This window comes from Babylonia areolata, chromosome 15 (assembly GCF_041734735.1).
Source record: "Babylonia areolata isolate BAREFJ2019XMU chromosome 15, ASM4173473v1, whole genome shotgun sequence".
NCBI classification, from domain to species: Eukaryota; Metazoa; Mollusca; class Gastropoda; order Neogastropoda; family Buccinidae; genus Babylonia; species Babylonia areolata.
The window spans coordinates 1,836,763-1,970,147 of NC_134890.1; the positions used below are offsets into that span (position 1 = coordinate 1,836,763).

Genomic DNA, 133,385 nt, shown 5'->3' on the forward strand with positions numbered 1-133,385 from the left:
ACAGCGCTTTTCTGTTCATTCTAGTGAATTCAGTATCCACTTTAAAACATTCTGATGCAGTAAACACGTCAATGATTATTTAATAATTCGGCGGTAAAAGAGACACTGCCATCCCATCAAGCTTTGCAACATATCTTGTCAAGATCTGCACAGACAAGTCTAGACAAGGCTGACCGAAACTCAGTGAAAGGGTTGATTCTTCTTCTTCTTCTTCTGCGTTCGTGGGCTGCAACTCCCACGTTCACTCACATATACGCGAGTGGGCTTTTACGTGCATGACCGTTTTTACCCCGCCATGTAGGCAGCCATACTCCGCTTTCGGGGGTGTGCATGCTGGGTATGTTCTTGTTTCCATAACCCACCGAACACCAACATGGATTATGGGATCTTTAACGTGCGTATTTGATCTTCTGCTCGCGTATACCCACGAAGGGGGTTCAGGCACTAGCAGGTCTGCACATATGTTGACCTGGGAGATCGTAAAAATCTCCAACCTTTACCCACCAGGCGCCGTCACCGCGATTCGAACCCGGGACCCTCAGATTGAAAGTCCCATGCTTTAACCACTTGGCTATTGCGCCCGTCAAAGGGTTGATTCAAATTTTCTTTTATGTCCATTCTAGTTAATTCAGCATCCACGTAAGAAAATTCATATGCAGCAAACATGTCAATAATGTGGTTAGTGTCACTGTATGTGTTCTGTCCAGAATGTGTATTTCTTTTCTTTTAATTGTGAACAAGAAAAACAAGGTCATGGTGTTTCCTTACCAGACAACTGGGCAGCTGCAAAGGGGTAACAGTGTTTTCAGATTCCGGAATCAGCATCAACAAAATAAACCATTAATTATTCAGAAATACAGCTAAATTCGGGAGACCTACAATCTATTATTGGTATGACTGTGAAGATTTTTTTCCCCTACTATGTTTAAGCCAAATCTGGTATTGGCAGACAAAGTATTTCCAAAGAAAATGGCAATGTTACAGTTAAAATGGCACACACACAGACAACCGAACACCCGGTTATAACATATTTGTTTACACAAGTGAATCAACTAGTCACAGCAGCTGATGACAGACCAAAACAAACCACACACACACACGCACATGCGCACACACACACACATGTAAAATGTGTTGGGGTGTGTAGTGTGTTGTGGTGTGTGGTGTGTTGTGGTGTGTACTGACCAGAGAAGGGCACATCACGAAGGAGGGTGGGGCCCAGCCCCTTCCACATGGACAGAACGCCCTGAGTTCTGATGGTGTTGCTGACTGTGTGGTGTGTACTGTGTGGTGTGTGGTGTGTAGTGTGTTGTGACGTGTGGTGTGTTGTGGTGTGTACTGACCGGAGAAGGGCACATCACGAAGGAGGGTGGGGCCCAGCCCCTTCCACATGGACAGAACGCCCTGAGTTCTGATGGTGTTGCTGACTGTGTGGTGTGTACTGTGTGGTGTGCAGTGTGTAGTGTGTTGTGACGTGTGGTGTGTTGTGGTGTGTACTGACCAGAGAAGGGCACATCACGAAGGAGGGTGGGGCCCAGCCCCTTCCACATGGACAGAACGCCCTGAGTTCTGATGGTGTTGCTGACTGTGTGGCGTGTACTGTGTGGTGTGCAGTGTGTTGTGACGTGTGGTGTGTTGTGGTGTGTACTGACCAGAGAAGGGCACATCACGAAGGAGGGTTGGGCCCAGCCCCTTCCACATGGACAGTAAGCCCTGGGTTCTGATGGTGTTGCTGACTGACTGAGCCACCGCTCGGTACGTCAGCTGTTCCGACTGCATCTTGGTACGCACCAACTCTATGGGGCTGATCACTGTGGCCGCCCACACTGTCCACATCCACCATTATCATCGTCATCATCATCATTGTCATTGTCATCGTCATCATCATCAACTTCATCATCGTTACTGTCATTGTCATCATCATCATCATCGTTATCATCATCATCATCATCTTGGTGTGCACCAACTCTATGGGGCTGATCACTGTGGCCGCCCACACTGTCCACATCCACCATCATCATCATCATCATTGTCATTGTCGTCGTCATCATCATCAACTTCATCATCGTTATTGTCATTGTCATCATCATCGTTATCATCATCATCATCATCATCTTGGTGTGCACCAACTCTATGGGGCTGATCACTGTGGCCGCCCACACTGTCCACATCCACCATCATCATCATCATCATTGTCATTGTCGTCGTCATCATCATCAACTTCATCATCGTTATTGTCACTGTCGTCATCATCATCATCATTATCATCATCATCATCATCATCATCTTGGTACGCACCAACTCTATGGGGCTGATCACTGTGGCCGCCCACACTGTCAACATCCATCATCATTATTGTTGTCATCATTGTTAACATCATCATCATCGTTATCATCATCATCATCATCATCGTTATCATCATCATTGTCATCGTTGTCACCATCAACATCATCATCGTTATCATCATCGTTATCATCATCATCATCATTATTGTCAATGTCGTCGTCATTATCATCATCATCGTCATCATCATCATCATCTTGGTGTGCACCAACTCTATGGGGCTGATCACTGTGGCCGCCCACACTGTCCACATCCACCATCATCATCGTCATCATCGTCATCATCATCGCCATCATCATCGTCATCTTGGTGTGCACCAACTCTATGGGGCTGATCACTGTGGCCGCCCACACTGTCCACATCCACCATCATCATCGTCATCATCATCATTGTCATCATCATCAACTTCATCATCGTTACTGTCATTGTCATCATCATCATCATCGTTATCATCATCATCATCATCGTCATCATCATCGCCATCATCATCGTCATCTTGGTACGCACCAACTCTATGGGGCTGATCACTGTGGCCGCCCACACTATCCACATCCATCATCATTATCGTCATCATCATCATTGTCATTGTCATCATCATCACCTTCATCATCGTTATTGTCACTGTCGTCACCATCATCATCATCATTGTTATCATCATCATCATCATCGTCATCATCTTGGTACGCACCAACTCTATGGGGCTGATCACTGTGGCCGCCCACACTGTCCACATCCATCATCATCATCGTCATCATTGTCATTGTCGTCATCATCATCATCATCAACTTCATCATCGTTATTGTCACTGTCGTCGTCATCATCATTGTTATCATCATCACCATCATCATCGTCATCATCTTGGTGTGCACCAACTCTATGGGGCTGATCACTGTGGCCGCCCACACTGTCCACATCCACCATCATCATCATCATCATTGTCATTGTCATCGTCACCATCATCAACTTCATCATCGTTATTGTCACTGTCGTCATCATCATCATCGTTATCATCATCATCATCATCTTGGTACGCACCAACTCTATGGGGCTGATCACTGTGGCCGCCCACACTGTCCACATCCACCATCATCATCGTCATCATCATCATTGTCATTGTCGTCGTCATCATCATCAACTTCATCATCGTTATTGTCACTGTCATCGTCATCATCATTGTTATCATCATCATCATCATCGTCATCATCATCATCATCTTGGTGTGCACCATCTCTATGGGGCTGATCACTGTGGCCGCCCACTGTCCACATCCATCATTATTATTGTTGTCATCATTGTTACCATCATCATCGTCATCATCGTTATCATCATCATCATCATTGTTATCATCATCATTGTCATAGTTGTCACCATCAACATCATCATCGTTATCATCATCGTTATCATCATCATCATCATCATTATTGTCAATGTCGTCATCATCATCATCATCATCATCTTGGTGTGCACCAACTCTATGGGGCTGATCACTGTGGCCGCCCACACTATCCACATCCATCATCATCATCGTCATCATCATCATTGTCACTGTCATCATCATCAACTTCATCATCGTTATTGTCACTGTCGTCACCATCATCATCATCATTGTTATCATCATCATCGTCATCATCATCGTCATCTTGGTACGCACCAACTCTATGGGGCTGATCACTGTGGCCGCCCACACTGTCCACATCCATCATCATCATCGTCATCATTGTCATTGTCGTCGTCATCATGATCATCAACTTCATCATCGTTATTGTCACTGTCGTCGTCATCATCATCATCATTGTTATCATCATCATCATCATCATCGTCATCATCTTGGTGTGCACCAACTCTATGGGGCTGATCACTGTGGCCGCCCACACTGTCCACATCCATCATCATCGTCATCATCATCATCGTTAACATCATCATCAACATCATCATCGTTATTGTCATCGCTGTCGTCATCATCATCATCATCATCTTGGTGTGCACCAACTCTGGGGCTGATCACTGTCACCGCCCACACTAGTCGTCATCGTCGTCTCTCTCTCTACAAACAAATCATCCAAACAGATGAGGTCGCTCTCTCTCTACAAACAACCCTGACAGAAGAGGTCGCTCTCTCTCTCTACAAACAAATCATCATGACAGATGAGGTCGCTCTCTCTCTCTCTACAAACAAATCATCCTGACAGATGAGGTCGCTCGCTCTCTCTCTCTACAAAAAAATCATCCTGACAGATGAGGTCGCTCTCTCTCTCTACAAACAAATCATCCAAACAGATGAGGTCGCTCTCTCTCTACAAACAACCCTGACAGAAGAGGTCGCTCTCTCTCTCTACAAACAAATCATCATGACAGAAGAGGTCGCTCTCTCTCTCTACAAACAAATCATCCTGACGGATGAGGTTGCTCTCTCTCTCTACAAACAAATCATCCTGACGGATGAGGTTGCTCTCTCTCTCTACAAACAAATCATCCTGACGGATGAGGTTGCTCGCTCTCTCTCTACAAACAAATCATCCTGACGGATGAGGTCGCTCTCTCTCTCTACAAACAAATCATCCTGACTGATGAGGTCACTCTCTCTCTCTACAAACAAATCATCCTGACTGATGAGGTCGCTCTCTCTCTCTACAAACAAATCATCCTGACTGATGAGGTCGCTCTCTCTCTCTACAAACAAATCATCCTGACTGATGAGGTCGCTCTCTCTCTCTACAAACAAATCATCCTGACGGATGAGGTCGCTCTCTCTCTACAAACAAATCATCCTGACAGATGAGGTCGCTCTCTCTCTCTACAAACAAATCATCCTGACAGATGAGGTCGCTCTCTCTCTCTACAAACAAATCATCCTGACAGAAGAGGTCGCTCTCTCTCTCTACAAATAAATCATCCTGACAGATGAGGTCGCTCTCTCTCTCTACAAACAAATCATCCTGACAGATGAGGTCGCTCTCTCTCTCTACAAACAAATCATCCTGACAGATGAGGTCGCTCTCTCTCTCTACAAACAAATCATCCTGACTGATGAGGTCGCTCTCTCTCTCTACAAACAAATCATCCTGACAGAAGAGGTCGCTCTCTCTCTCTACAAACAAATCATCCTGACGGATGAGGTCGCTCTCTCTCTCTACAAACAAATCATCCTGACAGATGAGGTCGCTCTCTCTCTCTACAAACAAATCATCCTGACGGATGAGGTCGCTCTCTCTCTCTCTCTACAAACAAATCATCCTGACAGATGAGGTCGCTCTCTCTCTACAAACAAATCATCCTGACAGAAGAGGTCGCTCTCTCTCTCTACAAACAAATCATCCTGACGGATGAGGTCGCTCTCTCTCTCTCTCTACAAACAAATCATCCTGACGGATGAGGTCGCTCTCTCTCTCTCTCTACAAACAAATCATCCTGACAGATGAGGTCGCTCTCTCTCTCTACAAACAAATCATCCTGACAGAAGAGGTCGCTCTCTCTCTCTACAAACAAATCATCCTGACAGATGAGGTCGCTCTCTCTCTCTCTCTACAAACAAATCATCCTGACAGATGAGGTCGCTCTCTCTCTCTACAAACAAATCATCCTGACTGATGAGGTCACTCTCTCTCTCTACAAACAAATCATCCTGACAGATGAGGTCACTCTCTCTCTCTACAAACAAATCATCCTGACAGAAGAGGTCGCTCTCTCTCTCTACAAACAAATCATCCTGACAGATAAGGTCGCTCTCTCTCTCTACAAACAAATCATCCTGACTGATGAGGTCGCTCTCTCTCTCTACAAACAAATCATCCTGACTGATGAGGTCGCTCTCTCTCTCTACAAACAAATCATCCTGACAGATAAGGTCGCTCTCTCTCTCTACAAACAAATCATCCTGACTGATGAGGTCGCTCTCTCTCTCTACAAACAAATCATCCTGACAGATAAGGTCGCTCTCTCTCTCTACAAACAAATCATCCTGACTGATGAGGTCGCTCTCTCTCTCTACAAACAAATCATCCTGACAGAAGAGGTCGCTCTCTCTCTCTACAAACAAATCATCCTGACAGAAGAGGTCGCTCTCTCTCTCTACAAACAAATCATCCTGACTGATGAGGTCGCTCTCTCTCTCTACAAACAAATCATCCTGACAGAAGAGGTCGCTCTCTCTCTCTACAAACAAATCATCCTGACGGATGAGGTCGCTCTCTCTCTCTACAAACAAATCATCCTGACAGATGAGGTCGCTCTCTCTCTCTACAAACAAATCATCCTGACAGAAGAGGTCGCTCTCTCTCTCTACAAACAAATCATCCTGACTGATGAGGTCGCTCTCTCTCTCTACAAATCATCCTGACTGATGAGGTCGCTCTCTCTCTCTACAAACAAATCATCCTGACTGATGAGGTCGCTCTCTCTCTCTACATACAAATCATCCTGACGGATGAGGTCGCTCTCTCTCTCTCTCTACAAACAAATCATCCTGACAGAAGAGGTCGCTCTCTCTCTCTCTCTACAAACAAATCATCCTGACGGATGAGGTCGCTCTCTCTCTCTACAAACAAATCATCCTGACTGATGAGGTCACTCTCTCTCTCTACAAACAAATCATCCTGACAGAAGAGGTCGCTCTCTCTCTCTACAAACAAATCATCCTGACAGATGAGGTCGCTCTCTCTCTCTACAAACAAATCATCCTGACAGATGAGGTCACTCTCTCTCTCTACAAACAAATCATCCTGACAGAAGAGGTCGCTCTCTCTCTCTACAAACAAATCATCCTGACAGATGAGGTCGCTCTCTCTCTCTACAAACAAATCATCCTGACTGATGAGGTCGCTCTCTCTCTCTACAAACAAATCATCCTGACAGAAGAGGTCGCTCTCTCTCTCTACAAACAAATCATCCTGACTGATGAGGTCGCTCTCTCTCTCTACAAACAAATCATCCTGACTGATGAGGTCGCTCTCTCTCTCTACAAACAAATCATCCTGACTGATGAGGTCGCTCTCTCTCTCTACAAACAAATCATCCTGACAGATGAGGTCGCTCTCTCTCTCTACAAACAAATCATCCTGACAGAAGAGGTCGCTCTCTCTCTCTACAAACAAATCATCCTAACAGATGAGGTCGCTCTCTCTCTCTACAAACAAATCATCCTGACGGATGAGGTCGCTCTCAGTCTCTCTCTCTACAAACAAATCATCCTGACAGAAGAGGTCGCTCTCTCTCTCAACAAACAAATCATCCTGACAGATGAGGTCGCTCTCTCTCTCTACAAACAAATCATCCTGACGGATGAGGTCGCTCTCTCTCTCTACAAATCATCCTGACTGATGAGGTCGCTCTCTCTCTCTACAGATCATCCTGACAGAAGAGGTCGCTCTCTCTCTCTACAAATCATCCTAACAGATGAGGTCGCTCTCTCTCTCTACAAATCATCCTGACAGATGAGGTCGCTCTCTCTCTCTCTACAAACAAATCATCCTGACAGATGAGGTCACTCTCTCTCTCTACAAACAAATCATCCTGACGGATGAGGTCGCTCTCTCTCTCTCCACAAACAAATCATCCTGACGGATGAGGTCACGCTCTCTCTCTACAAACAAATCATCCTGACGGATGAGGTTGCTCTCTCTCTCTCTACAAACAAATCATCCTGACAGAAGAGGTCGCTCTCTCTCTCTACAAACAAATCATCCTGACGGATGAGGTCGCTCTCTCTCTCTACAAATCATCTTAACAGATGAGGTCGCTCTCAGTCTCTCTCTCTACAAACAAATCATCCTGACGGATGAGGTCGCTCTCTCTCTCTACAAACAAATCATCCTGACGGATGAGGTCGCTCTCTCTCTCTACAAACAAATCATCCTGACGGATGAGGTCGCTCTCTCTCTCTCTCTACAAACAAATCATCCTGACAGATGAGGTCGCTCTCTCTCTCTACAAACAAATCATCCTGACAGATGAGGTCGCTCTCTCTCTCTCTCTACATACAAATCATCCTGACGGATGAGGTCGCTCTCTCTCTACAAACAAATCATCCTGACGGATGAGGTCGCTCTCTCTCTCTACAAACAAATCATCCTGACGGATGAGGTCGCTCACTCTCTCTCTCTACAAACAAATCATCCTGACAGATGAGGTCGCTCTCTCTCTCTACAAACAAATCATCCTGACAGATGAGGTCGCTCTCTCTCTCTCTCTACATACAAATCATCCGGACGGATGAGGTCGCTCTCTCTCTACAAACAAATCATCCTGACGGATGAGGTCGCTCTCTCTCTCTACAAACAAATCATCCTGACGGATGAGGTCACTCTCTCTCTCTCTCTCTACATACGAATCATCCTGACGGATGAGGTCGCTCTCTCTCTACAAACAAATCATCCTGACAGATGAGGTCGCTCTCTCTCTCTCTCTCTCTACAAACAAATCATCCTGACAGATGAGGTCGCTCTCTCTATACAAACAAATCATCCTGACGGATGAGGTCGCTCTCTCTCTCTCTACAAACAAATCATCCTGACGGATGAGGTCGCTCTCTCTCTCTACAAACAAATCATCCTGGCAGATGAGGTCGCTCTCTCTTTCTCTACAAACAAATCATCCTGACGGATGAGGTCGCTCTCTCTCTCTCTCTCTACAAACAAATCATCCTGACGGATGAGGTCGCTCTCTCTCTCTCTCTCTACAAACAAATCATCCTGACGGATGAGGTCGCTCTCTCTCTCTCTCTCTACAAACAAATCATCCTGACAGATGAGGTCGCTCTCTCTTTCTCTACAAACAAATCATCCTGACGGATGAGGTCGCTCTCTCTCTCTCTCTCTACAAACAAATCATCCTGACGGATGAGGTCGCTCTCTCTCTCTCTCTCTACAAACAAATCCTGACGGATGAGGTCGCTCTCTCTCTCTCTCTCTACAAACAAATCATCCTGACGGATGAGGTCGCTCTCTCTCTCTACACACAAATCATCCTGACAGATGAGGTCGCTCTCTCTCTCTACACACAAATCATCCTGATGGATGAGGTCGCTCTCTCTCTCTACAAACAAATCATCCTGATGGATGTGGTCGCTCTCTCTCTCTACAAACAAATCATCCTGACGGATGAGGTCGCTCTCTCTCTCTCTCTCTCTACAAACAAATCATCCTGACGGATGAGGTCGAACCTCTGGCCGTGCCTCCCGAAGCCATGGGTTTCCACCAGTCCTGTGGACAGCTGTCACTGTACTGCATGGCGGCCTTCAGCTGTTCATAGCACGTGAAGTACACCACTGTGGCTGGTAGTGCCATCACTCTGTGGGACAACATCACAACCATCACTGTGTGGGACAACATCACAACCATCACTGTGTGAGACAACATCACAACCATCACTGTGTGGGACACAACATCACAACCATCACTGTGTGGGACAACATCACAACCATCACTGTGTGGGACAACATCACAACCATCACTGTGTGGGACAACATCACAACCATCACTGTGTGGGACAACATCACAACCATCACTGTGTGGGACAACATCACAACCATCACTGAGTGGAACACAACATTACAACCATCACTGTGTGAGACAACATTACAACCATCACTGTGTGAGACAACATTACAACCATCACTGTGTGGGACAACATCACAACCATCACTGTGTGGGACAACAACACAACATCACAACCATCACTATGTGGGACAACATCACAACCATCACTGTGTGGGACAACACAACATCACAACCATCACTGTGTGGGACAACATCACAACCATCACTGTGTGGGACAACACAACATCACAACCATCACTGTGTGAGACAACACAACATCACAACCATCACTGTGTGGGACAACATCACAACCATCACTGTGTGGGACAACATCACAACCAACACTGTGTGGGACAACACAACATCACAACCATCACTGTGTGGGACAACATCACAACCATCACTGTGTGAGACAACATCACAACCATCACTGTGTGGGACAACATCACAACCATCACTGTGTGAGACAACACAACATCACAACCATCACTGTGTGAGACAACACAACATCACAACCATCACTGTGTGGGACAACATCACAACCATCACTGTCAAAACCATCACTGTGTGGGACAACATCACAACCATCACTGTGTGGGACAACATCACAACCATCACTGAGTGGGACAACACAACATGACAACCATCACTGTGTGAGACAACATCACAACCATCACTGTGTGCGACAACATTACAACCATCACTGTGTGAGACAACATTACAACCATCACTGTGTGAGACAACACAACATCACAACATTCACTGTGTGGGACAACATAACAACATTCACTGTGTGGGACAACATCACAACATTCAGTGTTCACTGTGTGGGACAACATAACATCACAACCATCACTGTGTTGGACAACATCACAACATTCATTGTGTGGGACAACACAACATCACAACCATCACTGTGTGAGACAACATCACAACCATCACTGTGTGGGACAACACAACATCACAACCATCACTGTGTGGGACAACACAACATCACAACCATCACTGTGTGGGACAACATCACAACCATCACTGTGTGGGACAACACAACATCACAACCATCACTGTGTGAGACAACACAACATCACAACCATCACTGTGTGGGACAACACAACATCACAACCATCACTGTGTGGGACAACATCACAACCAACACTGTGTGGGACAACATCACAACCATCACTGTGTGGGACAACATCACAACCAATACTGTATGGGACAACATCACAACCATCACTGTGTGGGACAACATCACAACCATCACTGTGTGGGACAACACAACATCACAACCATCACTGTGTGGGACAACATCACAACCATCACTGTGTGAGACAACACAACATCACAACCATCACTGTGTGGGACAACATCACAACCATCACTGTGTGAGTCAACACAACATCACGACCATCACTGTGTGGGACAACATGACAACCATCACTGTGTGGGACAACATCACAACCATCACTGTGTGAGACAACATCACAACCATCACTGTGTGGGACAACATCACAACCATCACTGTGTGAGACAACATCACAACATCACAACCATCACTGTGTGAGACAACACAACATCACAACCATCACTGTGTGGGACAACATCACAAAAATCACTGTGTGGGACAACACAACATCACAAAGCACATCTATCAACATCACTTTACACAACACAGCTTGCACTTCTATCAACCATCACTTTACACAACACAGCTTACAGTTACACTTCTATCAACATCACTGCACAACACACAACTGTGTTACTGAGCTGCCAACAAAACTTCAGATCTATCACAATCTGGCAATCATATCACTGCTGGCACTTGCTGGTATAACAGCTCTCAAAAATCACCTCTGTTTTCAAAAACATATCCGGGACCACATTTTATTTCTTTCCTCATTTCATTTACATATCAATGACAGCTCATAAAATCTCTACACACACTTCCATTGGCAGTTTTTATTTCTATCTTTCATTCTTTTTTTATGTATTTTTTGCACGCAATGTACTCACAAAGTGGGTGGAAGACCGCTCCATAATGACGCCACGCCTTCATACTTCACAATTTTGACGAAAGCATCCTGAAACAAATGATTGTCTACGTTATTCCACCAGTATATATATATCAAGTGCTGACAACACTAAAAAAATAAAAGGTTTTCATTAAACAAAGAAAGAAAAAACAAAACACTCCCTGCCCTGCCCCCCCCTTTCCAACACCCACCAAACACACTCACACACAAACACCAATCCCCCCACCCCCACCCCAGTACCCCCCCCCCCAAAAAAAAACAACAACAAAAAACAACAACAAAACACACACACACACCAAACACATGCCACACACACACACACCACACATACACACCAACCCCCCGCAACCCCCCCCCCCCACACACACACACACCAAACACACACCACACACACACACACACACACACCAAACACACACACCACACACAGACACACACGTACCTAACACACACACACACACACACCACACACACAAACACCACACACACATTGTGAGAAAAACAAAAAAGCCAGTTGCAGCAAAAGCAGTCACACATTCACATCTAAGACAATATTCAACACACTACAACACATATGTTATTGTGTTGTGTGGGGAACTACACACACTACAACACTGGTGTTATTGTGTTGTGTGGAGAATAACATACATCAATACTGATGTTATTGTGTTGTGTGGGGAATTACACACACTACAACACTAATGTTATTGTGTTGTGTGGGGAATTACACACACTACAACACTGATGTTATTGTGTTGTGTGGAGAATAACATACATCAATACTGATGTTATTGTGTTGTGTGGGGAATTACACACACTACAACACTGATGTTATTGTGTTGTGTGGAGAATTACATACATCAATACTGATGTTATTGTGTTGTGTGGGGAATTACACACACTACAACACTGATGTTATCATATTGTGTGGGGAATTACACACACTACAACACTGATGTTATTGTGCTGTGTGGGGAATCACACACACAATCACACTGAAGTTTTTGTGTTGCATGGAGAATTACACACACTGCAACACTGAAGTTATTGTGCTGTGTTGTCTGACAAGCCTTACCGCGGTTCCAGTGAAGTGAACAGGCAAGGGTTTTTTGTACCACTGGTAGGCAGGAGAGAAGTTGCCACCCCCGTTGAGACAGGTACACATGTGATCCATCAGGCCATTGCAGTACAGGAAGCACTTGCCCCGCATGAAGGCGCTGGGCTTTTTCTGGGCCTGGAGCCGGATCTTCACAACATCCAGGGGTGTCACTGTCAACAACAGTGACTGTTTTCAACACATCGCTAGTTCTTGTTCTTGTTGTTTTTAGTCCAGCCGACCGCACAGGGCCATATCAGGACTGTCAAACCATACAAATGCTCAACCGTGTCAACACAAAACTGTCACATCTACAAAAAAACAAAACAACAAACAAAAAAACAGAGACAAACTCACAAAACACAAAATAATCACAAAAATTATGGATGGAATAAAAATAATAGATATAAAAAATGGGCGGAAGAAGGGTATACTCACACACATGAATATTCATGTACACATACACAGCATGTGCAATAATAATAAATATATGAAAAACTTATGTATACATACAATGATGCATAAGCAAACATACATACTGTACATAAATGAATCTCAAGACTTTTGCCATCATAGGCAACTTCAGGTGACCAGATAGTTCACCTCCCTAGACGACTTTAGTTGATATCAAAAGGGTCATGTCGGATGGACCATTTTTCGCACTGTATTTGTAACAAATATTGACAGCTCCAACACAACAGGAAACTGACTAACTTTCCCCTCTTGACCAAGTTAAGTAAACAAGTCCAATGTCTTGTTTTGACACAAACCGAATCCTGTGACTGAGAGCGTTAAGTCTAAGCTACTTGGCACTAGGAGTGTTTTTCACACTGACTTGGCGGTGAAGGAAATAAAGTGGCATTGTTCACAATTCATTCTTTAAGATATGCATGGTATTCATTTTTGAAAACATTCAGGAGTGTGTTGTGTGCACATAAAACAAACAGAATATGGCATTCCACAAACCACCACCAGCGAGAGACACTCAGACCAGCGAGGTTTGGGTGAGGGGCAGAAAGACAGTTACTGAGAATACAGTGAGATACAGACAGAGCGACAGAGAGACTGGAGAAAACATTCCAAAAGTGAGTGGATGGAGTTCATGACATCAGAAAATTTGTCAGTAAAAAAAAGATTAAATCTGAGGGGGGAAAAAGACATCTATGGACACCAGGCAGTGTTTCATAACAAACCACTCTTTGTAAGACTGGTTAAAATGGGAAATTCTTGGAAGGGTAACAATAACAGTTATGAGCATGGTTATGTTTCTTAGTTTGATACTAGTAACTTGTAATTGACTGCCGAACTGGATAAAATGCCGTCAGAGCGTTAACCACAGATCAAACAGAAAGCCAGCAGTACAAAGATGGCAAAAACCATTGAGAAAGAGAAAGTGACTGAATGTGAATGTGACTGTGCATGTGTTTGTGCATATGTGCATGTGTGTGTGTGCATGTGTGTGTGTGTGTGTGTGTGTGTGTGTGTGTGTGAGCATTGCAGTATTTCCTACACATGTCTTAGCAGCATCATCAATGATTTTTACTCAATTTTCATTTAGTTACTTTTGCAACCGCATCATTCCATCTGAGCAAATGTGACAATCTTTTTATGATGCTGTGTCATGCAGTCACTGATCTGCTGTATTGCATCAGATGGACACATGGACATGTCTTCTGTGGTTTTACTTCACGGGCTGTTTTATTTAGCAAACTCAATGCATTTTTTTTATTCATATCTTCCCTCGTACGAACACAAGTATTCACTGCGCATTCAGTGATTCCAAGACTGGCATCTGTGAAGATACGAGATCGACTAACAGCCAGTGACGCCAGAGGACGTTTTATTTCAAAACACAACCTACCCAAAACAGAAGTGAAGAGAGCTCCGGAGCATGAAGAAACCATTTGCTGCAATGGAGTGATCATGACCCCTTTGTGCCTGTTGCATTGTGCACTGGGTTGTACCAACGGGGGACTGACAACTGCATTCACTTGTATTTCCAGTTCACTTGTTTCTGGTTCATCTATCAACACTAATTCACTCATTTTCAGCTTCGGGTCGCGTTCGTCTTGTGCAACTTCTACGAAAACATTGCTGAGAAATTCGTGTTTCGAAACACCCTGAAATAAAACGCATTTTGAAATGTTTTTTGGGCTGTGAATTTCAACTTTAGTGTATCGTGTTTGACTCTTCATCAAAACCACATCAGTTGTTCAAACTTCCTCAGCTTTGGAATACGAAACCATTGCCACATGATCTGCAGAAGCTGTCTGCTAGCACGAGTGTTGCTTCGTCTGTGTTGTCTGAGCGTACTTATAAATTGAGGATTTCAAAACCTCCAGGATGGTGTGTGGTGGTTTCAGTTGTTCCAAAAATGCACTTATAGTGCTGAACTTCATATATATTGTAAGTAATTTTGTTGTGCTCTGCTGTTTATCGCCTTTTCGCTCCAGATTTATACATGTTTGAAAGTATTGGATGGTCTCTGGGTTAGTTTGGGCTATGATTCAGTGCATGCACGAGCATCACAAACGTCTGTGACGTGGCTGCGTCGAGCCCAGATCAATTTTAGAATTTACACGGACAGCACACGTTTTAACAAGTATATGCGTGTGCATTTTAAAAAATAGAATAAGGTAGCTAGTTTCATAGGCTTATTAGCCGTCCATGCATTTTGTACTGATCGACTGAGGATCGTGTATATATCGACTGGGTCCACGGGCCACAACATAACGTCACCATAATTCACTATTAATTGTGTGACACGGGGGCGGGAGGGGGTGGGTGGGTGAAAAACGCAGATTTTATCTGCGTTACTTAATACAGTGATTCTGTTGACAGACTGTATACTTATGGTTAATAATTTATCTCTTAAACTGTCATTACCACTGCTCAATAAACTCATTCAGAAGCCTACAGGACTCAACAGGATGTCAAAATTGATAAGACCCATACTTTAGTGCAAGTGTCAGACAGCTGCCATTCCTCCCAGTGCTCCTTCATGCTCACATCTTGGATGATGTCTGCAGGTTAACAGTGACACATGATATCAAACAGGTTAACATTGACACTTGATGTCAGTCAGATTAACAGTGACACATGATATTAAACAAGTTAACAGTGACAGATAACATCGAACAGCTTAGCAGTGAAATGCCATCAAACAGGTTAGCAGTGACACATTATATCAAACAGGTTAAGTGACACATGATATCAAACAGGTTAACAGTGACACATGATATCAAACAGGTTAACAGTTACACATGATACCAAACTGGTTAACAGGGATACATGATATCAAACTGGTTAACAGTGACATATCAAACAGTTTAATGGTGACACATGATATTGGTCTGGTTTACAGTGAGTCGAGTGATACATGATATCAAACAGGTTAACAGTGACACATGATATCAAACAGGTTAATAGTGACATATGATATCAGACAGGTTAAGTGACACATGATATCAAACAGGTTGAATGACACATGATATCAAACAGGTTCACAGTGACACATGATATCAAACATGTTAGCAGTGACACATGATATTAAACAGGTTAACAGTGACACATGATATCAAACATGTTAGCAGTGACACATGATATCAAACAGGTTAACAGTGACACATGATATCAAACAGGTTAAGTGACACATGATATCAGACATGTTAACAGTGACACATGATATCAAAAAGGTTAATAGTGACACATGATATCAAACAGGTTAACAGTGACACATGATATCAGACAGGTCAACAGTGACACATGATATCAGACAGGTTAACAGTGACACATGATATCAACAGGTTAACAGTGACACATGATATCAGACAGGTTAACAGTGACACATGATATCAGACAGGTCAACAGTGACACATGATATCAGACAGGTTAAGTGACACATGATATCAAACAGGTTAAATGACACATGATATTAAACAGGTTAACAGTGACACATGATATCAAACATGTTCGCAGCGACAGATGATATTAAACAGGTTAACAGTGACACATGATATCAAACAGGTCAACAGTGACACATGATATCAGACAGGTCAACAGTGACACATGATATCAGACAGGTTAACAGTGACACATGATATCAACAGGTTAACAGTGACACATGATATCAGACAGGTCAACAGTGACACATGATATCAGACAGGTTAAGTGACACATGATATCAGACAGGTTAAGTGACACATGATATTAAACAGGTTAACAGTGACACATGATATCAAACATGTTCGCAGCGACAGATGATATTAAACAGGTTAACAGTGACACATGATATCAAACAGGTCAACAGTGACACATGATATCAGACAGGTCAACAGTGACACATGATATCAGACAGGTTAACAGTGACACATGATATCAAACAGGTTAACAGTAACACATGATATCAGACATGTCAACAGTGACACATAATATCAAACAGGTCAACAGTGACACATGACAAGGTTAACAGTGACACATGATATCAGACAGGTCAACGGTGACACATGATATCAGACAGGTCAACAGTGACACATATCAGACACGTCAACGGTGACACATGATATCAGACAGGTTAAGTGACACATGATATCAGACAGGTCAACAGTGACACATGATATCAGACAGGTCAACAGTGACACATGATATCAACAGGTTAACACTGACACATGATATCAGACAGGTAAACAGTGACACATGATATCAACAGGTTAACTGTGACACATAATAACAGACAGGTTAACAGTGACACATGATATCAAGAGGTTAACAATGACCTGATATCAGACAGGTCAACAGTGACACATGATATCAAGAGGTTAACAATGACCTGATATCAGACAGGTCAACAGTGACACATGATATCAAGAGGTTAACAATGACCTGATATCAGACAGGTCAACAGTGACACATGATATCAAGAGGTTAACAGTGACCTGATATCAGACAGGTCAACAGTGACACATGATATCAAGAGGTTAACAATGACCTGATGTCAGACAGGTCAACAGTGACACATGATATCAAGAGGTTAACAGTGACATGATATCAGACAGGTCAACAGTGACACATGATATCAGACAGGTCAACAGTGACACATGATATCAGACAGGTCAACAGTGACACATGACATCAAGTTTCAGTTTCAGTAGCTCAAGGAGGCGTCACCTGCGTTCGGACAAATCCATATATGCTACACCACATCTGCCAAGCAGATGCCTGACCAGCAGCGTAACCCAACGCGCTTAGTCAGGCCTTGAGACATGACATCAAACAGGTTAACAGTGACAATTGATATAAGACAGGTTAACAGTGATACATGATATCAATAGGTTCACGGTGACACATGATATCAGACAGGTCAACAGTGACACATGATATCAGACAGGTCAACAGTGACACATGATATCAGACAGGTCAACAGTGACATGATATCAGACAGGTTAACAGTGACACATGATATCAGACAGGTCAACAGTGACATGATATCAGAGAGGTTAACAGTGACACATGATATCAGGTTAAGTGACACATGATATCAGACAGGTCAACAGTGACACATGATATCAGACAGGTCAACAGTGACATGATATCAGACAGGTTAACAGTGACACATGATATCAGACAGGTTAACAGTGACACATGATATCAATAGGTTAATGGTGACACATGATATCAGACAGGTCAAGAGTTACATGATATCAGACAGGTTAAGTGACACATGATATCAGACAGGTTAACAGTGACACATGATATCAAACAGGTCAACAGTGACACATGATATCAGACAGGTCAACAGTGACACATGATATCAGACAGGTTAACAGTGACACATGATATCAGACAGGCTAACAATGATATCAGACAGGTTAACAGTGACACATGATATCAGACAGGTTAACATAATAACAGTGACATGATATCAGACAGGTCAAAAGTGACACATGATTTCAGACATGTCAACGGTGACACATGATATCAGACAGGTTAACAGTGACACATGACATCAGACAGGTTAAGAGACACATGATATCAAACAGGTTAACAGTGACACATGATAACTATTTGTAGTTAGCTTAGAACTGTAATGTCTCTGGTGTCAAAATGTCAACAATTTTTGCTACACAGTCTTTTCATGCCACTTGGCAGTCTACATTTTTTGCTACACTGTCTTTTCATTCCATTTGGTAGTCAACATTGTTTGCTACACTGTCATTTCATGCCCTTGGGCAGTCAACATTCTTTCATAAACTGTCATTTCATCCACTTGGCAGTCAACATTCTTTCATACACTGTCGTTTCATGCCACTTGGCAGTCAACATTGTTTGCAACAGTGTCATTTCATGCCATTTGGCAGTCAGCATGTTTTGCTACATTGTCATTTCATGATGCATGGCAGTCAGCATTGTTTGCTACACTGTCATTTCATGACGCATGGCAGTCAACATTGTTTGCTACACTGTCATTTCATGACACATGGCAGTCAACATTGTTTGCTACACTGTCATTTCATGATGCATGGCAGTCAACATTGTTTGCAACACTGTCATTTCATGCTGCTTGGTAGTCAACATCTTCTGATACAGTCATTTCATGCCACTTGGCAGTCAACATTGTTTGCAACAGTGATATTTCATGCCACTTGGCAGCCAACATCTTTTGATACACTGTCATTTCATGCCATTTGGCAGTCAACATCTTTTGATACACTGTCATTTCATGACGCATGGCAGTCAACATGTTTTGATACACTGTCATTTCATGACGCATGGCAGTCAACATGTTTTGATACACTGTCATTTCATGACACTTGACAGTCAACATGTTTTGATACACTGTCATTTCATGACGCATGGCAGTCAACATGTTTTGATACACTGTCATTTCATGACGCATGGCAGTCAACATGTTTTGATACACTGTCATTTCATGCCACTTGGCAGTCAACATTGTTTGCAACAGTGATATTTCATGCCACTTGGCAGCCAACATCTTTTGATACACTGTCATTTCATGCCATTTGGCAGTCAACATGTTTTGATACACTGTCATTTCATGACGCATGGCAGTCAACATGTTTTGATACACTGTCATTTCATGACGCATGGCAGTCAACATGTTTTGATACACTGTCATTTCATCCCACCTGGCCCAGATTGTAGTTCATCCTCAACATTGTCTGATTCAACCAACACATGCATGTGTTTACAGTAATTAAATCATTCAAATGTTTTCAGTTTTGCTTATTAGGACTCAACTGAATAAAAGAAATATATCATTATATATGTACAATTTTCTGTGAATCAATTTTGTTTTTGTGGCTTAAATGTGATAAAAGTTATGGAAAACATTAAACATTATTGCGCCGTTTTGTGACATGGCAGTGTGTCTGAAATTTAGTGAAAACAAAGTGGCCAGAAACTAAAAAGTACAAATCTGATCAAAATCCAGTCCATGTAGATCTGATCTAGGTTTGTTTCTTGTTCTGATAAAACATCTATCATCAATAAAGACAATATATTAAGTTTGAAATATCACACAGAAGACCCGCATTACTGACGTATGATGTAAACAACACATTCCGCTTGACATGTCGTATGTTTTCATCCAAAGGCAAGCGCATTAATTAATTGATTGATGTGGATACTTATATAGTGCCTATCCTCAGTCAGAGACCAAGCTCTAAGTGCTTTACATACACGGGGACATTTGCACCACAGGCTGCCTACCTGGGTAGAGCTGACTGACGGCTGCCACTGGGTGCTCATCATTCGTTTCCTGTGTCATTCAATCAGATTTCAGACGCACACACATACACACTCAGACAGACCTGTAACATTTAACGTGTATGACCGTTTTTATTTATTTACCCCGCCATGTAGGCAGCCATACTCCGTTTTTGGGGGTGTGCATGCTGGGTATATTCTTGTTTCCATAACCCACCGAACGCTGACATGGATTACAGGATCTTTAACGTGCGTATTTGATCTCAGTTCTGTGTGCGCATACACACGAAGGGGGTTCAGGCACTAGCAGGTCTGCACATATGTTGACCTGGGAGATCGGAAAAATCTCCACCCTTTACCCACCAGGTGCACCGAGATTCGAACCCAGGACCCTCAGATTGAAAGTCCAGCGCTTTAACCATTCGGCTATTGCACCCGTCATTAATACACCACACGTGGTATTTTTTCATCCAAGGGCAAGCACATCAATATACTACACATGTAGTATTTTTCCATCCAAAGGCAAGCGCATCAGTACACCACACATGCAGCAAGCGGACATCACATCTATCTCTGACAGCATACGCACTCATTTTCTGGTAAAAATTTCTGTTCAACCACAACAACAAAAATTACATACACAATTTATTTCCAAACAATGTGTCAACTGTTGCGTTGGAGTCAACACTTGGAGAGTTCCATGTAACAGATACGTTACATTTTACACACTGTTGGAAACACCACTGCGCTGACGCTATGTTCAAACACCCATGGCTGAAGGGTGTTTGTGAAACCAATTTACGCTTTGACTGATCTGCACAAGTTATTATTATTATTATTACTACTACTACTACTACTACTACTACTACTACCTTTTTTATATTATAATTATTATTTATTTATTTGTGTAAGCTTATCTATTATTTATTCACCTTTTTGTTGTTGTTTTTTTTTCTCTCAAGGCCTGACTAAGCGCGTTGGGTTACGCTGCTGGTCAGGCATCTGCTTGGCAGATGTGGTGTAGCGTATATGGATTTGTCCGAACGCAGTGACGCCTCCTTGAGCTACTGAAACTGAAACTGAAACTGCACAAGTTACATGAAAAGTGTTCAGTTTTGTTTACTTGAATATTTTTCATTAGGAAGTTTACATCATGTTCAGAGCTAACACAGGAAAGAGGAACTCCAAATTGATATGCAGATTGGATTTTCTGTGTTACGTCTGTACAGTGTAAACTTTGAAAATAAAAATGTACATGAGTAAACAAAATCAGAACTACTTTCACATAAATTGTGCAGAGACATAACATTGTGGAGGAATGCTTGCGGCTTATGCAGCATTGCAAGTTTTGATGAATTTGTTGAGTCTTAACAGTACTACCTGTTTGCATGGGATGTTAAAAAACAAAAATATGGGCTTTGGACAAAAATATTTATCGGGTAAGAATTTTTTTTCAAACATCAGAAAAATTGATACACTCCATGATAAAACGAAATTGATCACAAACAGCATTCAAGTCACATTTTCTACAGAAACAGTTTTCTTGTGGAATTCCATTTGCCCCTGCCTGTTTCACTTTCAGTCGGTAAACTGATTTTTAAATTCAAATTTGAATAATGAGATTATGTGTCTGCTGGGTAATGCCCTGATAATTTTTTTTAATTTTTTTCTCTCTTAATTCCTTGATACAGTTGTTAGGAAACATACAGGTATTACTTTGATGTAATGGCACCATTATGTGGAGTGATGGCCTAGAGGTAACGCATCCGCCTAGGAAGCGAGAGAATCTGAGCGCGCTGGTTCGAATCACGGCTCAGCTGCCGATATTTTCTCCCCCTCCACTAGACCTTGAGTGGTGGTCTGGATGCTAGTCATTCAGATGAGACGATAAACCGAGGTCCTGTGTGCAGCATGCACTTAGTGCATGTAAAAGAACCCACGGCAACAAAAGGGTTGTTCCTGGCAAAATTCTGTAGAAAAATCCACTTCAATAGGAAAAACAAGTAAAACTGCACGCAGGAAAAAATACAAAAAAATGGGTGGCGCTGTTGTGTAGCGACGCGCTCTCCCTGGGGAGAGAAGCCTGAATTTCACACAGAGAAATCTGTTGTGATAAAATGAAAATGAACCATGACACAATCCTGCTGTGGTTTCAGTTGGTGGCCTTCATTCTGATCGGCGTGGCAGCGTACGGTCGAGCGGCTGCCGTGGTGACCAGTCTGACGCTGGTGGGGAGTCTGATCGCCTGTGGCGTCCTCCTCTTCCTCATCTCCCTCATCGGCCTCATCGGCGCCGCCAAGCATCACCAAGTGATGCTCTTCTTTGTATCCTGGACACTATATGGGAAATGATGACACAAACTCAGCTTTGACTTTGTTCCAGTATCGTTGATGTAGTGTTTTATTGTAAAATTCCACTTTAAATTGATGATAATAAAACTTAAAAGATCTCTCTCTCTCTCTCCCTTTCTATAATAATAAATATTATATATATATAAATATATATATATGTGTGTGTGTTGGTACAAAAAAAGATTTCGTTTTCTTCGCATAGGCGGATAGTAGTTTGCACAGGACAGGAATGTCAGACCCCTGCCGGAGTCTGCACTAGTTTGGTCATGGTAAGTATGTTATTTAAACGTAATTTTAGATAGAAAATTTCCTTTTGCTGCTATTTATTGTGATTTTTTGTTTGCTTATATTTCTTCCAACAGGCAGCAAAATCGTGTCCTCGTCTGAAGAAGCAGACTTTTGAAGACGGTTGCAGAGGAGATCACTCCAGCCTTCACCCTGCTCTACCGCATTTCATACTCCTCCGGCACCCTGCCACACGACTGGAAACAGGCCAACATCACACCTGTCTTTAAAAAGGGAGAAAAATACAAAGCTGCAAACTACCGCCCCATCTCCCTCACCTGCATAGCCTGCAAGCTGATGGAACATATTATCACCAGCCACATCGTGTCCCATCTTGAGAACAATGAGATTCTCTGTCCAGAGCAGCACGGCTTCCGACGCGGACGGTCACGTGAAACGCAACTCTTAGGGTATGTGGAAGAAGCGACTAGAGAGATAGAGAAGGGAAACCAGGAGGACACTATCATCCTCGACTTCTCAAAGGCGTTCGACCAAGTTAGCCATACCCTACTTGTTCACAAACTACGTCGTTACGGCATCAGAGGACGCACCAATGCCTGGATCAAGGACTTTCTCAAGGACAGACAGCAGGCTGTGGTCGTGGAAGGAACAAGATCCGACCTTCTACCCGTGGAATCTGGCGTCCCTCAAGGCTCGGTTCTAGGGCCGAGTCTTTTTCTTCTATACATAAATGACCTTCCTGATGGCATCAAGTCGAAGATCCGCCTATTTGCCGATGACACCCTGTGCAGCAAGACCATCATAAAGAAAAATGACGAGCAAGTGCTGCAAGAAGATCTACACTCCCTTACCACCTGGGAGGAGAAGTGGTCCATGGAGTTCCATCCACAGAAGTGCTCAACGCTGAGAGTTTCCCGTAAAAGGGACAAGACCGCCCCTGCGTAAGAGCTACATGGCCAAAAGATTGAAAACGTCAGCACCACAAAGTACCTGGGCGTCAACATTCAGAAAAATATGCAGTGGGAATCCCACATTGACTCCATCACCAAGAAAGCCAGCAAGACCCTAGGCTTCGTCCGGCGCAACCTCAAGATCAGCAACCAGAAGACAAAGGAAACTGCGTACAAAGCCCTTGTTCGCCCACTTCTTGAGTATGCAGCCACCGTCTGGGATCCCTACACTGCAAACGAGGTTGAGGCCCTCGAGAAGATCCAACGAAGAGCAGCAAGATGGGTCTCGAATCGCCACCGCCAAACATCATGCGTGGACTCCATCCTCAATTCACTCAATTGGCCTCCCCTACAACAGCGCCGCAAGAAAGCCCGCTTGGAGATGTTCTACAAATTCCACCATGGTATCATCTCCATCAACTCCAAGTACCTGCCCAAGCCATCTAAGTGCAGGCTGAGCTGTAGAACGAACAACAGCCTGAGCTATGACATTCCCTCCTGCACAACACTGTACAGGCAGATGGCATTCTTCCCAAGGACCATACCAGAATGGAACAAGCTGCCTCAGGAAGTTGTGACAGCCGAGTCACTGGACTGCTTCAAGTCCAGACTGGCCTCTCATCTCTAAAAGTGAATCCCCCCCACGCCCCCCCCCCCCATTCCCCCCCTCCTCCTAACCACCCATACACCCCAAATCACCCCCCGCCCCCCCCCCCCCCTCCCCACTCCCCCCGCTCACAGCTGATGCAGAGGCTTGGCATCATGTCAGAGCACGCTGAACGTACACTGGCTGGCCAGGTCGCAAAAAGAAAGGAAAGAAGAAAAGAGAAAAAAGAAAGAGAGATTTAAAAAAAAATTTTTTTCCAATCCTCACAACAGCGCAATCCTCAGCAACCTCCCCAAACTACAACAGAACCATCAATAGAATGATGTTGGTTGTACAAAGGAAGAAGAAGAAGCTGTGCCGCAGTGAAATTTTTGCTAAATTTTAATTACAGGTTTTAAAGACATGCAAAGACTAGTTACTGCTGTCTCTCTCTCTCTCTCTCTCTCTCTCTCTCTCTCTCTCTCTGTCTCTCTCTATCAATTCTACATATATATATATATATATTTTTTTTTTAATATTTATATATATATATGTAAATATCTATGTGTGTGTGTGTCTGTGCGTGCGTGTTAAAAATGAACAGTGCACTGGGGCACGTTCCTTGACTCTCTGCAGTACATGATCATTCTCTTCCTGCTCTTCCTGCTGCAATTTGCCCTGGCCTGTGCCTGCCTGGCGGTGAACGCCGACCAGAAGGACGCACTGGCCGAGCAGGGCTGGAAGCTGGCCAGTGACGAAACGCGCAACGACGTCCAGCGACAGTTTGACTGCTGCGGCTTCCAGAACCGGAACCTGCCCAGCAACCAGTCTCTGGGCCACCCCAAGTGCCAAGGCGTGAGTGTGGTCATCTTGTTTTGTCCTGTAGTTAGCTGGCGTTTGGACAGCCCAAGTACAGGACTAAGTGTGGTCATCTTGTTTTGTCTTAGAACCAATCAGTGGGGAGTTCGTGCCATATAAGTAGAATGTTATTATTATTATTGTACCTGTCCACAGGTGGCCAAGTGCTGTGACAATGACGATGATACCTGTCCACAGGTGGCCAGGTGCTGTGACAATGACAATGATACCTGTCCACAGGTGGCCAGGTGCTGTGACAATGACAGTGATACCTGTCCACAGGTGGCCAAGTGCTGTGACAGTGATACCTGTCCACAGGTGGCCAGGTGCTGTGACAATGATACCTGTCCACAGGTGGCCAAGTGCTGTGACATTGACAATGATACCTGTCCACAGGTGGCCAAGTGCTGTGACAATGACAGTGATACCTGTCCACAGGTGGCCAGGTGCTGTGACGATGACAGTGATACCTGTCCACAGGTGGCCAAGTGCTGTGACAATGACAATGATACCTGTCCACAGGTGGCCAAGTGCTGTGACAATGACAATGATACCTGTCCACAGGTGGCCAAGTGCTGTGACAATGACAATGATACCTGTCCACAGGTGGCCAGGTGCTGTGACAATGACAATGATACCTGTCCACAGGTGGCCAAGTGCTGTGACAATGACAATGATACCTGTCCACAGGTGGCCAAGTGCTGTGACAATGACAATGATACCTGTCCACAGGTGGCCAGGTGCTGTGACAATGACAATGATACCTGTCCACAGGTGGCCAGGTGCTGTGACAATGACAATGATACCTGTCCACAGGTGGCCAAGTGCTATGACAGTGATACCTGTCCACAGGTGGCCAAGTGCTGTGACAGTGATACCTGTCCACAGGTGGCCAGGTGCTGTGACAATGACAATGATACCTGTCCACAGGTGGCCAAGTGCTGTGACAATGACAGTGATACCTGTCCACAGGTGGCCAAGTGCTGTGACAATGACAATGATACCTGTCCACAGGTGGCCAAGTGCTGTGACAATGACAATACCTGTCCACAGGTGGCCAAGTGCTGTGACAATGACAATACCTGTCCACAGGTGGCCAAGTGCTGTGACAATGACAATGATACCTGTCCACAGGTGGCCAAGTGCTGTGAGAATGACAGTTCACCGTGTTGCACGGGGCAACCCTCCCAGGACGCCAATTGTCCTTGTGACCCCTGCCTGGAGAAGATGAGACCTGTCATCTACAATGCTTTCTCAGCCACAGGGGGCGTGGGGCTCTTCTTCAGCTTGACAGAGGTCAGTGCACTTTAACCCTTTCCTGTCTGTCTTCCTCACAAGTTGGAACGAAAGCAATGTCCGCAGTGTGGACACAAGGGGTGCCTTTCAGCTGTTAGTGGTGTCTTCCCTGCCATCAGGACAGTCTCTGGAAATTGTTAGCTTTTGTTTCTGTTTACGACGGGCGCAGTAGCCGAGTGGTTAAAGCGTTGGACTGTCAGTCTGTGGGTCCCGGGTTCGAATCACGGTGACGGCACCTGGTGGGTAAAGGGTGGAGATTTTTACGATCTCCCAGGTCAACATATGTGCAGACCTGCTAGTGCCTGAACCCCCTTCGTGTGTATACGCAAGCAGAAGATCAAATACGCACGTTAAAGATCCTGTAATCCATGTCAGCGTTCGGTGGGTTATAGAAACAAGAACATACCCAGCATGCACACCCCCCGAAAACGGAGTATGGCTACCTGCATGGCAGGGTAAAAATGGTCATACACGTAAAAGCCCGCTCGTGTGCATACGAGTGAACGTGGGAGTTGCAGCCCACGAACGCAGAAGAAGAAGAAGTTTCTGTTGACTCCATGTTCAGCCTGCTGCTCTCAGTAAGCACCGTTTGTTGTGGAGTGGTTTTGAGCGTTGTGTGCTGCTCACAAAGCTGTGGACTGCATGGTGACTGCTTCCTGTGGAAGGCTGTGTTGTGGAGTGGTTTTGAGCGTCGTGTGCTGCTCACAAAGCTGTGGACTGCACGGTGACTGCTTCCTGTGGACGGCTGTGTTGTGGAGTGGTTTTGAGCGTCGTGTGCTGCTCACAAAGCTGTGGACTGCATGGTGACTGCCTCCTGTGGAAGGCTGTGTTGTGGAGTGGTTTTGAGCGTTGTGTGCTGCTCACAAAGCTGTGGACTGCATGGTGACTGCTTCCTGTGGACGGCTGTGTTGTGGAGTGGTTTTGAGCGTCGTGTGCTGCTCACAAAGCTGTGGACTGCATGGTGACTGCTTCCTGTGGAAGGCTGTGTTGTGGAGTGGTTTTGAGCGTTGTGTGCTGCTCGCAAAGCTGTGGACTGCATGGTGACTGCTTCCTGTGGAAGGCTGTGTTGTGGAGTGGTTTTGAGCGTTGTGTGCTGCTCGCAAAGCTGTGGACTGCATGGTGACTGCTTCCTGTGGAAGGCTGTGTTGTGGGGTGGTTTTGAGCGTTGTGTGCTGCTCACAAAGCTGTGGACTGCATGATGACTGCTTCCTGTGGAAGGCTGTGTTGTGGAGTGCTTTTGAGCGTTGTGTGCTGCTCACAAAGCTGTGGACTGCATGGTGACTGCTTCCTGTGGAAGGCTGTGTTGTGGAGTGGTTTTGAGCGTTGTGTGCTGCTCACAAAGCTGTGGACTGCATGGTGACTGCTTCCTGTGGAAGGCTGTGTTGTGAGCGTCGTGTGATGTTCACAAAGCTGTGGACTGCATGGTGACTGCTTCCTGTGGAAGGCTGTGTTGTGGAGTGGTTTTGAGCCTCGTGTGCTGCTCACAAAGCTGTGGACTGCATGGTGACTGCTTCCTGTGGACGGCTGTGTTGTGGAGTGGTTTTGAGCGTTGTGTGCTGCTCACAAAGCTGTGGACTGCATGGTGACTGCTTCCTGTGGAAGGCTGTGTTGTAGAGTGCTTTTGAGCATTGTGTGCTGCTCACAAAGCTGTGGACTGCATGGTGACTGCTTCCTGTGGAAGGCTGTGTTGTGAGCGTCGTGTGCTGTTCACAAAGCTGTGGACTGCATGGTGACTGCTTCCTGTGGAAGGCTGTGTTGTGGAGTGGTGTGAGCGTCGTGTGCTGCTCACAAAGCTGTGGACTGCATGGTGACTGCTCCCTGTGGAAGGCTGTGTTTTGGAGTGGCTTTGAGCGTTGTGTGCTGCTCACAAAGCTGTGGACTGCACGGTGACTGCTTCCTGTGGAAGGCTGTGTTGTGGAGTGGTTTTGAGCGTTGTGTGCTGCTCACAAAGCTGTGGACTGCATGTTGACTGCTCCCTGTGGAAGGCTGTGTTGTGGAGTGGCTTTGAGCGTTGTGTGCTGCTCACAAAGCTGTGGACTGCATGGTGACTGCTTCCTGTGGAAGGCTGTGTTGTGGAGTGCTTTTGAGCATTGTGTGCTGCTCACAAAGCTGTGGACTGCATGGTGACTGCTTCCTGTGGAAGGCTGTGTTGTGAGCGTCGTGTGCTGTTCACAAAGCTGTGGACTGCATGGTGACTGCTTCCTGTGGAAGGCTGTGTTGTGGAGTGGTGTGAGCGTCGTGTGCTGCTCACAAAGCTGTGGACTGCATGGTGACTGCTCCCTGTGGAAGGCTGTGTTTTGGAGTGGCTTTGAGCGTTGTGTGCTGCTCACAAAGCTGTGGACTGCACGGTGACTGCTTCCTGTGGAAGGCTGTGTTGTGGAGTGGTTTTGAGCGTTGTGTGCTGCTCACAAAGCTGTGGACTGCATGGTGACTGCTTCCTGTGGAAGGCTGTGTTGTGGAGTGGTGTGAGCGTTGTGTGCTGCTCACAAAGCTGTGGACTGCATGGTGACTGCTTCCTGTGGAAGGCTGTGTTGTGGAGTGGTTTTGAGCGTCATGTGCTGCTCACAAAGCTGTGGACTGCATGGTGACTGCTTCCTGTGGAAGGCTGTGTTGTGGAGTGGTTTTGAGCGTTGTGTGCTGCTCACAAAGCTGTGGACTGCATGGTGACTGCTTCCTGTGGAAGGCTGTGTTGTGGAGTGGTTTTGAGCGTTGTGTGCTGCTCGCAAAGCTGTGGACTGCATGGTGACTGCTCCCTGTGGAAGGCTGTGTTGTGGAGTGGTTTTGAGCGTCGTGTGCTGCTCACAAAGCTGTGGACTGCACGGTGACTGCTTCCTGTGGAAGGCTGTGTTGTGGAGTGGTTTTGAGCGTTGTGTGCTGCTCACAAAGCTGTGGACTGCTGTGTAGCACCTGATTGATTGATTGAGTGAATGAGTGGTGATCTTAAAGCACAGACCAATGGGTAAAACTGGACTGATCTTCCTGCTGGTGTGTTTTGTCAGCGAGCCACACCTCAGTACTTATTGAACATCCCTTGTACATTACACACGGTTGAGACTTTGACCAGGAAAAAAACACTCTCTTGGGTTTCAGATCATTGGCGTGTGGATCACCATCCGATTCCGTAACCAGAAAGACCCCAGCGCAAATCCCAGCGCTTTTCTTTAAAGTGTGCATTTTTCATGACTCCCTTTCCTCTTGCTTGATGACCAGTGATAACAACAGTTTCTGTGATCCAGTCATGCCTGTCCAGCTTGCAGACACTGATACCTGTTCTGTGTTAATAGCATGCGTGTGTGTGCACTCTGCAGATGCGATTGTTTTTGCTTGTCTTTCATGGGACAAAGGTTTCTGTGGGTTTTTTTTACCCATCCTTTCTGACCTTGAAGTTTAGCAAAGTTCAGCAAACACACCCACCTGACAGCCCACAATACAGGACAATACCAAACACACCTGACAGCCCACAACACACAGGACAATACCAAACACACCTGACAGCCCACAATACAGGACAATACCAAACACACCTGACAGCCCACAACACACAGGACAATACCAAACACACCTGACAGCCCACAATACAGGACAATACCAAACACACCTGACAGCCCACAACACACAGGACAATACCAAACACACCTGACAGCCCACAATACAGGACAATACCAAACACACCTGACAGCCCACAACACACAGGACAATACCAAACACACCTGACAGCCCACAACACACAGGACAATACCAAACACACCTGACAGCCCACAACACAGGACAATACCAAACACACCTGACAGCCCACAACACACAGGACAATACCAAACACACCTGACAGCCCACAACACACAGGACAATACCAAACACACCTGACAGCCCACAACACACAGGACAATACCAAACACACCTGACAGCCCACAATACAGGACAATACCAAACACACCTGACAGCCCACAACACACAGGGCAACACCAAACGGGAAATGCACAACGAAATCAATTGACCAGCAAACACAACAGCAAAAGCCAGCCATGAACCTAAAGAAAACAAACCAGACCTGAGGGAACAGCTGTCAGCATCATGGGGTGACCAGCAACACCTGCTGCTTGAAAAACACCCCCCAGAACGGGACTGCTTCAGTTGGCATGTTGTTGATAGCCAACAGCAACCTGTTAGCTGCGTGACTGTGTGAATCTGTACGGCTTGTTCCAATGGCTTCAGCCTCAGTCTGCTAAGTAATACTGCTTGGAGTGTGTGAATCTGTACGGCTTGTTCCAATAACTTCAGCCTCAGTCTGCTAAGTAATACTGCTTGGAGTGTGTGAATCTGTACGGCTTGTTCCAATAACTTCAGCCTCAGTCTGCTAAGTAATACTGCTTGGAGTGTGTGAATCTGTACGGCTTGTTCCAATAACTTCAGCCTCAGTCTGCTAAGTAATACTGCTTGGAGTGTGTGAATCTGTACGGCTTGTTCCAATAACTTCAGCCTCAGTCTGCTAAATTCTGCTGCTTGGCATTTTGTGATTGCACAATGTTTTAACTGGTTGGCTGTGTTTTGTGCATGAAAATCCGATGACTGAGTATAACACAATGGAAATGTTGGTTCCTGAGTCATCTCCTTTTATTCATCATTAAAACCCCTCTCTCTCTCTCTCTCTCTCTCTCTCTCTCTCTCTCTCTCTGTGACTGTGTGTGTGTGTGTGTGTGTGTGACTTCCCGTGGTGTGAAGCCCCCATTGGAACATCCTTGTAGCTGTTATTTTACACACACACACACACACACACACATATATATATATATATATATAGAGAGAGAGAGGTGTAAGAAAAAGATTCCAACATCCTATCAGTTGACTTTTCAAGCCAGTTTGTTATCGTAACACATTCATAGTGTGACAGTGACACACATGTCTAAGATCTGTCCAGACACCATTGTGTGAAAAGACACTAAAGGAAAGAAAAAAGTGTGACAGATGGGGCATGATGGTGTGTATGTTTCAGGGGAGTTAATTGGTCAGTGTGTCTGGACTGCAAGTCTTCCTGAGAGTTGTGCCCCTTGATTTCCTCTCTCTCGCTTTCTGCCCCAGTTGTTTTTATCTTTGTTGAAAAACCTGTTTATTTATTTATTTCTTCTTCCGTCTTTTGGCCTCCGTTACTTAGCTGTTCTATGTTCATAATTTTCATATTTACTTTTTCCTCTCTTTTCCACTTATTTAATTTCTTTATCCATCTGTTTGCATCTTTTACTTTGCTAATCTACTTAACACACTTTTGATTTTTCCCCCCACTTTCTATTTATTCATTTCTTTAAATGTTTGCATACTTTACTTAGCTAATCTACTTAGTTTTGATTTTGACTTTTTCTTCCTTTTCTTTTTTCTAACTTTGTTCATTTCTCCATCCATCTGTTTGCATATTTTACTTAACTATCTACATACTGTTCATTTCTTCATCCATCTGTTTGCATATTTTACTTAGCTATCTACATACACAGTTCTTGTAGTTACTATTTTTTTTCTCATTTGATTGCCTGACACTGCTTCAGCACTTTGTTGATGTGTTCTTAAAGCTTGCCTTTTTGGCTTTCTTGAGATGGTAAAGTGGGCCAGTTTAATTACTGTACTCGTTAAAGTCTGCCATTATCAACAGTGTAGTCATTAAAGTCTGTCTAAGTCATCACTGTAGTCATTAAAGTCTGCCTTTATCAACAGTGCAGTCATTAAAGTCTGCCTATATCAACACTGTAGTCATTAAAGTCTGCCTTTATCAACAGTGTAGTCATTAAAGTTTTGCCTTTATCAACAGTGTAGTCATTAAAGTCTGCCTTTATCAACAGTGCAGTCATTAAAGTCTGCCTTTATCAACAGTGTAGTCATTAAAGTTTTGCCTTTATCAACATTGTAGTCATTAAAGTCTGCCTTTATCAACAGTGTAGTCATTAAAGTTTTGCCTTTATCAACATTGTAGTCATTAAAGTCTGCCTTTATCAACAGTATAGTCATTAAAGTTTTGCCTTTATCAACAGTGTAGTCATTAAAGTCTGACTTTATCAACAGTGCAGTCATTAAAGTCTGCCTTTATCAGCAGTGTAGTAATTAAAGTTTTGCCTTTATCAACATTGTAGTCATTAAAGTCTGCCTTTATCAACAGTGTAGTCATTAAAGTTTTGCCTTTATCAACAGTGCAGTCATTAAAGTCTGCCTTTATCAACAGTGTAGTCATTAAAGTCTGCCTTTATCAACAGTGTAGTCATTAAAGTCTGCCTTTATCAACAGTGTAGTCATTAAAGTTTTGCCTTTATCAACATTGTAGTCATTAAAGTCTGCCTTTATCAACAGTATAGTCATTAAAGTTTTGCCTTTATCAACAGTGTAGTCATTAAAGTCTGCCTTTATCAACAGTGTAGTCATTAAAGTCTGCCTTTATCAACAGTGCAGTCATTAAAGTCTGCCTTTATCAACAGTGTAGTCATTAAAGTCTGCCTTTATCAACAGTGCAGTCATTAAAGTCTGCCTTTATCAACAGTGTAGTCATTAAAGTCTGCTTTTATCAACAGTATAGTCATTGAAGTTTTGCCTTTATCAACAGTGTAGTCATTAAAGTCTGCCTTTCTCAACAGTGCAGTCATTAAAGTCTGCCTTTATCAACAGTGCAGTCATTAAAGTTTTGCCTTTATCAACATTGTCATTAAAGTTTTGCCTCTATCAACATTGTAGTCATTAAAGTCTGCCTTTATCAACAGTATAGTCATTAAAGTTTTGCCTTTATCAACAGTGCAGTCATTAAAGTCTGCCTTTATCAACAGTGTAGTCATTAAAGTTTTGCCTTTATCAACATTGTAGTCATTAAAGTCTGCCTTTATCAACAGTGTAGTCATTAAAGTTTTGCCTTTATCAACAGTGTAGTCATTTAAGTCATCACTGTTGTGATTAAAGTCATCACTGTAGTCATTAGAGTAATCACTGTAGTCATTTAAGTCATCACTGTAGTCATTAAAGTCACCATTGTAGTCATTGCCTGTTTAATTACTGTAATTAGTGTAAGACAAGTGAGGGGCACTGCACACTCCTGTTTCTGAGGAAACAGAGGACACAGTGCAGGCTGGATATCAAACCAAATACACATTGACATGTATACAGTTTCAGATGTTACTATGTTGTCACTTAGTTTTTGGGTTAGTCTGCTCAGAACTGTGTTGTGACTTAGTTTTAGTGTGTTCAGAACGTTTGTGATTTAGTTGTGTGTTTTTTGTTAGTGTGCTCAAAAACTGTGCTGTGATTTAGTTTTCAACTTTTTGGGGTTAGTGTGCTCAGAACATTTGTGATTTAGTTTTTGGGTCAGTGTGCTCAAAACTAAAAATACGACTAGAAGATAGATGCCTTTGTGGATGTTTGGACTGACAGCATATTTAGAATTGTACATTATTTCCCAAAGCAAAATACTCAAAACATGTGTTTACTTTTGCATTCTTTAAAGTATCTTTGAAGTCATTAAAAAGAAGAAAAAAAGAAAAAGAAGAAGAAAGAAAGAAAAAAGATGATGCAAAAGTTGTTTAGCTGCACAAGTTTTTATCCACTATTGTTTTGCCAGTATCAACATGTGGAAATGTGGTGTCATTTTTTTTTTTATTTTTTTTTTTTAAACTTTGGTTCCACTGCATGTGGAGTTATGAAATTTAGCACACGCATAAAGAACACTTTAAAAAGTCCAGATACCTGTGAAGTTTAAAAATCCTATCTGCTGTGGTTGTGGCATAATAGATGTTTTGTGTGTGTGTGTGTGTGTGTGTGTTCAGATCATCGGGGTGTGGTTGGCAATGCGGTACAGAAACCAGAAAGACCCCTCCGCCAACCCCAGTGCCTTTCTGTAAGGTGTGAGTGGGCTGTGCTGCTGCCGGAGGAGCTTGGAGACAGACTGTGTGTGGCTCAGAAAATGTGTATTAACTATTATCAGGTGATTTAGGCCAGGAAGCATGTATTTGATCACGTGGTTTGGGTCAGTGTATTGATCAGGTGATTTGGGTCAGTGTATTGATCAGCTGATTTGGAACAGGCTGTGTGTATTGATCATGTGATTTGGGTCAGAAAGTGTCTATTGATAATGTGGTTTGGGTCAGTGTATTGATCATGTGATTTGGGTCAGTGTATTGATCAGGTGATTTAGGTTAGAAAGTATGTATTGATCATGTGATTTGGGTCAGAAAGTGTGGATTGATCAGCTGATTTGGGTCAGTGTATTGATCAGCTGATTTAGGTCAGAAAGTATGTGTTGATCATGTGATTTGGGTCAGAAAGTGTGTATTGATCATGTGATTTGGCTCAGAAAATGTGTATTATAAGGTGATTTAGGTCAGAAAGTGTCTGTTGATCATGTTATTTGGGTCAAAAAGTGTGTATTGATCAGGTGATTTGGGACAGAACATGTGTACTGATCAGGTGGTTGGGGCAGAAAGTGGTTATTGATCATGTGATTTAGGTCAGTGTATTGATCAGGTGAATTGGGACAGTGTATTGATCGGGTGATTTGGGACGGAACATGTGTATTGATCAGGTGATTTAGGTCAGTGTATTGATCAGGTGATTTGGGACAGAACTTGTGTATTGATCAGGTGATTTGGGGCAGAAGATGTGTATTGATCAGGTGATTTGGGACAGAACATGTGTATTGATCAGGTGATTTGGGACAGAAGATGTGAATTGATCAGGTGATTTGGGACAGAATGTGTGTATTGATCAGGTGATTTGGGACAGAATGTGTATTGATCGGGTGATTTGGGACAGAAGATGTGTATTGATCAGGTGATTTGGGAGAGAAGATGTGTATTGATCAGGTGATTTGGGACAGAAGATGTGTATTGATCAGGTGATTTGGGACAGAAGATGTGTATGGATCAGGTGATTTGGGACAGAATGTGTATTGATCGGGTGATTTGGGACAGAAGATGTGTATTGATCAGGTGATTTGGGAGAGAAGATGTGTATTGATCAGGTGATTTGGGAGAGAAGATGTGTATTGATCAGGTGATTTGGGACAGAAGATGTGTATTGATCAGGTGATTTGGGACAGCAGATGTGTATTGATCAGGTGATTTGGGAGAGAACATGTGTATTGATCAGGTGATTTGGGAGAGAACATGTGTATTGATCAGGTGATTTGGGAGAGAAGATGTGTATTGATCAGGTGATTTGGGAGAGAAGATGTGTATTGATCAGGTGATTTGGGAGAGGACATGTATTGATCAGGTGATTTGGGAGAGAAGATGTGTATTGATCAGGTGATTTGGGAGAGAAGATGTGTATTGATCAGGTGATTTGGGACAGAACATGTGTACTAATTAGGGTGACTGGCTGGATGGGAAGAGTGAATGAACATCAGGGGAGGCAACCAAGGTGAGGGGAGGTGAGCAGGGGATTGAGGACAAAGCGGAGGGGGAGGTGAGCAGGGGATTGAGGACAAAGTGGAGGGGGAGGTGAGCACAGGGGGAGGTGAGCAGGGGATTGAGGACAAAGCACAGGGGGAGGTGAGCACAGGGGGAGGTGAGCAGGGGATTGAGGACAAAGCACAGGGGGAGGTGAGCACAGGGGGAGGTGAGCAGGGGATTGAGGACAAAGCACAGGGGGAGGTGAGTAGGGGATTGAGGACAAAGCGCAGGGGGAGGTGAGCACAGGGGGAGGTGAGCAGGGGATTGAGGACAAAGTGCAGGGGGAGGTGAGCAGGGGATTGAGGACAAAGCGGAGGGGGAGGTGAGCACAGGGGGAGGTGAGCAGGGGATTGAGGACAAAGTGCAGGGGGAGGTGAGCACAGGGGGAGGTGAGCAGGGGATTGAGGACAAAGTGCAGGGGGAGGTGAGCAGGGGATTGAGGACAAAGCGGAGGGGGAGGTGAGCACAGGGGGAGGTGAGCAGGGGATTGAGGACAAAGCGGAGGGGGAGGTGAGCAGGGGATTGAGGACAAAGCGCAGGGGGAGGTGAGCACAGGGGGAGGTGAGCAGGGGATTGAGGACAAAGCGCAGGGGGAGGTGAGCAGGGGATTGAGGACAAAGCACAGGGGGAGGTGAGCGCAGGGGGAGGTGAGCAGGGGATTGAGGACAAAGCGCAGGGGGAGGTGAGCAGGGGATTGAGGACAAAGCGCAGGGGGAGGTGAGCAGGGGATTGAGGACAAAGGGGATTGAGGACAAAGCGCAGGGGGAGGTGAGCAGGGGATTGAGGACAAAGCGCAGGGGGAGGTGAGCAGGGAATTGAGGACAAAGCGCAGGGGGAGGTGAGCAGGGGATTGAGGACAAAGCGCAGGGGGAGGTGACAGTTGGGGGTATGGGGTGTTGGGCTTGTGAGTGGTGGTTTGTGCAACCTGACTGTTGTGAATGAGACAGGCTGGATGTCTAACCTTTTTGACTGAATGTGTGACCTTTTTGACTGGATGTGTGACCTCTGTAACTGGATGTGTGACCTTTTTGACTGGATGTGCGACCTTTTGTAACTGGATGTTGTGACCTTTTTGACTGGATGTGTGACCTTTGTAACTGGATGTGTGACCTTTTTTGACTGGATGTGTGACCTTTGTAACTGGATGTGTGACTTTTTTGACTGAATGTGTGACCTTTGTAACTGGATGTGTGACCTTTGTAACTGGATGTTGTGACCTTTTTGACTGGATGTGTGACCTTTGTAACTGGATGTTGTGACCTTTTTGACTGGATGTGTGACCTTTGTAACTGGAAGTGTGACCTTTGTAACTGGATGTGTGACCTTTGTAACTGGATGTGTGACCTTGACCTTTTTGACTGGATGTCTGACCCTTTTTTTTTCTTTCTTTTTTTTTTTTTACTGGATGCGTGACCCTTTGTGACTGGATGTGTGAACTTTCTTAGTCTGTATAGGCCTTTGTTGACTGACACCATTCCAACCACTGTCATACCCTTCAGTTTGGATAGGGTGTGGATAACTTGTTTCTTTTGTTATGATGATGATTATTCTTTATAATTTTTTTTACCATGAGATGTTGTAGCTTGGTTGTCATGGAGACAGGACTGTCTTGCTACTTCCTTGTCTGTCATCAGCAGAAGCTGCCTTTAACCCTTACTGCTGTAACATCTCTGTAATCCCTGATCTGTCATAAGCACAAACATGATTTAACCCTTACTGCTCCAACATCTCTCTAATACCTTATCTGTCATCAGCAGAAACTGCCTTTAACCCTTAATGCTCTAACATCTCTGTAATACCTTATCTGTCATCAGCAGAAACTGCCTTTAACCCTTACTGCTCCAACATCTCTGTAATACCTTATCTGTCATCAGCAGAAACTGCCTTTAACCCTTAATGCTCTAACATCTCTGTAATACCTTATCTGTCATCAGCAGAAACTGCCTTTAACCCTTACTGCTCCAACATCTCTGTAATACCTTATCTGTCATCAGCAGAAGCTGCCTTTAACCCTTACTGCTGTAACATCTCTGTAATACCTTATCTGTCATCAGCAGAAGCTGCCTTTAACCCTTACTGCTCCAACATCTCTGTAATACCTTATCTGTCATCAGCAGAAGCTGCCTTTAACCCTTACTGCTGTAACATCTCTGTAATCCCTGATCTGTCATAACCACAAACTGGATTTAACCCTTACTGCTTCATGATTCGTTTTGGCAATGGTATGATTGGCCTTTTTTTTTTACACATCACAGGGGAATCCCCAGCTATTCTTAGACACCATCTTTTCTGTGGTTCACGCACAAGGTTAATTTGCACTCTAAACTGACTGGCGGTGAAAGGGTTAAAGGTATGCAGTTTGCTAGGCGTGAGGAAGAATGGCACTCAGCTCTGTCTCTGCTCCAGCAGTTACTGGTCCGTCAGCTGTTCAATCCACAGCTGATCAGTTCTTGTGAACCCATTGTCTGTAACTCTGCATGTTGATAGATATGTACATTTTGTCTGTGTATACATGAGATAGTCAAAGCTGGAAGCAGTGGCCACTGGTTGGAGGGGAACAGTCGATGTCCATTGTGGAGGACAAACAGGAAGACTTGGCACCCTTGGAGATGGTTTGCTAAATCTTGTACATATATCCAGTAAGAGGTATGGTTCATGAAATCTTGTGTATATATCCAATAGGAGGTATAATTTATTAAATATTGTGTATATCCAAACAAGCAGTATAGTTTGTTAAATCGTGTATGTATCCAACAAATGGTTATCGATTAAGATTGTTTGTAATATCTTGTGTGTATATATAACAAGCGATACAGTTTATTAAATTTTGTGTGTGTCCAAGAAGCGATATGGTTTCTTGAATCAAGACGGGGTAATGAATTAACCCTTACGAAAAGCTGGTTTGAAGTTAGGTCTTGTGGTCTGGGATTGATTATGACTTTTTGGGTTGCTTGGGTTTGTTTTTTTTTGGTTTTTTTTTTTGAAAAAATGTGGGTGTGAGGTCATGGTTTTGCCTGGTGTTCAGTGCTATTGTCTCTCTGGCCCCAGTTTGACACAGACAGGCTCAGAGGCACCTGGGCCATGGTGAAATGCTTGGTACTTACTTGTGGAGCACGTAGTCAGCTGCTTGGTACTTACTTGTGGAGCACATGGTTTTTACTTGCGGAGCACGTGGCTTCTACAGAGTTAACGGTGTGCACTGTGCACTGTAGACTGGATGCTCACAGTGTTAGTCTGGGCTGTTTTCTCTCCATCTTCCTGTGGGTCAGTCATGTGAATGTGTAGGTTATTGTGATATCAATAGTTGAAGGGGGGGGGGGGGGTGTCTCTAAATGTGGTGGTTATTGTGATATCAATAGTTGAAGGGGGAGGGGGGGGTTCTGTAAATGTGTAGGTTATTGTGATATCAGTGACTGAAAGGGGGGGGGGGGGTGTCTGTAAATGTGTAGGTTATTGTGATATCAGTGACTGAAGGGGGGGGTGTTCTGTAAATGTGTAGGTTATTGTGATATCAGTGACTGAAGGGGGGTGTTCTGTAAATGTGTAGGTTATTGCGATATCAATAGTTGAAGGGGGGGGGGGGGGTTCTCTATATGTGGTGGTTATTGTGATATCAATAGTTGAAGGGGGAGGGGAGGGGTGTTCTGTAAATGTGTAGGTTATTGTGATATCAGTGGTTGAGGGGGGGGTTCTGTAAATGTGTAGGTTATTGTGATATCAGTGGTTGAGGGGGGGTTCTGTAAATGTGTAGGTTATTGTGATATCAGTGGTTGAGGGGGGGTTCTGTAAATGTGTAGGTTATTGTGATATCAGTGGTTGAAGGGGGAGGGGGGTGTTCTGTAAATGTGCAAGTTATTGTGATATCAATAGTTGAAGGGGGAGGGGGGGGTTCTGTCAATGTGTAGGTTATTGTGATATCAGTGGTTAAAGGGGGGCGGGGGGTCTGTACATGTGTAGGTTATTGTGATATCAATAGCTGAAGGGGGGGGGGTCTGTAAATGTGTAGGTTATTGTGATATCAATAGTTAAAGGGGGGGAGGGGGGTGTTCTGTAAATGTGTAGGTTATTGTGATATCAATAGTTGAAGGGGGGGGGGGTTCTGTAAATGTGTAGGTTATTGTGATATCAATAGTTGAAGGGGGGGTGTTCTGTAAATGTGTAAATTACTGTGATATCAGTAGTTGAAGGGGGGTGTTCTGTAAATGTGTAGGTTATTGTGATATCAATAGTTGAAGGGGGAGGGGGGGTTCTGTAAATGTGTAGGTTATTGTGATACCAGTAGTTGAAGGGGGGGTGTTCTGTAAATGTGTAGGTTATTGTGATATCAGTGACTGAAGGGGGAGGGGGGTGTTCTGTACATGTGTAGGTTATTGTGATATCAATAGTTGAAAGGGGGGCGAGGGTGTTCTGTAAATGTGTAGGTTATTGTGATATCAATAGTTGAAGGGGGGGGGGGGGTGTTCTGTAAATGTGTAGGTTATTGTGATATCAGTAACTGAAGGGGGGGGGGGTGTTCTGTAAATGTGTAGGTTATTGTGATATCAATAGTTGAAGGGGGGGGGGGTGTTCTGTAAATGTGTAGGTTATTGTGATATCAATAGTTGAAGGGGGGGGGGGGGGTGTTCTGTAAATGTGTAGGTTATTGTGATATCAATAGTTGAAGGGGGTGGGGGGGTTCTGTAAATGTGTAGGTTATTGTGATATCAATAGTTGAAGGGGGGTGGGGGGGGGTGTTCTGTAAATGTGTAGGTTATTGTGATATCAATAGTTGAAGGGGGGGGGTTCTGTAAATGTGTAGGTTATTGTGATATCAATAGTTGAAGGGGGGGGGGGGGGGGGGTGTTCTGTAAATGTGTAGGTTATTGTGATATCAGTAGTTGAAGGGGGAGGGGGGTGTTCTGTAAATGTGTAGGTTATTGTGATATCAGTAGTTGAAGGGGGAGGGGGGTGTTCTGTAAATGTGTAGGTTATTGTGATATCAATAGTTGAAGGGGGGGGTGTTCTGTAAATGTGGAGGTTATTGTGATATCAATAGTTGAAGGGGGGGGGGTTCTGTAAATGTGGAGGTTATTGTGATATCAGTGACTGAAGGGGGGTGGGGGTGGGGGTTTTTTGAAGGGAAAAAAAGCATGAAGGGATGAAAGAGTTGGTTGTTGGCATGTTTTGATGTTTTGATTGTGTATGATTATTAAATAAATGTATTTTTGGTGTAAACTACAAATCTTTTGTTTGTACATGAAATTTGAGAAGTCCGGATATTTTTTTATGTTGATTAAGGACCAAAATTGTTTGCACAATGTAATTTCACCATACATTGATAAAGGCTGGTAGAATTATTCGCAAAATGTAATTACATTATTATGATTACATTCAGATGGTGCTTTACAAAGGTTCACGGCTTGTAAGTGTATATTTTGCGCTTAAAGAATAGATGTATGTTCATTTCAGTTCGGAAGTTACTAGTGACCATGTATACAGACATGTACCTAAGACAGATGACTACAAATGTCCATAAATACAGATAATAACTAGCTGTAAATGGTTGACCTAACAACCGGCTGTAATTGACTGTAGTACGTTGACAGCAGACTGGTAACGGGTTGTGGCTGATACTCAGAACGCTGTAGAATGGAATCCCAGTGTGCCAAACTGAACTCAGACTTTGGCGCTGCCCACCTGAATGCACTGCCCTTGTTACCATGGCGACGTAGAGTTAGGTGAGGTCCTCTCCCTCCATCTCTCCCAGAATGCATTGTTGTTGCCATGGCGACTTAGGTTCCCCTCCATCTCTCCCAGAATGCACTGTCATTACCATGACGACTTAGGTTCCCCTCCATCTCTCCCAGAATGCATTGTTGTTACCATGGCGACTCAGGTTTCCCTCCATCTCTCCCAGAATGCATTGTTATTACCATGGCGACTTAGGTTTCCCTCCATCTCTCCCAGAATGCATTGTTATTACCATGGCGACTTAGGTTTCCCTCCATCTCTCCCAGAATGCATTGTTGTTACCATAGCAACTTAGGTCTCCTAACTCCATCTCTCCCAGAATGCATTGTTATTACCATGGTGATGTAGGTTTCCCTCCATCTCTCCCAGAATGCATTGTTATTACCATGGCGACTTAGGTCCCCTAACTCCATCTCTCCCAGAATGCATTGTTGTTACCATGGCGACTTAGGTCCCCTAACTCCATCTCTCCCAGAATGCATTGTTATTACCATGGCGACATAGGTTTCCCTCCATCTCTCCCAGAATGCATTGATATTACCGCTAGCTGTAAATGGTTGACATAACAACTGGCTGCAAATGAATGAAACCAGAACTGAATGATACTGAAGCCAGTTGGCAGTCTGTGTAAATCTGGAACCTTAACCGAATGCTGTTGACATCAGCTGGCAGTCTGTGTAATTCTGAAACCATAACTGAATACTACTGAAGTGAGTTGGCAGCAGGGCAGCGATTATAAGACTGAAAATATCCGACATTCCATGTTTTTTTAAAGAAAGTTCATGTTGCAATGACTATTTGATTTTCAAGTCTAGAATATGTTCATGTTCATTTTTAAAACTTGTTCATGGAAGTTCACAGTTGTCTTTCTCAATTCTGAAATATATCCAAATCCTTTTTTTCCTTTTTTTGTTGTTGTTTGTTTTGCTTTTTTGTCAGTTCCTTCATCAGCCAAACAAGTCAGTAGAATGAAGAACAATGCTGACTGTCCTGTGCTATAACCCCTGATGGTCAGACTGGAAATGGTTTATTCAGCGACGGGCGCAATAGCCGAATGGTTAAAGCGTTGGACTTTCAATCTGAGGGTCCCGGGTTCGAATCTTGGTGACGGCGCCTGGTGGGTAAAGGGTGGAGATTTTTACGATCTCCCAGGTCAACATATGTGCAGACCTGCCAGTGCCTGAACCCCCTTCGTGTGTATACGCAAGCAGAAGATCAAATACGCACGTTAAAGATCCTGTAATCCATGTCAGCGTTCGGTGGGTTATGGAAACAAGAACATACCCAGCATGCACATCCCCGAAAACGGAGTATGGCTGCCTACATGGCGGGATAAAAACTGTCATACATGAAAAGCCCACTCGCGTATATACGAGTGAACGTGGGAGTTGCAGCCCACGAACGCAGAAGAAGAAGTTTATTCAGCAAAAGCCTTCGTCCCTCCGCCTTGTGAAGGGGTGTGTGCAGACATCTTCAGTCCTATCATCATCAGTTTTGTCCCCCCCCCCACCCCCCAAATCTGATGTCAGTGTGATTTTTTATTTTGAATACTTTTGTACAGATAACGAAACACGTTTCGGACAGGACTATCAGCATTTGTAGAGGACGCCAATGACCAAGAGATATTTGAGTTTTTTTTAGTCAGCTTCCTGCTGTGAGACTTGGTGGAGAGGTGTCCAGCAGCCTGAGGGTGCTTCTGGCAGAGCAGAAAGTGCCATCAGGGGTGTACATCAGTGGCATCTGTCCCTCAGCTAGGTCTGACTCTTTTTTTTTTTTACCCTTTTACTGTACGGGGCTATGCTAAAAAAAAAAAAAGACAATATAATTTAGATGTTGTGTTTTCTCTTACAGTTGTGTTTGATCATATTATTGTGCCATCCTGCTGTCATTGTTTTCATTTTGTTTTGGTTTTTTTTATATTGTGGTGGTGTTGGTTGTGTGTGTGTGTGTGTGTGTGTGTGTGTAATAATTATTATTACAATGGCAGAGCCCAAAGACTGTTTCACACACATAACTGTTGTAGTCAGCTGGGGAATATCAGCTTTACAATACACATGTAGCTGCTGTAATCAGCTGGGAAATATCAACTTTACAATATACTTATAGCTGTTACAATCAGCTGGGGAATATCAACTTTACATTGCACATTTAACTGCTGTAATCAGGTAGGGAATATCAACTTTACAATTCACTTGTAGCTGCTGTAATCAGGTCGGGAATATCAACTTTACAATTCATTTGTAGCTGCTGTAATCAGGTCGGGAATATCAACTTTACAATTCATTTGTAGCTGCTGTAATCAGGTCGGGAATATCAACTTTACAATTCATTTGTAGCTGCTGTAATCAGGTCGGGAATATCAACTTTACATTGCACATTTAACTGCTGTAATCAGGTAGGGAATATCAACTTTACAATTCATTTGTAGCTGCTGTAATCAGGTAGGGAATATCAACTTTACAATTCACTTGTAGCTGCTGTAATCAGGTAGGGAATATCAGCTTTACAATTCACCTGTAACTGCTGTAATCAGGTAGGGAATATCAACTTTACAATTCACCTGTAACTGCTGTAATCAGGTAGGGAATATCAACTTTACAATTCATTTGTAGCTGCTGTAATTAGGTAGGGAATACCAACTTTACAATTCACTTGTGGCTGCTGTAATCAGGTCGGGAATACCAACTTTACATTGCACATTTAACTGTTGTAATCAGGTAGGGAATATCAACTTTACAATTCATTTGTAGCTGCTGTAATCAGGTAGGGAATATCAACTTTACAATTCATTTGTAGCTGCTGTAATCAGGTAGGGAATATCAGCTTTACAATTCACCTGTAACTGCTGTAATCAGGTAGGGAATATCAACTTTACAATTCACTTGTAGCTGCTATAATCAGGTAGGGAATATCAACTTTACAATTCATTTGTAGCTGCTGTAATTAGGTAGGGAATATCAACTTTACAATTCACTTGTAGCTGCTGTAATCAGGTAGGGAATATCAACTTTACAATTCACTTGTAGCTGCTGTAATCAGGTAGGGAATATCAACTTTACATTGCACATTTAACTGCTGTAATCAGGTAGGGAATATCAACTTTTACAACTTCACCTGTAGCCTGCTGTAATCAGGTCAGGGAATATCAACTTACCAATTCATTTGTAGATGCTGTAATCAGGTCGGGAATATCAACTTTACAATTCATTTGTAGTTGCTGAAATCAGGTCGGGAATATTAACTTTACAATTCACTTGTAGCTGCTGTAATCAGGTAGGGAATATATCAACTTTACAATTTCATTTGTAGCTGCTGTAATCAGGTAGGGAATATCTACCTTTACCATTTCATTTGTTAGCTTGCTGTAACAGGTAGGGGAAATATCAACATTACTATTCATCTGTATCTGCTGTAATCAGGTAGGGAATATCAACTTTACAATTCACTTGTAGCTGCTGCAGTCACATGAGGACTATCACCTCTGCTTCATGCAGTCACTTGTGGTGGTGGTGGTTTTTCATTGTTGTTGTTGCTGGTGTTTTCCCCATTGAGATTTTGTTTTTGGTTGGAATCATCATGTTTTTGTGGCTGAGGAAAGTCTGCATGATACAACTCACATACTCCGTATGCTCAAATGATAGACCCTCATATGCTCAAATGATAGACTGCACAATCTTTTTGTCTGAGTCATGAAATCCTGTCATCTTGTGAATATGGTGCGATGAATGTGTATGTTGTGTATTTTGATGAATATGACGCCATAGAACTGGTAGATGTGTGTGTTCTGTATTTTGATGAATATGCCGCCACAGAAATGATTAATTTTGAGTTGCTGCCCCTGAATGGTTGCCAGCATTTGTTGAGATGAATGTGATGGATATAAATAATGTGTCAGCAGGAGAGTGCTGACAAACATGGCATCATGATAACTCTGTCACAGGGTTTCACAGCTGTTAATGTTATAGCATAATTATTCTCTCTCTCTCTCTCTCTCTCTCTCTCTCTCTCTCTCTCTCTCTCTTATTATTATTATTATTATTAACATTTTTTGCTTGTTTGTTTGTTTGTTTGCTTGTTGATTTTCTTTGCCCTGAGGACTTGATGAAAAGAAGCATGTCCTTGCTTATTCCACTTCCATCATTAAAGAAAATTCATTCATTTTATTCATTCTCTCTCTCATTCGGTTGCTGAAATGATACGCAGGCTTAGCATAATCTACGATACTGGGTTTCTAGACTTGTGGTCCACAATATATGTCCCAGCTGTTTTGAAGTCATCATGAAATTGTTGAGGAAGGTTTGAAACACCTGTGAATTGTTGAGGAAGGTTTGAAACAGCAGTGAATTGTTGAGGAAGGTTTGAAACCAGCAGTGAATTGTTGAGGAAGGTTTAAGGCCATCATGGAATTGTTGAGGAAGGTTTGAAACACCTATGAATTGTTGAGGAAGGTTTGAAATCAGCAGTGAATTGTTGAGGAAGGTTTAAGGCCATCATGGAATTGTTGAGGAAGGTTTGAAACACCTGTGAATTGTTGAGGAAGGTTTGAAACCAGCAGTGAATTGTTGAGGAAGGTTTAAGGCCATCATGGAATTGTTGAGGAAGGTTTGAAACACCTGTGAATTGTTGAGGAAGGTTTGAAATCAGCAGTGAATTGTTGAGGAAGGTTTAAGGCCATCATGGAATTGTTGAGGAAGGTTTAAGGCCATCATGGAATTGTTGAGGAAGGTTTGAAACACCTGTGAATTGTTGACAAGGTTTGAAGTCATCATAGAATTGTTGAGGAAAGTTTGAAGCCACCAGCGAATTGTTGAGGAAGGTTTAAAGCCACCAGTTAATTGTTGAGGAAGGTTTGAAACACCTGTGAATTGTTGAGGAAGGTTTGAAATCAGCAGTGAATTGTTGAGGAAGGTTTGAAATCAGCAGTGAATTGTTGAGGAAGGTTTGAAGCACCTGTGAATTGTTGAGGAAGGTTTGGAATCAGCAGTGAATTGTTGAGGAAGGTTTGAAACACCAGTGAATTGCCGAGGAAAGTTTGAAGCCACCAGTGAATTGTTGAAGGTTTGAAACACCTGTGAATTGCGACTTTGCTTGTCTGGGAATTGTGTGACGAAACCGGAAAGTTGTGTGGGAAGTAAATGTGCCAGAAAGTAACACTGTGATAATCTAGTTGTCAAGCTGTCTTGGCCGTTGTTCACCTCCCAGTGGGATGCTGGATTCCTGGCTCTTTGTTCATCTCCCAGTGTGATGCTGGATTCCTGGCTCTTTGTTCATCTCCCATTGTGATGCTGGATTCCTGGCTCTTTGTTCATCTAGTGTGATGCTGGATTCCTGGCTCTTTGTTCATCTCCCAGTGGGATGCTGGATTCCTGGCTCTTTGTTCATCTCCCAGTGTGTTGCTGGATTCCTGGCTCTTTGTTCATCTCCCAGTGGGATGCTGGATTCCTGGCTCTTTGTTCATCTCCCAGTGTGATGCTGGATTCCTGGCTCTTTGTTCATCTCCCAGTGGGATGCTGGATTCCTGGCTCTTTGTTCATCTCCCAGTGGGATGCTGGATTCCTGGCTCTTTGTTCATCTCTCAGTGTGATGCTGGATTCCTGGCTCTTTGTTCATCTCTCAGTGTGATGCTGGATTCCTGGCTCTTTGTTCATCTCCCAGTGTGATGCTGGATTCCTGGCTCTTTGTTCATCTCCCAGTGTGTTGCTGGATTCCTGGCTCTTTGTTCATCTCCCAGTGTGATGCTGGATTCCTGGCTCTTTGTTCATCTCTCAGTGTGATGCTGGATTCCTGGCTCTTTGTTCATCTCCCAGTGTGTTGGACCTGAACAGAAAGCCCAAGTGAAGTCAATGTGCAAGCATGTGAAGATGGTTCATGGCAGCCAGCAGGTTCAATGTCAAGAAGGCATCAGTTATTCAATATGTACACACCTGTGTACACCAACATATGTGCAGTCAGCAAAAGATTTCAACATGAAACAGGTGAATTTTTAAAAAAAGGTGTTATTTATTTACTTGCACACAATTTATAGTTCTGTCATGAGCTCCGGGCCTGGGAGAGTCTCTTGCCGAGTCTCAGTCCCAGTATCATGATCCCTGCCTTCGTGGTATGGCACACGAGGCATGGAACCCGCGCTTAGACACCCAGCGAAAATCCGACCCCCAACAGAGAAAGGAAAGTACAGGATCGACTGAGAGGTAGAGAAAAACGAACGAATCGAGGGTGCTGAGTCGAATCGAGTATACAGAATGTAAGAATACAATACAGACAAGCCGCATGCAGAAAAATAAGGCCAAATGAATACGCTTAATAGCCAAAAAAACGAGACAGAGCGTAAACCTGACAAGATGGCGTGGAGAGCCTTGGCCAAAGGAATGATTCAGCGCTTATAGCTTTTAGAGGCGTTTGATTGGCTGTGAGCGGACCGGGCCAAGACTGCTCGTCTTTTCACTGTTAGTCGCGCAAAATTTGGCCAAGCAGAGCTAACCGATAGGCCTAGTTTGCATCAGTTTGACATGGTAAGTTTTTGTAACACCAAACATGGAGTACAATACAAACTCCTCCTTTCTGTAGCAAATCATCCAGTGATGAGCTTGTTCCAGACGCTGGAACAGTTATGATCAGATCTGAGGCCAGGAATTTCTTGCTCCTGGTAGAGCTGTTGATTGTGCTACTGCTTAGGCCAGGGTGTCGTGAGGCTGATGGTTTGGATCTGGTTACAGGTGTTTGGAAAGGTACCAAGGTTTTATAGGGGTCATCCTTCATGCCCGTGTGCGTCTTTTACAGTGTCTGCGCGTGTGAAAGTGGATGTGAATGCGTCAGAAGAAACGCCACGTTTTCTTTATACATTTTATTTCCTTTCTTCCTTCCTTTGTCTGCCTTTCTTTGTCCTCTTCCTGGTTGGGGCCTTTTTTTTTTTTTTTTTGCCTCATTTGCATGCAAGTCATGGAGCACCAGAATGTGTTGGTCCTTTTTTTTCCTTTTTATTTTTTTTTTTTTTTTATTTTTTTTTTGGGGGGGGGGGGGGGTGCTTTCACACGCCTTCTTCATCGGCCAAAAAAACCCAAAAACTTTTTTTTTCATCTTTAAAAAAAAAATTTTTTTTTAATATAACATGTCAGTTTTCGATTAACACATTGTCTCTAAATGTATTCAAAGTAGTATTCTTCCAGATATATCAAGTTCTTTGTCTGAATAATCGGTTTCCATTGACAATTTCAGTCAATATTTTAACATTATACATGAGTTTGGAGTTTTCTGACATTTAGGTTGCTCTGATGTGAGTGTGTGGATTCTGTGTGGGGGATAGGTTGGGGCCTCTTGACCGTTATGTCTCTCTGCTTCAGAGAGCATGTCTGTGGTTTTGTCTAAACCACAGCGTTTCCAGGAAATGCATGAAATGTACTGACGCTGACTCAACATGATTATGATTAACCTTGTGGTCAGTCACAGTTACCACAGTGAATCACTGGAGCAGCATGGCAAAGTTTTTTTTTATGTTGTGTGTACAGTGTTGATATGTATTGGGGATGTTAGCTTATACTTTGGTTTCCGTGCCATTATTTCTGTTGATGTCATCTATGGTACATTTTTTCCATTTCCTTGTGCAATAGAATAAAGTTCCTTCCATCACTCTTTGAAATGTTTTTTACCTTTTTTTCTTCTTCCTTTTTTGTTTGTTGTTGTCTCTGCAGAAAGAGAGCGAGGAGGATTGTAATCCTCACTCCACACCACACCTCTTCCCCATCAAACACCTGTAATCCTCACTCCACACCACACCTCTTCCCCACCCAACACCTGTAATCCTCATTCCACACCACACCTCTTCCCACCCAACACCTGTAATCCTCATTTCCACACCACACCTCTTCCCCACCCAACACCTGTAATCCTCATTCCACACCACACCTCTTCCCCACCCAACACCTGTAATCCCACTCCACACCACACCTTTCCCCATCCAACACCTGTAATCCTCACTCACACACACTGATCAACCCTGTAATCCTCACTCACACCACACCTCTTCCCCATCATACACCTGTAATCCTCACTCCACACCACAACCTCTTCCCCATCAAACACCTGTATTCCTCATTCCACACCACACTCTCCACAACACCTGAAATCCTCACTCACACCACACATCTTCCCACCCAACACCTGTAATCCTCACTCCACACCACACCTCTTCCCCACCCAACACCTGTAATCCTCATTCCACACCACACCTCTTCCCATCAAACACCTGTAATCCTCACTCCACACCACACCTTCTTCCCCATCAAACACCTGTAATCCTCACTCACACCACACCTCTTCCCCATCAAACACCTGTAATCCTCACTCCACACCCACACCTCTTCCCCATCAAACACCTGTAATCCTCACTCCACACCACACCTCTTCCCCACCAAACACTGTAATCTCACTCCACACCACACCTCTTCCCCATCAAACACCTGTAATCCTCACTCCACACCACACCTCTTCCCCATCCAACACCTGTAATCCTCACTCCACACCACACCTCTTCCCCATCAAACACCTGTAATCCTCACTCCACACCACACCTCTTCCCCACCCAACACCTGTAATCCTCACTCCACACCACACCTCTTCCCCACCCAACACCTGTAATCCTCACTCCACACCACACCTCTTCCCCACCCAACACCTGTAATCCTCACTCCACACCACACCTCTTCCCCACCCAACACCTATAATCCTCATTCCACACCACACCTCTTCCCCACCCAACACCTGTAATCCTCACTCCACACCACACCTCTTCCCCATCAAACACCTGTAATCCTCATTCCACACCACACCTCTTCCCCACCCAACACCTGTAATCCTCATTCCACACCACACCTCTTCCCCACCCAACACCTGTAATCCTCACTCCACACCACACCTCTTCCCCACCCAACACCTGTAATCCTCATTCCACACCACACCTCTTCCCCACCCAACACCTGTAATCCTCACTCCACACCACACCTCTTCCCCACCCAACACCTGTAATCCTCACTCCACACCACACCTCTTCCCCATCAAACACCTGTAATCCTCACTCCACACCACACCTCTTCCCCATCAAACACCTGTAATCCTCATTCCACACCACACCTCTTCCCCATCAAACACCTGTAATCCTCACTCCACACCACACCTCTTCCCCACCCAACACCTGTAATCCTCACTCCACACCACACCTCTTCCCCATCAAACACCTGTAATCCTCATTCCACACCACACCTCTTCCCCACGCAACACCTGTAATCCTCATTCGACACCACACCTCTTCCCCATCAAACACCTGTAATCCTCATTCCACACGACACCTCTTCCCCATCAAACACCTGTAATCCTCATTCCACGCCACACCTCTTCCCCATCAAACACCTGTAATCCTCATTCCACACCACACCTCTTCCCCACCCAACACCTGTAATCCTCACTCCACACCACACCTCTTCCCCACCCAACACCTGTAATCCTCACTCCACACCACACCTCTTCCCCATCAAACACCTGTAATCCTCATTCCACACCACACCTCTTCCCCACCCAACACCTGTAATCCTCACTCCACACCACACCTCTTCCCCACCCAACACCTGTAATCCTCACTCCACACCACACCTCTCCCCACCCAACACCTGTAATCCTCACTCCACACCACACCTCTTCCCCATCAAACACCTGTAATCCTCATTCCACACCACACCTCTTCCCCATCCAACACCTGTAATCCTCATTCCACACCACACCTCTTCCACCACCCAACACCTGTAATCCTCATTCCACACCACACCTCTTCCCCACCCAACACCTGTAATCCTCACTCCACACCACACCTCTTCCCCATCAAACACCTGTAATCCTCACTCCACACCACACCTCTTCCCCATCAAACACCTGTAATCCTCACTCCACACCACACCTCTTCCCCATCAAACACCTGTAATCCTCATTCCACACCACACCTCTTCCCCACCCAACACCTGTAATCCTCATTCCACACCACACCTCTTCCCCACCCAACACCTGTAATCCTCACTCCACACCACACCTCTTCCCCACCCAACACCTGTAATCCTCACTCCACACCACACCTCTTCCCCACCCAACACCTGTAATCCTCATTCCACACCACACCTCTTCCCCACCCAACACCTGTAATCCTCATTCCACACCACACCTCTTCCCCACCCAACACCTGTAATCCTCACTCCACACCACACCTCTTCCCCATCAAACACCTGTAATCCTCACTCCACACCACACCTCTTCCCCATCAAACACCTGTAATCCTCATTCCACACCACACCTCTTCCCCACCCAACACCTGTAATCCTCACTCCACACCACACCTCTTCCCCATCAAACGCCTGTAATCCTCACTCCACACCACACCTCTTCCCCACCCAACACCTGTAATCCTCATTCCACACCACACGTCTTCCCCATCAAACACCTGTAATCCTCACTCCACACCACACCTCTTCCCCATCAAACACCTGTAATCCTCACTCCACACCACACCTCTTCCCCATCAAACACCTGTAATCCTCACTCCACACCACACCTCTTCCCCACCCAACACCTGTAATCCTCATTCCACACCACACCTCTTCCCCACCCAACACCTGTAATCCTCACTCCACACCACACCTCTCCCCACCCAACACCTGTAATCCTCACTCCACACCACACCTCTTCCCCATCAAACACCTGTAATCCTCATTCCACACCACACCTCTTCCCCACCCAACACCTGTAATCCTCATTCCACACCACACCTCTCCCCACCCAACACCTGTAATCCTCACTCCACACCACACCTCTTCCCCACCAAACACCTGTAATCCTCACTCCACACCACACCTCTTCCCCATCAAACACCTGTAATCCTCATTCCACACCACACCTCTTCCCCATCAAACACCTGTAATCCTCACTCCACACCACACCTCTTCCCCACCCAACACCTGTAATCCTCACTCCACACCACACCTCTTCCCCACCCAACACCTGTAATCCTCACTCCATACCACACCTCTTCCCCACCCAACACCTGTAATCCTCACTCCACACCACACCTCTTCCCCACCCAACACCTGTAATCCTCACTCCACACCACACCTCTTCCCCATCAAACACCTGTAATCCTCACTCCACACCACACCTCTTCCCCACCCAACACCTGTAATCCTCACTCCACACCACACCTCTTCCCCATCAAACACCTGTAATCCTCACTCCACACCACACCTCTTCCCCACCCAACACCTGTAATCCTCATTCCACACCACACCTCTTCCCAATCAAACACCTGCATTCCTCATTCTTGTGAAAGAATCACAGCATTGTGTTTGGGGAATAGTTTTCTGGAGATGGGCAATTTTGAAGTTAAAAGAAGATGATCCCAGAAGCACCATGCTGATTCTTTCTCAAAGCAATAAAGTCTTCACAACAGCATTAGTCATTTTCACTCACTCACTCATTCCCTTGACCGCTGGGGTCGTTGGGGGGACATGAGGAAGATGTCATAGCTCGCCACTCCGTTCTGTTGGCAGCTGTCGTGAGGAGATCTGGCATCGTCGTTTTGGTCCATTCCTTGACGTTGTCGGACCAGCTCTTTCTCTGCCGCCCCCGTCTGCGCCCTCCCTCTACAGTCCCTTGCAGGATGGTTTTGGAGAGGGTGTTATGTCGTATGACGTGACCAAACCATGCCATCTTCCGTCGTTTGACAGTCGCCAGTAGTGGTTCTTGGGGCCCAACAAGGTTGCTGACCAGGTTCCGCACATAGTCATTGGTCTTGTGCTCCTTGTAGGAGATGTGTAGCAGTCATTTTCATACTCTTTTAATTGAAGCACTTGACAAAGGAGGCCAGTATAGGGAAATAAAATAAAATGAAACCTGACAGCCATAAATAACACGTGAGGCGCTTCCACGAAGGGCACATTAAGGATCATTTTGATGATTTTGAGACACTTGCATAATCAAAAACTTGAGAAATAAAGCTTCACAAACATATACTTCGTTTTCATGTAGGATTAATCAAACCAAAGTTATATTAGTATAAATACAGTATGTAGCATGGCAGCCATTTTCGAACCGCTTTTTCCGAAAACGTTTTAAAAACATTAACCAAAATGAGCAAAAGTACGTTTAAAAAACTTCCTCTGTAAACGTTCATAAAACATCTATGGAAGACGTTTTTAAAACATTTTAAGGTTTTTAAAACATTCATTGTACGTTTATAAAACGTTCTAAAAACGTTTAAGACGTCTGAAAATCACATACAGAAAACGTTTTCGAAACATTTTAGAAATGTTTTATTTTTCGTTCATAAAACGTTTTTAAAACGTTTAAGACGTCTTAAAGTCATCAACGGAAACGTTTTAGAAACGTTTTTTTCGATTGTTAAAAAAGGTTTACCGAAATAAGCAAAAGTACATTTAAAAAATGTCTGCCGTAAACGTTTTTTAAGCGTCTTCGTTGGCATTTTATCAAACGTTTTTAAAATGTTTGCATGCTATCTGGGTACACACACACACACACACACATGGAATCGGAAAAAAGACTAAAAAATAAAAATATAAAAAAAAAAATTAAAAAATTCTCACATGTGGTGTTAATTCTACCTTGTAAAATTCCAAGGCCCGGGTTTGAAACGCTCCTTTCCTGGGGTAGAAATAAACCACCCTGGATAAATGCTGTCACTGACACTGACGTGACGGCGGCGGACATGTGTGTGCACACACAACATACTTAATTTAGTGTGTGTGTGTGTGTGTGTGTGTGTGTCGTGTCACGTACTATGTGTTGGTTCACAATGCGGTACGACTGACAGGCAAAATTTGACGGCAGAATGTCGCTGAGCAGTTCAGAGTGACACAGGGTGCGTTATCTATTTTTCTTTTTAATTTTTCTGACCTTCTAACCCATCGGGTTTTTTTTGTTGTTTTGTGTGTGTGTGTGTGTGTGTGTGTGTGTGTGCAACATTCCTTGGTTCACCCAGCAGTTATCATGGACTGAGAAAACGGATCCAACCAACGCCATGCACAACCAGGTGCATGATTAATGTGTACTATGTTCTTCAGTCGCCGCTCTGTCCGCGACCTACACTGAGGCCCCCGCTCGGCCAGCGTAAACGGAGTCCGGTAAACTTAATTCAACGTCAAGGTAAGTCTCGTTTAATCGTTCAGCTGTGCAGTGGCAACAGATACCCATCACTGAGTCAGTCACAGTTCGGGAGTTTAATCTTTCAGCAGTGTAGCCTCGGCAACATCTACACATCAGTCACAGTTCGGAGTTTAATCTTTTAGCAGTGTAGCCTCGGCAACATATACACATCAGTCACAGTTCGGAGTTTAATCTTTCAGCTGTGTAGCCTCGGCAACATATGCACATCAGTCACAGTTCGGAGTTTAATCTTTCAGCTGTGTAGCCTCGGCAACATATACACATCAGTCACAGTTATGACTTAATCTTTCAGCTGTGTAGCTTCGGCAACATATACACATCAGTCACAGTTCGGAGTTTAATCTTTCAGCTGTGTAGCCTCGGCAACATATACACATCAGTCACAGTTCGGAGTTTAATCTTTCAGCTGTGTAGCCTCGGCAACATATACACATCAGTCACAGTTCGGAGTTTAATCTTTCAGCTGTGTAGCCTCGGCAACATATACACATCAGTCACAATTAGGGAGTTTAATATTTCAGCTGTGTAGCCTCGGCAACATATGCACACCAGTCACAGTTCGAGAGTCAGTTTAACCTTTCAGCTGTACACTGACACCAGTCACAGTTCGAGAGCCAGAGCGGCCAGAAATCGGCAGCAATGACAACGATGATTGCAGTGACTGATGTTATTCCCATTAACTTTTTTCAGTTAGAGAAACTTGACAACTGATGCCCGCAACATGACAATACTTCAGCCTCAGTGGCTCTATGGTTACTGAGGAAGCCTCGCCGGCGAAGGCTGTTTTTCCTACTGTGATAACGGCGAAACAAAAGGAGATCTGAAGTGAGATCAAAGGTAATTATCAGTCCAACTGATGTGCAAATCAATGATATGAATCACGAAAGCGATTCTCAGTGAAATCACGCATTTATCGAGAGAGAGAGAGAGAGAAAGAGTATTCAGTACTACACTGAGAGACGGAGACTGGAGAGAGAGAGAGGGAGAGAGAGAGAGACGGCGTAATTTCTGTCAGGGAAGATCTCCATAGCCAGGGTCAGTCAAGTGAACCTTTTAACTCGCACAACTGATTGACATCAGTTGAGGGGCCGGGGGAAAAAGTCGGCTCTTCCGGGTTTGTGATCGACTGAAGTTGGGCCTGAAAATTACTGGGAATTGTAGGGTTGGGTAGGGCGTAGCAACAGCTGTGACAAAATACAATACATACAATCATATATACAGTTGTGATACTGAATTATTAGCAAGTGTGCCACCGAGTTAGTAATACTGCAGTTTTGTTGTTTTTTGTCTCGAAAGGGGGGAGAACTCGGGAGTATTTTCGTCAGTGTCGCTGGATGAGGGGAGGGGGTAGGAGGGGCGTGTTGATTACAGGGCCACAAAAATAGTGGTCGATGCTTGCGCCGAGGGCTGCACTTTTATGAGGTCCACAGCCGGTTCCATATGAGGGGAAAATCTATATTGACTCGAGATAAAGTTTCACTGAGTTTAAAGGTGTCGAAACTGGCAGTTTTGGACTCAGTCAGTCATTCGAGGAAAATCTATTGACTCGAGACTGATAAAGTTTCACTGAGTTTAAAGGCCGTCTCAAAAAGGTGAGGATTCAGTCACTGCCAGTCATTCACATTCATATGTTTACACACAATGTGTGGTTCGTCCGTCGGGATCGACGAGGACCATCTAGTCATCCTGGGGGTGGGTGGGTTGGGCTCTGTGGGTGCGCAGATGACTGGTCAGGCCAATCCGCGCCTGGAAGGTTCTGACGCAGTGTGGACAGGGCATGGTGGCGGCTGTCGGGGACTTGCTGGCACTGCTTTTCCTGGTCTGTCTGCGTTGCTCTGCTGAAGCGATTCTGTTGGCCTCACAGGATTTGGCGCCTTTGTGGACAGCTGAACGCCACTTTGGTCTGTCCATTGCATTCAACTCCCATGTGTCGTGGCTGATGTTGAAGGCCTTCAGAGAAGCTTTCAGAGTGCCTTTGAGGCACTTCTTCTGGCCACCATGGGAGCGCTTGCCATGTTGGAGTTCGCCGTACAGCAGTTTCTTGGGGAGCCGGTGGTCTGGCGTGTAGATGCTGGGCACGTTTGCACGAGTGAACACCTCTGTGTCAGGGATCTTCTCTTGCCACTTTATGCCGAGAAGTTTTCTGAGGCTGGTGGTGTGGAAGTGGTTCAGCTTTTTGGCGTGGCGTTTGTAGACCGTCCATGGTTCACATCCACAGAGCAGTGTGGTGAGAACTATGGCCTTGTATACTTTGAGCTTCGTCTCCAGGGTGATGCCTCTCCTGTTCCAAACGTTCTTATGGAGTCTGCCGAAGGCAGCGCTGGCTGGTTTACACACAATACCACATCTAACAACTATGATAATAATAATAATAATAATGGTATTTATATAGCGCTTAATCTTGTGCACTGAGAGACAAATAAAAGCGCTTTCGCAACAGTCATTCACACGCATGTACAACTCTAAAACTGAAGAAACTGAAGACACTGAAGACGGGCAGGGAAGGGAGGCTATTTTGGGAAGAGGCGGGTTTTAAGGCCAGACTTGAAAGAGCTGAGTGTGGAGACTTGACGACTGGAAGCAAAAGAGGAAGTTCATTCCAATTCAGCAAGGCAGTCCAGAGACAGAGAAAGAACAGTGGCCAACAGTCAAGTGTTTGAATCTGGGTATGTGAAAACAGAGTGGATCTGAAGCCAATCGTGGAGATCGAGATCATGGGGAGTGTAGAGGTGAAGGCAGCCATAGACGGATAGGAAGGGGCATATTTGTGAATACATTTATAACATATAGTGCTCTTCTTGTACTTAATTCTGTGTGAGACGGGGAGCCAGTGGAGTTGTTGCAAAAGAGGAGTGATGTGCTCAGATCTTTTCTTTGTGAGGACGAGTTGGGCGGTAGAGTTTTGTATGCGCTGAAGGAACTGAATGGATGAACTTGGGCAGGCAAACCAGACAATAGAGAGTTACAGTAGTCAAGGCGAGAGAGAATGAGAGAAACGACAAGTCTAGATGTTGCGTTGGTGGACAGATATTTCCGAATGGAACTGATACGCCGCAACTGACTGACAGTAGCAGGATTGACGTGTCTGACTGATATATTTTTGCATGGACAGTGTGTTGTCAAGGACAACCACGCTGAGGTTCCTGACTGAACTGGAAAGAGGGATGGATGTACTGCCAAGTTTGATTGTGCCAGTTGTGATGGAATAGAGTTTTTGTTTAGTTCCTATGATCATTGCTTCAGTTTTGTCCACGTTCAATTGTAACTTATTTAGAGTCATCCAGTTTTGAATGACCAGGAAGCATTTGGACTGATGTTTCTTGCAAGAGCGACGACAATTTTTCGGGGGTAAGTTGAATGTCATTAGCATAAGAATGATGACTGACATTATGGCAGTTGATAATTTCAGCGAGACTGAGGAACAGTGTACAGTGTGAAGAGCACTGGGCCTCCGTCCGTAAAACAGACCCCTGTGGGACCCCATGTTCAATTTTAACGGGTTCAGACTGGAAATTATCAACAATGGCAGAGTACAATCGATCAGTGAGATAAGATTTGAACCTATCTGTATCTGTTAAGTACATCGCTGTCGCCAAGATTATGGCATTATCGCGACAGGTGGGGGTGTGTGCATCTTAGCAGGTTCACTGTTAAGATGTTGATAGTTTTTTTTTTTTTTTTTTTTTTTTTTTTTTTTAAAGATCTCAGGAGTTGGTGCTCTTACTATGTTTTCTTCCAGGTGGTTCCAGTCTCTTACTGTGCTAACAAAAAATGACTGTTTGTATTGCTCTGTCTGACATCTGCTGACTTGAAATGTTCTTGTGTTGTTTCTTATGTGATCAGAGATCGCCGGCGGCACTGGTGGTATCGTACTGAACCCGGCAGTTTAGAACAGTGCCGTTGATACCAAATGTAAAATGAAGATGGGAAAGAAGGATTGAATGGTCTATAGTATATAGTCGTGTCAAAGGCGGCTCAGTAACAAGTCGACTGAAAAGAGTGAGAAGGGAACTTGAATATGTCCTGAGTCGGACGCAAGCAGTAGATTATTCAGGATGTGGAGGAGAGTGGTTTCGGTGCTGTGGTCAGCACGATAGGCAGACTGAAACTAGTGGGTGGGAGAGATTGTTGAAACAAAGGTGGTTGCTTCAGGATAGCTTTTTCAACTGAGGAGTTTGGACAGGAATGGACGGAACTGAGATGAGAAACTGGTCGATAGTTTTTCTTAAATGTTTGCTACTTCAGAAGAGTCCAGACGACTGCAGTTTTGAAAGTGGATGGAAACGTTCCAGTGAGAAGGGATGAGTTTCTGCTGTAAAGAAATAAATAAAAGAAGACTGGATGCCCAACTTTTCACAAGTTAACTGAAGGCATGCACTCGGCTGACCAAGCCTGGTACGTGTATTGTCGGAGAGCCGCCAAAGAAGTTAAGGTGCTGACCCCGGCAAGCCTTGTGGGTTGAGAGCCTTAATTGAGACAAAGAATTCAGGTCAGTGCTGACCAAGCCTGGTTGGTTGAGAGCCTTAACTGAGACAAAGAATTCAGGTGCTGACCAAGCCTTGTGGGTTGAGAGCCTTAACTGAGACAAAGAATTCAGGTGCTGACCAAGCCTGGTGGGTTGAGAGCCTTAATTGAGACAAAGAATTCAGGTGCTGACCGTGAAGCCTTGTGGGTTGAGAGCCTTAACTGAGACAAAGAATTCAGGTGCTGACTGGGGTAAGTGATTGTGTCACAAGTTGTGTCGGCCAGCGCAATATGACTTTTAAACAGCTGTTAATTGACAATCACATTTACTCTGTTCTGGTACACACACACACACACACACACACACACACACACACACACACACACACACACACACACGTTGCTGATAATTTTTATTTAAAAAAAAAGAATTTATTATCACTAAATTAATTTGGACCAACTAGAGACGTGAAAAACAGGTCTTTCTTCTTCTCCCTGTCTCTGTTATAATTATTCAATCTGATTTATTTTCAGTTTCCAGAAGAGCGCGATTGGAACACTGTACAATAATTAGAGGTGGTGGCACAATGTTGTTGATTCAGATTCAGACATAAATTTTATTATTTGTTCACATCGCGATAGGCCTAGAATTTTCTGGGCCACTGTGATATTCAGAGTAATCGTTCGTGGCAATGCATATTCAGTGGGTCATCCCACTGATCTGCAACACAAATCGCTGTTTCACATAGAAGTGTTGATCACGATGGAGATTCAGAGTTGCTGAAGGTAAGTTTGTTCAAATTGCTTCATGTGGTTTCATTCCAAAAGCGTTGCTGGTGAAAACAGAGGAGTTGTGGTGCGCTGTATGAAACAAACAAATGACCAACAAAACTGCCGCATCTTTTCTTGCCCTATGCCCATCCCTCTCGATCGTAGGATGCCGATTTGGAACGAGTCGCTTTTGTTGTCATGCAAAAGGGCATCCATTCTGTTTACTGGAAAAGAACAGGCTTTCTGGTTCGATTTTGTTCAACGCCAATAGATTCAGTGACTGAGAATTATGTGTTTTGGGGGGAATCTGCGCTGTATCCATCGTCGCTCACTTGCGATAACTTTATGATAGCAGACGACAAAACGGAATCACTCCCTTCGATGACGCCCGAACAGTCAGTTTCAGTCTTAGGAAGGTGCACTTGCAGGAGTGTTGAAAAACAGAAAGAAATTGTTCTTTTAAAAAGCGTGTGTGTGTGTGTGTGTGTGTGTGTGTGTGTCAGAATCAGAATCTGAATTTGCCATGAAAACCGTGAATGAAAGGTTAAAATAGACACAACAATAAAGAGTAAAACAAACAACGAAAGTAAATTAAGGTGTTCAAATTAAAACGTGACATGTTCTTTGAAACATTCATATATATATATATATATATAATTTTTGAATTCAGACCTTATGTCTGTTAAGAAAACATCTCGTAAGTGTTCATGTCAAATACATTTGTCCAGAAAATGATATTCATCATCTAATACACCTCAGGTTTAGCATTTTCTTGTATGATTTTCTGTACAGGTGTATTTGCCTCTTTCAATTTGCAGATCACATGCGCTTATGTGGAGTCTGCACATGGCGGTTCAGTGCTCAGTTTTTCTTAAGTAGATCCCATCTGGTTCAAGTCTGTATTCTTTAGAAACATTGTAATAATAATAATATAATAATAATAATAATAATAATGGATACTTATATAGCACACTATCCAGAAATCTGCTGTAGGTGCTTTACAAAAACGCTCTTGTTACACACACCAAAATGTGACCACACACACACACACACACACACTGCATACATACATTTTAACATACATGTGTATCTAACAGCTACCCTAACACATACACACACATAGGCAGGCACAAACTTACATAAACACACGCACACACAATACACATTCATATACATGCATGTAGTTATGTACACATACATATGTATACACACATAGTCAAGCACACCTAACGAAAAGGAAGTAGACCTGCCACAACTGAACTTATTGCTGAGGGAAAAGGTGAGTTTTGAGATGAGATTTAAAAGATGCGAGGGAATCAGAATGACAGAGGTTATCAGGGAATGTTAGACATTGCAGAATGTTAACATATTTATTTTCGTGTGTGTGTGTGTGTGTGTGTGTGTGTGTATGTGTGCTCATACAGAGAGAGAGAGAGAGAGAGAAGACATGACATAGTTCTTTATTTTCAAGGATAATAGATAAGCACTGGCGCGCTTTTTTTGCATTCGGTCCATGCTCTGAAACAGGGTCTACACTACACAATGCTACATATATGTCATAGTATGCACTACACAACACTACATAAATGCATAAACATGCATACACAATACTACATAAAGGCATAAGACACACATACACACACACACACACACTTACTCACACTCATGCACACTTACGCACACTTGCATACATATGAGCATACATTGCGTGTGTTATCAAATACTAATGTGAATATAAAACTGTAAGTCTATATAAAGATACACTTAGCAATAATGGGGGAAATGCTCATTGCGAACGGGAGCATAATATAAGATAGAATATGAAAAAAATGTAACAGATGAGCACAAGACCGAGAGATAGAGACAGAGAGACAGACAGACAGAAAGACAGAGAGAGGGAGAGGGAGACTCAGAAAGAGAGGAGAGGTGGGGGGTGGGGGGGGGGAGAAAGAGTGTGTGTGTGTGTGTGTGTGTGTTTGTGTTACATTTAGATTGTGAAATCAGTAATTCCCAGAAAGTTTTAGATATTTCATGTAACCAGTGTGATTTGATGTAACTTAGGTGTTTGATGAAGTCTCTGACATCTTGTCACTCCTACACCAACTGAGTAACTCACTAGAAACCTGTAGTTAATGTCACAATGTGTAACACTTGTGTTACTCGTTTCATCACTGTGTGTGTGTGTGTGTGTGTGTGTGTGTGTGTGCGTGTGTGTGTGATTACATGCAGCAGAAATTAGACGGATTCATTCTCTTCTTTAGATAATTACACAAGACAGTACAGGTTAAAATGAATGTCCAGTTCATAACACTAGGGGGAGGGGAGCCTCCATCACCAGTTGTAAGGGAAACCAGTGAAAAGGGATCACAATTTACTGCCAGTATAGCTTCAGACTTACAGGGGATACGGCCTAAGATAGTTTGGACCATGGAAAGCCTTGCCAGCCTCAGAGCCATGCTGCCATCAGTGGGGACATCAGTCGCTCAGTTTGGTTTTCCAGTCAAACTTGGGAGAAAGGGAGACAGTGGGATTCAAACCCAGACCCTCACAGACCTATTGGCAGAGAAACACCTGAACCTTTCTCCAACCTTCCCACTTCACTGTTGGCAGACAGTTCACAAGACAGCAGGTCTCAAAGTTAAATACAATGATATGCAGATATGTGGATTATTTAGGTTAAAAAAAAAAAAAAGAAGAAGAAAAAAAGAAGAAGAGACAATTAAATCTGAGCCAAGTGTGAAAATGGAAATAAGCCAGCTGTTGTATGGATATGGTCATCATCACAAAGTGATGTTTGTGTCACTAAACCAGGTGTTGTATAGATACGGTCATCATCAACACAAAGTGATGTTTGTGTCACTAAACCGGGTGTTGTATGGAATACTGTTATCATCATCACAAAGTGATGTTTGTGTCACTAAACCAGGTGTTGTATGGATACTGTCATCATCATCACAAAGTGATGTTTGTGTCACTAAACCAGGTGTTGTATGGAATACTGTCATCATCATCACAAAGTGATGTTTGTGTCACTAAACCAGGTGTTGTATAGATACGGTCATCACCATCACAAAGTAATGTTTGTGTCAATCTGCCAGCTGTTATTTGGATACTGTCATCATCACAAAGTGATGTTTGTGTCACTAAACCAGGTGTTGTATGGAATACTGTCATCATCATCACAAAGTGATGTTTGTGTCAATCCGCCAGCTGTTGTATGGATACTGTCATCATCACAAAGTGATGTTTGTGTCACTAAACCAGGTGGGACATAATGTAGCGATTTGGACTGTGATAACTGACACATAAAGTAGTGATTTGGACCATGATAACTGAGACATAAAGTAGTGATTTGGACCATGATCACTGGAACATAATGAAGTGATTTGGACCATGATCACTGGAACATAATGAAGTGATTTGGACCATGATCACTGGGACATAATGAAGTGACTTGGACCATGATCACTGATACATAAAGTAGTGAACTGGAACATAATCACTGGGACATAATGTAGTAATTTGGAACACGATCACTGGGACATAATGAAGTAATTTGGACCACGATAACGGGGACATAATGTAGTGATTTGGACCATGATCAAGGGGAAATATTGTAGTAATTTGGACCACAATCACAGTGACATAACGTAGCGATTTGGACCATGTTCACATGGACATAACGTCATGATTTGGACCATTATCACTGCGACATAATGTAGTTTGTTGGACCATGATCACAGTGACATAACGTAGTGAGACATAATATAGTGAGTTTGACCATGATAACTGAGACATAATATGGTGATTCGAACCATGATAACTGGAACATAACATAGTGATTTGAACCATGATCACTGGAACACAACGTAGTGATTTGGACCATGATCACTGGGACATAATGTAGTGTTCTGGACTATGGTAACTGAGATATAAAGTAGTGATTTGGAGTACGATCACTGGGACATAACGTAGCGATTTGGACCATGTTCACATGGACATAACGTCATGATTTGGACCATTATCACTGCGACATAATGTAGTTTGTTGGACCATGATCACAGTGACATAACGTAGTGATTTGGACCATGATCACTGGGACATAAAGTAGTAATTTGGACCATGACCATGATGACTGGAACATAATGTAGTAATTTTAATCATGACAACTGGAACATAACGCAGTGATTTGGACATGATAACTTGTACATGACGTAGTGATTTGGACCATGATAACTGAGACATAATGTAGTCATTTGGACCATCATAACTGGAACATAACATAGTGATTTGTACCATGATAACTGTGACATAACGTAGTGATTTGGACCATGATCACTGAGACATAACGTAGTGATTTGGACCATGATCACTGAGACATAACGTAGTGATTTGGACCATGATAACTGAAACATAATGTAGTGATTTGGACCATGATAACTGGAACATAACATAGTGATTTGGACCACGATCACTGGGACATAATATAGTGATTGGACCACGATCACTGGGACATAACATAGTGATTTGGACCACGAGCACTTGGACATAACGTAGTGATTTGGACCACGATGACTGAGACATAATGTAGTGATTTGGATCACGATCACTGGGACATAACGTAATAGTTTTGGATCATCATCATTGGGACAGTGATAAGAAACCCTAGGGAGAGCTGGACAGTACAAGGTCTCCAGAGATGAAGGCCCCCTCAGTCAAGTGTTTCGGCCGTTAACTCCTTACACTCTGGCTGCACTCAGGTCATGACTCCTGGCTGCCCTTGTATTGCCGCCTTTTTTTTTTCTTTTTTTTTTTAGATTTTTTTATATTTTTTATCTTGGTCCTCAGCAGGTTCGAACCCGCGCCTCAAGGGTGGTCGCCACTTCAGGATTGAGTCACCTTTTCTGGCAGACATTTTAACCACTGAGCTATCGTATGCCTAGTTTGAGTGGGGAATTTTCCTCCTCGACCAGATCCAGCTGAAACTCTTTTCTGCTGCTTCTGCCATTGCCTTGAGAGCCCGTGTCCTCTCTCTGCCAGAAATCGAACAGCAGTTTCATGAGGCTGTTTCATGAGGCTGTAGGCAGATGTGCTCACAAACCCTCTTGCAACAGTCTCTATGGCGAGGACTTTGGCTTGGAAGCCAGATTCTCTCAGGCTGCTGGCTAGACTAGCGTACTTCTTGGTCTTGTAGATGTGGGCTTCCTTCATTCTGCTTTCGAATGGCACAGTGAGCTGAATTGCGTTTTGTTGCCTTGGAGCGGAGTGCAGTGTCAGGTCTCATGCCGCTCTTGCTGATGATTTCCGGGTGTTTCTTCCCCTCTGGTAGGTCAGCTGTGCATTCCCAGTCTTTGGCACCTGTGTGTGTGTGTGTGTGTGTGTGCAGTGTGTGTGTCCCGAGTGCGGACGCTTGCACGCATGTGTGTTCTGCGTGTGTGTGTGTGTGTGAGCGCGTATGTGTGTATACATGTATGTGTGTGCTTGTATGTGTGTGTGTCCCGAATGCGGACGGACGCTTGCATGCATGTGTGTTCTCTGTGTTCTGTGTGTGTATGTGTGTGAGTGCGTGCGTGCATGCGTGTGTGTGCTTGTGTGTGTGTGTGTGTGTGTGTGCCTGTCTGTCAATGTGTCTGCATGTCTGTGCGTTTGTGTGCTGTTGCTCTGATGGTGGTGGATCTGATATTGATGACAACGGCTTTTAACTGCCGGGTCGTGGGATCCAAGTGAAGTGAAAGTGGGTGGTGCGGGCCCCATTGTCCAAGGCTTTGACAGCCCCATTGTCCAAGGCTTTGAGGGCCCCATTGTCCAAGGCTTTGACAGCAAAGGGAACGTGCTTCATTTCATGTGTGCTCCAACCCGAGCCCTCATAAAACGGCGGTACTTCGCTGTTGACAGGCTGGTCGTATTTATGGCAGTGGTATCTCAACACAGCCCACACGTGTTCAACAAAGTGATTTAAGACACAACGTACCCCCCGAATCTCGATCATTGTACGGTAGTATCAGTTAACAGTCCACGTTTTGCCAGCGTGGTTGGGCCCAAAGGCCTCCAACGTTATCAGAATTAGGGTAAACAAACCACTTCAGCTGATGCAAGCTCGCTTTGACGTGTGTCACAGCCTGTGTTTATACAGTACAGCATTTTATATTGTGCGTACATGAACATAATGCTCACACACCCGAGCTCAGTGAATCAGTGTGTGTGTGTGTGCGCGTGCGCACGTGCGTGCATATGTGTGTGTGTGTGTGTGATGGACACAGAGCTGTGTACATAGAGAATGTCTGCACATTGTGATGGACACAGATAGAGCTGTATACATAGAGAATGTCTGCACATTGTGATGGACACAGATAGAGCTGTATACATAGAGAATGTCTGCACATTGTGATGGACACAGAGTTGTATACATAGAGAATGTCTGCACATTGTGATGGACACAGATAGGGCTGTATACATAGAGAATGTCTGTACATTGTGATTGACACAGAGCTGTATACATAGAGAATGTCTGCACATTGTGATGGACACAGATAGGGCTGTATATATAGAGAATGTCTGCACATTGTGATGGACACAGATAGAGCTGTATACATAGAGAATGTCTGCACATTGTGATGGACACAGATAGAGCTGTATACATAGAGAATGTCTGCACATTGTGATGGACACAGATAGGGCTGTATACATAGAGAATGTCTGCACATTGTGATGGACACAGACAGAGCTGTATACACAGAGAATGTTTGCACATTGTGATGGACACAGATAGGGCTGTATACATAGAGAATGTCTGCACATTGTGATGGACACAGACAGAGCTGTATACATAGAGAATGTCTGCACATTGTGATGGACACAGATAGGGCTGTATACATAGAGAATGTCTGCACATTGTGATGGACACAGAGTTGTATACATAGAGTATGTCTGCACATTGTGATGGACACAGATAGGGCTGTATACATAGAGAATGTCTGCACATTGTGATGGACACAGATAGAGCTGTATACATAGAGAATGTCTGCACATTGTGATGGACACAGATAGGGCTGTATACATAGAGAATGTCTGCACATTGTGATGGACACAGACAGAGCTGTATACATAGAGAATGTCTGTACATTGTGATGGACACAGAGCTGTATACATAGAGAATGTCTGCACATTGTGATGGACACAGATAGAGCTGTATACATAGAGAATGTCTGCACATTGTGATGTACACAGAGCTGTACACATAGAGAATGTCTGCACATTGTGATGGACACAGATAGGGCTGTATACATAAAGAATGTCTACACATTGTGATGTACACAGAGCTGTACACATAGAGAATGTCTGCACATTGTGATGGACACAGATAGGGCTGTATACATAGAGAATGTCTGCACATTGTGATGGACACAGACAGAGCTGTATACATAGAGAATGTCTGCACATTGTGATGGACACAGATAGGGCTGTATACATAGAGAATGTCTGCACATTGTGATGGACACAGACAGAGCTGTATACATAGAGAATGTCTACACATTGTGATGGACACAGATAGGGCTGTATACATAGAGAATGTCTGCACATTTTGATGGACACAGATAGAGCTGTATACATAGAGAATGTCTGCACATTGTGATGGACACAGATAGGGCTGTATACATAGAGAATGTCTGCACATTGTGATGGACACAGATAGGGCTGTATACATAGAGAATGTCTGCACATTGTGATGGACACAGATAGGGCTGTATACATAGAGAATGTCTGCACATTTTGATGGACACAGATAGAGCTGTATACATAAAGAATGTCAACACATTGTGATAGACACAGAGCTGTATACATAGAGAATGTCTGCACATTGTGATGGACACAGATAGAGCTGTATACATAGAGAATGTCTGCACATTGTGATGGACACAGATAGGGCTGTATACATAGAGAATGTCTGCACATTGTGATGGACACAGATAGGGCTGTATACATAGAGAATGTCTGCACATTGTGATGGACACAGAGTTGTATACATGAGTATGTCTGCACATTGTGATGGACACAGATAGGGCTGTATACATAGAGAATGTCTGCACATTGTGATGGACACAGATAGGGCTGTATACATAGAGAATGTCTGCACATTGTGATGGACACAGAGCTGTATACATAGAGAATGTCTGCACATTGTGATGGACACAGATAGGGCTGTATACATAGAGAATGTCTGCACATTGTGATGGACACAGATAGGGCTGTATACATAGAGAATGTCTGCACATTGTGATGGACACAGACAGAGCTGTATACATTGAGAATGTCTGCACATTGTGATGGACACAGATAGGGCTGTATACATAGAGAATGTCTGCACATTGTGATGGACACAGAGCTGTATACATAGAGAATGTCTGCACATTGTGATGGACACAGACAGAGCTGTATACGTTGAGAATGTCTGCACATTGTGATGGACACAGATATGGCTGTATACATAGAGAATGTCTGCACATTGTGATGGACACAGATAGGGCTGTATACATAGAGAATGTCTGCACATTGTGATGGACACAGAGCTGTATACATAGAGAATGTCTGCACATTGTGATGGACACAGACAGAGCTGTATACATAGAGAATGTCTGCACATTGTGATGGACACAGATAGGGCTCTATACATAGAGAATGTCTGCACATTGTGATGGACACAGAGCTGTATACACAAAGAATGTCTACACATTGTGATGGACACAGAGTTGTATACATAAAGAATGTCTACACATTGTGATGTACACAGAGCTGTATACATAGAGAATGTCTGCACATTGTGATGGACACAGAGCTGTATACATAGAGAATGTCTGCACATTGTGATGGACACAGAGCTGTATACATAGAGAATGTCTGCACATTGTGATGGACACAGATAGGGCTGTATACATAGAGAATGTCTGCACATTGTGATGTACACAGAGCTGTATACATAGAGAATGTCTGCACATTGTGATGGACACAGAGCTGTATACATAGAGAATGTCAACACATTGTGATGGACACAGAGCTGTATACATAGAGAATGTCTGCACATTGTGATGGACACAGACAGAGCTGTATACATAGAGAATGTCTGCACATTGTGATGGACACAGACAGAGCTGTATACATAGAGAATGTTTGCACATTGTGATGGACACAGATAGGGCTGTATACATAGAGAATGTCTGCACATTGTGATGGACACAGAGTTGTATACATAGAGAATGTCTGCACATTGTGATGGACACAGAGCTGTATACACAAAGAATGTATACACATTGTGATGGACACAGAGTTGTATACATAAAGAATGTCTACACATTGTGATGTACACAGAGCTGTACACATAGAGAATGTCTGCACATTGTGATGGACACAGACAGAGCTGTATACATAGAGAATGTCTGTACATTGTGATGGACACAGAGCTGTATACATAGAGAATGTCTGCACATTGTGATGGACACAGACAGAGCTGTACACATAGAGAATGTCTGCACATTGTGATGGACACTCACACAGACAGAGTAGTAAACGCAACGAAGTGACAGCCATGTACCTGTCTAACAGAGCATTGAGATGAACCACTCCCCCCTCACCTCGTAGCCCCCCCCCCCTCCACTCACACACCCCGCCCCCTCAGTAGTGAAGCAGAATACACCCACGGAAACGGAACAGCTGGTATGTTGACACACTGCACTGTGAGCGCCACTCCTTCCACTGGAACAACCTCACAGTCCTGGATCAAGATGGAGAATGCTATCTTTGGTAGGGTGTCCATACACACAAATACATACATACACACACACATACATGCGATGACGATGACGTGGCCTTTTCAAGACAGAGCAACATACATACACACATACATGCGATGACGTGGCCCTTTTAAGCCAGAGCAAAGAAAACACTTCTTCCTTCATATCACTTGTACCATCTACCACTCCCCCCCCTCCCCCCTCCCTCTCCACCCCACCCCTCCCTTGCCCCTGTTTCTTGATCTTATGGCTCAGAGGCTGCCTGTGGCAGTTTCAGTTTCAGTTTCACTTTCTCAAGGAGGCGTCACTGCGTTCGGACAAATCCATACACGCTACACCACATCTGTTGAGCAGATGCCTGACCAGCAGCATAACCCAACGCGCTTAGTCAGGCCTTGAGTGCATGCTTACATATTTGTGTACCTATGAAAGTGGATTTCATTTTACGTAATTTCGCCAGAGGACAACACTCTCGTTGCCATGGGTTCTTTTTCAGTGCGCCAAGTGCGTGCTGCACACGGGACCTCGGTTTATCGTCTCATCCGAAAGACTAGACGCTCAGTTTGATTTTCCAGTCAAACTTAGGAGAAAGGGCGAGAGCGGGATTCGAACCCACACCCTCACGGACTCTCTGTATTGGCAGCTGAGCGTCGTAACCATTCTGCCACCTTCCTGCCTGTGGCAAGATAGCGGCACTATCAGATAGGGTGTTGTGGTGGAGGGGGAGGTCGGCGCTATCAGATAGGGCGTAGGGGTGGAGGGGTATACTGGGAGACTGTTGAGCAGTGTGTGTGTGTGTGTGTGTGTGTGTGTGCGCGCACTTGGACCCCTTGACAGCTGGCTCTTGGTGCAGCCCCGATATTTACTCCCTTTCAGGCAGTGTCTGTAACAACGTGTCTGTGTATACTGCTCTATGTGTGTGTGTGTGTGTGTGTGTGTGTGTGCAGCACGTTGTCTGCAACAACGTGTCTGTGTAGTCCGCTCTGTGTGTGTGTGTGTGTGTGTGTGTGTGTGTGTGTGTGTGAGCAGCACGTTGTCTGCAACAACGTGTCTGTGTAGACTGCTCTGTGTGTGTGTGTGTGTGTGTGTGTGTTTGCAGCAGGCTGTCTGTAGCAACGTGTCTGTGTAGTCTGCTCTGCGCGCGCGCGCGCGCCTGTGTGTGTGTGTGTGTGTGTGTGTGTGTGCAGCAGGGTGTCTGTAGCAATGTGTCTGTGTAGTCTTCTCTGTGTGTGTGTGTGTGTGTGTGTGTGTGTGTGTGTGTGTGCAGCAGGCTGTCTGTAGCAACATATCTGTGTAGTCTGCTGTGTGTGTGTGTGTAGCAGGCTGTCTGTAGCAATGTGTCTGTGTAGTCTGCTGTGTGTGTGTGTGTGTGTGTGTGTGTGTGCAGCAGGCTGTCTGTAGCAAGTCTGTGTAGTCTGCTCTGTTCGTGTGTGTGTGTGTGTGTGTGTGTGTGCAACGGAGACGAGAGCGCGATGACTGATTTGTGATGGACGGGGTTCCATACACACTGCCTGCTGAAATGCACCACACTGTGTGTATGTGAAGGTTGTCGGCACAGTGGTGTGGGTGTGAGGGTTGGTTGGACAGCGGTGTGGGTGTGAGGGACAGCGGTGTGGGTGTGAGGGTTGGTGGGACAGCGGTGTGGGTGTGAGGGACAGCGGTGTGGGTGTGAGGGTTGGTGGGACAGCGGTGTGGGTGTGAGGGATAGCGGTGTGGGTGTGAGGGACAGCGGTGTGGGTGTGAGGGACAGCGGTGTGGGTGTGAGGGACAGCGGTGTGGGTGTGAGGGTTGGTGGGACAGCGGTGTGGGTGTGAGGGACAGCGGTGTGGGTGTGAGGGACAGCGGTGTGGGTGTGAGGGTTGGTGGGACAGCGGTGTGGGTGTGAGGGACAGCGGTGTGGGTGTGAGGGTTGGAGGGACAGCGGTGTGGGTGTGAGGGTTGGTGGGACAGCGGTGTGGGTGTGAGGGACAGCGGTGTGGGTGTGAGGGACAGCGGTGTGGGTGTGAGGGTTGGTGGCACAGTGGTGTGGGTGTGAGGGTTGGTGCCACAGTGGTGTGGGTGTGAGGGACAGCGGTATGGGTGTGAGGGTTGGTGGCACAGTGGTGTGGGTGTGAGGGTTGGTGGCACAATGGTGTGGGTGTGAGGGACAGCGGTGTGGGTGTGAGGGTTGGTGGCACAATGGTGTGGGTGTGAGGGTTGGTGCCACAGCGGTGTGGGTGTGAGGGTTGGTGCCACAGCGGTGTGGGTGTGAGGGTTGGTGCCACAGCGGTGTGGGTGTGAGGGACAGCAGTGTGGGTGTGAGGGTTGGTGCCACAGCGGTGTGGGTGTGAGGGTTGGTGCCACAGCGGTGTGGGTGTGAGGGTTGGTGCCACAGCGGTGTGGGTGTGAGGGTTGGTGCCACAGCGGTGTGGGTGTGAGGGTTGGTGGCACAGCGGTGTGGGTGTGAGGGTTGGTGCCACAGTGGTGTGGGTGTGAGGGACAGCGGTATGGGTGTGAGGGTTGGTGGCACAATGGTGTGGGTGTGAGGGTTGGTGCCACAGTGGTGTGGGTGTGAGGGACAGCGGTGGGACTGACTGGACAGGTGATGCTGCAGCTGCTTCTTGTGCATAGGCGATTGGTCTGCTGTGCTGTGTTGTGCTGTGCTGTGCTGCTGTGTACTGTGTGTGTGTGTGTGTGTGTGTGCACAGCTGGGTACTGTCACAATAAACATGTGTGTTGTGATGTGCTGTGACAGTGGCTTATGCTGTCAAGGCCCATGCTATTTTATTTATTTGTTGTTGTGTTCTGTCTGTGTGATATGTGTTGTGTTATGTCTCTGATATAGATTGTGTAATGTCAGTGATATGGGTTGTGTTGTCTGTGTGATATGTGTTGTGTTGTTTCTTTGTGGTATGCATTCTGTCTGTGTGATATTTGTTGTGTTCTGTGTGATATGTGTTGTGTTATGTCTGTGTGATATGTGTTGTGTCTGTGTTTTATGTATTGTGGTATGTCTGTAATATGTGTTGTGTTATGTCTTTGTGATATGTGTTGTGTCTGTGTGATATGTGTTGTGTTGTGTCTGTGTGATATGTGCTGTGTTATGTCTGTGATGTGTTTTGTGTTATGTGTTTGTGATATGTGTTCTGTCTGTGTGATATGTGTTGTGTTATGTCTGTGTGATATGTGTTATGTCTGTGTGATATGTGTTATGTCTGTGTGATATGTGTTGCGTTCTGTCTGTGATATGTGTTGTGCTCTTTCTTTGTGATATGTGTTCTGTCTGTGTGGTATGTGTTGTGTTCTGTCTGTGTGGTATGTGTTGTGTTCTGTCTGTGTTGTGTTATGTCTGTGTGATATGTGTTGTGTTCTGTCTGTGTGGTATGTGTTGTGTTATGTCTGTGTGATATGTGTTATGTCTGTGTGATATGTGTTGTGTTATGTCTGTGTGGTATGTGTTGTGTTCTGTCTGTGTGGTATGTGTTGTGTTCTGTCTGTGTGATATGTGTTATGTCTGTGTGATATGTGTTGTGCTCATTCTTTGTGACATGTGTTATGTCTGTGTGATATGTGTTGTGTTCTGTCTGTGTGGTATGTGATGTGTTCTGTCTGTGTGATATGTGCTGTATCTGTGTTTTGTGAGTAGGACAGGGCAGTATAGGACAGGGAAGGGCAGGGCATGATAGGGCAGGGGAGGGCATGATAGGGCAGGGCATGATAGGGCACGATGGGGCAGTGCAGGATAGGGCAGGGCAGGGCAGTGCATGATAGGGCACGATAGGGCAGGGCAGGGCAGTGCATGATAGGGCAGGGCAGGACAGGGCAGGGCAGTGGAAGTGTGTCTTGAAGCAATGGAAATGTGAGAACAAATAAATGTCTGAATTTGAATCATTAACAATGTGCCACCTTAAAAAAAAAAAAAAAAAAAAAAAATTCTATATATTTGTACAGTGTTGCAACCTCGCTTGTAAGGAAGGTGAAAATAAATCAGATTGGATAATTATAAACAGAGAGAGGGAGAGGGGGGGAGAGAGAGAGAAAGAAAACCCATTTTTCTCTTCTCTAGTGGGACCAGAGCAGTGTTTTTCAAGACTGCTTGAGCTGAATCCGCACGTTTTGACACATACTCTCACGCGGACTGATTGCAACAAAAGGGTTGTTCCGGGCAAAATTCTGTAGAAAAATCCACTTCGATAGGATATACAAATAAAACTGCACGCAGGAAAAAAAAAACAAAAAAAAAAAAAAGAAAAAAAAGAAAGAAAAAAAAAAAGGGGGTGGTGCTGTATTGCAGCGACGCGCTCTCCCTGGGAGAGAGGAGCCCGAATTCCACACACAGAAATCTGTTGTGATGAAAAGAAATTCAAATACAAATAACTGGAACTGAAACTTTAGCTCAGTACATTTTCCTGTCATACTTTACAGACCGTCGACGTAATTTTGCAGCCTTCGCACGCATCGACCACGTAATTTGTGGCCCTGTGAAAGGTCCCCAGAAGGGTTTTTCATCGCGCCTCTTGCTGTCGCACGTTGTTCAAATGGCAGCAGCTTGCTGTGTCGACAGATGACATGTCGCTTCCCACTTCAATCCATTTTTTTACTCACCTGTGAAAACAAAGTGGGTCAATGTTTTAACCAGGTGTTCGGTTGTGTGTGTGAGTGTGTGTGTGTGTGTGTGTGTAAACTTTAACATTGCCATTTTCTCTGCAAATACTTTGTCAGTTGACACCAAATTTGGCATAAAAATAGGAAAAATTCAGTTCTTTCCAGTCATCTTGTTTAAAACAATGTTGCACCTCTGGGATGGGCACACACAAAAAAAAGAAAGAAAGAAAAAAAAAAAGCCAAATTATATGCAAAATGAATAATGTTTATATACTGTTATATATATTTTTTTTATTCTCTAAACTTGGCACTTTGATCTGATATTCTGACGCAGCATCAAGAGCAGTCATATTTATCATGTTTTGTTCTAACAGGAACTTCTTTTGCTAAGCATGGAAGTTATATTTCTGGTGCATGTCTTTGATTTGGTGCAGCTAGTAAAAAAAAAGAGGGAAATTAATCTGTAATTAATGCTAGGGAGGTTAATTTGCTTTAAACTGATCTTTCTCATCTTATACATTACATTTTGAAATTATACTCAATACACAAAAAGCTTGTGTATTTTACTCTCAGTGTACAGGGCTTTCACTATGTTCATTTGCCCAAGTGGTCTTTTTCGGAAAAGACTAAAATCAGTACCCGACTTTATAGATCTATTGGCTGAGCCCTGGAGGTCATGGGCAAAAATCAGTTGCGTACACATATTTATACATACTCAAAGTGCGTGCTCATAGTCCTCGCGAACGCGAAGGACGCCATTTTGTTTCAAGCAGTTGACCTGCCAGTTCAATCCTATATTCAATCGACAATACACAATAACATGTGATGGAAAGTTGGAGAAGGAGTCTGTTGAATATTTATTCAGAGAAAGATTTGTGAACGCCTCATCACTTACTGGATTATGCCCCAAGCTGCCATAAAAATATCAACAAAATCAGTCGGAATTCACAGTTAAAAATAATAAACCAAGAGAGTTAATACCCTTGATGAAACGTAAAAATTTCCAGTCTTGACGTTTCTCAAAATGAAGTCCTTTTCACTTCATATGACGCTTAGAAGTACTTGTACTTGGCTCTACATGTTATTAGTTTAACAAAATACTCAATTTTCATATCAACATTAAAACTATAAAAATAGAATGAACATAAAAGAGAAATCGAATCGAACGTGTCGTACATTCCCGGCGGGTGTAATTAAACTTGTACATCTATCTAGATCTATAAAAAAAAACCGCCTAAATGTTGCAGCGATAGCCGATAGCCGCGTCTCCTTTACCGCGGACTTAAAAAAGAATTCTTAATTGCCCTTAAATTTTTTAACGTCAGTTAAGAAGCCACGATAGTGTATTGAGTGAGACAGTTTCTTCTCACCCGAACGCGCGGGGTTCGAATCTGCCTTCAGGGCTTTTTTTTTTTTTTTTTTTTTCCTTTTAAACCCGAAGCTTTATAATAACAAATACAAAACACATCTTAACGATTAGATTTTTTTAAAAAGTGTATCACAAGTGAGTCTTGAAGGCCTTGCCTCTCTTGTTGGATCATGTGTTGGAGGCCAAGCGGGAGAGGAGAGCTGAGAGGCACTGGCGTGCCGCTAGTTTGACCGTCAATCGGGACATTTTTCAGACAGCCAGGAATAGTGTAACAAACATTGTTGACAGGGCAAATTCAAAGTTCTACTTTTCTAAAATCCTTGCTTGCACCACAGCCAAACAGCTTTTCAACGCTACGAACAATCTGCTAGGTAAAATGAAAAACACTCGTGTACAGTGGTCCTGTTTTACATTGTTTCCAACCGGTTACTGAAGATTTTGTGAAGAAAGTGTGTCTGAGCGTCCAAAATCCTGTGAGCTTGACCCTGTCCCGTTTTCTTTGTTGGTTGAATGTATTGATGTTCCACTGCCACATATTACTCATGTCATCAATTCTTCCTTACTGTCTGGTTGTTTCCCTGAAAGTTTCAAATCTGCTGTTGTACGTCCACTCATCAAGAAACCATCTTTGAATCGTAATTGTTTGAAAAATTATCGACCTGTCTCAAATCTGTCATTTTTTATCAAAACTGCTAGAAAAGATCATATTGTCTCAGCTCTTAGCTCATCTGGAACAAAATAGTTTACTTAATTCTCACCAGTCAGCTTATAGACGTGGTCATAGTTGCGAAACGACTCTTCTTAGAATAGTAAATGGTTTGCTTTCTGGATTTGATGAGGATAAGATATCTGTCCTCGCTCTCTTAGACTTGTCAGCAGCTTTTAACACTATCGACCACTCTATCCTCTTGAACAGACTTAAAACTTCCTTTGGTATTCGTGACACTACACTAGCATGGATCACGTCTTACATGTCAGATCGTACACAGAAAGTGTGTGTAAATGGTAGATACTCTAGAGTATCTGCCTTCAAATATGGTGTCCCACACGGTCCGTCCTGGGTCCTGTTCTTTTCGTGCTATATGCGGTTCCTGTGTCGGATGTCATCAGTCATCACCGATGACACTCAACTTTATCAGTCGGCTTCCATAGCTGAATATGACGCACTGGTGACTCAAAACACAGGAGTGCATTGCTGGCCTAAAGGACTGGATGACTCTCAATAAGCTGCAACTAAATGATGATAAGATTGAATTTATGATAGCCTGTCCGAACAAGTTTCCTGACTCTGTTCTGATCAGTAGCACACCTGTTTCACTTTCTCCTTCTGTTCGCAGTCTTGGTGTGATCCTAGACCAGTCTCTTTCCTTCCAACAGCATATTTCGAATATATGTAAAGTTGCCTATTTGGAACTGCGTAGAATTAGTTATATCGTCCACTATCATTCAACCGATGCAACCAAGACACTTGTATGTGCTCTGGTTCTCTCAGGTTGGATTACTGCAACTCTCTTTTGGCTGGCCTTCCCAAATATCTATTAGACAGACTCCAACGAATTCAGAATAACGCTGCCAGACTCATTTGCAGAGCTTCTAAATTTGACCATGTTTCTGCTTTCCTTCAGTCTCTCTACTTATTGCCTGTTTCTGATCGAATAGACTAAGCTATCCACTCTGACCTTTTCTGCAGTCAACGGATCTGACCCCAGGTATCTTTCTGAACCCCATATCTATACTCCGTCTCGCCAGCTCCGTTCTTCCTCTGATATTCGACTTCTCAGGATACCTCACGTCAGAAGTAAGACCTATGGACACTGATCGTTTTCTTTTCAATCGCCAAAGACGTGGAACGAGCTCACTGATAACCCCCGTCATTCTGATTCCCTTGCATCTTTTAAATCTCGTCTCAAAACTCACCTTTTCTCTCAGCAATAAGTTCAATTGTGGCAGGTCCACTTCCTTTGCGTTAGCTGTGCTTGACTATGTGTGTATACATATGTATGTGAACATAACTACATGCATGTATATGAATGTGTGTGTGTGTGTGTGCGCGCGCGCGCGCGCGAGCGAGCGCACATGTTTTATGTATGTTTGTGCGTGCTTGTGTGTGCGTGTGTGTTGAGGGTAGCTGTTAGGTACACATGTATCTTAAAATGTATGTATGCATTGTGTGTGTGCGTGCGTGTGTGTGTGTGTGTGTGTGTGGTCACATTTTGGTGTGTGTATGAAACATTGATGTAATGTGTTATGTTAACAAAAGTGTTTTTGTAAAGCACCTGGAGCAGATTTCTGGATAGTGTGCTGTATAAGTATCTATTATTATTATTATTATTATGTGTTCGGGTGTAGTTTAGCTGTGGGCCGGGAGCAGGATTAACGTGGGTGCGAACTCAGCGCTTCCCCATTTCCTGATCAAACGATAGAAGATCACCTGCACACATTTCGAGCATTTTTACTGAGCTGTATATCGGTATTCGTTTTGTTGTTGTTGTTGCACTGTGAAGGTGATTGTTCTAGCTGAGGTTCAACTTGTTGACCTCTTTTCATCGTTGATCAGTCAGTTACCTCTCAACCACGTCCCGTTCACGGCCGCCAGGTTTCGCTCCTCATTGTCGTGGTTCACTTGTTTTCTCCATAGTCATTCATTCAACACGAAGCTCGCTGAATGTGGTATCACCCAATTTCTCCATAGTCATTAATTCAAGATGAACATCAATGGAACTAAACTTGGAGTGGAGATTGTTCAGTGTTTGTTGTGTTGAACTTTCCATCTCGGAAGACCCATTTGTCTACAGCGCCACCACACGGCGAACAGTGGAAAACAGTAGTGAAATAGTCTCACATTCACACCCACTGTGTCCAGGGCTCGGCATAGGTATATGAAGGATTTCAAAGAAAAAAAGAAACACTAGCAGTAGCAATCGACCTTGAAGATGCCAACAATAAAGTTCAGTTTGCGCACCTCATGGAGCTGATACTAAGGTATGGAGTAAGTTTGACACTGACAAGATGGATAGCAGCAGCGCTTCAGGAAAGAACCGTCGTCCTACGCCTCGGAGATTGTATGTCTGCACCTTCTAAACTATCCATGGGACTGCCACAAGGGTCTCCGCTCTCTTCTGTCCTCTACAACGTCTACACGAAGGTCCTTGCAGACTTAAACAACAACAATTGAATAGCTCGGGTCCTTACTCTTGCGGATGATGGCCTGGTCTTCAGAACTTCGAAAGATGCTCACGAAAGAACTAAAGCCGTCCAGGAACAACTAAACAATATTGCTCAATGGTGCAAAGACACGGGATCTTCCATCAATCCAGCAAAAGCCCAAACGTTGCTGTGCACCCTCAACAACAGAACCGCGAGCAAATCACCACCACCTGTGTCATTCGACGGGATTCAGATCGAGAAAACCGAATGCGTACGCTACCAAGGAATACACTTTGTCAGGATGCTGACCTTCAGAAAACATACGGAAAATACTGTTCTCAAATGCAAAAAGGGCCTTTCAGTCTTAAAAGCAATGGCAACCAAAGGTATTGAACAATGCCACCTCTTCCTGCTATACCAATCACTCGTCCTCAGTGTGATCGACTACGGACTTGGGCTAACAACACCATCTCAAAGCAACCTCCTAAAATTAGAAAGAGTTCAAAATGAAGCTATGAGGCTGATCCTTGGAACAACAAAAGACACGCCCACGGAAACCATGCAATACCTGCTTGACCTTCCTTCAGTGCAGGCCAGAAACGAGTTAGAACAGGTTAAGACCTACTTCAAAGCATTAGAAAACCCTCAAAACCCACTGCATGACGCAGTCAAAGAACCAAAAGGCAGCCGTCTAGGACGAGGAAGATCATGGATGGGGCAAGCAGAAGACACAATCCAGCTAGTATGCCGACTACAAGACCTGAAAGAAACAAAAGAATGGGAGAAAAACCCCGAAAACCTCAACCATCTATTCAACACAGCCATTTCACCCACTCTAGGAAGACATTGTCAGGAATAACCAGAGGGCAAAACTGATGTGGAACATCTGTGTATATGAAGAGGACATCATCATATACACAGATGGCTCAGTCACCAAAGACCAATCCGGTTGGGGATTCACTGCGAAACAAAATGGAAAAACAGGGAAGAGAATGCTGCCAACAAAGTCACAACCTCCAGCCTGACGATGGAAGTTGAAGCTGTGACACATGCCCTCCAGTGGCTATCGTCTATCCATATGCCCGGAAACCAACATGCCATGATTCTAACTGACTCAGTGAACCTCATACAGAAAATTGAAAATGGAATGGTAAGCCCAGAGTGGCATAAGGCAATGCGCAACTTTCAGATTTAAAAAATTACATGGTCATACTGCCCGGGACATGCAGGTATTAAGGGAAATGAGCGAGCTGACAGACTTGCTGGTAACGCAACAACAACGAGCGGCCTACATCTAGGAAAATCGGAAATCCTCAGAAAAGTCAAAGAATATCAAAAAGAACAGGTACAAGGCCATCACACTATCGATCGCCTCAAAGAGATAAAGGCAGAGAGAGGGAGCGGCCGTAAGTTCAGCATGAAAGGTTGAGCACGATGCTTTGCGAATCAAACAAATATCGGCATCATTTCCAAACCAACATTGCGCAAATTTCTTCAAAACGGAACAGAGTCACTGTGGGCTTTTCCAAATGCAATAGACTGAGCAACACACTAGACGCCACGTTCTTGGCATCAGAGATCTTTTCCCATCCCTCTTGCGGCCAATCAGTGGCAGCCGCTGTGCGTGTGTGTATGTGTGGGTCTGTGTGTTTGTATGCGTTTGTGCATGCACGAGGGTGTAAGTGTATACAAGTGTCAGGAGAGTTCTGTGCACGTGCGTATGTGTGTGTGTGTGTGTGTAGGAGGGGGGGGGGGGGTTAGAGGATGAGGTATGTGTGTGTATGCATGCCTACACTGTGGGAGCAACGGAATATTGGAACGTGCGGGTGTGCATATATATATCTTTGTATATATGTGTGTGGGGTTGGGGGTGGGGGATATGGGCGTATGTGTGTGTGCTTGTACAAGATAGTGTGCCTCTGTGTGTGTGTGTGTGTGTGTGTGTGTGTGTGCCGTGGAACCTGCGATACGTAGCCTAGAAATGAGTGTGTGGAGGGGGTAGAGGGGGTGCAGGGAAAGGTGTGTGTGTATCTGTGTATGTGTGTTGGGGCTCATGTACGTTTATGTGTATTTGACTGTGCTTTCATATCTGTGAAACTGCATGTTTGGTGCATATCTGTTATGCATATGTGTGTGAATGTGTGTCTGCTTTTATTATTATTTTTTTTATAAACATTTATTTGCTTATTTATCATCATTGTTGTCTTTTTTTGTCTTTTTCTTATTTTATTTATCTATCAATTTATTAATCTTATTTTCATTATTTTTATTATTATTTTTTTTTTTTAATTATATCATTATTTATTTATTTATTTTATTTTATTTTATTTTATTTTTTCTCAAGGCCTGACAATGCGCGTTTGGTTACGCTGCTGGTCAGGCATCTGCTTGGCAGATGTGGTGTAACGTATATGGATTTGTCCGAACGCAGAGACGCCTCCTTGAGCTACTGAAACTGAAACTGAAACTGTCACATTCTTGTCTCACCAACAGTATGACTGTCACACCCATATACACACGCACGAGCGGGCATGTTAACACATACATTCACAGTGGGCTGAGGTGAGAGCGGGAGGCCCATAAAGTGACCAGTGGGAGAGAGAGAGAGAGTGTGTGTGTGTGGGGGGGGGGGGGGGGGGGGTTGAACTTGGGCAGAAAGCAAAGAGAGAATGGAGAGAGAGCCGTTGAGAATGATACAAAGGCCACAAAAGAAGGGGGGTGCGGAGGGGTTAGTGAGAATAATGCAAAGGTTACAAAGGAGGGGGGGGGGAGGGGTTAGCGTTCCATATCAGTGTTGAACCACACCTGTGGTTCGACTCCAGTCAGTGAGGGGAGGGGGGACAGCGGTTGGTTGGCAGCGCGAGTGTTGACCATTGATTGCCAACTCCCTCTCCATCCCTCTCCCGCCCCCCTCTCCCTGTGTCTTCTGTTCGCTGAGTGGTGGTGCGGACTTGACATTGAAAGGGCAACAGGTAGAGTGGACATGAAGTATTCCGTGCTGTGGAGTGGACCTGTAGTATTCCTGTAGTATTCCGTGCTGCGGAGTGGACCTGTAGTATTCCTGTAGTATTCCGTGTTGTGGAGTGGACCTGTAGTATTCCGTGTTGTGGAGTGGACCTGTAGTATTCCGTGCTGTGGAGTGGACGTGTAGTATTTCTGTAGTATTCCGTGAAGTGGAGTGGACCTGTGGTATTCCTGTAGTATTCTGTGCTGTGGAGTGGACCTGTAGTATTCTTGTAGTATTCCGTGATGTGGAGTGGAACTGTGGTATTCCTGTAAGATTCTGTGTTGTGGAGTGGACCTGTAGTATTCCTGTAGTATTCTGTGATGTGGAGTGGACCTGTAGTATTCCTGTAGTATTCTGTGCTGTGGAGTGGACCTGTAGTATTCCTGTAGTATTCTGTGCTGTGGACATGCCCTGTGCCCGTTTGACTGGCCAGCTGTAGCAATCATGTCGGCGCTCAGGTGAGTTGACTGTCAACGCCGTTACCTTTCTTCATCGCTGAAATGGGCCCGTAAAGGGTGTAGTGTGGGTATGATGGCTGTCTGGTGGGGTGTTGATCGGTTGGCAGGCCTAACGCTATTCCCACGTTTAGAGGGTTTAGTGTGGGTATGATGGCTGGTGGGGTGTGGTATGATGACTGGTGTGGTATGGGTATGATGGCTGGTGGGGTGTGGTATGGGTATGATGGCTGGTGGGGTGTGGTATGATGACTGGTGTGGTATGGGTATAATGGCTGGTGGGGTGTGGTATGATGACTGGTGTGGTATGGGTATGATGGCTGGTGGGGTGTGGTATGATGGCTGGTGGGGTATGGGTATGATGGCTGGTGGGGTGTGGTATGATGACTGGTGGGGTGTGGTATGATAACTGGTGGGGTATGGGTATGATGGCTGGTGGGGTGTGGTATGATAACTGGTGGGGTATGGGTATGATGGCTGGTGGGGTGTGGTATGATAACTGGTGGGGTATGGGTATGATGGCTGGTGGGGTGTGGTATGATAACTGGTGGGGTGTGGTATGATGACTGGTGGGGTGTGGTATGATGGCTGGTGGGGTGTGGTATGATGGCTGGTGGGGTATGGGTATGATGGCTGGTGGGGTGTGGTATGATGACTGGTGGGGTGTGGTATGATAACTGGTGGGGTGTGGTATGGGTATGATGGCTGGTGGGGTGTGGTATGATGACTGGTGGGGTGTGGTATGATGGCTGGTGGGGTATGGGTATGATGGCTGGTGGGGTGTGGTATGATGGCTGGTGGGGTATGGGTATGATGGCTGGTGGGGTGTGGTATGATGGCTGGTGGGGTATGGGTATGATGGCTGGTGGGGTGTGGTATGATGACTGGTGGGGTGTGGTATGATAACTGGTGGGGTGTGGTATGGGTATGATGGCTGGTGGGGTGTGGTATGATGGCTGGTGGGGTGTGGTATGATGGCTGGTGGGGTATGGGTATGATGGCTGGTGGGGTGTGGTATGATGACTGGTGTGGTATGGGTATGATGGCTGGTGGGGTGTGGTATGATGGTTGGTGGGGTGTGGTATGATGACTGGTGTGGTATGGGTATGATGGTTGGTGGGGTGTGGTATGATGACTGGTGTGGTATGGGTATGATGGTTGGTGGGGTGTGGTATGATGACTGGTGTGGTATGGGTATGATGGCTGGTGGGGTGTGGTATGATGGTTGGTGGGGTGTGGTATGATGACTGGTGTGGTATGGGTATGATGGTTGGTGGGGTGTGGTATGATGACTGGTGGGGTATGGGTATGATGGCTGGTGGGGTGTGGTATGATGGCTGGTGGGGTGTGGTATGATGGCTGGTGGGGTGTAGTATGGGTATGATGGCTGGTGGGGTGTGGTATGATGACTGGTGGGGTGTAGTATGGGTATGATGGCTGGTAGGGTGTGGTATGGGTATGATGGCTGGTGGGGTGGGGTATGATGGCTATGATAACTGGTGGGGTGGGGTATGATGGCTGGTGTGGTGTGGTATGGGTATGATGGCTGGTGTGGTGTGGTATGGGTATGATGGCTGGTGGGGTGTGGTATGATGGCTGGTGGGGTGTGGTATAATGGCTATGATGACTGGTGGGGTGTGGTATGGGTATGATGGCTGGTGGGGTGTGGTATGATGGCTATGATGACTGATGGGGTGGGGTATGATGGCTGGTGGGGTGTGGTATAATGGCTATGATGACTGGTGTGGTGTGGTATGATGACTGGTGGGGTGTGGTATGGGTATGATGGCTGGTGTGGTGTGGTATGAAGGCTGGTGGGGTGGTGGTAGGCCTGACCCAATCCCCGCGATATGAGAAGCGTGTGTCAAGTGACCTGGCCAGTTTGTATGCACCTTCATGGACGTGCCCAGTGCATCATTCGGTGCTTTCAACGTCATCTGTCTTTGTCTGTCTGTCTGTCTCTCATTCTCTCTCTCACTCTCTCTCTCTCTCTGCGCATTGATATATTGTTCTGACTAGTTGATTCATTATCTAATATTTTTGGCCTACTTTGTTATGGACCGGATGCCTAACAAATATGCGATTGTCTTGTCTTGTCTGTTTTGTCTCGTCTTGTCTGTCTTGTCTTATCCTCTCTCACTCACTCACTCTCTCTGTCTCTGTCTCTGTCTCTCACTGCCAGGCGGTCAACGACACATGTTGACACTGTCGTCGTCGCACTTTGTATTCTGATTGTGGAGAGTCTTTGATCACAGTTAGCGTTCCCAAAGGTTCATGTCCAGTCTGTGTGACAAAAAGTGAAATCATCAGTCGATTTGATTTGGTGGGGTGGGGGCGGTGGTGGTGGTGGTGGTGGTGAGTTATAAAGCCTGCCGTTTCTGGTGAGAAAGTAAGAAAATGTCCAAGTGCGCAGATGACATGGCATGTTTCAGACAATGCTGTGATGTAACCTGGGTCAGGGTGGAGAGTTGTGCCCTGTGGCAGCCATAAATTGACGGTCCCTTCAGTGATGATACAGCTGGTCCTGTCTTAACTCAGTTCACTGTCCCTTCAGTGATGATACAGCTGGTCCCTTCAGTGATGATACAGCTGGTCCTGTCTTAACTCAGTTCACTGTCCCTTCAGTGATGATACAGCTGGTCCTGTATTAAATCAAATCACTGTCCGTTCAGTGATGATACAGCTGGTCCTGTCTTAACTCAGTTCACTGTCCGTTCAGTGATGATACAGCTGGTCCTGTCTTAACTCAGTTCACTGTCCGTTCAGTGATGATACAGCTGGTCCTGTCTTAACTCAGTTCACTGTCCGTTCAGTGATGATACAGCTGGTCCTGTCTTAACTCAGTTCGCTGTCTATTCAGTGATGATACAGCTGGTCCTGTCTTAACTCAGTTCACTGTCTATTCAGTGATGATACAGCTAGTCCTGTCTTAACTCAGTTCACTGTCCGTTCAGTGATGATACAGCTGGTCCTGTCTTAACTCAGTTCACTGTCCGTTCAGTGATGATACAGCTGGTCCTGTCTTAAATCAGTTCACTGTCCGTTCAGTGATGATACAGCTGGTCCTGTCTTAAATCAGTTCGCTGTCCGTTCAGTGATGATACAGCTGGTCCTGTCTTAACTCAGTTCACTGTCCGTTCAGTGATGATACAGCTGGTCCTGTCTTAACTCAGTTCACTGTCCGTTCAGTGATGATACAGCTGGTCCTGTCTTAAATCAGTTCGCTGTCCGTTCAGTGATGATACAGCTGGTCCTGCCTTAACTCAGTTTATCTTCCAGTTTGCCACATTCACCTAATTCGTTATGAATATCGTTTTTAATTCATTGATTTTCACCAACAGACCTTTTGGAAATGATAGTACAGTTGTCCCCACTCACGTCGACCTCGCTAAAGTTGACTCATCGGTTCTTCCTCCTCTTTGTTCGCGGGCTGCAACTCCCACGTTCACTCGTATGTACACGAGTGGGCTTTTACGTGTATGACCTTTTTTTTTTTTTTTTTAACCCCGCCATGTAGGCAGCCATACTCCACTTTCGGGGGTGTACATGCTGGTTATATTCTTGTTTCCATAACCCACCGAACGCTGACATGGATTACAGGATATCTAACGTGCGTATTTGATCTTCTGCTGGCGTATTCACTTGAAGGGGGTTCAGGCACAAGCAGGTCTGCACATGAGTTGACCTGGGAGATGGGAAAAATCTCCACCCTTTACCCACCAGGCGCCGTTACCGAGGTTCGTACCCGGGACCCACAGATTGAAAGGCCAACGCTTTAACCCCTCGGCTATTGCGCCCGTCGACTCACCGGTTAAGTCGACGTATTTCTTTGGCCCCGGCCAGCAGCCTTCTTTGTCACTGTAAATTTCCCTTGCTTAATTCGCTCTAGTGTAAGTGGATTCCTCGCATACATCGACTAATTTTTTTGTGCCCCAGTGAAGTTCCCCCCCGATAAGTCGAAACTGACGTCACATCCCGGGCTAAAACCGTAAGTATTGCGAAAAGTTGCCGAGTCAGAGTCGCTGTTTGATGAAAAAAAAGAAAAAAAAGAAAAAGAAAAAAAGAATATTCCTCTGGTCACTTTGAACGGGAAAACATGAACCTCGGACAAGGTCTGCCATTCCATCGCGTGAAAAACAACAGTCCCCAGGCAGTGAACCCGGAAGAAGTCACACTTGGGGAGTGCTTTTTATGCCGGCAGCCTTTGTTCTGACAACACCCGTGTGACTCAAGCCTTCTTTCATTGTGTAGGGAACAGTGAACTCAGATCGGTAGCATCACTAGAGCCCAAGAGAGGGAGAAAGGAGGGGGGGAGAGAGGGGGGGGGGTGAGAGGGCAGAGAGAGGTGGGAGAGAGGGAGAGAGAGGGGCAGAGAGAGAAAGAGAGAGGGGGAGAGAGAGAGGGGGGGGAGAAAGGGAGAGGGAGGGAGAGGGGTGAGGGGGAGAGAGAGAGAGGGGGGGAGAGAAGGTGGGGAGAGGGAGAGAGAGGGGGGAGAGAGGGAGAGAGAGGGGCAGAGAGAGAAAGAGAGAGGGGGTTAGAGAGAGAGGGGGGAGATAGGGAGAGGGTGGTGAGCGAAGGTGGGAGAGAGAGTCGGGGAGAGAGGAGGGAGGGGGGGGGGGGTCAGTTTCGATTCCACTTTTTTGGTTTTACGGTTTAATCATGTCCCGTTTTTAACTTATCGGTGAATCTGTTTCAAGACGTCAACGTGATGCATGTGGTCTGATCCATGGTTCACTACACCACATCTGCTTAAAAGAAAGGTGTGTGTAGCCGGAGTGTTACAGGGGTGAAGGTGTGTGAAACAGGAGTGTTACAGGGGTGAAGGTGTGTGTAACAGGAGTGTAATGATGAAGGTGTGTGTAGCCGGAGTGTTACAATGATGAAGGTGTGTGAAACAGGATTGTTACAGGGGTGAAGGTGTGTGTAACAGGAGTGTAATGATGAAGGTGTGTGTAACAGGAGTGTAATGATGAAGGTGTGTGAAACAGGATTGTTACAGGGGTGAAGGTGTTTGTAACAGGAGTGTAATGATGAAGGTGTGTGTAACAGGAGTGTAATGATGAAGGTGTGTGTAGCCGGAGTGTTACAATGATGAAGGTGTGTGAAACAGGAGTGTTACAGGGGTGAAGGTGTGTGTAACAGGAGTGTAATGATGAAGGTGTGTGTAGCCGGAGTGTTGCAATGATGAAGGTGTGTGTAACAGGAGTGTTACAGGGGTGAAGGTGTGTGTAACAGGAGTGTAATGATGAAGGTGTGTGTAGCCGGAGTGTTACAGGGGTGAAGGTGTGTGAAACAGGAGTGTTACAGGGGTGAAGGTGTTTGTAACAGGAGTGTAATGATGAAGGTGTGTGTAGCCGGAGTGTTGCAATGATGAAGGTGTGTGTAACAGGAGTGTTACAGGGGTGAAGGTGTATGTAACAGGAGTGTTACAAGTGTGGAGTTGTAACAGGAGTGTCACAGTGATGGAGGTGTGTGTAACAGGGATGAAGGTGTGTGTGTAACAGGAGTGTCACAGTGATGGAGGCGGTTGTAATAGGAGTGTCACAGTGTTAGAGGTGTGTGTAACAGGACTGTTACAGAGGTGAAGGTGTGTGTAACAGGAGTGTTACAGGGGTGAAGGTGTGTGTAACAGGAGTGTTACATTGGTTGGAGGTGTGTGTAACAGGAGTGTTACAAGGTGTGTGTTACAGGAGTATTGCATTGATTGGAGGTGTGTGTAACAGGAGTGTCACAGTGATGGAGGTGTGTGTAACAGGAGTGTCCACCAATGAGGATGTGTGTGTGTGTGTGTTGCAGGCTGTTGTGGTGGTGTTGCCATGGTACCAGCAGAATGAAGAGGTTGGTGGTGGTGGTGGTGGGGCTGGCCACAGCCGGCATATTGCTGCAGGTGGGGCTGATGGTCAGGGACACCCCAGCCCCCACCTTCCTCCGCCCCCCCGCCCCGTACGCCATCCGCCCCACCGCCCCTCACGTCACAACCACCCACCCCCCGGTGACGTCAGCACTGACCCGGTCTGGTGGGGTGGGGGAAGGAGGGGGAGTGAGGGAGGGGAACGAAACCAGGACCTTCCACCACCCTCACCACGACTTCCCCTTCCTGCTGAACGAGCCCGGCACGTGCAGAGCGGAGACAGAGCTGGTGGTGGTGGTGGTGACGGCGCCCAACAACACTGAGGACCGGCAGGTGGTGAGGGAGACATGGGGGTCCCTCAGGGACCACCCCCAGCACCAGGTGGCGCTGGTGTTCCTGCTGGGGTCGGTGCGAGACCCCGGGCTGCAGGCCCGGCTGGTGGCGGAGAGCAGGCAGCACGGGGACCTGGTTCAGGAGGACTTCGTGGACTCCTACCGGAACCTCAGCCTCAAGTCCGTGGCCATGCTGCGCTGGGTGAGCACCTTCTGCAACTCCTCGCGCTACGTGCTGAAGGCAGATGACGACATGTACGTCAACCTCACCAACCTGCTGACGGCACTGCGCCATGAGTCCCTGTCACATGACTCCTTCGTCCTGGGCAACGTCTTCACGGGGGCCCGGCCCGTGCAGGACCGGAAGTCCAAGTGGTACACGCCGCTGGAGGCCTTCAGTGAGGCGGTGTACCCTCGCTACACGTCCGGCACGGCCTACGCCATGACCACCTCAGCGGCCCAAAAACTGTTCACAGCCTCTGCTGAAGTGCCGCTGTTCTGGCTGGAGGATATCTACATCACGGGGCTGTGTTCACGTCACGCCGGGGTGCCCGTCCTGAATCATGGCGGCTTCAGTTACGTCAAACATCCGGTGGACGGCTGTCACTTCCGGAAAGTCATCAGCGCTCACCGCTACAGCGCCCAGGAAAAGAGGGACATCTTCAGACAGGTCAAAGATGGGAACCTACAGTGTCGGTGATGGGGGGTGTGGGCTCTGTGTGTGTGTGTGTGTGTGCGTGTGTTCATGTTCGTGTGTATGTATGTGTTCCAAGGAAACATGGACAATCAACCAGGTTACATGTGGAGCTGATGTTCCACTAAGGTGTTCACAGGTTTTGTTGCCAGAGACAGTCTTGGCGCGAGAGAGTGGAATTGTTAATGATGACACATATCGGCACGCGGTTACATATGTGAGACAGAGTGTAAGCAGACTACAGAATTGAAAAGAAGCGGCTTGATAATCAGAATGACCCTGTCCTGTGATCGGTGCTGGGAGGAAGGGGGGCGTGGTCACTTTGTGATGTGTCTGCAGACATTGTGTGTGTGTGTGTGTGGACAATGCTGAAGCGTGCACGTGTGTGTACGTGGGCATGCATTGGTGTGGCAGACAATTATTACAATGCTGTGCAGTCATTAATCGCATGGTGCATGTATTATTTCTTTTGTATCTTTTAAATTGCATTTTTCCTCCAGATGGTATAGAGCTCTTGTCAGATTGAAGAAACGTTACGCATATTTATATATGTACATGATGCTGAGTATACACAATGTACATCCAGAAACGATGAAAGCATCGGTTTGATCTAGTATTCGAGGAGTTTTTGGCCTCATGCATTTGTACTCTGTCAATCACAGTGGTGTAACTCTACTCTGTCAATCACAGCGGTGTGTATGTATGTACTCTGTAAATCACAGACATGGATATGTACTCTGTCAATCACAGCGGTGTATATGTAGTCTGTCAATCACAGGGGTGTATATGTACTCTGTCAATCACAGACATGTATATATACTCTGTCAGTCACAGACATGTATATGTACTCTGTCAATCACAGCGGTGTATATGTAGTCTGTCAATCACAGCGGTGTTTATGTACTCTGTCAATCACAGACATGTATATATTTATTATATACCATGTCAGTCACAGCAGTGTATATGTACTCTGTCAATCACAGACATGTATCTGTACTCTGTCAATCACAGCGGTGTTTATGTACTCTGCCAATCACAGCGGTGTTTATGTACTCTGTCAATCACAGCGGTGCTTATGTGCTGTGTCAGTCACAGCATTGTATATGCACTTTGTCAATCATAGACATGAAAATGTGCTGGTTTTTTTAGCTTTGTATATGTACTATTTCACAGCTTTTTATTTGTACTCTTTAGTCACAGCATCATGTTTTTGTACTCTTAGTCACAGCATCATGTATTTGTACTCTTTAGTCACAGCATCATGTATTTGTACTCTTTAGTCACAGCATCATGTATTTGTACTCTTTGCTGAACTTCATGGGAACAATCCTTTGTCCACTGAAATCCACACAGCTGGATCATGTGGGGAAGTGTGTTGTTTGTCACTGGATGGTGTGGGGAAGTGTGTTGTTTGTCACTGGATGGTGTGGGGAAGTGTGTTGTCTGTCACTGGATGGTGTGGGGAAGTGTGTTGTCTGTCACTGGATGGTGTGGGGAAGTGTGTTGTTTGTCACTGGATGGTGTGTGGAAGTGTGTTGTCTGTCACTGGATGGTGAGGGGAAGTGTGTTGTTTGTCACTGGATGGTGTGTGGAAGTGTGTTGTTTGTCACTGGATGGTGTGGGGACATGTGTTGTTTGTCACTGGATGGTGTGGGGAAGTGTGTTGTTTGTCACTGGATGGTGTGGGGAAGTGTGTTGTTTGTCACTGGATGGTGTTGGGAAGTGTGTTGTTTGTCACTGAATGGTGTTGGGAAGTGTGTTGTCTGTCACTGGATGGTGTGGGGAAGTGTGTTGTCTGTCACTGGTGTTGGGAAGTGTGTTGTCTGTCACTGGATGGTGTGTGGAAGTCTGTTGTCTGTCACTGGATGGTGTTGGGAAGTGTGTTGTTTGTCACTGGTTGGTGTGTGGAAGTCTGTTGTCTGTCACTGGATGGTGTTGGGAAGTGTGTTGTCTGTCACTGGATGGTGTTGGGAAGTCTGTTGTCTGTCACTGGATGGTGTTGGGAAGTGTGTTGTTTGTCACTGGATGGTGTGGGGAAGTGTGTTGTTTGTCACTGGTTGGTGTGTGGAAGTCTGTTGTCTGTCACTGGATGGTGTTGGGAAGTGTGTTGTCTGTCACTGGATGGTGTTGGGAAGTGTGTTGTTTGTCACTGGATGGTGTTGGGAAGTGTGTTGTCTGTCACTGGATGGTGTTGGGAAGTGTGTTGTCTGTCACTGGATGGTGTTGGGAAGTGTGTTGTTTGTCACTGGATGGTGTGGGGAAGTGTGTTGTCTGTCACTGGATGGTTTTGGGAAGTGTTTTGTCTGTCACTGGATGGTGTTGGGAAGTGTGTTGTTTGTCACTGGATAGTTTCAGGAAGTGTGTTGTTTGTCAACCTGTCAACAGCTGCAACGCTACGAACGTGTTCACAGCATTGTTTTCATTGAACTGTGCAGTGAAGTATGTTTGTGTGTGCATGTGCGTGTGTGTGTGTGTGTGTGTGTTTGTGCGCGCAAGCACGCACGCATGTGTGTTGTTTGTTTGAAGAATGATTGATTGAGGTGGTTAATGTTGATTTTGAAAAACCGGTACAATCATGATGATGAAGCTGTATGTTAGGATGACTGGGCCATTAAACTGTGGTGGATGAGAGGTGGGGAAGGGTGGGGTTAGGGGGAGCTAGGGGGGGGGGGGCGGCAATACTGAATGGGGACTTAGTGAATGGGGAGGAAGTGACGTCAGTGCTGATGTTGAACATTCCATGTCAACGTGTCTTCCAAGTTGCACCTCAAACGTGCTGTATCCGCCAACAGTTGCAGACTCGTCCAAAGCCTTTAAAGCAATCAGTAGGAAATCGTTGAATGCCAACAATTTTTGAGACTCGTCCAAATCCTTTAAAGCAATCAATACGAAATCACTGAATGCCAACCATTTTAGAGGCTCGTCCAAATCCTTTAAAGCGATCAATAGGAAATCATTGAATGCCAGCCATTATAGAAACTCGTCCAAATCCTTGAAAGCAATCAATAGGAAATCATTGAATGCCAGCCATTATAGAGACTCGTCCAAATCCTTTAAAGCAATCAATAGGAAATCATTGAATGCCAGCCATTATAGAGACTCGTCCAAATCCTTTAAAGTGATCAGTAGGAAATCATTGAATGCCAGCCATTAAAGAGACTCGCCCAAATCGTTTAAAGCAGATCAATAGCAAATCATTGAATGCCAACCATTATAGAGACTCGTCCAAATCGTTTAAGGCAATCAATTGGAAATCATTGAATGCCAACAGTTACTACAGACTCGTCCAAAGTCTTAAAAGCAGTCAATCTGAAATCACTGAATGCCAAGTTATAGACTCGTCAAACGCCTTCAAAGCAATCATCAGATGGCGTGTTAGTGTATCTGTGTTTTTGTTTATTTATTTTATTTTATTTTATTTTTAAACAAACAATACATGAAATCCATGAAAAGCAGATCCATCTTGAAATTAGAATGGTGACCAGAATTAAATGACAGGACTTTGCTCTTTGGAATGCAAAAGACGTAATGATCTCAACTAATTTTTGTTTGCATACATGTGCGTGTATGTTTGCATTTGACAAGAAATCCGCCAGATACCATAACATGATCGGTGACATTTACATGATAATAAAATGTTCTGCAACCAAAAAAAGAAATTGGTTTTCTTTTTTTCTTTTTTTATTGGATGGATGTTGTGATGAGCCCATGTCAAAGGGGGGCAATTCTGGTTGCAGAAGGACCTGCATGGTTTGTATGTGGCCTGGTCTTCAGGGATATACCAGATTAATGGTGTATGTATTTGTATTTGTATTTGTATTTCTTTTTTATCACAACAGATTTCTCTGTGTGAAATTCGGGCTGCTCTCCCCAGGGAGAGCGCGTCGCTATACTACAGCGCCACCCATTTTTTTGTATTTTTTCCTGCGTGCACTTTTATTTCCTTTTCCTATCGAAGTGGATTTTCCTACAGAATTTTGCCAGGAACAACCCCTTTGTTGCCGTGGGTTCTTTTACGTGCGCTAAGTGCATGCTGCACACGGGACCTCGGTTTATCGTCTCATCCGAATGACTATGGGAAATAATTCCAGCAACACCTGTGTGTGTGAGCATGTGTGCTTGGAGTCGAGAAGACCAGACAGCTGACCACGGCCCTCAGAGTGGCCGTCTTCATCCTGAGGAAGGACGCGCGCTGTGGTCGGACACAACTCCCGTGAGGACCAGGCTGTACGGGAGCAGGCAGGGCCTGGGGAAGACAGCTCTGCTTGGCACGAGATCTGGACGCACTGCCGGACTTCACCCGTCTTCAGACAGCCAGGACACCCCCCCCGAGCCCCCCCCTCTCTCTCTCACCCTTGTTACGTCACACTGACCTTTCACCTTGACAGCCAGGGCACCCCCCCTCCAAACTCCCCACCCCCACCCCCCTCACCATTTTTACGTCACACCGACCTTCCACCTGGTCAGACGGCCAGTATCCCCACTCCACCCCCACCACCCACTCTCTCTCACCCTTGTTACATCATACCGACCTTTCACCTGGACAGCCACTGTGACGACACGCCCCCTCACCACCCCCCTCTCTTTCACCCTTGGTACATTATTATATCCCAACGGGCGCAATAGCCGAGTGGTTAAAAATGTATCTAACAGCTACCCTCAACACATACGCACACATAGGCAGGCACAAACTTACTTAAACACACGTGCGCGCGCGCGCGCGCGCACACACACACACATTGACATTGAAATACATTTAAGAGATTATCTAAATACCTATGGAACAAGGGAACAATTTAAGAAACAGAGAAATAAGGTAAATGCAATGAAACGTAAATCTAAATGTAACTTTTTTCAAAATATGTTAGTTTCCACAAAAAATTCTCGTAAAATCTGGAAAGCTTTTAATATGTTAAACAATAAACATGTGTCAAGAAACCAACACATTATCACTGATATAACAGCAGATCACTTAAATGATCACTTTGCCAGCATCGCTGATAAAATTATATCAAACGACAGAACCAGTGAAAATGACCTTTACAGTTTAAAACAGTATGTTAATTCAAAGGAAATTAACGTTCCATTTAGTCTCCAACCGATGACAGTCTTAGATGTTAGTAAGAGTTTATCATTGCTAAAACAGTCTGGCACTCGTGACTTAGACGGGTTGGATGGAAGAATATTAAAGCTTTCTTCTCCTTTAATTGTTGATTCACTGACATATCTTTATAATTTGTGTATCGATAAGAAGTATTTGCCCTTAAGATTCAAGCAAGCTAGAGTTATTCCTCTCTACAAATCAGGTGATTCTTCTGATCCATCTAACTATAGACCAATATCTGTCTTGTTTGTTTTATCAAAACCTATAGAAAAACACTTGCAAAAAGCTTTGAATAGTTATCTTGTCAATAACAAACTAATCCACGAAGATCAGTCTGGTTTTCGTGAAAACCATTCTTGCCATACTGCTCTCATACAACTTACTGATAGTATTTTGCATAACTTTTTTTTTTTTTTTTAAGATTTTGAAAAAGCCTTTGATGTAATCAGTCATCCGTTGTTAATTCGTAAATTAGAAGTGTATAATTTAACACCAGATTTTACTCATCTTATAGAATCTTTTCTTTCAGACAGGAAACAGTTAGTAGCAGTAAATAATCAAACCTCAAAATTCAAATCAATCAGACATGGAGTACCACAGGGATCCATCTTAGGGCCAATATTATTTTCTGTTTATGTTAATGACTTGCCTTGTTCTATGACATGTAAATATGAAATGTTCGCAGATGGCACTTCCCTGCATTCAAGCAATTCAGATGCCTGTAAACTCACAGATGATCTTCAAGGCAACATTCAGAGACTTAGTGATTGGACGCAATTAAATCATATGTCCTTAAACACACAGAAAACTAAATGTATGTATGTAGCAGCACGACAAAAAAGACAAAGGATGAAACACATATTCAAACCACTTTTCCTAGGAGTAAACAGAATTGAAGAGCTAGAATCACATAAAGTTTTGGGTGTCTTTATTGACAAAGATCTCTCTTGGACTGACCATATGACTTACTTAGGAAAACGTCTCTCTAGCAAAATACGTCAGTTAGCAAAAATAAAAAAACGATCCTTGATGTTCATACACGAAAGCTTTTTTTTCTGTGCTCATGTTCTGCCAATCATCGATTATGCATCAACTTTATGGGACAACTGCAGCAATACAAACTTGATATTTATTCATCGTATGTATAAAAGAGCATTAAAATTAGTATTGTTGAAGTCAAGTTCCTTGACCCATATGGATTATAAACTACTTAATGTATTATCTTTCCACAGCAGGCTGTTCTTCAACAAGGCTGTTTGCATGCATAATGTGATATATGGAAATGCTCCCCAAAAGATTACAGAAACTTTTAAAACTAATGACAACAGACACAACCATATGTTATGTATACCTCGACCTAGAAACAACCTTTATAAATCCAACTTCCTATACTCTGGTGGAAATTTATGGAATAACCTTCCACTCGTTTTAAAAGATATAACGAATAAAAATGTGTTTAAGAAAAATATGAAAAATTACCTTATTAACTGTTCAAAAGATGAACAATAATACAAATCTATATCTATTGGTTACCAAATTCATAATTTGTGAAATGTTTTGTATCTGCCTTTGGTGTTGTAAGAGGGTGTATGTGTATGCAAAACGGGATGTGTTGTAAATGTGTTGTAAATGCCAATGTGTGTTTCATTTTCGCACGAATCGTGTATGCACGTAACAATAATTTATTTGTCATACTTTTGTGGTTTTGTTCTATGTATCTCCCCACTTCTCGTTTTTTCTCGTTTTTTTCTTCTTTCTTTTTTTCTTTTTTTTTTTCTTCAGATGGCTTGGTGTAAAAAGCAGTCGTTGCTTATTCAATTACCATCTTGAAATAAAAATTTTGACTTGACTTGACACGCACAATACACATTCATATACATGCATGTAGTTATGTCCACATACATATGTATACACACATAGTCAAGCACAGCTAACACAAAGGAAGTGGACATACCATAATTAAACTTATTGCTGAGGAAAAGGTGAGTTTTGAGACGAGATTTAAAAGATGCGAGGGAATCAGAATGACGGAGGTTATCTGGGAGCTTGCTCCACGTCTTTGGCGATTGAAAAGAAAACGATATTGTTTCATTATCATCTTGACATTTTGTCACGCGTCGACATATCCCGAATGTGAGACTCCCCTTAGCTGACACATTTCTGTAAGCCGTCAGATAGGCTGGCAACACGTTAGGCCCGAATCCCACGTGCGAACCAACTCGCGTCAGTGAGTTGTGTTTTGGTTTTTGATTTGTTTTTGATTTCTTCCTGTATCTTTCTGGCACTCCACTGTCAACTGCTGTGAGAGTCATTTCGACCAGGGGTTTTGGGAGTTGATCTTCCCATGTCTTCTGCTGCGGTGAAGCAGCAGGTTGTCGTCATTGTTCGGCGGGCGTTGCAACGGCTGGAACACCGGTTCCAGGTTTTTCACATAACCTGTCTGAGGTTTTTATCTTCCATTGTGCCCGTTTGGATGATTCTATTCCTCTGCTGGTTGTGGCTGTGGGCTGGCGGGAGGTCTTCATGGTGCAGGACTGGCAGTGTTCTGTGGCAGCGGCGCAACCGCGTCGACGATAACAGCGACGACGACAACAGCGTCGGCTGGAAGGACTTTGGCGCTGTGTTGAGTTAAGTGCTGTCCCCCAACTTACTATCTCCCTTTTCCCATCCATTCCTGGCGGCAGAGGCTGAGCACAGCAGACTATAATTTTTGTGTGTTTGTAATCGCGTGAGAGGGGTAATTGTGTCAGTATTGTTTTGTCATTGAATTTCGTGTTCAAAAATACCAATTATTATTATTATTATTTTATAATAAATGTTATCATTTCAAGTGGGATCTGGTTGTTCCGACTGGTGCGGAGGGCTGACAGATTCATTGTTGAGTTTTTGTCGTCGTTCGTCCGTCTGTCTGTCAATCTGTCAGCCGTAGCGTGACACATTTATTGATACCCCCCGCCCCCCTCTCCCTCTTTTTTTTTTATTGTTCTGTCCACCTGCCCTGTTTCACTCCCTCTTTGTCTAACTCTCTCTCTCTCTTCACACACACACTCACACACACACACACACACACATCTACTCACACACGCACACACACACAAACACACACACACACATCTACACACACACACTCACAATGGCACAGACACGTGCACACACACACACATCTACACACACACACACACACACACACACACACACATCTACACACACACACACACACACACACAATGGCACAGACACGTGCATACACACACACACACACACACACACACACACACGCACACGCGTACACACACACACACACACACACACACACACATTCGCACGTGACAGACACGTGCACACACACACACACACACACACACACACACACACACGTGCGCACACGCACACGCACACGCATACACGTGAAATAGTTTTTCGTTCGTTCTTTAGTTTAACGTCTTTTCACTGTAACTGATATTAGACGAAATAGTTATCAAATAATAAGTTTCAGAATGTTGCTGACTTCTGAGTCTTCAATATGGAGCAGATGTCAAGCTAGTATTGATGACAGGATTCCATACCCAAAAGAAAAAGGATTTACAACTGAAATTACACGACACAAATTGATGGATTTCCCATTGTTCTATCATAGACTGATAACCTCTCTGGTGTCTGGAATAAGACCAGACGCTTTCAAGACAAAGTTTAGCAAAAACATTGATTGTGTTTGTGGTGAACAGATCACACGAAATTACATTTTATTTCAGTGTCAAACGATTGTCAGGTTATTTCCAAAGTCCTGTAAAGTTAGAACATTTTAAGAACAAAACATTAAAGAAATAATGTCTAACCATGCAGTTACTGTTGACTGAAAATGCCGAATCCCTGTTACACAGTCCAGTAGAGGAGTTTCTGTGATGCCGGCGATCTTCCGATATTGAATTTTATTGATTTTTTTCTTCTTCTCCATATTGGTGTTTATATGTTGCTAACTGCCGTTACACAGAAATTTACGAATTGTTGATTCCATTGCTCTAGTTTATCCCCCTTTCTTTTGGGTCTCTGTACCTCGAGTCCCCTTTAACCACCATCTCCATCCCAAAATAACACACCCATCCCAAAATAACACACACACACACACACACACACACACACACACACACACACACACACACACACACATCCTATCTCCCTCCCTCTCTTTTCAGTAATATGTATAACGCCATCTTGACTCTATGTTTATCTCTGTCACTCTGTGTTTCTGTTTCTCTCCGTCTCTCAATCTCTCTCTCTGTGTCAAACGTTTTGTTGCTCCTACAAATTGACTGTTTGAATAGCGTTAATTTCATTACTGTTTTTGTAACATGTGCATGCTTGTTCCAGATCAGTTTCTGATTGCTCGATCATTATTTGACATATATTAATTAATTTCTATGTCTGGTACTCTCTCTTTCTATCGCTATACCCCCCATCCCCCTAATTTTTCTTCTCTCTCTCTCTCTCTCTCTCTCTCTCTCTCAACCAATGCACTGTTGTGAACGCTGAATCACCATGCATGTAACCGTGATTATAATGTGCGTGCTGTATTAATATATGATTTTCCCCTTGTTTTGACTGTTTCTCCTTTGAGGGGTGGATGGTAAAAAGCATTGTCTTGCTTACTATTACGTTTAGAAAATAAAATGTTTTTCGGTCTCTTTCCATTTCAATGTACCGAAATATTTGGGTAAAAAGACATTTATGTTGCATGTTTGCCGAGACAGGTTTGATGTTCCGTAAGCTTGATCATGCGCGAGTTACACAAGGGTGCACCATGAGTAAATTTCGTTTGTTTGCTGGGAACTCGTGGTCATCAGCAGAGTTCGAGTGATGTGAAAGTGGTAAGTTTTTGTGTGTTTTTTTCAGTATGTAGTTGAACTTCATGTTCTGTATTTCTGACTCTGACAGAATAAATCTTCTGCGCATTTCACGCCATTGTTTGGTCAAGTTAGTTGTGTCATTCACACATTGTCATGATCATGTTACATGTATTCTTTTATGAACATTACCTCCAGACATGGATAGACGTCGATTATTCATTTACTCATGACACGCTCATGCGAAAGGGTAAATGAAAGACATTCATTTAAGTGTGCGCAATCACGTTATGATATTGTTTCTGAGTTTGTCCGTGAGTTTGCCTTGGTTAGTCAGTGTCCGTCCGCTAAACCACTGAGAAAGCTAGGCGTTCGTTGATACCAGTTAAAAAAAAAGAATTTTTGTTTTTTTTAATAAGTTTATTACGCCAGTTTTCAACAGGTTTAATGTATCGAGTAACGTTTTGGCAGGAAAGAAGTTAATAATGATCATTGCAGGCGCCTGATCCGTGAATATATATACATAATTATAATATATTTGTTAATTTTGTTAATTTCCAGTTGATAAACCACCGAGGCAACCATGTGTTTGTTCTGTATTGCCCATGTGTTCTGTGTGGCTTATTCAGGATTAAAGAGGCTATGCCAGTCTTGAATAAAAGCTAATTTGTGTTTGCACATTTCTTCTGTCTTTGCTGCTGTGTGCACATGTCAGATGATTGGTATGAGGACAGGCCTGGCGCTTCCTTTTTAGGAAGTGTCTGGGTTTGTTCCAATGTACCTTTTATTTACCTGTGTGCTAGCTGAATCGGTAGTGTAAGCATCACTGACTTGAAGTTGTGTACCTTGTGTAATAGAGAGAGTTACCACTCTTTACTATTTGTTAATCATTTCATCTCCTGGCCTCATTATTTGTTAATTTCCTTTTTAATTGTAATATACATATATGTATGCATGTCAGTGTGCATGGGGGATTGTTGGGCGTGGGGTTGGGGGAGGGGGGGTGCGCGCATGTGTGTGTCCACATCAAGTTTGATAATCACTTGAAACATTCTGAAAGCATGTCTTGATTAAGTTATCTGTGTTTTTCTTTGAAGCAGTTATTCAGCAGTGTGCTCCAAATTTGCGTACTGAGCAAGATCTGCTATGACATTGAACAGTACTGTCACATACTTCCATATGCGAAACTTTAATACGAAACCAATACGGAACAGTGGCACATAACTTTTCATGAAACTCCCCTGACAACACCTTAGTAACGTAACGACGCTTGGTCGTACCACAACGCAAACATTACATGGTGTCAGAAAAATACCTCGCTCACTAGCCCGATAAAAAACTTAAAGAGTGAACCATGGCGAATATGAACTTTGAACATCCATCTATTGATTGGGATGCAACAGATCTCTTCCAGGAATTCACTCGCTTCAAAGATCATGTTGGGTTTGTGTTTGACGGTCCGCTCGCAACGTTAACTGACAAGCAAAAAGCTGGATGGATCGGAACTTGGATCGGTGCTCAAGGTAGGCAAATCTATCGAACTCTACAGTGGACTGAAGGTGAAAAAGAAAATCCTGATGCAGTTTTAACCAAGTTTGAAACCTATGTTCGTCCAAGAAAGAACAAACGTGTGATAAGACATAAACTGAAACAAAGAAAGCAAGACCAAGGTGAGTCTTTCGACAACTTTGTAAAGGATCTAAAACTGATCATGATGGACTGTGACTACAGAGACAATGATGATATTATGGTGGACTGCATTATTGACGGAGTGCATGACAAGAAATTACAAGGGAGACTGCTTGAGAAAGGAGAAGCTCTCACTCTTGCCCAAGCCATAGAAATCGGTCAACACTTTGAGTTATCACAGAAACAACTCAGAATTGTTCGTGATGAGTCGGAAGCAGACGTAAATGTTGTCCGACACAAGAAACAACACATCAACAAGAAAAAACAAGAACCCTGTGTTAGTGATGATGAATCTAAATCTACTATTAGTGTAATCAGAAAGAAGCAATCAAAACAACAACATACAGGAAAAGAGAACATAAATGTTTGTTTTTGTTGCGGTGGAGATTCGAAACACCCACAAACAAAAGGGAGCTGTCCAGCTATAGGAACTACTTGTGCACATTGCAGAAAGCCCAACCACTGGAGGAAAGTGTGTCGAAGACGCCGAGATGTACACAATGTAGCAACAGACTCAGAATCAGAACCAGAAGTCTTAATGATCCACAGCACGAAGCTCAATGATTCAAAACACAATGACAAATGGAACCAGATTGTTTCAATTTATGGAAAAAACATCAAATTGAAAATCGACACTGGAGCAAGGTGCAACACTCTCACTGTCCGAGACTACCAGAAGATATCTCACTGCAGTGAGATCCGCTCCTCTGATAAAATTCTGCGCACCTACTCCAACCACAGCATCAAGCCTATCGGCACAGCAGATCTTCCAATTGTCCACAACGAAAAAACCATCAAAACTCGGTTTGAAATCATCAATATTGATCAAGAGAATGTGATTTCTGGAACAACTGTGGAAAATCTCGGTCTTGTTGCTCGTCTGTCAACAATTGAACCTGCAGCTAACAGTCAGACAACCTCTGGTTTAGATGAGTTTCCTGAGCTGGAGCGTACGACTGGAACTCTGCCAGGAGAATACAGCATCAAGTTGAAACCAGGTTCAAAAGGAGTTGTCCACCCAGCACGTCACCAGCCTGCAGCTCTGCATGAAAAAATCATCGAGAAGCTCCACGAGATGGAAGCAGATGGACACATTGTCAAAGTTGAAGAGCCCACTGAATGGGTCAGTTCAATGACTGTCTCTGTCAGAAATAACAAAGTCCGCATTTGTATTGATCCCAAAGACTTGAATGCTGCGATTCAGCGTGAGCATTATCCCATGCGCACAGTAGAAGAAATCATAGCAGACATTCCTGATGCAAAAGTATTTTCAAAACTGGATGCAAAAAGTGGTTTCCTGCAGATAAAGTTGGACGAAGCATCATCGTTCCTGACTACTTTTAACACTCCAATTGGAAGGTACCGCTGGCTACGCCTTCCATTTGGCATCTCCTGTGCCCCAGAAGTGTTTCAGAGGATCATGGACCAGATGTTAGAAGGCATCAAAGGCACATATGCAACAATGGACGACATTCTTGTTGCCGGTCGTGACACTGAGCACCATGACCAAGTACTGAAAAAGGTGGTGGAGAGAGCTACAGAGTACAATCTGAAACTGAACCCAGAAAAGCTGCACATCAGACAGTCTAGCGTGCCATACGTTGGCCATCTTCTCACAGCCGAAGGACTGAAGCTTGACCCGGCCAAAGTGAAAGCTGTTCAAGAGATGCCAACTCCCCAAAATAAAGATGACGTCAGACGCTTCCTGGGTTTCGTTACGTACCTTAACAAGTTCATACCAAACCTGAGTGAAGAAAGTGCTCCTCTGCGTGATCTTCTGAAAGAAGACGTTTTGTTTGATTGGCAACAAAGTCATGAACAAGCCTTCACAAATCTAAAAAGTCTCTGCTGTCATTATCCAGTGCTGAAGTACTATGACGTCAAAGCACCAGTTGAAATACACTGTGATGCCAGTCAGCACGGTCTTGGAGCAGTTCTCATCCAGGACAGAAGACCTGTGGCATACAGCTCACGATCCATGACTGACACAGAAAAACGTTATGCGCAAATAGAAAAAGAAATGTTATCCATCGTCCATGCCTGCAAGAAATTTCACTGCTACGTCTTTGGAAAAGAGGTCACTGTCTACAACGACCACAAACCGTTGGAGCAAATTTTCTCCAAGCCACTTCTGTCAGCACCAATGCGACTGCAACGCATGTTACTTCATCTACAGTGGTACAATCTACAAGTGAAGTATCGAAAAGGCAGCCAGATGCAGCTTCCAGACACTCTCTCACGTGCATACCTTCCTGAAGAAACCGCTGAAATAGCACACATAGAGACAGACAACACATATGCACCAATCGCAAAGGAAATGTACGGACAACTTCAGGAATGCTCACAACAAGAACTTGGACAGTTACAGACCCTGATTCTGAACGGTTGGCCAGACAGAAGAAATGATGTCTCCATAGAAATGCGGCAGTTTTGGGACTCAAGAGACGAATTGGCCGTCTCTGATGGTGTCATCTTCAAAGGATCCAGAATTGTCATACCACCCAGTCTCAGGAAACGAATGCTAGCTCTCATTCATGAATCTCACTTAGGTATTGTGAAATGCAAACAGCGAGCATGTGAAGTGATGTACTGGCCTTCAATGAACTCAGAGAAATTGAAGACAAAATCAAGAACTGCAGCAAGTGTGCAGATTACAAAAGGAAGCCATCTGCTGAACCACTGCTGCCTACACCTGTTCCAGATCTCCCGTACGCAGAAGTCGGAACTGACATCTTCAGTTTTCAAGGCAGAAATTACTTATTGACGGTGGACTATTTCTCAAAATTTATTGAAGTGGATGAGCTCAAGAGCATGAATACTGAGTCAGTGATTGATAAACTAAAAACCCAGTTTGTCCGTCATGGAATTCCGTCCACCTTAAGAAGTGACTGTGGGACACAGTTCACCGGTCGACAGTTTTCAAAGTTCTGTACAAGCTACGGAATCAGTCACAAGACATCTAGCCCTCATTTCCAAAGCTCAAACGGAGAAGCTGAACGTGCTGTTCAAACCGTCAAAAGACTGTGGAGAAAGAACGAAGTCAAAAACTTGGCCTTATTGGAATACAGAACTACACCTTTAGACGGCATCAATCTTTCCCCTGCACAGCTCTTGATGGGACGTCGACCAAGGAACAAACTTCCAACTCCTAGAAGTCTTTTTGCCCCTGCATACGACAGCCAAAATATCAAACGGCGCATGAGGATTGAAAAGACCAAACAGAAATTCTATCATGACAAGCCAACCACTTTAGAGCATTCAACTCTTCACCCTGGGGATCAAGTTCGCATGGCTCCACTCCCAGGCACTAAGGAATGGAGGCCAGCTGTGGTGGTAGAGCACCATACATCGCCAAGGTCCTACCTCGTACAGTCTGAAGGGAGTATGTATCGACGTAACAGACGTCACCTACACCGTTCAACACGAAGAGCAAATGATGAATCTTCAAATCTCCCAGAGCCGTCATCTACACCTGAAGCTGACCCACTACCTGAGGAACCTACAGGAGCTTCAAACTCACCTGGGTGCCCTCATCAGCAATCAACGCCAGATCGTCGCAGTGACACTACCTACCGGACACGCTCTGGACGTGAAGTTTACACCCACCTCAACGACTTGACCTGTGACAGTTCCAGTCTCTTCGTGTTTGACCCCATTGCAAGAAATAGTGTTATTAGTTACTGTGTTTGTTTTGTTTGAAGTTTATTTTTTTGTGTACATTCTAGTTTCACTTCTTCATAAGAGGGAAGATGTCGCATACTTCCATATGCGAAACTTTAATACGAAACCAATACGGAACAGTGGCACATAACTTTTCATGAAACTCCCCTGACAACACCTTAGTAACGTAACGACGCTTGGTCGTACCACAACGCAAACATTACAAGTACATATGTACAGACCTGCTAGTTCCTGAAACCCCTTCATGTGTACATGCAAGCAGATCAAATACGCACATTAAAGATCCTGTAATCCATGTCAGCGTTCGGTGGGTTATAGAAACAAGAACATACCCAGCATGCACACCCCCGAAAGCGGAGTATGGCTGCCTACATGGCAGGGTAAAAACGGTCATACACATAAAAGCCCACTCGTGTACATATGAGTGAACGTGGGAGTTGCAGCCCACGAACGCAGAAGAAGAAGAAGAAAGTCTCATGTTCTTTCTGTCTGTCTCTTTCTCCATGTCACACGCAACTCCTCATCTCTTTAATTTTGCTAGTACCCATTCATACTTTACTCACACATACATGCGTGTGCATGTGCAAACACACACACACACAGTAACACACATATACATAGTGACACACACACACACACACACACACACACTTGATAACACACACATGGAGGTGAACATTTACCAGAACTACAGTCACACAATATGCACACATGTACACACACACATACATACATACAAACAAGAACAGGGAAAACAGCAAAACACAAATATACCATGAGTGATGAAACAGAATCAACAGGTAATACTGTGTGCACAATATTCCACCAGTGTAACACAGAATAGACAGGTAACATTGTGTGCAGAATATTCCACTAGTGTAACAGAATAAATAGGTAACAGTAACACTGTGTGCAGAATATTCCACCAGTGTTGCACAGAATAAACTGAAACAAGTAACAGTCTAACACTGTGTGCAGAATATTCCACCAGTGTAACCAAGAAAGCCCATTGTCACCATGACACAGCCATCGGTGCGAGCGGTGCAGAAACTGACTCGAGCGTCGGCAGCATTGGCACTTTGTGGCCAGCGGTCAGCAGTGTCCGGACATTCCCCCTGCCTCCTGAAGAGGGTGCTGCCACCTGTTGGCTGCTGTGTGAAGCGAGGCAGCACCTCGGGCAGCCAGGGGGGCGGAGCTGGCAGGAACGTGGTCAGTGTGTCGTCCATTCTGCTGCAGGATGGTTTGGAGATCCAGGAACTGCCCATCCTGGTGCGTCTGCTGGACAAGGGTGCTCTGCCCCTGGCCAGCCACACCTACCCCGGGGAGCACGTCCGCCCCATGTCTGCCGAAGACCAGGACTTCCACTTCCTCCTGCAGCAGTGCCTGTCGGTCAGAGACGTGTTCAAGCTGTTGGAGATTCCCTCGGAGCGAGTGACGGGTTACTCTGCCTCAGCAGCGCTGCAGCGACTGTGTGAGTTGCAGAAGATGAATGCTGACTGGGACGACCTGCACTCCTTCATTCGTACAGCAGTGATGAAGGAGCTCAACGACACGGTCAGGAAAGACGTTGGTCAGCTGTCCAACGAAACCCTGGTGTCTCTGGTCTCCTGCTACATGAACATGGACAGCTTTGGACAGGAGTGTTTGTCCGCCATCAATGGGGAGATCGAGAAACGCATGGTGGAGGAACAGTTTTCCATAGAAAACTTGTGTGCTGTGAGCAAGCTGCTTCACATTTCGGGCAAAGGGGACAGAGACCTGATCAACAGCATCTGGGTGCACATCGCCAACCACTACCAGGACGTGGATGAGCGATGCATGGCGCGGGTGTTGGAGTCACTGCCCCCTTCCCACAGGTACGTGCTGAAGGTGTTGGGGCGGCAGGTGCAGCGGGTGTGGTGGAAGATGAAGGAGGAGGATGCTGTGGCCTGTCTGAATGCCCTGGTGCAGCACAACTCGCTGCAGGTCAGCATCATGACCCACTTTTCACACTGGCTCTTCCTCAACATCCACACTGTGTCAGAGAGAAACCTCATGCAGTTTGTGGCGGCCTTCATCCACTTCCGCTTCAGTGACGCCAAGTTCATCACGGCTGTGGAGCGCTACGTGGGAGCAGGGGGAGAGAAGCTGAGCGCCAACCTGCTGGGTCTGGTGATGGAGTACTGCCGCATGCGGCGCTATTTCTCTCCCACCATCCTGGACGCTGCTGCCCGGCACTTTGTTCAGCACGGACACTCGTACTCTGCGCTGCAGATGTTCACCATTCTGAGACCCTTCGGACAGCTCAACTACCTGCCCAAAGACTCCCACCAGTTCCTGTTGCAGACTGAGAGAATGCTAAAACAGCGCTTTGACGATTTCCATCCGGCCCATCTGGCAGAGCTGTTGTGTTCCTTTGCCTTTGTGGAGAAGATCCCGCTCAACTTTGTGCAGAAAGTGCTCACTCCCAGTTTCCTTAGTCGTGTAAAAGGTACGTTGTTTGAGTAGTGACCATGATTAATGATTTCATGAATTTACTGAGTGTACAGAGGTTAATTTTTTTAAGAGTAGGTTTTCAGAAGTGCTTGCAAAATGATACTGGAGGGATTAAAATATCTGGATGTGATTTAAACAGAAGGGAGGTGATGTTGTAGGGGATGCTGCGAGCTGCATCTCCATTTGATTTGAACTCCACTGGGGTGGAGTATTTATTTTCACAGGACTTGAATCAGACCCATGCTGGAGTCTGCTCCAGAGGGTGATGGTACAGTATTTGAACAACCCTGATTTAGGGGGGAGGGGTTGGAGGGGGGCGGGGGGGAACCTTTCTTGCTGACTTTTTATATATTTATAAACATATTCATCATGATATGCTTGCAAACTGTCACAATATCTGAACTGCATCAGTTGATCCTTTCCCTGTTTTAGTTAGGAACTTGTTCTTCTTACTTGTTTTTGGACACTTCCTTGCTTACCAAGGTAGTAATATCTTACCTGGTCGTAATATCTTACCAGCTGACCAAGGTAGGTATATCTTACCAGCTGACCAAGGTAGGTATATGTTACCAGCTGACCAAAGTAGTAGTATCTTACCAGCTGACCATGGTAGGTATATGTTACCAGCTGACCAAGGTAGGTATATGTTACCAGATGACCAAGGTAGGTATATGTTACCAGCTGACCAAGGTAGGTATATGTTACCAGCTGACCAAAGTAGTAGTATCTTACCAGCTGACCATGGTAGGTATATGTTACCAGATGACCAAGGTAGGTATATGTTACCAGATGACCAAGGTAGGTATATGTTACCAGCTGACCAAGGTAGGTATATCTTACCAGCTGACCAAGGTAGGTATATCTTACAAGCTGATCAAGACAGGTACATCTTCTTAGATGACCAAGGCAGGTATATATCTTACCAGCTGACCAAGGTAGTAATATCTTACCAGCTGACCAAGGTAGGTATATCTTCCTAGCTGACCAAGGTAGATATATATATTCCTAGCTGACCAAGGTAGGTATATCTTACCAGCTGACCAAGGTAGGTAAATCTTACCAGCTGACCAAGATAGGTATATCTTCCTAGCGGACAAAGGTAGGTTGCCCATGGTATAGTCCTGCTGGATCTAATGCAGGATTGGATCGGTCTGATGAAGTAGGCCTTCGTTTAGAGATGGCAGAATCAGTGTTCTGTGTGCAGGGTTGGACCGGTCCGATGATGTAGGCGTGTGGCTGGAGATGACAGAATCAGTGTTCTGTGTGCAGGGTTGGACCGGTCCGATGAAGTGGGTGTGTGGCTGGAGATGACAGAATCAGTGCTCTGTGTGCAGGGTTGGACCGGTCCGATGAAGTGGGCGTGTGGCTGGAGATGCTGCAGTCAGCGGTCAAGTTGGAAACACGCGGGGTTCGAGTCCCATACCTCTACAAAAAACAGTGTGGCACAGAGTGGAAAGGTGAGTGGATGTGGAGCTCTCTGAACTCTGCTGATGATTTCTGTCATCTCTCTGAACTCTGCTGATGATTTCTGTCATCTCTCTGAACTCTGCTGATGATTTCTGTCATCTCTCTGAACTCTGCTGATGATTTCTGTCATCTCTCTGAACTCTGCTGATGATTTCTGTCATCTCTCTGAACTCTGTGATGATTTCTGTCATCTCTTTAAACTCTGCTGATGATTTCTGTCATCTCTCTGAACTCTGCTAATAATTTCTGTCATCTCTCTGAACTCTGCTGATGATTTCTGTCATCTCTTTAAACTCTGCTGATGATTTCTGTCATCTCTCTGAACTCTGCTGCTGATTTCTGTCATCTCTCTGAACTCTGCTGCTGATTTCTGTCATCTCTCTGAACTCTGTGATGATTTCTGTCATCTCTCTGAACTCTGCTGATGATTTCTGTCATCTCTCTGAACACTGCTGATGATTTCTGTCATCTCTCTGAACTCTGCTGATGATTTCTGTCATCTCTCTGAACTCTGCTGATGATTTCTGTCATCTCTCTGAACTCTGCTGATGATTTCTGTCATCTCTTTAAACTCTGCTCATCATTTCAGTCAGGCAACATCTCTCTGAACTCTGCTGACCATTTCAGATGACATCTCTGAACTCTGCTGATGATTTCTGTCATCTGTCTGAACTCTGCTCATCATTTCAGGCAGGCAACATCTCTCTGAACTCTATTCCCACATCCACATGTAGTGATGTTCCCACTCTCCTCCTCCCCCCACCCACCACACACACATAGCAGACACACAGACATACACACACACACACACACACACACACACACGTGGCAGACACACAGACACAGACTCACACACACAGACTCACACACACACACACACACACACACACACACACACACACACACACATGGCAGACACACAGACACAGACTCACACACACACACAGTGACACACACACACACACACACACACACACACACACACACATGCGCATGCAGATGAAAAACAAATGGTGAGAGAGAGAGAGAGAGAGCAAGAGAGCAATGATTGTGACAGTCATTCTTTGTGCATTGAAAAGGAGCAATGATTGTGATGATTGTTTTGTGTGCTGACGAAAGGAGCTATGATTGTGATGATTGTTTTGTTTGCTGACGAAAGGAGCAGTGATTGCTGACAATTGTTTTGTGTGCTGACGAAAGGAGCAATGATAGTGATGATTGTTTTGTGTGCTGACAAATGGAGTAATGATTGTGATGATTGTTTTGTGTGCTGACAAAAGGAGCTATGATTGTGATGATTGTTTTGTTTGCTGACGAAAGGAGCAGTGATTGCTGACAATTGTTTTGTGTGCTGACGAAAGGAGCAATGATAGTGATGATTGTTTTGTGTGCTGACAAATGGAGTAATGATTGTGACGATTGTTTTGTGTGCTGACAAATGGAGCAATGATGGTGATGATGGTGATGATTGTTTTGTGTGCTGACAAATGGAGTAATGATTGTGACGATTGTTTTGTGTGCTGACAAATGGAGCAATGATGGTGATGATTGTTTTGTGTGCTGACAAATGGAGTAATGATTGTGACGATTGTTTTGTGTGCTGACAAAAGGAGCAATGATGGTGATGATTGTTTTGTGTGCTGACAAAAGAGGCAATGATGGTGATGATTGTTTTGTGTGCTGACAAAAGGAGCAATGATTGTGGCGATTGTTTTGTGTGCTGACAAAAGGAGCAATGATTGTGGCGATTGTTTTGTGTGCTGACAAAAGGAGCAATGATGGTGATGATTGTTTTGTGTGCTGACAAAAGGAGCAATGATGGTGATGATTGTTTTGTGTGCTAACAAAAGGAGCAATGATTGTGATGATTGTTTTCTGTGTTGATGAAAGGAGCTATGATTGTGATGATTGTTTTGTTTGCTGACTAAAGGAGTAATGATTGTGACGATTGTTTTGTGTGCTGACAAAAGGAGCAATGATTGTGATGATTGTTTTGTGTGCTGATGAAAGGAGCAATGATTGTGATGATTGTTTTGTGTGCTGATGAAAGGAGCTATGATTGTGATGATTGTTTTGTGTGCTGATGAAAGGAGCTATGATTGTGATGATTGTTTTGCTTGCTGACTAAAGGAGCAATGATTGTGATGATTGTTTTGTGTGCTGATGAAAGGAGCTATGATTGTGATGATTGTTTTGTGTGCTGATGAAAGGAGCTATGATTGTGATGATTGTTTTGTGTGCTGATGAAAGGAGTAATGATGGTGATGATTGTTTTGTGTGCTGACAAAAGGAGCAATGATTGTGATGATTGTTTTGTGTGCTGATGAAAGGAGCAATGATTGTGATGATTGTTTTGTGTGCTGATGAAAGGAGCTATGATTGTGATGATTGTTTTGTGTGCTGATGAAAGGAGCTATGATTGTGACGATTGTTTTGCTTGCTGACTAAAGGAGCAATGATTGTGATGATTGTTTTGTGTGCTGACGAAAGGAGCAATGATTGTGACGATTGTTTTGTGTGCTGACAAAAGGAGCAATGATTGTGATGATTGTTTTGTGTGCTGATGAAAGGAGCTATGATTGTGATGATTGTTTTGTGTGCTGATGAAAGGAGCTATGATTGTGATGATTGTTTTGCTTGCTGACTAAAGGAGCAATGATTGTGATGATTGTTTTGTGTGCTGATGAAAGGAGCTATGATTGTGATGATTGTTTTGTGTGCTGATGAAAGGAGTAATGATTGTGATGATTGTTTTGTGTGCTGACAAAAGGAGCAATGATTGTGATGATTGTTTTGTGTGCTGATGAAAGGAGCTATGATTGTGATGATTGTTTTGTTTGCTGACTAAAGGAGCAATGATTGTGATGATTGTTTTGTGTGCTGATGAAAGGAGCTATGATTGTGATGATTGTTTTGTGTGCTGACAAAAGGAGCAATGATTGTGGCGATTGTTTTGTGTGCTGACAAAAGGAGCAATGATGGTGATGATTGTTTTGTGTGCTGACAAAAGGAGCAATGATTGTGGCGATTGTTTTGTGTGCTGACAAAAGGAGCAATGATTGTGATGATTGTTTTGTGTGCTGACAAAAGGAGCAATGATTGTGGCGATTGTTTTGTGTGCTGACAAAAGGAGCAATGATTGTGGCGATTGTTTTGTGTGCTGACAAAAGGAACAATGATGGTGATGATTGTTTTGTGTGCTGACAAAAGGAGCAATGATTGTGGCGATTGTTTTGTGTGCTGACAAAAGAGGCAATGATGGTGACGATTGTTTTGTGTGCTGACAAAAGGAGCAATGATTGTGACGATTGTTTTGTGTGCTGACAAAAGGAGCAATGATGGTGACGATTGTTTTGTGTGCTGACAAAAGGAGCAATGATTGTGATGATTGTTTTGTGTGCAGATGAAAGAATGTGGATGCTGCAGTCCAAACTGGAGGAAACTCTGGGAAGGATGTTCAGCAGGCTTGCAGTCAAGGCACACACCTTTGCTCCAAACACCGTCTACATCATTGGTATATTTAGAACATCTGATTCAGTCTGTACCATTGGTACATAATAGATCATCTAATGCAGTCTGTACCACCGGCGCATAATAGATCATCTAATGCAGTCTATACCATCGGTACATAATAGATCATCTAATGCAGTCTATACCACCGGCGCATAATAGATCATCTAATGCAGTCTATACCATCGGTACATTTACATCTGATTCAGTCTGTACCATCAGTACATAATAGATCATCTAATGCAGTCTATACCATCGGTACATTTACAACATCTGATTCAGTCTATACCATCGGTACATAATAGATCATCTGATTCAGTCTGTACCATCAGTACATAATAGATCATCTAATGCAGTCTATACCATCGGTACATAATAGATCATCTAATGCAGTCTATACCATCAGTACATAATAGATCATCTAATGCAGTCTATACCACCGGTGCATAATAGATCATCTAATGCAGTCTATACCATCAGTACATTTACAACATCTGATTCAGTCTATACCATCGGTACATAATAGATCATCTGATTCAGTCTATACCATCGGTACATAATAGATCATCTAATGCAGTCTATACCATCAGTACATTTACAACATCTGATTCAGTCTGTACCATCGGTACATAATAGATCATCTAATGCAGTCTATACCATCAGTACATTTACATCTGATTCAGTCTGTACCATCAGTACATAATAGATCATCTGATTCAGTGTATACCATCAGTACATTTACAACATCTGATTCAGTCTGTACCATCGGCACATAATAGATACTCTGATTCAGTCTATACCATTGGTACATAATAGATCATCGAATGCAGTCTGTACCATCGGTACATAATAGATCATCTAATGCAGTCTATACCATCAGTACATTTACATCGGCTGACGTAATTTCAGAAAAGCCTGGAGTCTAATGCACTGAACATTGCAACGTAAGTGACAAATGTGTGCAGTAGTACCAACAGTGCATGCATCTGAAAACATTAACCCTTTGAGCCCTGAGTTCCTGAGCAATTTTAACCCTTCTGCCTGAGCTCCTGAGCCAAAATTTGCAAATAATTGGTATTTAATGTGTCACGGCAGATATAAAAAGAGTGCCCTGACAACCGCTTTACCGGTGGTAGAGACAAATGACATAATGCCTAGCCACCGATTGAGCGGTGCATAAACACTTGTGTCGTGTTTTGCTATTGGTTGACTTATATTGAAATCGATCTTTTTTATCCAAAGCACATGCACAAAACACAGTGAAAAGGCGTGGCCATGTTAGTACTACGTTCACTGACGTCAGAATATTACGGTTTTTCTGATTGGCTCTTCAATATAAGTCAACCAATAGCAAAACACGACACAAGTATTTACGCACCGCTCAACCGGTGGCTAGGCATTATGTCATTTTTCTCTACCATTGGTAAAGTGTTGGTCAGTGCTCAAAGGGTTAAGTTACTAGTTTCAGGCAGTCTGCATTGCCACAACTTTCTGATTGTTCAGTCACCATACTTGGCTCAAAGAGGAAGCGTTGTCTGCATTGCCACAACTTTCTGATTATTCATTCATCATACTTGGCTCAAAGAGGAAGCGTTGTCTGCATTGCCACAACTTTCTGATTATTCATTCATCATACTTGGCTCAAAGAGGAAGTGTTGTCTGCATTGCCACAACTTTCTGATTGTTCAGTCATCATACTTGGCTCAAAGAGGAAGCGTTGTCTGCATTGCCACAACTTTCTGATTGTTCAGTCACCATACTTGGCTCAAAGAGGAAGCGTTGTCTGCATTGCCACAACTTTCTGATTATTCAGTCACCATACTTGCCTCAAAGAGGAAGCGTCGTCTCCATTGCCACAACTTTCTGATTGTTCAGTCACCATACTTGGCTCAAAGAGGAAGCGTTGTCTGCATTGCCACAACTTTCTGATTATTCATTCATCATACTTGGCTCAAAGAGGAAGCGTTGTCTGCATTGCCACAACTTTCTGATTATTCATTCATCATACTTGGCTCAAAGAGGAAGCGTTGTCTGCATTGCCACAACTTTCTGATTGTTCAGTCACCATACTTGGCTCAAAGAGGAAGCGTTATCTGCATTGCCACAACTTTCTGATTGTTCAGTCACCATACTTGGCTCAAAGAGGAAGCGTTGTCTGCATTGCCACAACTTTCTGATTATTCATTCATCATACTTGGCTCAAAGAGGAAGCGTTGTCTGCATTGCCACAACTTTCTGATTATTCAGTCACCATACTTGGCTCAAAGAGGAAGCGTTGTCTGCATTGCCACAACTTTCTGATTATTTAGCCTTTAATTCAGTGGAAGGGGGAGATGTTCTTCCAAAAGACTATTATTGATTCATGTCTGTATGTCTGTGATAATGTGGATAATGCTGTTCTGTGTGTTCAGTTTCCATGATAGCCCCTAGATTTACAGGTAATAGAATTCTGCCAGTTGATGATATGGTTTAATTTTTTTTGTGACAAGGAAAGTGTAGCACTATGTGATGTGTGTTTTTAGTTTATTTATTTTGATTTTTTAAATTTTATTGAAAAAAAGATGATTAATTAGTTAATATAAGATTGTATGATTCATATCAGTCAGAGCTTTCAAGAGTAAACATGAAGAAAATAAGTTCTTCTTTGTTCATGGGCTGCAACTCCCACGTTCACTGGTATGTACATGAGTGGGCTTATTACCCCGCCATGTAGGCAGCCATACTCTGTTTTCAGGGGTGTGCATGCTGGGTATGTTTTTGTTTCCATAACTCACAGAACACTGACATGGATTACAGGATCTTTAACGTGCGTATTTGATCTTCTGCTTGCGTATACGCATGAAGGGGGTTCAGGCACTGGCAGGTCTGCATATATGTTGACCTGGGAGATTGGAAAAACCTCCACCCTTTACCCACCAGGCACCTGTTACTGAGATTCGAACCTGGGATCCTTAGATTGAAAGTCCAACGTTTTAACCACTCGGCTATTGCACCGGTCAAAATAATTTCAGTGATAAGGAAAAGGTATTCTATAATAATGCAGGTTTGGTTGTTTTTTTTAATGTATATATTTATGTTTCACATCCTCTAAATGCATTCTGTATTTGTTTTGTATATGTATTTGTATTTCTTTTTATCACGACAGATTTCTCTGTGTGAAATTCGGGCTGCTCTCCCCAGCGAGAGCACGTCGCTACACTACAGTGCCACCCATTTTTTTGTATTTTTTCCTGCGTGTGGTTTTATTTGCTTTTCCTATCGAAGTGGATTTTTCTACAGAATATTGCCAGGAACAATCCTTTTGTTGCCGTAGGTTCTTTTATGTGCGCTAAGTGCATACTGCATACGGGATCTCAGTTTATTGTCTCATCCGAATGACTAGCGTCCAGACCACCACTCAAGGTCTAGTGGAGGGAGAGAAAATATCGGCGGCTGAGCCGTGATTCGAACCAGTGCGCTCAGATTCTCTCGTTTCCTAGGCGGACGCGTTACTTCCAGGCCAACACTCGCAACCTTTCGCACACTGAAGCACTATTCAGAGTCGCAAACAATCAAACAAACATAAAAAAGTGAAAATAAATAAATGGGGAAAGTAATGAATGGTCAGTTTTGCTAAGGTGAGTGGTGTGTGTGTCTGCGTGTCCCAGACACTTGAATAAATGAATGAATAATCAGTGTAGCTAAGGTGAGTGCTGTGTGTGTGTACCAGACGCTGAAATATATGAATGATTAATCACTGTTGCTAATGGGAGAGGTGTGTGTGTACCAGACGCTGAAATAAATGAATGATTAATCACTGTTGCTAATGGGAGAGGTGTGTGTGTACCAGACGCTGAAATAAATGAATGATTAATCACTGTTGCTAATGGGAGAGGTGTGTGTGTGTACCAGACGCTGAAATGCACCTGAGTGAAGAAGGGAGACCTGTAGCTGTGAACTACCAGGGGGGGCAGGTGTCTCCTCAGGTGGCCACCAGGTGAGTGATGGTATGACAGGTGTTGTTGGGAGACATGTCAGTGTGTGGGAGGTGTTGTTGGGAGACATGTCAGTGTGTGGGAGGTGTTGTCAGGAGACGTGTCAGTGTGTGGGAGGTGTTGTTGGGAGACATGTCAGTGTGTGGGAGGTGTTGTCAGGAGACATGTCAGTGTGGGAGGTGTTGTCGGGAGACATGTCAGTGTGTGGGAGGTGTTGTTGGGAGACATGTCAGTGTGTGGGAGGTGGTGTTGGGAGACATGTCAGTGTGTGGGAGGTGGTGTTAGGAGACATGTCAGTGTGTGGGAGGTGTTGTTGGGAGACATGTCAGTGTGTGGGAGGTGTTGTTGGGAGACATGTCAGTGTGTGGGAGGTGTTGTCAGGAGACGTGTCAGTGTGTGGGAGGTGTTGTTGGGAGACGTGTCAGTGTGTGGGAGGTGTTGTTGGGAGACATGTCAGTGTGTGGGAGGTGTTGTTGGGAGACGTGTCAGTGTGTGGGAGGTGTTGTTGGGAGACGTGTCAGTGTGTGGGAGGTGTTGTTAGGAGACATGTCAGTGTGTGGGAGGTGTTGTTGGGAGACGTGTCAGTGTGTGGGAGGTGTTGTTGGGAGACGTGTCTGTGTGTGGGAGGTGTTAGGAGACATGTCAGTGTGTGGGAGGTGTTGTCAGGAGACGTGTCAGTGTGTGGGAGGTGTTGTTGGGAGACGTGTCTGTGTGTGGGAGGTGTTGTTAGGAGACATGTCAGTGTGTGGGAGGTGTTGTTAGGAGACATGTCAGTAGGTGGGAGGTGTTGTTGGGAGACATGTCAGTGTGTGGGAGGTGTTGTTGGGAGACATGTCAGTGTGTGGGAGGTGTTAGGAGACATGTCAGTGTGTAGGAGGTGTTGTTGGGAGACATGTCAGTGTGTGGGAGGTGTTGTTGGGAGACATGTCAGTGTGGGGGAGGTGTTGTTGGGAGACATGTCAGTGTGGGGGAGGTGTCGGGAGACATGTCAGGTGTGTAGGAGGTGTTGTTGGGAGACATGTCAGTGTGTGGGAGGTGTTAGGAGACATGTCAGTGTGTAGGAGGTGTTGTTGGGAGACATGTCAGTGTGTGGGAGGTGTCAGGAGACATGTCAGTGTGTAGGAGGTGTTGTTGGGAGACATGTCAGTGTGTGGGAGGTGTTAGGAGACATGTCAGTGTGTAGGAGGTGTTGTTGGGAGACATGTCAGTGTGTGGGAGGTGTCAGGAGACATGTCAGTGTGTAGGAGGTGGTGTTGGGAGACATGTCAGTGTGTGGGAGGTGGTGTTGGGAGACATGTCAGTGTGTGGGAGGTGTTGTTGGGAGACATATCATTGTGTGGGAGGTGTTGTTAGGAGACATGTCAGTGGGTAGGAGGTGTTAGGAGACGTGTCAGTGTGAGAGGTGTTGTCAGGAGACATGTCAGTGTGTGGGAGGCGTTGTCAGTGTGTGGGAGGCGTTGTCGGGAGACATGTCAGTGTGTGGGACGCGTTGTTGGGAGACATGTCAGTGTGTGGGAGGTGTTGTCGGGAGACATGTCAGTGTGTGGGAGGTGTTGTCGGGAGACATGTCAGTGTGTGGGAGGTGTTGTTGGGAGACATGTCAGTGTGTGGGAGGTGTTGTTAGGGAGACATGTCAGAGTGTGTGATTATTGTCCGTGTCATGGTTATTTCCCCTGTGTGTCATGGTTATCATGGTTATTTCCCCTGTCTGTCCAGACTGGCCATGTTGATCATGGGTGTTGATCACTACTGCGTCAACAGTGGTCACCTGATGGGGAAGTTTGCCATGAGACGTCGACATCTGCGCAAGCTGGGATACACAGTCGTTGAGGTGACTTTTTAAAATATATTTTAATTACACATACTTAACCGTGACCCAACTAGTGCAGACTCCGGCATTCCTGCCTGTGCAAACTACTATCCACCTATGCGGAGAAAACGAAACTACGGCCGATAACCTCCCGGAAGTAGGTAACCTCCCCTTTGTCCCACTGGCTAGTATATATATATATTTGACAACAAACAAGAACACCAGAGAATCGACAGACAGGCAGAAAATACGAAAAAACTTAACCGTATGAAGGGCACAGGAAGAGGAGTCATGATGGCTGCCGGAAAAAGAGGGCACTAGCTAGCGGGACAAAGGGGAGGTTATCAGCCGTAGTTGCTTTGGTTTTCTCCGCATAGGCGGGTAGTAGTTTGCACAGGACAGGAATGTCAGACCCCTGCCGGAGTCTGCACTAGTTGGGTCATGGTAAGTATGTTATGCCAGAGAATCGACAGACAGAAAATACGAAAAAACTTAGCCGTATGAAGAGCACAGGTACAGGAGTCATGATGGCTGCCGGAAAAAGAGGGCGATAACCAGCGGGACAAAGGGGAGGTTACCTACTTCCGGGAGGTTATCGGCCGTAGTTTCGTCTGCTCCGCATAGGCGGATAGTAGTTTGCACAGGACAGGAATGTCAGACCCCTGCCCGAGTCTGCACTAGTTGGGTCACGGTTAAGTATGTGTAATTAAATATGTTATTTAAACGTAATTTTAGATAAAAATTTCCTATATCTTTTATTGATAATTTATATATATATATCGGTAGATTTATGTTCAAGCACATTGATGAGAGAGTGTTGGGAGGGAATCAGAAATAGCCGCAGCTGAAGTGATTTACACATGATTAGGTTGTCCTTAGACCACATGGTTCACAAAATGTTAAGGACCACTTGGCAAGGTGCATTGTTCTTTTTGGGGTGGGGTGTGGTGTGATGAGGAAGGGTGTTCAGCCAGCAGCAGTGTGTCGGGTGTGATGTGATGAGGAAGGGTGTTCAGCTAGCAGTAGTGTGTGGTGTGATGAGGGAGGGTGTTCAGCCAGCAGCAGTGTGTGGTGTGATGAGGAAGGGTGTTCAGCCAGCAGCAGTGTGTCGGGTGGTGTGATGAGGAAGGGTGTTCAGGGGTGTGATGTGATGAGGAAGGCTGTTCAACCAGCAGTGGGGTGGGGTGTGATGAGGGTGTTCAGCTAGCAGCAGTGTGTGGGGTGTGGTGTGATGAAGAAGGGTGTTCAGCCAGCAGCAGTGTGTGTGGTGCGATGAGGAAGGGTGTTTCAGGGGTGTGGTGTGATGAGGGTGTTCAGCTAGCAGCAGTGTGTGGTGTGATGAGGAAGGGTGTTCAGGGGTGTGGTGTGATGAGGGTGTTCAGCTAGCAGCAGTGTGTGGGGTGTGGTGTGATGAGGAAGGGTGTTCAGGGGTGTGGTGTGATGAGGGTGTTCAGCTAGCAGCAGTGTGTGGGGTGTGGTGTGATGAGGAAGGGTGTTCAGGGGTGTGGTGTGATGAGGGTGTTCAGCTAGCAGCAGTGTGTGGGGTTGGGTGTGGTGTGATGAGGAAGGGTGTTCAACCAGCAGCAGTGTGTGGGGTATGGTGGGATGAGGAAGGGTGTTTCAGGGGTGTGGTGTGATGAGGGTGTTCAGCTAGCAGCAGTGTGTAGGGTGTGGTGTGATGAGGGTGTTCAACCAGCACCATTGTTTACAGCCAATGTTATGAGCACCACTCAGACAGGGAGCTGCTGTCTTGCGTATAGGCTTTCCCTTTTTACAGCGAAAAACCACAGCTGTCATCTATAAAGCTATGGAAGTGATTGTGGGTGTGTGGTGAACCATCAGTGTTCCAAGGTGTCGGTGCAAGTGTCTGAAACAGCCATTTGAGTCGTCAGTGAAAGACCAGTGGCTGACATTAGCTGCCTGCATCATTAGAATCACCTATTCTTTTTTGTGTGATATTTTATGAAAACATTTCTGTTTTTTGAAGTTCTTCCTAATGAAGTCTGCATAAATGTATATATAGAAACACACACACACAGGAGCAATGAGAAAACAGTGCTAAGGAACACTTTGTCCTCCCCCATAGTGTGTCTTCTGTGTGTAGTCCATCTCCTCTTGGAGTATGGAGGATTGTGACCACACACAGAATGTATGCACTCCCACACCTTTCTGTAATGATGGAAATTGGTCTGAGGGGAGGGTGTGTGTGGGGGAGTGGCATGTATTCATTGCAGTTGTTACTGCATCCAGTTGTGTTGTGTTTTCACCCAGGTGTTTGACGCGGAGTTCTTGCCCCTGACCAGGCCACAGCGAGAACAGTACATAGCAGACAAGTTGAGGAAGTGGGTTCACCAAGACTGCCTGACTGGGTTCACCAAGACTGAGTGTTTTCACCGCTGAATCAGTGGGTTCAGACTTGAGTGCCAGTACAACAGTGAAACTGGGGGTGGGTGGGGTTGAGTGTGTGGGAGGAGGGGGGAACATGTAGCAAGTGTCCTCTTTGATATCATGGCATCTGATTCAGTAGTGTAAGGACAGTCTGTGATGAAAAATGTGTTGGTTTGAAAGAACAGAATTGACCCCAGTAACAGTTATATTTCCTGTATAAATACACAGTCGACATTTTTATTGTGAGTGACATATTTGTAAGGTTTAAGTATCTCCACCCACAGCTGATGGAAATTTGTCTTGACTGTACAAGAAAAGGTTGGAAAATACTTTGACATTGACCATGGATTATGAGTTGGGTTTCATTTTATTATTATTATTTTTTTTTTTTATCTGTGCGGGTGAAAATTGAGTGAAGAAAAGTTCCCTCACACTGCCAGACGACAATGTAAATTTTCTTGCAGTGTTCTTTAAGTCTGACCAACTAATGACTGACATGTCAGTGTGTAGGAGGTGTTAGGAGGCATGTCAGTGTGGAAGGTGTAGTTAGGAGGCATGTCAGTGTGGGGGGGGGGGGGGTGTTGGGAGGCATGTCAGTGTGGGGGGAGGGGGGTGTTGGGAGGCATGTCAGTGTGGGGGGAGGGGGGTGTTGGGAGGCATGTCAGTGTGTGTGGGGGTGTTGGGAGGCATGTCAGTGTGTGTGGGGGTGTGGGGGGGGTGTTGGGAGGCATGTCAGTGTGGGGGGTGTTGGGAGGCATGTCAGTGTGTGTGGGGGGGGGGGGGGTGTTGGGAGGCATGTCAGTGTGTGTGGGGGGGGGAGGTGTTGGGAGGCATGTCAGTGTGGGGGGAGGTGTTGGGAGGCATGTCAGTGTGGGGGGAGGTGTTAGGAGGCATGTCAGTGTGGGTGTGGGAGGTGTTAGGAGGCATGTCAGTGTGGGAGTGGGAGGTGTTAGGAGGCATGTCAGTGTGGGGGGAGGTGTTGTTGGGAGACATGTCAGTGTGGGGAGAGGTGTTAGGAGACATGTCAGTGTGGGGGAGGTGTTGGGAGGCATGTCAGTGTGTGGGAGGTGTTAGGAGGCATGTCAGTGTGTGTGTGTGTGTGGGGGGGGAGGTGTTAGGAGACATGTCAGTGTGTGGGAGGTGTTAGGAGGCATGTCAGGGGGGGGGGGAGGTGTTAGGCGTGTGTGGGAGGTGTTAGGAGGCATGTCAGTGTGGGGGGAGGTGTTGAATAATTGATTAGTAGGGTTTAGAATTGAGATTTATGAGGGGTTTGGGGGTGTGACCAATACACAAAGTTATCTTTGTGTTACCCATTTCTTCCCCATTTAAAAAAACAATAAATAACATCCAAAAAGTGTACAGAAAATACAGTGGTTGACTGGAAATAGCAGAAAAATAAGTATGTAGTATTGTATTTCTCTTTTTATCACAACAGATTTCTCTGTGTGAATTCGGGCTGCTCTTCCCAGGGAGAGTACATCACTACACTACAGCACACACCCCCACCCCCCCCCACTCCTTTTTAAAAAAAATTTTTTCCTGCGTGTGAAGTTTTTATTTTTCCTATCCGTGAAGTGGATTTTTCTTCCTAGGCGGACGGGTTACCTCTAGGAAATAATATCCAAAAGTGTATAGTATGTAAAAGGGTGGATTGGCCTTACCACCTTTTCTTTCAAATCACTTTAGCTTGATATGCTTTAAACTTGTGATGTTTTTGTCATTTTAAATGATTGAAACATTTTTTTTGGTAATGAAAATATGACTTGAAATTTCATTGGCTTCTGCGTTTTTTTTGTTTTCGTTTGTTTTTTGGTGCTATTTATTATTTTTTTAAAATGGGGAGAAATGGTTGATACAAATACATACTTTGTCAAACTTTGTGAATTGGCTGTTCTCCCTGAAGTTTTTTTTTTTTTTTTCCTTCTCATTTTATAAAAGAAAACCATTCAGCATTGTTTATTTTGCTCCCTGAAAAGGCAGTAATTACACGGCATCTCGCATGATCAGGATGACAAACCTGCAGTTTGAAAAAAAAACAGACTGTCATGGGTGATGGAACCTAACGAAAGCTCACCAACAATCTGCAAGTCATGGAGATGTAACAAAAAGATTCAATTAGCATTTAAAAAAAGAAAACAAAAGGCACAAGCATGGAAATGCTGCAAAAACGACTGAATTGGCATTATAAGAAAAGCAAAAATCATGAACATGTCACACTTTTTCTAAAGCAATACTTTGCCAAGCACTGTCAGCAAGTGTGTGCCCCTTTATAATGTGCTTTGTCCACCGTCGTAGTGGTCAAGGGAAACAACTTGTGTAGGGTAAGGACAACTGGACCTGCCAACCTGTCATTTTACATGCACAAGTTTATTACTCAAACTGCCCACATCAAATTTAGACACAACACATCAAGGCGTCATTTTAGAAAGCCCGAGCGTTATACTCTGGTGCCAGCCCTGAAATCCATTTCTAAGAACTCTTCACAATTTTTCTGCTTTCAACTCTTCCCAGCATTATTTCACTTTTAGCAATACACTACCAAGACAGCATGAGCAGAATGCAGGTTTCTGCTGCTGAAGTATTGAAGACACCATCGTACCTGAGGGGAAATCTACATGAGGCACCACCCATTTGTATCAACTGGGGGGAAACACAGACCTAGTCACTGTATGGACAAGGGGGTGGGGGTGGGGGGGGGGGGGAGACACAGACCTAGTCACTGTATGGACACTGTATGGACATAGGGGGGGAGACACAGACCTAGTCACTGTATGGACAGGGACATGGGGGGGGGGGGGAGACAGACCTAGTCACTGTATGGACATGGGGGGGGGGAGACACAGACCTAGTCACTGTATGGACATGGGGGGGGGAGACACAGACCTAGTCACTGTATGGACATAGGGGGGGGGGAGGACACAGACCTAGTCACTGTATGGACATAGGGGGGGGGGGGGAGACAGACCCAGTCACTGTATGGACAGGGACATGGGGGGGGGGACACAGACCTAGTCACTGTATGGACATGAGGGGGGGGAGACACAGACCTAGTCACTGTATGGACATAAGGGGGGCAGACACAGACCTAGTCACTGTATGGACATAGGGGGGGAGACACAGACCTAGTCACTGTATGGACAGGGACATGGGGGGGGGGGGAGACAGACCTAGTCACTGTATGGACATGGGGGGGGGAGACACAGACCTAGTCACTGTATGGACATGGGGGGGGGGGAGACACAGACCTAGTCACTGTATGGACATGGGGGGGGGGAGACACAGACCTAGTCACTGTATGGACATAGGGGGGGGGGGAGGACACAGACCTAGTCACTGTATGGACATAGGGGGGGGGGGAGACAGACCCAGTCACTGTATGGACAGGGACATGGGGGGGGGGACACAGACCTAGTCACTGTATGGACATGAGGGGGGGGGACACAGACCTAGTCACTGTATGGACAGGGACATGGGGGGGGGAGACACAGACCTAGTCACTGTATGGACATGGGGGGGGGAGACAGACCTAGTCACTGTATGGACAGGGACATGGGGGGGGGGGGAGACACAGACCTAGTCACTGTATGGACATGGAGGGGGGGGGGGGGAGACACAGACCTAGTCACTGTATGGACATGGAGGGGGGGGGGGAAGACACAGACCTAGTCACTGTATGGACATGGGTGGGGGGAGACACAGACCTAGTCACTGTATGGACAGGGACATGGGGGGGGGGAGACACAGACCTAGTCACTGTATGGACATGGACATGGGGGGGGGAGACAGACCTAGTCACTGTATGGACAGGGACATAGGGGGGGGGGGGAGACAGACCTAGTCACTGTATGGACATGGACATGGGGGGGGAGACAGACCTAGTCACTGTATGGACAGGGACATGGGGGGGGGGGAGACAGACCTAGTCACTGTATGGACAGGGACATGGGGGGGGGGGGGACACAGACCTAGTCACTGTATGGACATGAGGGGGGGGAGACACAGACCTAGTCACTGTATGGACAGGGACATGGGGGGGGGGGGGGGAGACACAGACCTAGTCACTGTATGGACATGGACATGGGGGGGGGGGAAGACACAGACCTAGTCACTGTATGGACATGGGTGGGGGGAGACACAGACCTAGTCACTGTATGGACAGGGACATGGGGGGGGGGGAGACACAGACCTAGTCACTGTATGGACATGGACATGGGGGGGGGGGGAGACAGACCTAGTCACTGTATGGACAGGGACATAGGGGGGGGGGAGACAGACCTAGTCACTGTATGGACAGGGACATGGGGGGGGGGGGGGACACAGACCTAGTCACTGTATGGACAGGGACATGGGGGTGGGGGGAGACACAGACCTAGTCACTGTATGGACAGGGACATGGGGGGGGGGGGAGACAGACCTAGTCACTGTATGGACAGGGACATGGGGGGGGGGAGACACAGACCTAGTCACTGTATGGACAGGGACATGGGGGGAGACACAGACCTAGTCACTGTATGGACATGGGGGGGGGGAGACAGACCTAGTCACTGTATGGACATGGGGGAAGACACAGACCTAGTCACTGTATGGACAGGGACATGGGGGGGGGGGGAGACACAGACCTAGTCACTGTATGGACATGGGGGGGGGGGGGAGACACAGACCTAGTCACTGTATGAACATGGACATGGGGGGGGGAGACACAGACCTAGTCAGTGTATGGACAGGGACAGGGGGGGGGAGACACAGACCTAGTCACTGTATGGACAGGGACATGGGGGGGGGGGGAGACAGACCTAGTCACTGTATGGACAGGGACATGGGGGGGGGAGACACAGACCTAGTCACTGTATGGACATGGGGGGGGGGGAGACACAGACCTAGTCACTGTATGGACATGGGGGGGGGGAGACACAGACCTAGTCACTGTATGGACAGGGACATGGGGGGGGGGGGAGACAGACCTAGTCACTGTATGGACAGGGACATGGGGGGGGGGGACACAGACCTAGTCACTGTATGGACAGGGACATGGGGGGGGGGGGGAGGAGACACAGACCTAGTCACTGTATGGACATGGGGGGGAGACACAGACCTAGTCACTGTATGGACAGGGACATGGGGGGGGGGGGGAGACAGACCTAGTCACTGTATGGACAGGGACATGGGGGGTGGGGGGGGAGACACAGACCTAGTCACTGTATGGACAGGGACATGGGGGGGGAGACAGACCTAGTCACTGTATGGACAGGGACATAGGGGGGGGAGACAGACCTAGTGACTGTATGGACAGGGACATGGGGAGACAGACCTAGTCACTGTATGGACATGGGGAATACAGACCTAGTCACTGTATGGACATCAACATGGAATACAGACCTCGTCACTGTATGGACATCAACATGGGGGCAATACAGACCTAGTCACTGTATGGACATCAACATGGGGGCAATACAGACCTAGTCACTGTATGGACATCAACATGGGGGCAATACAGACCTCGTCACTGTATGGACATCAACATGGTATGGACATCAACCTGGGGGAATATAGACCTAGTCACTGTATGGACATCAACATGGGGGAATATAGACCTCGTCACTGTATGTACATGAACATGGTATTGACAACATGGGGGAATACAGACCTAGTCACTGTATGGATATCAACATGGTATTGACATCAACATGGAATATAGACCTCGTCACTGTATGGACATTAACATGGAATACAGACCTAGTCACTGTATGGATATCAACATGGAATACAGACCTCGTCACTGTATGGACATTAACATGGAATACAGACCTAGTCTCTGTATTGATATGATATCAACATGGGGGAATACAGACCTAGTCACTGTATGGACATCAACATGGGGGGAATACAGACCTAGTCACTGTATGGACATCAACATGGAATACAGACCTAGTCACTGTATGGACATCAACATGGGGAATACAGACCTAGTCACTGTATGGACATCAACATGGGAATACAGACCTAGTCACTGTATGGACATCAACATGGGGGAATACAGACCCAGTCACAGCATGAAAACTGGATATCAACATGGGAGGAGTACAGTTGATACGCAAAAGTTACAATTATGCTGATCCAAGAAAGCCTTTCAACCCATTCAATCAGTCTTGGCAGGTGTCCACGCCATGTTGATGCAGAGCAAGTTTTAATTATCCTTTCACTCCTATTGGAGTATGGAGGATTACTGCAAAATAATCTTTCTGTGCCCAGAACAAACATTTCTAAATACACAACAATGTCACACAAAAGTCTTTTAACTCCAAAAGTATAACTAGGCAACATTTGCAAATCTAATCATCTTACTGCTAAAATGACTTTTTTGCCTCCTTTGAGCATATTACAAAAATTAAAAACCGATTTTGGAGACAAATATTTTTTAGGAACATAGCTATTTCGTAACTGATCATAATTGGGACATTCTATTATAAAATGAAACTCATCACCAATCACAGATATGTTACAAACCTTACAAAGCCGTAACTCTCGTGGTATGCCTTTGTGTCTCCCTGTTTCTAGTTCCAGCTTATGATTACTACTTCGAAATCTGAAGAAGCTGATAACATAATGCAGAAATTACACTGTTTTTCCTCCAGGTTTCGTGTAGACACATCCGTAAATACTTTAGTTTGTTCCATTTCAAGGCCTGACTAAGCGTGTTGGGTTACGCTGCTGGTCAGGCATCTGCTTGGCAGATGTGGTGTAGTGTATATGGTTTTGTCCGAACGCAGTGATGCCTCCTTGAGAAACTGAAACTGTGGTGTATGCATAAGTTGGAAGGTGAAACCTTTTTCAATGAGTCAAGGTTTACGCCACAGCAATGCTTGGTTAGAGGGGCTCAGTGAGTAAAATACAATTTTTTTTTTTTAAACAATTTTATTGTGTTGTGAAAACTATTTCTATGTGTCAGATGCATTAACCATTTGATTAACCCTTTCCCGTCTCCCAGATGGACAGAAGTGTAACCAGATTCAGTATGGCACTTGGTTTGATTGAAGTGGAAAAAAAAAAAAAAAAATCAGAATTTCATAATTTACAGACGCAAGCCAATACAGTTTGGGACTTAATGAAGTTGATTGAACTAAACAATCATTTCATCAGAATTTCATAATAATCAGGTGCAAGCTGATACAGTATGGGACTTTGGGCGGGTGGGGGAGGGGGAAGAAAGAGAAAAAAACACCCCATTGGATCATAATTTCATAACTGGTAAATCACCAACAGAACACGAACATTGATGATTAAATGGAAGAGAAGAACAGAAATTAAAAAACAAACAAAAAAACCCCCCAACAACACAAAGCCAGTGAGAGAGACACGCAGACGATTCCAGACTGAAGGTCAAACCCCTTCCAAGGGTTACAATTCTGGCACAACAAAGGGTCAGTGACGAAGCCACGACTGGACCGCACAGCCCCTCTGCCCACCACCACCACCACCACCACACCCGTCATCTAGGACTCACTTTGGTCACCTTGCTTTCCCAGGGTCACTTTGGCAGGACCGCAGTCCCCTGCCTTGTAGAGGGCGTTGTCGAAGCAGCCACTCTTATCGCCGTCACCTCTGTGCTTTCGGGAGGGCAGGGGAGGTAAGCGGCCTCGCAGCACCAGGCCAGCCAGGATGCCGATGGCGATGATGGCGGCAGCAGCGATCACGATGCCGGCCACCGCCCCCCCGGACAGGTCTGCACTGCTGGAGCCTGCAAGTTTCCGTTAACATGTCACTTGACTTGAAACAGTTATCAGCATGTCACTTGGCTTGAAACCGAGTTATCAGCACATCACTTGACTTGAAACAGTTAGAAACACGTCACTTGACTTGAAACATTTATCAATACGTGTTATCAACACGTCACTTGACTTGAAACAGAGTCATCAACACGTCACGTAACTTGTCATTCCACGAAACTGTCAGTAACAAAGGCCCTTGTAGCTAGACACAGACAGAGACACACAGACAGACACAGACAGACACAGACACACGCGCACACACACAGAAATACACACAGACACATACAGAGACACACACACACACACACACACACAGAGAAAAAACAGACAGACACACAGACACACAGCCACACACACACACAGATGCAGACACACACACACACACACAGAGAAAAAGGACAAACGAACAGTGTGCAGGTAATATATACCACATAAATTGTTAGCTTCAAAGACCACAGACAGACATAGAACAGACAGCTGGAGGGACAATCTGACAAAGAACAGACTGGACGGACAATCTTACAGACATAGAACAGACGACTGGAGACAATCTGACAGAACAGACGACTGGAGACAATCTGACAGACAGAACAGAACAGACTGGAGGGACAATCTGACAGACAGAACAGAACAGACTGGAGGGACAATCTGACAGAGAACAGACTGGAGACAATCTGACAGACAGAACAGAACAGACTGGAGGGACAATCTGACAGAACAGACTGGAGGGACAATCTGACAGACAGAACAGAACAGACTGGAGGGACAATCTGACAGAACAGACTGGAGGGACAATCTGACAGACACAGACTGGAGGGACAATCTGACAGACAGAACAGACTGGAGGGACAATCTGACAGACAGAACAGAACAGACTGGAGACAATCTGACAGACAGAACAGAACAGACTGGAGGGACAATCTGACAGAACAGAACAGACTGGAGGGACAATCTGACAGAACAGACTGGAGGGACAATCTGACAGACAGAACAGAACAGACTGGAGGGACAATCTGACATAGAACAGACTGGAGGGACAATCTGACAGACATGGAACAGACTGGAGACAATCTGACAGACATGGAACAGACTGGAGGGACAATCTGACAGACAGAACAGATCAGACTGGAGGGACAATCTGACAGAACAGACTGGAGGGACAATCTGACAGAACAGACTGGAGGGACAATCTGACAGACAGAACAGAACAGACTGGAGACAATCTGACAGACAGAACAGAACAGACTGCAGGGACAATCTGACAGACAGAACAGAACAGACTGCAGGGACAATCTGACAGAACAGACTGGAGGGACAATCTGACAGAACAGAGCAGACTGGAGGGACAATCTGACAGACGGAACAGAACAGACTGGAGGGACAATCTGACAGACGGAACAGAACAGACTGGAGGGACAATCTGACAGACGGAACAGAACAGACTGGAGGGACAATCTGACAGACGGAACAGAACAGACTGGAGGGACAATCTGACAGACGGAACAGAACAGACTGGAGGGACAATCTGACAGACAGAACAGACTGGAGGGACAATCTGACAGACAGAACAGAACAGACTGGAGGGACAATCTGACAGAACAGAACAGAACAGACTGGAGGGACAATCTGACAGAACAGAACAGAACAGACTGGAGGGACAATCTGACAGACGGAACAGAACAGACTGGAGGGACAATCTGACAGAACAGACTGGAGGGACAATCTGACAGACAGAACAGACTGGAGGGACAATCTGGCAGAACAGACGGCTGGAGGGACAATCTGACAGACAGAACAGACTGGAGGACAATCTGACAGACACAGAACAGACTGGAGGGACAATCTGACAGAACAGACTGGAGGGACAATCTGACAGACAGAACAGACTGGAGGGACAATCTGACAGACAGAACAGAACAGACTGGAGGGACAATCTGACAGACGGAACAGAACAGACTGGAGGGACAATCTGACAGAACAGAACAGACTGGAGGGACAATCTGACAGACACAGACTGGAGGGACAATCTGACAGACATGGAACACACTGGAGGGACAATCTGACAGACATGGAACAGACTGGAGGGACAATCTGACAGAACAGAGCAGATTGGAGGGACAATCTGACAGACGGAACAGAACAGACTGGAGGGACAATCTGACAGACAGAACAGACGACTGGAGGACAATCTGACAGACATAGAACAGACTGGAGGGACAATCTGACAGACAGAACAGAACAGACTGGAGACAATCTGACAGACAGAACAGAACAGACTGGAGGGACAATCTGACAGAACTGAACAAACTGGAGACAATCTGACAGACAGAACAGAACAGACTGGAGGGACAATCTGACAGACAGAACAAACTGGAGAGACAATCTGACAAACATAGAACAGACTGGAGGGACAATCTTACAGACATAGAACAGACTGGAGGGACAATCTGACAGACATAGAACAGACTGGAGGGACAATCTGACAGACAAGGGACAATCTGACAGACATAGAACAGACTGGAGGGACAATCTGACAGACATAGAACAGACTGGAGGGACAATCTGACAGACAGAACAGAACAGACTGGAGGGACAATCTGACAGACAGAACAGAACAGACTGGAGGGACAATCTGACAGAACGGAACAGACTGGAGGGACAATCTGACAGAACGGAACAGACTGGAGGGACAATCTGACAGACATGGAACAGACTGGAGGGACAATCTGACAGAACAGAACAGACTGGAGAGACAATCTGACAGACAGAACAGACTGGAGGGACAATCTGACAGACAGAACAGACTGGAGGGACAATCTGACAGACAGAACAGAACAGACTGGAGGGACAATCTGACAGACAGAACAGAACAGACTGGAGGGACAATCTGACAGACAGAACAGAACAGACTGGAGGGACAATCTGACAGACAGAACAGACTGGAGGGACAATCTGACAGAACAGACTGGAGGGACAATCTGACAGAACAGAACAGACTGGAGGGACAATCTGACAGACAGAACAGACTGGAGGGACAATCTCACCTGTCTGTGGCTGTGGGTTGCCAGTAACCAGGTTGCTCACCTCTGCAACACCACACAGCATTGCTTAGTTACCATGTTTACATCAGGAACACCACAAAACATTGCTTAGTTACCATGTTTACATCAGCGACACCACAAAACATTGCTTAGTTACCATGTTTACATCAGCGACACACAGCATTGCTTAGTTACCATGTTTACATCAGCGACACCACAAAACATTGCTTAGTTACCATGTTTACATCAGCGACACCACAAAACATTGCTTTGTTACCATGTTTACATCAGCGACACCACACAGCATTGCTTAGTTACCATGTTTACATCAGCGACACCACACAGCATTGCTTAGTTACCATGTTTACATCAGCGACACCACACAGCATTGCTTAGTTACCATGTTTACATCAGCAACACCACACAGCATTGCTTAGTTACCATGTTTACATCAGCAACACCACACAGCATTGCTCAATAACCATGTTTACCTTTGCAACACAACAAAACATTGCTCAGTGAACATGGTTACCTCTGCAACATTAAAAGATTTTGCTCACTAACCATGTTTACCACTAACACCACAAAACATTGCTAGGTAAACATGTTTACCTTTGCAACACCACAAGACATTGCTCAGTATCATCTGCAACCACGCAAAGCATCATCACTGCTCACATGTGAGCCTCACACAACAGGTCACCAACACATGTTAGTACATAGTGTTTGCATACACACATTGCACACAACTCTTCACACATGAATGAATGAATCAATGATATGACTACTTTTTAGCACCTCTCCTCGGTTGGAGACCAAGCTCTAAGCGCTTTTCAAAAACGGGGTCATTTGCACAACAGGCTGCCTACCTGGGTAGAGCCGACTGACGGCTGCAATTGGGCGCTTATCATTCGTTTCCTGTGTCATTCAATCAGATTTCAGGCAGGCACATGCACACTCAGACATACATGCAACAGTTTAAGTGAGTGACCGTTTTATTTCTTCTCCATGCAGGCAGCCATACTCCGTTTTCAGTGGTGTGCATGCTGGGTATGTTGTTAACATTACCCACCGAACGTTCTGCGTGCATATACACACACGAAGGGGGTTCAGGCACTAGCAGGTCTATACAAATGTTGACCTGGGAGATCGGAAAATTTTTCACTCTTTACCCACCAGGCGCCGTTACCGAGATTCGAACCTGGGACCCTCAGATTTAAAGCCCAACGCTGTAATCAATCGGCTATTGCACACACAAACCAACAGATTAGTGACAGCGCAGAACGAACGTATTCAGATATGCATATCCACGCAAAGAGACACTTCATACACATAATCATTTGATTTCCTCAACTGACATCTTTATAGGAGAGAACTGACTGCATACGGAAAATGGGACAGGGGTTGGTTGAACGAGCGAACTTAGCAGTGCTTATGGTTAAGAACGTTTCTAACTCCACGGTAAATTGCATATTGATTTTGATTGAAATAGATACTTATATAGCGCAATCCTCGGTCAGAGACCAAGCTCTAAGCTCTTTACAAACACGGGGTCATTTGCACAACAGGCTGCCTACCTGGGTAGAGCCGACTGACGGCTGCCTCTGGGCGCTCATCAGTAGTTTCCTGTGTCATTCAATCAGGTTTCCGTCACGCACACATACATACAGACATGTAACATTGATATACTTAGCAACATTCTTAACTCTAAGCAAACTCAGTGCTGCAAATATCGACTGGCGCAATCCTGCCCTGATTTACTTTGATCAGGAGAGAGCAGTGTGACACCAGAGCCACTGACATGATGAGGAT

General features: G+C 44.9%; 5 protein-coding genes and 2 long non-coding RNA genes across 11 annotated transcripts in view; 4 read left to right on the forward strand and 3 right to left on the reverse strand.

Moving 5' to 3' along the window:
• LOC143290363 (mitochondrial glutathione transporter SLC25A40-like) overlaps nucleotides 1–15,080 on the reverse strand; it is a 29,494-nt gene extending 14,414 nt beyond the window's left edge. The window contains exons 1-5 of the mRNA XM_076599741.1: nucleotides 14,866–15,080; nucleotides 12,984–13,177; nucleotides 11,889–11,956; nucleotides 9,500–9,627; nucleotides 1,653–1,826 (exon numbers count right to left, since the gene is read on the reverse strand). Of these exons, the coding sequence (XP_076455856.1) occupies nucleotides 1,653–1,826; nucleotides 9,500–9,627; nucleotides 11,889–11,956; nucleotides 12,984–13,177; nucleotides 14,866–15,049 (748 nt within the window). The 5' untranslated portion in view covers nucleotides 15,050–15,080. The remainder of the gene's footprint in view (nucleotides 1–1,652; nucleotides 1,827–9,499; nucleotides 9,628–11,888; nucleotides 11,957–12,983; nucleotides 13,178–14,865) is intronic.
• A 201-nt stretch (nucleotides 15,081–15,281) lies between these two features.
• On the forward strand, nucleotides 15,282–36,425 carry LOC143290137 (tetraspanin-13-like). Of its 2 annotated transcripts, XM_076599429.1 has the most exons (6): nucleotides 15,282–15,410; nucleotides 22,886–23,053; nucleotides 25,499–25,717; nucleotides 26,855–27,016; nucleotides 30,107–30,182; nucleotides 34,801–36,425. In XM_076599429.1, exons 1-5 carry the CDS (start codon nucleotides 15,348–15,350, stop codon nucleotides 30,179–30,181), a joined length of 687 nt encoding a protein of 228 aa, XP_076455544.1. In that variant the 5' UTR covers nucleotides 15,282–15,347; the 3' UTR covers nucleotide 30,182; nucleotides 34,801–36,425. The 2 variants fall into 2 exon arrangements, with proteins under 2 accessions (XP_076455544.1, XP_076455546.1); XM_076599431.1 differs by lacking the exon at nucleotides 30,107–30,182.
• A 9,147-nt stretch (nucleotides 36,426–45,572) lies between these two features.
• On the forward strand, nucleotides 45,573–48,137 carry LOC143290365 (uncharacterized). The gene is made up of 2 exons (XR_013056376.1): nucleotides 45,573–46,482; nucleotides 46,513–48,137. It is a non-coding gene; the product is annotated as an uncharacterized LOC143290365 (long non-coding RNA).
• Nucleotides 47,695–55,026, reverse strand: LOC143290366 (uncharacterized). Its single transcript, XR_013056377.1, has 3 exons — nucleotides 54,807–55,026; nucleotides 53,656–53,985; nucleotides 47,695–47,973 (listed from the first exon to the last, which is right to left on the reverse strand). It is a non-coding gene; the product is annotated as an uncharacterized LOC143290366 (long non-coding RNA).
• A 17-nt stretch (nucleotides 55,027–55,043) lies between these two features.
• LOC143290364 (beta-1,3-galactosyltransferase 1-like) lies at nucleotides 55,044–93,486 on the forward strand. The gene is made up of 2 exons (XM_076599742.1): nucleotides 55,044–55,063; nucleotides 88,747–93,486. Exon 2 carries the CDS (start codon nucleotides 88,781–88,783, stop codon nucleotides 89,831–89,833), a length of 1,053 nt encoding a protein of 350 aa, XP_076455857.1. The 5' UTR covers nucleotides 55,044–55,063; nucleotides 88,747–88,780; the 3' UTR covers nucleotides 89,834–93,486.
• A 6,174-nt stretch (nucleotides 93,487–99,660) lies between these two features.
• On the forward strand, nucleotides 99,661–120,817 carry LOC143290138 (FAST kinase domain-containing protein 3, mitochondrial-like). The gene is made up of 7 exons (XM_076599432.1): nucleotides 99,661–99,796; nucleotides 106,121–107,612; nucleotides 108,952–109,074; nucleotides 112,488–112,598; nucleotides 116,486–116,570; nucleotides 118,285–118,399; nucleotides 120,650–120,817. The coding sequence occupies exons 2-7, from the start codon at nucleotides 106,160–106,162 to the stop codon at nucleotides 120,776–120,778; spliced, it is 2,016 nt and encodes a 671-aa protein (XP_076455547.1). The 5' UTR covers nucleotides 99,661–99,796; nucleotides 106,121–106,159; the 3' UTR covers nucleotides 120,779–120,817.
• Nucleotides 120,818–127,051: 6,234 nt separating this feature from the next.
• The window catches only part of LOC143290371 (macrophage mannose receptor 1-like), a 123,853-nt gene continuing 117,519 nt past the window's right edge, over nucleotides 127,052–133,385 (reverse strand). For all 4 annotated transcript variants that reach the window (XM_076599746.1, XM_076599745.1, XM_076599748.1 and 1 more), the window contains exons 44-45: nucleotides 131,577–131,618; nucleotides 127,052–128,501 (exon numbers count right to left, since the gene is read on the reverse strand). In XM_076599746.1, coding sequence (XP_076455861.1) covers nucleotides 128,257–128,501; nucleotides 131,577–131,618 — 287 coding nt within the window. In that variant the 3' untranslated portion in view covers nucleotides 127,052–128,256. The remainder of the gene's footprint in view (nucleotides 128,502–131,576; nucleotides 131,619–133,385) is intronic.

Excerpts from the sequence above, each read along its gene's own strand:
- LOC143290364 (XM_076599742.1), top strand. The coding sequence starts at position 88,781 with ATGAAGAGGTTGGTGGTGGTGGTGGTGGGGCTGGCCACAGCCGGCATA.
- LOC143290138 (XM_076599432.1), top strand. The coding sequence starts at position 106,160 with ATGACACAGCCATCGGTGCGAGCGGTGCAGAAACTGACTCGAGCGTCG. Across the intron at positions 107,613-108,951 it reads TTTCCTTAGTCGTGTAAAAG|GGTTGGACCGGTCCGATGAA; the intron begins GTACGTTGTTTG and ends CTCTGTGTGCAG. Across the intron at positions 109,075-112,487 it reads GTGTGGCACAGAGTGGAAAG|ATGAAAGAATGTGGATGCTG; the intron begins GTGAGTGGATGT and ends TTTTGTGTGCAG.
- LOC143290137 (XM_076599429.1), top strand. The coding sequence starts at position 15,348 with ATGGTGTGTGGTGGTTTCAGTTGTTCCAAAAATGCACTTATAGTGCTG. Across the intron at positions 15,411-22,885 it reads TGCTGAACTTCATATATATT|TTGGTGGCCTTCATTCTGAT; the intron begins GTAAGTAATTTT and ends CTGTGGTTTCAG. Across the intron at positions 25,718-26,854 it reads GCCACCCCAAGTGCCAAGGC|GTGGCCAAGTGCTGTGAGAA; the intron begins GTGAGTGTGGTC and ends ACCTGTCCACAG.